We start from the raw sequence: 144,179 nt of genomic DNA on the forward strand, positions 1-144,179 counted from the left end.
ATATGGTATGTCCAAGCTCGAAATCAGCTGGAAAATATCATAATGTTGCGTAATAAACGAGAGCTGCAGAATTACATTGCTAAATGATCTCTTATTAAGCTGTCAGCCTGTTATAACAACTGTCAATGACGTAGGAAAACTGAGTGATAACAAAGTGTAAAACTGAAAAAAAAACTGGTAACCAGTCAGCTGGGGTCACGTGACAAAGTGTTTTGCTAAAAAATGTTTCTATTATGGGCCTATAATTTTATGAGAAGTAGATCACGTGATGGCCTAGCTGCAAAGGCCTTATTATGTACAGTATGGTAAGCTGTTTCTACCAGAGACAGCCTCTTGTATAACGAGTAATATAAAGGAAAGGAAAGGAGGAGAGGGGCAAAAGGTGTTCTAACTTGTTTCATAAGTGAACAGGGAATGGAGACTGCAATTTAAGAGTCACTTTTTTCATTTAAACACCAACTACCCAGCTAAATTAATGCTGGGTCACCAAGTGCTCAAAAATACTAGAATTTTATGAGGACTTTTGCATCTATTAGGTGCCTCTGGTGAAAAACGACGGCAGCTTCATGAGGCTACAATACCCACGAATCCTGAGCCCCTGAACAAGGATCTGGAGGTAAATGTAGAGGTCCAGATTATTGACCTTAAAGATGTCTATGACAAGAAAACTAAGAAAGTAGCTGCCGGCTTAGAATATCGACTTGAAAATCCTGTGGTGACTGTTGTGGTCCGGGCATCTGTGGAAATCACTAACGTCTACGTACATGTACAGAGGTGTGCAAGAGCTGCCATAAGAACGCACGACACTAGTGGTAAGCAATGTGATATTAGCATGATGTGACCCACACTAGGGTTCCTCTTTTTGCGTTCAATATGTTTAAAAGCTATACCGTACTCTACCAAAAATAACTAACCTCGGGACTTTGGGACTTAGTAGTCTTTTACAGGTCTATCACTACTTTCGAAGGATCGCAGCTGTCGGGGCTTCGTTTTCTTTCGTGTATCTAAAGCGTGTACCATATACTGAAATAAAGGAATTTTCAATATAGAGAGATCTAAAAAAGATTTAAACCTCTTGAAATGAGTTTAGTCTACACCCAAACAAGCTCTATGTACGCAGGTAGTTTCATCAGTGTATCATTTTGGCTTGACACTTCTAACAGGTCCTGTTGAGCTAGAAGTAAGCACTTCGCAAAGCGAGACGAACCGACGAGTCATTTGTGTCGATCTTGGTTCGGTTTACAAGAAAAAAGGTGGGGATCACTTCTACTGGTTGGAGAAGGCTGACATCGCAGAGCGAAATAAATGGGAACTGACCTTTACAATAGAGTTGATCTCGGGATTGACAGCCAGTGCTACATCCAGACCTTTTCGAGTTACGACTAAAGCCAATTACAAGAGAGGAAGTGAAGGTGACTGGACTATTACCTGGTCAATTAACAGCTCTTTCTCTTTCCCTTTCTCAAAGGCACTACGAAAGCGCAAAAAAGCGGTCGCCATTGTGTTAACAGCACACTGCTAGGCTGCTCGCTGTCTACAACAGCAGAGACAGTGAGAAGCGTAGCTACTAAGAGAAAGGCAGTCGTGATAAATTGATAGTAACATAATGTCTTCTTGCTATTGGATAAATATTCTAAGATATCTGACTGATACTAGTGTGCACAATTAAGTACGCGGCAGAAATATCAAGGTTTATTCATGGTTTTGTCGACTGAATCGTACAATCATCATTACCGCGTTTGCAACTTTTCGACAAATAAAAATGCGTATAACTATGATACATTTCAACAGTAATGATCCAAATCATTTTTTTTCTTTGTTCTTATCACAGATTATCCAAGTGTTGGCAAAGCGCAAAATCTTAGTTGTAAGATCACCGTTCCAGAAAGCCAAACCATTACGAACACTGGTGTGACCACACTCCAAGAAAGTAGAGAGAGTAAGAAGGGTATAATAATAAAAATATATTTTCTCGAATGATGCTTCCTCATTGTTGTATCTGTACCTGCACTAGCATCGTGACTACTTGAGACTGACCATGAAGACAATGAGCTTAAGACATTATGAAAGCCAAATTGGATAATAAAGTGATTCAGTTTCCCATAGCAGGCTAGACAATTCAAACTTCTTTGATGACTTTTCAGTCTCTTTTTTTAACTTCCTTAACCATGCAAGAGCAATTTGTGCTTTGATCACTTTCACAAGACGTAAGAAATATAACCACCATAAATAATAGATATTGCATGCAGCTCGTGTACATGCAGTGGAACCCCGCCTTACGGCCACCAAGTTAAGGGGCCTAGGTCACGCAATTTTAGGCAATTTCAGCACTGATCAAATGGTCATAGAATTAACTAAAATATCACAAAAACGGTAGAAGATCTCAAACAAAACACAGGAAAGCCAAGGGACATGAATGGATAAAATTGGAGAGGATTAAAATGGGTTGTATATTGAGTAAATTTGAAAAACGTCGGCCCACCTTTTTTCACATTTATATTAGTTTATATCAACATGTCGTTTACACAGCTGGAATCACATTCTCAGTTGTTAGGTGGCCGTGATTTTGCAAATGAAAGACTCTTGCTCTGCCAATTTGACGCTTAGAGCTCATAGTTAACAAAATTAAACAAAATTACCTAAAATAGCGTGACCTAGCCCTTTTAATACGGTCACCTCGTTATTATGGCCACTTTATTCTGGTCCGAATAAAAGCTCGGTCAGTTATTTTCTCAATTAAAGAACCCCTTTAATACGGCCACCCCGTTAAAACAGCCAGATTTCTGTGGCCCGTTGGTGACCGGATTAACGGGGTTCCACTGTAGTTATATATTTTTTTTAACTGAAGGGTCATAAATTGTTTTGATAGTCGCAGGAAACAAATGCACTCAGCCCGTTATAGCTGAATTGTTGAAATGATCACAGTACCCACTGAAAAACACTGATGCTTTATCTGCTTTAATTCAGCTAAGCTGCAAGACACTACCATAATGACAGATGATATTGTTTGCAACGAGGTGAGTCAGGATCTATCACTCGTCAACTTTGATGGAATAGACGACGTTTCAAGGGAAGATTCTTTGGAAGAAGAGAGATTAATACTGCAGCCAAACACAGTATTAGACAGACATCTGGTAAGCAGATTGGTCAGATATTATTATATAATGGAGAACTAGAAGCTGGCTAAAGGTTCCAGGCTAGGTTTACAATTTACTGGCTCTAAACGATATTCAAGGGGTGTACATTCTAACCTGTCAAAACAGATAGTTATCATGAAACTTTAACCTTGCTTGAATGTCGGACTAAAAATTCCAAACGGAATGAGTAATAGGAAAGGTGTCAATATGTAATGGACAGTTCTGAAAACATTTGTTTTTTAATATTAATACACGTAGGTTTATCGAAGGCGTTGATGGGATCAATTTCTAAACGTAAATCGTCTGGTTCCGTTTTTCAGGTCGCATCATACTACAGTCAGGAGCCGAGGATCCGTTATGTTGTTGAACAGCCTGAGCTTCCTGCTTTGTTGAAGCTGGTGGCAAAGCGATCTATGCCGGTCGGGGATCGTCGGAAGAAAGCCAGGAGAAAAAAGTCCACTGATAAAAACTTTTGGTGGGCTTGTGGCCACTGCTTTTTTGAACGACAAAAAAAATCGACCATCAGAGCTCATTTAATTCAAGAAGTTTGTAGAAAACCAAGACTGCAAAGACAAATGTCGAAGAGAATACGTTCTGTTTCCGAGTTAGAACATCGATCCGAGCTTGACAAGTATAGACATGATTCATGGAAAAGGTCGATATCAATTTGAAGAGATCTTTAGCTTAGAAATTTAAAAAAGAGGTTTATAACATAAATGAGAACGTTGTTACATCTTTTTAAAATATCTTTTTTAATAGTTTCAACTACGTCCTGTGGTTTACAATTTGCAGAACATTCGAATCGGTAAGAGTCCTTATTGGAAGAAACACAAGTTCTTTTCCTTTGACCCGTACTTTCTTGCCTAAACAACAGGCTTGAGATGTAACGCGTTGTGCGGAACCACTGTAAGCCTTTATAAGAGACTTTATAACTAGAGTAAGCACATTTCATGACATATCATTTCTATTAATAACTGCGTGACTGGACCCACGTATATGTCCCGTTTCCTGTTTTACCAGGTTACTATGGAAAATTTCACTCCCTCTTACAAGAATGTCTTCGTGTCGAGCTGTAACCAGGAACAGGTTTCTTTCTCAGCAAATTCATGACCTGTTTTGAAACCTTTTTCGCAGTTATTCGTTATGAAAAAAAGTCCTGCACTCCCTTGCCTAAACACAAGGTTAAGCTGTTACGCGAAGTGCGGAACTGCTTTAAGCGCGACAGCTAGGTCGATCGAGTACTTTCTAGAATTGCATTACGTGACCACTCCGGCGGTCATTAATTTTTTTTTTCACTACGTGACGCCTTGAACATTTAGAATATGAATTTAAAACTCACAAAGAAGACGACCGCATTGCCGGTCAATGTCATTTTGAGAATTGAGCTGAAACCAAAATCTTCTGCACAGTTAAATTTTTAAAAGAAATCTTCTGCATTGGACGAAACCAGAACATAAAAATGACCATTCTAAAGTTAGCTGTACACAACAATCATGACTGTCAAGAGTGAAATGTTTACAAAGTGTTACAAAGTGTTTTCTAGACTCGTTGACCCCGACGGCGCGCTATAGTCCGTCAAAAGCAAATCAAGCGAGCTACGAAGTAGTCGTAACACTCGTAACCAAACATGGATCAAGCATCGAGATATGTAAACCAGTGGGTTGAATGGAACGATGTGAGGATAGCAAGCTGCGCTTGGAGAAAAGGGAAGAAATATAGAGAAGGCGAACGCCGAGTGAACGATAACAAATATTGCACAATCATTGTCGAACGCCTTTTGACTAAAACCGGAACAGTCAGAGGCCATAATCGCCTTTTGTTAGCTAAATTTGGGTGGTTATTTTTAGCTTTGAACTCTGATTTAGAAACAAGAGAAAGCTGACATCACTAATTTTTACCGCTATTGCTTAATCACTTCTGCCATTGCAAGTTCTATGTTTTGCTCAAGACGTTTCGGCTGGTGCTTGAGCCTTCATCAGTTGAAATACTAACGTTAGTACGCGTGATTCAAAAACCAGCGCGTCGAAAGCGCGCTGAGGAAACTTCCGCGTGAAGTTTCAAGAAAACGTAGCGCGAGAGTTATGCGCGCGCCAAAGACTTGTAGACTTCTACTCTATTTTTAAACACATTGGAGACTGGGCAATGGTCTGGATTGGAGCCAGAATTATAAGTTCTAGAAAACAACCTAACTCATCACCAGTTTATCCTAAAATTAACTTATTTACATCGTTCGAACGTCTTGAATTGAAATACGTGACATCCTTTGTAGTCTGGCACGCTTTCATTGGCGGTTGGTAGTCACGCGAAAAAATATTGTGCATAAGAAGTCAAATATTTAAAATCAAAATCAAAAAATAATTGTAATAAAAAATCGTAAGGTCCCAAGTGTCACTAAATTCCTAAATGCCCCACTTAAAAGGAAAAGAACTTAAAATTCACGGTCTTTGGAATCCGTGTACGAGCCGAGTAGGTGGCAACAGTATGTGAACTTTGTACACCTCACGTGTCCAGTCGAGTGCGGAGGATGTCACAGCAGATTCATAGCAGACTGTTCTGAAAACATTTTTTTTTTTTTTAAGGTGGCTGAAAACAGTTTCCAGCAATTTCCAAAGCGTAGATTTTGATGGGTCATTACGATCACTCTATATCCATTGTTGCCACAACCATAGTATCAAAAAACTGCCCAATCATTGGTGAGCATATTGGCGTCAATTTTGTGGCACAATAGGTTACCATAGCAACAGTATGACCTGCTCAAAACACCCTGAATTTTAGCTTGAGGCGCTTATAACTCAAAAACGAGCTCAGTTAACCAAGTTTTTATCATCGAATTGTGTTAAGCTTTATAAGACACAAAGTTTTACAAAGTTTAAAAAAAAAATATGTGCCGAGGGTTCAGAATCACCTTAAATACATACATACATACTTTATTCGTCCCAAAAGGGCTTTTCGGAATAAAGATAGAACTATTAAAAACTGATTAAATTAATTAAAAAGTCTATGTACAACTCAATTAATTAATTAATAAGTAACTAATTAACAACCCTTAAATGTTCGAAAAGTTAAGGTAGCTCTGAGCCCTCTCCACAGAATTTTTTTAGACTTTGTAAAATGTTGCGTCTTAAAATGTTTATCACGGCTCGAGAATAGAAAACGGTGGCCACCTAGCTCGTTTTTAAATTATAAGCGCTTAACACTAAAATTAAGGGGTTTTTTAGCAGGTTGTATTGTTGCTATAGTAGCCTGTTATATAAAAAAGATGACCGAAACTTGTTTACCAATGATTGGGCATGTGTGTGATACCATTATTGCAGCATCACGTAATAGTATTCATCATTCGAAGAATAGCTATCAAAAAAAAGAGCTGGAAACTGTTGCCAGCCTCCTTAATACATGTACGTTTATCGAAGGGGTTGATGGGATCAATTTCTAAACGTAAATCGTCTGGTTACGTTTTTCAGGTCGCATCATACTACAGTCATCGGGCAAGGGTTCGTTATGTTGAGGAACAGCCTGAGCTTCCTGCTTTGTTGAAGCTGGTGACAAAGCGATCTATGGTGGTTGGGGATCGTCGGAAGAAAGCCAGGAGAAAAAAGTCCACTGATAAAAACTATTGCTGGGCTTGTGGCCACTGCTTTTTTGAACGACAAAAAAAAAAAAATCGACGATTAGAGCTCAATTAATTCAAGGAGTTTGTAGAAAACCAAGACTGCAAAGACAAATGTCGAAGAGAATACGTTCTGTTTCCTAGTTAGAACGTCGTTCAGGTAGTAGTTTCGAAATTTCAGAACTTGACATGTATAGCCACGATTCATTGAAAAGGTCGTTATCAATTTATCTTTAGCTTTGGAAATTTTATATAAAGATATTTATAACAAAGATAAGAACATTGTTACTGACGATGACAGAAATTTCTGTCCAAACACGACAAATATATTTTTTAATAGTTTCATGTCGTAATAAACGTAGACGAATTACAACTGGAAAAAGGATATCGAAGGGAAAAAAACTTCGGAGAGGTAACATTTTGATATGCAGCGATGATAACGCGTTGTAGAAACCTTAACTCAACGTCATTAACGTCGATAATTTTACTGGAAAATAAATCATAACACGTATGAAATAAATCATCTATGTGGTCAAAAATTTAAACACATGTAAGACTCCCCCGCCCCGTTTTCCTTGAAGAAAAAAAAAGATAGAAATACAGTAACTGCGTCCTGTAGTTTAGAATTTGCGGAACATTCGAATCGGTCTGAGAGTCCTTAATTGTTTAAACAAAACAATTTCTTTTATTTTTGTGGCTCGCCTAAAACTGAGAACATTCCACACTGATTACATGCCGAACGGAGGACGGTTTCCATGAAATCGCTTCGATTGTTCGTAGCAATTATTCACGAAATTGGCAATTCGATGGAGTCTTATAGAATTACTTTGGCGCCTTTTCAATTAGTTAGTGCAGCTTACTGCTACAGTTCTTCTTGCTCGCGAAAGCAGCTCTCGATAAAACTTTCCCTATGGAAAATATACTGGAACTTTATTTCAGACGTTTACAAAGGTCAGTGGCTTTTTAGAAGATCAAAATACCTTTATATTCCTGATACCAAACTAATCTCACTCTCACTCTAAAGACCTTTACTCTTTTCTAATACGAAACATATTTTCAAACTGAAGCATGCTGAGAGCTCCCATAATGGACGATATTCTCGTTCATGTGGTTGGACTGAATGAGTTCTTACTGGCACATAAGTTCTTTGCCGCATTGAATAAAACAATGTGACATCACATGAATCGTGCATGTTATTCATATATAAACCCTGATATGGAAGTTTCCGATTTTGTTTGCACTTGAAGGAAACGAACTTTAACAGGAACACGCGAAAGCTTAAAGAAGGAACAAATTCCCTTTTTAATTACTCTCTCTGAAACAAGCTGCTCACAAGGAAGTGCATATTCCTCAGCGATGAATGTAAATGGCTGAATATTATTTGGACTTAACAACGTTCACTTTCACTTACCCTACGTTGGTTAAACAACAGAAAACATATATGCAGTATGCATGGTTATAATTGATTAGTTACAAACAGCGCTTACGCACGTTGATATCAGACTAAAACTATATTTCACTAGCAAACCTCACTTTGAAAATGCAAATCGTAAATTTTGTCATTACCAAATGCTCAAAGCAACAAATTAATAATGAAAAGATTGCCGACGTGAAAACAAAACAAAAACGTGCTAGGCTTGAGGGTAACTAATAGCAAATTAACGCACCGTCCCAATAATAACTTATACAGTAGCTTTGACATTACGCAACTCTTACATGTACGAGTTACACAATTAGTACACGTGCCCATACAGCATACTTCACTAACAGCGTTGCCAAACGAAGCTTGAGAATAATTTTGAGAACAGAACGTAATCATGCACAAGACCCATCGGAATGGCTCCATATTTTAGACTCCGCCGCTGTTTTGCTACTATTCATAATGAGCAACGGATAATTACAATATATATTAAGGAAAATGAGTGGTACAAATGTGGCGATGCCCTATAAACAATACATTAACGTTTATTTCATCCCGAATTTAAGGTGGCAATAATGCTAACACCTTAGAGAAAAAAATAAGCAAGGACGATAAAAACAAACGTATACTTATAGCTGGGCAAGAAAAAAATGAATCGAGTAACTCTGGCTCTTATGAAAAACATATGGTTGCTTTCACTCTAAACATAAATTTATATTTGCTAACGTTCACTAAAGTAGTTTTTGTTTACAAGTTCGAGAGAATGAGCGCGGAGCGGGCGGGATTCAACCTCTCAAAAGAATTTCACAGACCGTCTAATTTCTCTCTCCGACCATCCAACCCTGGCGTTCTCGCTTGTTCAAATCCCCCGCAGTTAATATTTTGCTTGCAATCTCGGCTAACTTATAAGAGAAAGTAGACGGTCTGAGGTCGGGCTATCATCGAGGTGTTGTTCCGTTTTACATCAGAGAATAATAACGGTTGCTGTAGCAAAACACCAGCCTACGACCTAATGTCTTCAAGTTCATCCCATTGACCTCAATTTTCTTTTCGATTTCTTTACAGACCGCCTTCCTGCGCTTGCCTAACTTAACCGCTTGAAAATAATTGAAACGCTCCTCATTGCACTCCGACCGTTCGGCCAAATGTAGAGGACGTAGATGTAAATGTAGAGGTGCGTTTGTAGCGAAGGGATCGTGTTCGACGGACTCGTCGTGCTCGTAACGGAAAACCACTGGCACTTTAATGGAAGAGGACAATATCTCTGGAGCCGAGGTGAATTTTTTCTCAGTAAACTGCTGCCAGTCAATGTCGTGCTCTTTGGAGTTGCTTCTTTCTCTCTCGGTTTTGTGAACTGGTCGAAGACGATCACAGTCAGGCTCATATCTTGCTGATTCTTGAGTCAAAACCACAGCCAAGTACGTATCCCAGCCAACGGGGTATTTTGGTTTTAAATTTCGCTGAAGACTACTTGTTGCTGGCTTAAACGATATGTCATGCGGCCACTGTTACTACTCATCGTGCTTGATCTGTTGTCTACAAGTAGTTAGTAGGACCAGATAATAAACCCAACCGAGTCAAGTGACGCACCGATCATCTCAGTAATACTTTCATGTACACAAATGAAGTATCTTCTTCTTCTTCTTCTTCTTCTTCTTCTTCTTCTTCTTCTTCTTCTTCTTCTTATGCAATGATTACACGTGCCCACTGCCCGTGCCCATACTGCATACTTTATACCAAGAGCGCTGCTGACCCACAATCTCGGTCGGGACAAACTTAACTACCACTCTGCCGAACAATGATGAATTCGGCGGCCTGTGACCAAAACGTGTCATTTTTCCACCATATGTTTAAAAATTTTGTTTGAATTAACCAATATTGTAGCTATAATACTGGGTTGTTATGTTATTGGGAAATTTTAAGACATTTATATGGTGGAAAAATGAAACATTTTCATGTACGTATTACGTAATGATTACAGGTGCCCACACTGCATACTTTATACTAAGAGCACTGCAATCTCGGTCGGAAGAAAAACGATCTAAACAACCCCTTCCCCATATCAATGATGAATATGTAACCAAAATCTCCCATTTTCCCACCATCTGTGTTTTTAAATTTCATTTAAATTAACCAATATTGTAGGTATAATATTAAATTGTTTTGTTATTGGTCAATTCAAATGAAATTTTACGGCATTTATACAGTGGGAAAATGACACATGTTGATTTTTGGGTGCCGAATTCGGGAACAAGACAAGAACTAAACTACCCCACCACGACCGAGATTGTAGGTTAGCAGCGCTGTCAATAAGAAGTATGCAGTATGGGCACGTGCACGTGCCCATTGCGTAACTCGCACGTGTAGGAGTTACGTTGTGTCAAAGTTACCATTCAAGTTATTATTGAGGCGATCGGTGCGTCAATTTGCTCATTTGCACTTACAATCTTTTGGTCCTACTAACTAAGTGAAGACAACACATCAGGCACGCATGCTCTGTTTATTTGTTTGTTTGTTTGTTTGTTTGTTTGTTTGTCTTAGAGCAAATTATCTCCCATGTTTTCATATATGTTACTAATGTAGCAACCTTCTTTTGCTAACATGATCAAACCAAACCCCATTCAGTCCACCAAAGCAGGCCATTTTACAGTTCTGTGAATTGTAACAGAGCCTCTGTATGAAAGCGAGGTTTGGGTTTATATGGTGATGATAGAGATAATATTAAAATTAGTTAGTATGATAACAGAATAATTTAGACTTGAGAAGTAGCAAGGTTTGTATCATAACAAAGTCAACTCCAGCCTCACTTCTGTTCGAATTAAAGGCTTGCAAGCAGGGAACTGTGAAATAGACTAAACCAAATGATTATTATTGAGTCTCACAACGTGACACGAAAATTTTGCAGTGCAGACAATAGGCATGGTTAGAATCTGTCGAAAAATAGCTTTATCGTATAAAGCTTCTAGCTTTATACGTTTTGGCAGCTAATGCAACCTTCTTCACCCAAAAACAATAGTCAATATCGATGGCATTTCTGGCGATCAACGTGAATAAAATTACAACAAAACAGCAATAAAATATCTAAGTAAACAGTAACAATAAGCATAGTTAGTAACTATGCAATAAGGCAGAAGTGAAACAAAATACTCTTTGTTAACCGCTTTGTTCCTAATAATTCATCAACATCTGATTTCCCTTTCGAATATCAGTTCATTGTCAAACCGACAGTGAAAAAATCGTCGCTATTAGCCTGCAAGAGTATCGGGTCTCGACCTACAATTCTGGTCACATTACTTGAAAATGTGTGTTCACATCCAGTTTTCCCGACTCAATGTTGGCAACGGGCAAAGCGCCTATATTTATCAGTTTGAAAAATTACGACCAGGATTCTAGCTGTCGGCGCGAACCGAGAGGCGAATATAGGGCTGTTTTGGGTGGATTTCAAGCAGGAGACACTAAACATGTTTCCAAAACTAAAATTAAACCTATCTCCAGGAGAAATTGAAACTCCATGCTCTTTGAATTGAAGACCTAACATGAAACTATTGACGACTATAAATAGTACGAGTCCACCGTAAGTGAAAACTCACGCAAGAAGAGCCACAAACTGTACTGACTGAATTCTTCTGAACTAAGCACACATTGCGGACCACTGCTGCAGTCAAGGCAACTGAACAAAGATACGCGCTATTATGTTTTTCGTTCTCGTTGCCCCGCACACACTATAACTACCAGTGACCGTTCGTGATCTACAAGCTTTTCTCGTGTTCTCCCGACATCTCATGTTGGTTTTTATTGCACCAGTAAACCAATCAAACATTGATAGCAAGAACATATGATTTATTTATTCACTTATACCTTCAGCTAAAAGACTACCAATGATTGGAATATTAGACCTATGGTCAACAGAAAAGTTGGTGGTATATTTAATAATACTTGGTACAATAAAGAGCTCGTTCCAGTTCTGGCGTCACGGATTTCTCGCATCGTCCTATGAAGGTAAGTTTCAACGACCCCGTCACCTACTAAAACGGACTCCAAAGGCGACCACTTAAAAGGGCCTAAGATGGGAATGATACAAGGAGCCAGATAAAAGTACGAGGCTAGAATGTTCGAAAAATGACGCTTACAGGGTGGAAACTTGAAAGGCTGCTGAAATGGTTCACATTGTCATTTGGAAAAATAAAAGAGAGGAAATCAATACACTTGTAGAACATCATATAATCTATCAAACTTGCAAAAAGTCACTGAATAATTATTGATACCGGGTTAAATACTTTTAAAAAGTTATTTTGAAGTAGATAACTTACAAACAAATGGTCGAGATTAAATATCACCTTAAGGTTAAGAAGCAGTTCATTCCGTCAATTCTAACGTGGCATATATGGTTAACCAGGTCATAAGCATCATCGGTGTCGCCACAATAACAAGTGTCATATGCATGTTAAGATATATATTATACAAGTGTGCGCGTACTTCTTTCGCTCGCGACTAGTAAAGTATTATAAAACAAATGAGCGAGTCTTGAAACGTTATTGCGAACAAAGCAATTGGACCAAACACTGAACAGTGACTGATGCAATTTCAGTTTTACGCTTTAAGAACAATGGTAAGCTAAAGGGGTAAGATGGGTGCAACAACCTTAACTAAAAGACAACGTCGCGGCGAACAAGACTGGAACCAGTCAATTTTGGAAGATGACGTAGATGAACAGCGGCAATTGGACCGCACACTCCAATTAAGTTTTCTGCATTGTTTAAACGGTTAGTTTTATTCACGACTTTCAAAAGTAAAACAATATTCTTCCAATTTAATGCATTGTTAATGAAAAAAAAAAATAAATAAATTACTTGGACAAGATGACAGAGCTGCCAACTACACGTACGGCCTTTAAACCTTTAGGAAATTGTTTCTCTTAAAAGTTCTTTGGAATTGAGTGCTCTTGACCGGTTTGAAAATTGCTCATTGTCTGTCCTTTAGGGGCATCTGTATCAAGGTGACTACTTTGCTATTGGATTCGACACGGAAATTTCCAGAAACTTTTCCTGGGTATTCATTGCGAGGATATATTTCACCTAAAAATGACGTGTTTATTTGAACCAATCACGCATGATTCGTGAGAGCAGATAGCATAGGGAGGAAGCATGCAGTGAAGTAAACCATTGACCTCAAGGAACAATTTAAAGCACGTTTCACTGCTGATAAACGAAGTCATCTTCAAATGACACTGAGTTCCTTGTTCCCTTCGTGCCATGCTCCTGAACTCACGAAAATGATTATTTTCATGAGTTCAGTCTTCCGGTGATCATTTATTTAACTGACAAGAAAAGTCACGCAGAGACGTCTTGCTTGTTTGCGAAAAAAAAACAATCATTTATCTCCCTGGAAAGCTTTGACGTTAATTACGCGCGACTTAAAGCGCAGATTAAGATTCGCAAAGTAATTTAGATACAATGAAATGACCGAAAGAAAAGCAATCCGTTTCAAGTATGCGCTTTCCGCTAGTAAAAGACTGTTAACTGTAAACTCGCTTTAAATGGAGACACCTTTCAAGTTCAGCTACCTGAAAAGGTCAATTGCTTGGCAAAATACTCTACTATATCAGCTGTTTTAACTTCATACCTGACTAACACGTGATTCCTTTTTGCAAGTTTAATGTCCAAAAATCCACATCTGTTTAAATTCAGTAACTATCACCCAAACGTAACACTACGTTCGTGGTGATAAACAAAGATTGCACTTGTACACTTACTGTTTAGTAACCATTTCAACCGCAAACTCCTCCCACTCATTATCTTGGAGACAGTTCACTTCTCTTAAAGGATAGACATGACTTCCTCCCAAGGAAACACACGCAGAGTTTCTGTCGGTCCTCGCGAGTAACTGGCTTTTGACAAAATGAGTCTTTTCGCTTTCGACCCCGAGCTAGAGCAACAGTTAAATGACATAGATGAGTTTATCAGGGAGGAGTGTGGAATTGACCTATCTGCTGGGTTAAACCAAAGCGAATGGTCTTTGCTTTCACAAAGTGGGAAAGCCCCACCGCAGTATACTTTTAGCTCCTGGAGCTTTACAGGTAGGTCTGGAAATTTCATTTTAATTAGATACTGGTGATAAAATGTCGCTATTCTTGAAGAACTACGGGTTCTACCAATAACGCAACTTTGAGATAAGACAAACCAAACAGGTATGGAAGTAAAAAGCGCCAGCATGATGGCATTTCCCCTCGTTTATATAGAAACACATTGTCTTCTTAAAAAAATTACCATTTTAAAAAGCAGTATGTCGCTACTCCCTTTACAAAATATACAAAATTAAGAGAAAAAAGTTCAGTCTCCTATTTAACCAACTATATCAATCACCTCTACTGCCACAATCAAATCACCACGACTTACTTGGCTACAAATGTTCTGTACGTCTGAACTTGTTTTAAAAAACATCTACTAAAAAAATCTACTTTGTGGCACTATTCGGCTAGAGTTTTGGACGTTTTCACGTTAGCTACAGCTGTAAGATATAGTCACTGTCCATTAGGATAGTTTCTGGTGGAAACGTTTTGTTGAGGTAGCTTGACGTTTGATTAGTTTATCAAACTTCTTTCCTTCACATGCTCTCTACTGTCCGGTCTAAATCATTTTTCCTCTTTGAGAACCTGGAAATAGATGACTTGCCGTGTGCAGTTTTTTACTGATGATAATCTAGTGCTACAACATCTAGCAACGTTAGTTGGCTGCGGAGAAAGCAGCAGTGCCGACCATGGAGTTTTACGAATAACTGAATTAAAATTGAAACAAGTTCCCTACACAATATTATATTTTAAAAGGGCTAATGCTGATTAAACGCTGACAGAAAGAAATACGATTTTTTAAGTGATCAGCTCGTAATTGAAGAGCTTATTTACTTCCCGTTCATATCAGTTTGGTCACAATTTGCAAAATGAAATTATACATTGAACTACGTTCAGGGATTTCGTGTTCCTACTCCATGCAAAGGCATCAGACAGTGACTGTGGAAAATATTGAACTGACGCTAACTAAATTTTGTGAACTTTTCCAACAAAAGATAAAATGAACTGTAATGGTTAGGTTTAGGGCAGCACTGGGAAATTCAATGAACATCTTCATGCCATATAGGTTTAAGCGTGGGCGTAGGATCGTACTCTTAATAAATATTTAAGTTTGCTGTTTGAGTGTTAAAACTTCTTCCCTGACAATTCAATCAGTAAAAATGGGTTCCCACTATTGACATAAATCATTTCCACGTGCACAGTGACATGAAGGTTGCCTATGCGATTTCACCCTGAAAAGTATGTGCTTCCTTTCCTCGTCAGGGAGTCAGAAAACGACAGAAAATAGTTGACCTATACCTACTGGTTGCGAAAAGTAGTTTATGTTTATCAGTTATACAGGCACAATGGTCGTCAAAAGAGAAAAATCACGTGAAATGTTTGTGCCACCCTTTTTTTTTTTTTTGGCGTAGGCTCGCCAAGCACGAACATCGGCGAGCCGAGAGATGCAAACGCGCTTTCACCAGCGAACATACATTTACAGGCTAAAGTGGGTCATTTAGATCATAATGCCAGCAGTCCTAAGTAGCATCATCCCTTGCTGAGTACTTGAGCGAATTGATATACGAAAACCCGCTATTCGTTACATTTTTTTTTTCTTTACGGTCATTTGTCAATACATGTAACCACAAAAAATAAAATAGAAGCTATTACCGAACTGAACGAAAGCTTGTTAGGCCAATTTATTGCACACCTTTGCGTCTTACACAATAAAAACTGATATATTGTTTATTTATCTTTCACGTTAAGACATTTCCTTTTCATCACATTGTGATAAAACAAAACACTTCTTAAAGCGTTATATACACCGCTCTTTTGCTAATATCCAGCTGGCAAAAGGTCAAAGGAGACTTAGAAATATTATAAAGGAATGAGAAGGGTTAAACAAATACATTTCAGTATCTTGAGGTTTTCTTCCAGTAAATGCGCTTTGAATTACCGGACATACTCCCTCGGAACGCGTGAAGTGCATATTCTATAAATACTTTTGGTTAACTAGCGCGAGGTCCGTATTGGGAAATGTTGGTCGAGTTCTTTATTTGTTTTAGAAATGCAAAAAGTATTCTTCTTTGAAAACTCGCAAGTTCGGGTAATGAGACATCCCTCCATCAAAATTTCTGTCACTTCAGTATTTGGCTACAGAATCTGGACGGTATAAAGTTTAAACAAATACACCGCCATGAACAAAATGGGAAGAGCAGAAAAACGACTTCCCCATGTCTTCTGCTAAAACTTCCTTGTTTCGAGCTGCCCCTAAAAATTGCTTCGGTGTAGCATTCTTCGGCTTTCCTTCGAAGCCACAGGTTATTTTCTGAACAGTGTATTACCAATCATGAATAGAATAGGTTTGACAAAAACTGCCGACAAGCATGGATTCCTCAAGGCCATTAGAAACCTCCCACGACAATAGAGTGCACTCGGGTCTAATTCATTTGTATTTCATAAAATATTGTTCATTTAATAAAACATTCACTTGGCGTTTGCGACAACTTTTCTTGTATGTCTTTTAACAAATAAGTTCACGATGTCTCGTATGTATGTGAAATAAAGATTGAATCAATTCAACTAAATTCGAACATCCTTCATGAACACAACGAAATTATTATTATTTTTATTATTATTATTATTATTATTTTTTTTTTTTTTTGATCCTTAAAATCAAGTTATTTGGCAAAGAACATAAAATACAAACCTACATTATTAAATAACAACAATGAAGCGCGATTGTTCTTACAACGGAACTATTTGTGAGGTCGGAATTTCTTAAAGCGGCCTTCACACGACAAACTAAAGTTAACAAACTGGTGTTGGCAAACTCAAGTTGGTGTGTGTGTGAACGGCACAAATACAGTCGGCAAACACGTTGGCAAACTGTTGGCAACAAATAGAACTTGCCTCTATTCGCGCCAACTTTTCCCCCAACTTTTTCGTGTTCGTAAACTCGTAATTGACGCGTGAACTACGTGTGATCGATTTGAAAACGTGTGTTGGTAACTGTCAACCAATCAGAACACGCGCTCTTTTCACATGATTTGCGTGACACTTCACAAAATGGCGGACGACTATGCGCAAAAACGTTTTGAGGGCCGAGGCATCTTCTGTGCGAAGCTCTCGAACGAGCGTGTCCCACGCGTCAAGGGAGGGATTTCTGCTGATATACGGTGTTTCGTTCAAACCTTTCTATTTCTCCACCACTTTCTGTTTATTCTCAGGCGATTAACTTAAAATAATACCCAGACACAAGCGGCAACTCCAGGTCAGTGCCACTGCGTGACGATGTCGGCCATGTTGTAAATTAGCGTGTCTTGTGATTTAACGCGGGTCTGACGTGTGAAGGCACGAGTTTGCCAACTTTTTGAAGTTTGCCAACACGAGTTTGCCGTGTGAAGACCGCTGAAGAGCTCAAACTTGATTTTCTTAGCTGACTTTATTTCCATAACAAAAATGAATTTTTAGTATCTTTTATACAAAGTATAAATCTGTTACGTTATTAAACTAAATTACACGCTTTTGTTAATTCTACTTACAACGACAACACTCTCCTGGATTCACTGAAACGAGAGCATGTTTCAAATTCATTCTAATAAATATGTTATTGAACTAGCGTGAGGTCCATATTGGAGAAATATTGGTCAAGTTATTTTTTTCTTGCAAGTTTATGGACCTAGTCGCTGTCGAGGTCCATAAACCTGCAAATAAAGAAGGGGATCTATATTCTCATATACGGACCGAAAAAGCTAGTTCGATAAAGTATTTATTATAATGGCCTTTTTTAATCTGCTGATAAATTGATGTCAGTGTCTCTCGGTAAACTTGAACACGCGCGCGAAAGGAAAGCGTTATAATCAATGCCTTAGTTTTCAGCAAATTGTTTTATTGTTCGTCGGTCTGGTCGAATGCAGCAACTACTAACCTCCTCAAACTTCAAGCGGTGCAGAACTTCGCTGCCCGAATAATTAGTTATACCAGAAAGTTCCATCACGTGACCCCAGTCCTAAAAGAGTTACGTTGGCTGCCAGTTAAATCACAACTGTATTATCGTAACGCTGTGCTTGCTTTTAAATACATGACTGGACAAGCTGCCGCTTACCTTTCGTCGCTCTTTTTAAAGCGAGCGGAGATACGTGGCCGTGAGACTCGAAATTCGCAACTTTTAAACATTCCTTTTTTTAAGACCTCTACAGGACAAAGGACTTTCTACTATCGAACAGTGTCATTATGGAATAGTTTAGAAAGAAATCTTAAGCTAAGCGAATCTCTGAATATTTTTAAACAAAGATTACGAGGTAAACTCTTACGTGAATTTTTATCTTCATAATGCAATATTGCCACATAATTCTACCTTATTTCATATCATTTTTATAATTCCTTGGTACGTTGATTTATTTCATTTTAATTTTAATGTAACTTATGTAGTAGTATTAGTACTGAAAAGCCCCCATGGGGAGTGCCAATAAAATTTGTATTACATTTTATTGTATCTCTCAGTTAGTACGCGCGCTGTGATTGGTTAATTTAGCTGGCCGTACTCTCCTGTACGGCCCGCTAAAATTTAAAGTTGGTTTTGTTGCTAAACTGTTTCGTGATTTATCGCTAAGTGTTCTTTACTTTTATAGCAAGTGAAAGTTTATAACTTTCTTATACTCTAAATTGTGTAATAAAGCGTACTAACGACTTAAAAATTCAGTTATTTCAAACTGACCCGTTTTGCTTTCGAGGTGCGTCAGAAATTTGAAGCCTTTCCGAGTCCGCGTGAATAGAAATCGTTTCCGAACCCGTCAGGATCACGGTAGAGATATAATAAATACCTTACTAACCTCGTCTTCTCGGTCCGTCCTGTAAGTTACGGATCCGCGTTTTTTTCCCCTTCGATTTATGACCCGCACGCTTCGTGCTTGGGCCATAAATCGAAGGAATCGAAGGGGAAAAAACTCGGTCCGTAACTTACAGTACGGACCTCGAACTAGGTTAGTAAGAGGTATGTATTGAAAGCACATAGTTACTTTTCTCGGGTCGCTTTTGTGAACATTTCATTCTAATTGTCCTAAAAACATGAAGGTAAAGATTTTCACTGAACAAAAAAATTGCTTATCTTGTGTAATGAACTGAAAAAGCAATTCGCCGAAATTAATTCGTGAGCGGCACATCTTATTGTAAAATCGGACCGCTGATGGAACCAACCAGAATTCTCCTTTTCATCGCAGAACAGTTCAGCCATACAATAATTAACAACTATTCGACGAGCGCGCGTTGGATACAGGATGGTAAATAACCAACTCGGCGCTACGCCCCTCGTTGGCTATAATCATCTCATATCGAACTAGCCGAATGGAATAACTGTTTCATTAAAAACGCCCCAAAATATAGAAAACTAAACAAAACTAAAAATAAAAACGCCCAAAAAAAATCACGCGTACGCTACCCATATCTGTAGAGGACCACATAGCAGCACAAGACTACTGAAACGTTCTCTCATCACTTGGGTGTAAAATAAAATGGTACTCGAATTTGTTCATGGTACTGGCATAACAGACGTCTGAAAATGTACTCCAATAAAAGCGATAGACTACCTATGTGAATATTAAAAGCAAAGTTGGTTTGATATGGCTTTCGTGAATGAGGAAGACATGGAAGAGCAACAAGTTAAACACTAAATGGTACACTACGATACGATAACAAAGAAAATTTCCATATTTACTTCAACTTAGTCCAATTGTATGTATTTATTTCTATTTGACCCTGTACCTTGACAATGGTCAAATAACAGCTGCACAATGCTATTGAAGAACACTATAATATTTTGACTGAGTAATAAAATGTGGACTCGATTTTTTGTGTGTGTGTGTGTGTGGTTTGGACATACGACGCATCAGAAAATGTACTCGGACAACAGCGAAGAACAAAGAGTATAATCGCTATTTTACTACGCGTCTTTGGCGTCACCCTCATTGCTTATACCTTCTATTTTTTGGCCTTTGCTGTGTTTTATAAAAAAGAGCTACTTGACTTGGCTTTTTACCGATAAAGACTTGTCTGCAAGGTCGTGTTACCCAGACCTGGTCAATAATCCTAACTTTCTTCCAGTTATATCGTGCATGTATTCTCACTGTAATTTATGCGAGTTTGGTCAGAGATGAAACATATTGTTCAGTTGGCCCGGGGTAAAGGACACTCCTTTCCTCGTTCGCGTTATCAATTCCACACATCCATAATGCAAAGGAAACTTAACGCATCACTCGCAGCAGATCAGTCAGTAAAAATGTAAGGCAAACCTCGCTGTGGTTTTAGCTGAACAAGCTTCAAATTGAAGACACGCATTGGTCTAAGGAAACAAGAAAAAGTGAGGTGCGCTTCACAAAGTGCGAAATACTAAGAAGGCGATTTCAAAAAGGGTAATCGATCACCATAGCTACCTGCTCAATTTCTACATTCATACAACTGTTTGGAGAAAGGTTGTCCCGCAGGAAAAATACTAGAGTATGAGTGGTGGTAGTTAACCTTTGCTACCTTTAGCTTAATGGCTGGGCGGAAGGTGCCCTACTACATTTTTTATCAAGTGGACCATAACAACTTCAAGGAACACGGTGTTTAATGGTGATCTTGACTCACTCGCCCACAGGCGGAACTCAAAGATATTTCTAAAAGTCAACTGTCATAAGTGAGTTGTAGCCAATATTATTGCGACAACTCAGTTTAAGGACGTTCGCGCCCATTGTTACTTAGCTTCCCACGCGTTACTTAGCTTCCCACGTGTTAGAGGCTAATTGTTACTGCGCATCCTTACTGACCATGTAATTAGTGCCGCGACGTCACACCACGTCACACATCAAGCGCACGCACTAAGAAAAAAATATAAGCAAGTATAGGGGTTGGCACCGCGAGCGCTAACTTGGCCTACAATTTACTTTCTTTACTGATTTTTCTCATTTCATGAAAATCAGAACAAATCTGTACGTAAGAAATAACAAATATTTCTCCTTTTCTGCTCTCGTGTTAAGGAATTGGTCTACTTCGATTGGCACCGTTCAAGTCTAATGTGTATTCCTTTTTAAGACTCATTCTACCTCAAGGAGCGACATCAGCTAAAAATGCATGGCCTTCAATGCGCATTATTTCGAAAACGAGCACGGTGATCCCCCCTCCCCCCTTTTTTTCATTTTTTGGCAAAAGTCAATTGCACGACAACTTTAAAAAAAATCTGCACGTGGGAACATTTTGGGCGGGAAAGTTCGCAACTCGTAAGCTAGGCAAAGGAAATCCTAAGGATATTACTTTCGACACTCTTAACACCTGAACTGAGATCGTTTTTCATCAGTCGAACGCTTTGTTCTAAGAGCAGGTTAGATACAGTTATAAAACTAGCTTGACGATTATTGTTTTGTTAAAAATGTTTCGTAACACTATTCCCCCGGGCGCTATTCATGATTCACGATTCATGTTCAAAATAATATCATTTTAGTTTCCTTTGTAAAAATTCAGTACCGCGAATTCGTTTCTTCTTAATCGCACCCAAATTCGTTTTTCACTTATTGCCTCCGACCCTGGCAATATACTCTGCGGCTCAAATATGCCACATATGGCTCGTTTTCGACAAAGCAGTAGATAGAAAATAAAAGTTTACTATTTCTCTCTAAAATACTTCTCAATCTGCTAAAAATGTGTTCGAAGTTTATCTCTAGACTTTCGATTGTGGATTGTATGTTCATTTCTCGCTCGACACGCCGAGATAACGCTTGCTGTGGACGCCAGTTGTGTTTTTTTTTTTTGTTTTTTTTCTGCAGTATTTTCGGCTTATGTTGTTGTTGTTGTAAGTTGTTTTGAATCCCGAATGAAATTTGAACCACTCGCTCAATGAAAGTTAATCGGCGGTAAAATCTACCGAATGATTTCTTTTTCGCGAACGAATGGTCTTATTTTGGGGCTGTACTGTATTAAACCCTTGCTATTTCTCTGTTCTATTTCCTTCCCTTCGTCACCCGTTGGTCGTTTCTTTCGTCAATTATGGTCTAAAATTTCACGTTCCGCGATGACGCAAGTAATGGATGCAAAAATATCATTACAAACGGTCGATATGTTTATTTGACATATGTAATATATTTATTCCTTTCCACAAATATCACGTAAAATCGCCAAATATCTTTCCGGAAATTCTCAAAATTTGTTCTTAATGTCACAAAATGTTTTCTAAATATCTCGAAAACCTCTCTAAATATCTCTTATTTTTGTCGTAAAAATACACCGATTTTGAATCACTTAGGCCAAAATTTTCAAAGGTCTTCTTGTTGTACTAGGAATTGAGGGAGAAAATTCAGGCACTTCGATGTTACCAGCATCCGCCATTTTGGAAAATTGCAGCTTAAGCGCTTTCAGTGATGTTGAATATATTCTTCGAGAGGGAAATCACTGAACTGGATTGTTTCTGGCATAGAACTGAGAATTGTTCCCAGCAAATAGCGACGAAAAGTCAGAAAACCTATGAATGTTTCTACATATCTTACATTTTCTAAATATATCGGAAACTTCTAAATATCCCTAAAAATATCCGGATATTTGTGGAAAGGCCTAAATATATTCCATACTTTTTATTTATAACGCTTCATACTAAACGCTTCAGTGATTCTCGGGAGAAATGAGGCGAGAGGTGGTAACTTACATTTGAGTGGTACTGTACTCCATAATAGTAAAAGAGGAAACTAATGACATGCAGCCATCCCTAAAAAATCCATCTGTGGACTGAATTATATTCCGTATAATAGTAACAAAATATATTTTCTTCACAAAGGTAGACTCTTCATTTCGCATATGCCAGAAACATTGTGACTGTATAAAGGGTAGTAGATTAAAGAGGGTTTAAATAGCGGGTTTTTAATTAACAGTAGTGCACGAAGCATGCTGCATTCCGCAGCTCTCTGCGTATAGGAGCGTTGTTTCACGGGACTGAACGATAAATTTGAACCAGTGATCGCTGTAAACAGGAGCCGTGAAATACTAATACTCTTCTGTTTGAGCAGTAAAACCATTGCAACTTTTGGGAGCACATTGTCCCAACGTACATATGAAAAAAAAAACCATGAACTGGCCTTAATTTGTTCTAATATCTTCAACTCCGTTATTTTCATCGAGGTAATAAGCCATTACCAACCGAACTATTTCGAACAAATTCATATACACTGTGTTGGTATGGTATTTAATGGTTGTTAAGCCTTTTATTACACCGAGGAACTATCGCACATGAACTTTCCGCGTGGGAAATGTTCGAAGAAATTTCTCCATTAAAAACACGGACGATAACTTTTAAAATGTCGGTGCGCAGAGCATGCTTCCCTAGTATACAAATGATATTAAATTTCAGCAAAAATACCCTACAACTAAGACTGCTTGTAAGGGGCACCCAGCAGCTCGTTTCGGTGAATTATCTGTTCGGAGGGCCGTTAATCCATTCCGATTTTTCTTAAGAGAACTGTCACCTCGAACTGTCGAGATTTGAGAAATTGTTTTGGCCTGTTGTTTTCGGATTTATAAAAATGTCGTTTTGGGTACCAAAAAAAGGTCAGTTATGATTTTTAGAAAGGCAAGGAGACCTAAGGGTTTCGAGAAATGGACAAAGAAAGCCCTCGTAAATTCGATAAGGCTCAATTTCCCTTAAAATGACCAAAAAATAAGCAAATTAATAGCGCAGCCTAAACATTTACCGACACAGCTTTCAAAGCATTTCAGAAAGCCGAAAACAGCGTTTAAAAGTATTTGAGAGAAGACCGTATTGAGTGCCCCTGGCCAGTTTCGGGAAGACCGAATAATTGTAATTGTGTTAACAAAAAATTAAAATTTACATCTCAACAAACTTCTTCTACCTGTACAGTAGTGCTGCTTTTCACACCTGGCCTAGTTACACTGACGTCAGTTTAATAAAGATCGTTCCATTAATTACCCACTTAAAATTGTGACGGCGGGAAACTGTTGCAGGTCCTATTGGCTGGATACTGGCAGGTAATGAGCCTCGCTAAGTAAGTTTACGGAAACTTAGATGAAGCAATCAACCTCTGTACATTTTTTATGTAAAATTAGGGAGGGCCATATTGTAAACTACTGGGCAACCAGTAAATTATGTTACCCTCGTTAAATAAAGTCTTTTATTTATTATTTATTATTTTGGGTAAACAAATGAAGTGCCTTCGTTGTCGCCAACGAACTTAGAAATATAATGATTACAAACTATTGAATCATACTGTGGGCAACACCACCCCCCTTCCCCCGCTATCGGGTCTCGCTGAGTTCTGTTTGTAACGAAATGGAAGTTCCATCCTTTTCCCACGATTAGCCCTTTGTTTCAAAGCGAAAATATGAAACTGACGTAGGAAAAGAGTACGTAATGACGTAACAAAATGTCAACAAATTTAGGTTGCCTATCGGGGAGATATTAAAGACACCACTTGTTGTTTTTTCCCAACGTTTCAAGCAAAGCTACAAAACTGACATCTTTCAATATTTGAAGCGTGGCAATGAACTTGAAAAGCATAATTTTGAACAAAAACTGATAGCGATATGAACTTTGGTCAGGTGTTTAAGACTGTTTTTTACAAAATGAAACCTATCCCTGATTAATATGGTCAGTGGCATACACATACGATGACCGCCATATTGGAGAAGGAGATACGCATTTCACTTCACCACGGGTAACAAAATTCAATACGTTTCGTCAATTAAAATGAGACTTAACTCAACACTTCGGTGTTTCCATAAAGCATGTGAGGGCAGGTGTTCAGTTCTCCCCTGTGGAGGTGTGACGTACTCTCATGATGGCAATTTTCGACATTAAAATGAACTGTTTTGATCAAAAATTATAAATGCTTTAGAAATAACGTACTTAGCTTGAGAGCATAAGATTGCGTTGGCTTGGACTGGTCTCAAACTCAAGGCATATTGAGGGATTGAGATCTCTCAAGTGGACAATTACACAGAGTGCCGTGACAGACGGAAAGTGTGTTGTGACGTGATTTGCGGGAGCCCTGCCCAGCGCCGGCGGGCAGGTGACTGAAATTATCATTAGCAAGAACTCCCGCGCAAGAGCCGCTGTTTCTGCAAAATGATGCGAAGACGGTTAATTCGCCGTATCTAACTAAATAACTCATTACTATGTAGCTTTAGGCTGTGACAAAGGAGGTTATTTAGTTCAATAAAGAACAACAATTCTTCGACATTAAGCTGTCCAATCTAGCCAGCATCAGAGTATAGACGGCGTACGTTTTGAAGAAGGAAAATATATCCCTGGTACTAGTTTGGAAGTTTATTTTAATTGAATTTTAAGTTCGATGTTTGAAGAAATAAGTTTAACCCTGAAGTCGCTTTACTCAGAGCCTGAATATTCCAACCCTGAAGTCACTTTACTCAGAGCCTGAATATTCCAGAAGATATTATATTCTACCCTTCCTGTTTTGAAATTAATGTAAAGAATTTTCTAGAATACCACCGGTACATAATAAAAAGCGGTTCGACAAACGTACCGAGAAGACGAACAAATTTCGGGAAGTCAGTTAAGAGTTGAGTATTTCGTGTCAAAATGGTGTTAAAAAGCGAAATGGATGATGTGCGAGGGCTGATGTTGGAAGTCGAGGCCATGGACGCAGAGTTACTCTTAAGGTATCTGAAATGAAGCCGCTTGAACAGTGCTGGCTCGATTCGCTGATGAAAGGGTTCAACTCACAGTTTGGATACAAAATCACGTGGATGAAAAAACTAAACGTTTTTCACCGTCATCTTCTCAATCAATTGACAAATGGACGAGATAAATTATCACATGGAAGTTTAAGTGAAGACACCAGGCGATTTTCCGTTTAAGTATGGATCCGGGTTCTGCTAAATCCGATGCAGAGCCATTAATCACTACGAAATCCACAAACTATTAGTCACGTTTCCCGAGTTCGGCAAGGATAGCGAAAACAGAGCTGAAGCCTACGCTTCTCTCACGTGCGAAAATTTATCCCACTTACTACATAAGGCATGTAAAATAAAATTAACTGAAGGACACGAAACGTCACAGAAAGGTTTGATTACATGCTGGGTTAAAAAGGAGATCATCATTGGAAGCACGGAAATGAACAGACCACAAATATGTGTATGCATCCATCTTTGGTAAGAAACCCTACTGCCATTTTAATCAAAGGAAACACCTCTGAAAGCATAAGTGATAAAGCTGAGTATATCCTGACTCGAGAACATGGGTTGAATTTCGCGTCATCCGAATGTAACACAGGGGTAATTCTGGACATCAAAAGTGAGTTTTGGAGGAAATTAAATCTTTTTGATTTTCGTTGCTATCGTAATTAAGCGATCGTAAACAGTCAGCCATGGGTCACACTCCTCAAATTTTACGGCGGCGTTTTCCTTGTTATTTGTCTCTTTTATCTCCTACCTGTCAAGGATTAAGATCTGGAAAAGATCCGCTCAGTTGTGTTAAAAACTGGCTTAGAAATTGAAACGTGTCTTAACTAAGGATGACCTCTCAGATTAGCGACACGCACAGCGTATCTGTTGTAAGATGCCACTAAGAGATCCCTGATTAGTTTGGTTATAAATGGGTCCACGTGTTACAGAACAAGCTTCATGTCTCCGTCTAAACTGTTTGGACACCCCAACCTGCCTTTGATTATGAAATTGAAGTGCGCGTTTGCTCAGACTCAGCTAACCCATCATGTCATGAAGTAGCCCGGTTTAGAGGTTGTCGGAACAAACGAAACATGTTGACGAGCACGGGCAAGCGAGAATAATAAGCTCCGAGGGTCAAGAAAGTCGTAAATAATCTCCATGATCACATCCATTGGAAGGACAAAAAAACATCAGCATATCCTCGAGTTTCTTTCACATTGATTTAGATGACAATAGTGGTACACTGTGAAATATATGTGCGAGTAAATTTGTTTTGACTGCATACCCGACATGACGTTACTCCATGCAGAGACGTGACTTACAAAATATGCTATGGGTTTCGCAATATGCTGCATTGCGTGGAAGGTGTGACATGCTTACGTCATTGCGGTTCAACATTGTGCAAGGTTTGTAGTGAGTAGACGTCAACAAGGTAACGCGACGTGACTGAGAGACGAGGACCCAAACATGCCTCTTGAAACTGGATTTCGGATACAAGGCTAACTCTGAATGTAGCGAGAGCATTACTACCTTCACTTTAATCTTTTCACTTTTACGAAGGAAGACTGACGGTACGGATGAAATTGTAAATAGAGGCAAAGATGGATTTTCTGACTCGAAACAGTGGGAGCGGTGGGTCACTTAATTGGAGAGGTCAGCAAGGCGCGCCAATTTCGAAGAGCTGACATGTACACAACGCTCTTCCACCCACACTGATTTAAGTATATTTGAATAACGATTATTATTTAACGCTATTTAAGTTTCAGTATGAGATCACTAAATTTATGGACGAGTGTTCATATATTAGCGTTGAACGCTTGAAGTCATTCATAGTAATGACTTACTCGTGACCAATTAAGCCTACACGGTACTTGATTTTGTCCAAGGATAGATCTGACTTAGTTATATCATAACAAAACTGTATTACTAGTATTATGGCGGAGCTCATTCCACCATTAGTGAAAGGTTTAAGGGCAAAAGACATCGGCAATCAAGCGAAGTGGAAAATTCAAAATAGTAACTTAATATAATAGAATATAAAGTGAAATCATGAAAGTGATGAAAAATGTTTCGCTAGCTAGAATTGAAGAGGATTTGTTTTATGTTTGGTTTGGTGAACGGGATTGTTGTCTAAAGTTCTTATTCAGCTTCTGACAATAGAAACACATGTTATCCAACCAATATGCACAACCTATATGAGACTTATAACGTCACGCCATATGTACCTGAGAGCTGCTGGCAAAAATTTAACAATTGAAATGGCAATTGTCGTAAAAGGTGTAATCAAATATGGCTTTTTTTTATAACGAAACATCTGTGTACAAAGTGGCAAATAATGAAGTCGAGATTAAGTCTCAAACATAGTTAGTCACTGAAACAGTACTGGCTAGATAAACAATCACCCGGAAACCACGCTTGAGGCTGGAAACAAAGGCCACATACGTCATATTTTTCCCGTTTGTTTGACATTTATACCGGAAACGCCTCCCACTCTTTGTGAGACATTTGAACTACTCTTGCAAAAAGATTTAAGGAACGACTTCCTCCCAGGGCATAGAAGCTAGCCGTGCAGAGTTTCTATCGGTCCGCTCACCTGACTGGCGTTGGAGAAAATGAGTCAATTCGCCTTCGATCCCGAACTTGAGCAACAGCTAAATGACATAGATGAGTTTATTAGAGCACAGTGCGGAGACGATTTATCTGTTGGATTCAATCAAAGCGAATGGCTTTTGCCTTCACAAACCGGGGAAGCCCCAGCACAGACCATGTCTAGCTCCTGGAATGTAAGAGGTAGGTCTGGAAATTTCATTCTTATTAGACACAAGCGGAACGAAAAGGTACGCCGGTCTACAAACACGACAACTTGAACCTTGTACGTGGCAAGCAACTATAAAATAATCTCCTTATGAGGCAGCGCCATTTTGCCGCTTGCGATTCCAAACTCGCTCGCTTATCAGCAAATAGATTAACTATATACACACATTTCTCTGATAGGACATTATCACCTCAAAAGGTACCACGTATTTTACCCAGGCATAGAGTAGACAAAATAATTACCAAGAGAGAATGATTGCCTTATTTCATTACTGCCTGAAGAAAACTGTTTTATTACTGCCGTCGAACTGTAACCAAATCTGCAAGGCTACAAATATTCTGGACAACTACGTTTCAAGTAATAACAGAAAAAGGAGTATTTAACTCTATTCTAAAGTAACTAGTTTTTAGAGTAAACAAAGGCAGTAAGCTTCTGCCTTTTTAGATGCGTTTTTCTAATTTATTGCGGCATCCATGTGTAAAAGTTCAGTAATTTATGGAGGCTGCTTTTTAAAATGGTTCATCACACTTATTCTCGTCCACGTGCTCTTTAATGTCCGGTTTAGATATTGTTTTTCCTCTTATAAGCAAACTGATGAACTGACATTAATTTTTCCGTGTGTGTTTTTTTAACTGACAATCCCATCTTATTGTTTGACGCACGCGACAACGACCGGTGGGACAAGAAGAGTCGCAAGCAACGTCGAGGTTTAAACCGAGTGACTACTGAATAGCAACATACATGGACATTCTCTCAACATCATGTTAAGTGCCATTGCAATTATACGGTGTTTCCACGGAACAAAAAATGACATTTGTATGTAGTGAACGATCCTGTGTCTTTCCTGTTCCTGTGCTTATCAGTTTAGCAACAACACTGAAAACATAACAAGCTATAACAAACTGGTTCTTGTGTGTTATATACGAATGCCACACTTTCGAGCCTCTCGATAATCAATATAACTAATGGTAACACCTGATCATGAACATTTTCCACTTTTCACTGATTTTACCTGTTTACCTTTCCATGGAAACTTATTGTTGTCATTAAAAATGTACCCTGATTTCGCCAGTTTCTACCGCACCCACTAGCAGGATTAAAAAGATGGCAGCTGACGTATATCACACGTTCAGATAAGTCTAGATCAACCGACTCATTTCGAATAGATGATAATGTCGGAAACCAAGAAATGAACAAAATCCCGCCACCAAGCAGAACAAGAATCATCTACCGAAGTAACTCGAAGGGATTTGTGATTCTGTGCAATGTCAAGGCGTCAGATCATCAGCGGAAGAACTTTCCTCTGAAGCTGGCTGAACCGGGCTCTGGCTGGCAAATCAGTTCAGCTGATCGACTGTTCCGAATTTACCAAACAAAGCAAAATATCAACATAAATGACACAACTAATCGTAGTCATGATGTCAGGAAACTTCAACGTCAAAATTGAATGTTTTCCTTCCCTACAGGTTTGAGCGTGGGACGGTCATACATTCGATAAATATTTTAGTTGGGTTTTGTAACAGTTAAACATTCCTCCCTGGTAATTGTACATCGGGTTGGCAGTGGACAGGCTCTTACTGCCACTATCCTGATTTTGGCTATATTTTTATCACTAATCCCAACGCATTTACGAGGACACCAACAGACTATACTGACAAGACGAATTTTTCCTGAAAGGTATGCACTTCCCTCCTTCTTTAATCGAAATGACTTCACCTTCATAAGAAACATTCAATTCTTATTGATAAATAACAACATTTGTACTTAATAACGTTTCTTTTAATGATAAACTTCTAACTGTTTTATTACTCGACGAATCAAAACCCAGAAGGGAAAACTAGACTCAAAAACTGAAGAGTCAATTCTGCAGATGGGCCACTAAATAATCAGTTTTACATTCTACCCAGCACAAAAACCAGTTTCGTTAAATTATTCAAAAACAGTAGACTCCACACATCGAAGCAGTTTTCAGGGAGGTTTATCTATCTATCTTCATTCAGTTCTATTGCATCAACTTGTTGCTATCGGAAAAAAAAATCGTGCAACATATAAAGATCCCTTTGATAAAAGTTCAGAGCAAAGAGAAACATCTAATGGAAGGACTCTGCTTTGGCCAAGAAAATAATATAGTCTTACTACAAAATTTCTGAGGACTTTCTTTCGTCCAAATGTCTTAAATTACCACTCTTATTACCGTCCGTTCAGATTTAGAAGTAAGTTATTTTAGATCAAAAGCAGCAGAGTTCTGCTTGCTTTAACTAAAGCAACCACTTGACGGGATAAAGGTATGGAAGTAAATGCAACGAAACTTGAAAAACAGCCACTATTTGGTTTACCTGAACTTTCAATATCATGGCTAAGAAAAAAAAAATTATTTCCATCGTTCTTTTTACAGTTCAACTTAATTCTCATTCACAACAAGAGAGCGTTTGCTCTGTGCATAAACCTAATAAACAACAGAGTCGTTTTCAACTAACTGATCTTCGGAAAAGAGACAATTGACAATTCAGCAGGACTGACGTTGTCCCAAAACTACGTAAGTACTTGTACAGATGATTATTTTGTTAAACTTCGCCGTTAATACACCACCAGTTCCTCAGCAAGAACACAATGCGATCAAGTAGAACAACAGACGACCTAACTTTATCTTCTGATAAAGTCAGTGGACTTTGGAACTAGCTGAAATGTCCATCGTTCACTCGAGATCATGTAATCCACCAAACAGCCACTTAAATCAGCAAAAATATCACCAATGTAGTTTTCCACTAGTTTTGTGATTCAAGACCAAGTAAAACAATTTTTCATTTTATATTTAGTGCACAACTGATTCGGAGAGTATTGGAAAGGCTAACAAAGGTCCCAGCGCCATAGACTAGCAACCTTTCGTGGCATTCACATTTTTCACCTTCCATATTATACAACATTTAGTTAGAAATTGCACCAACCTTTCCTTATGTCTTTCATCTGCGAAAAATAACTAGTTCAACTTCCATGGGAATCAGTGTAAGTGAAAAAAATACCTCGGTAGCTCAGACAAAGAACCTAAGGCAGAAGACGTGTAAGACAGTAAAGCGTTGTCATCCTGACTATCAAGGGCGTGACAAACTGGATTACTATCAGAGTTTTCGTAGCTTTTCGTGGTCCTCTGTTAAGATTTTTACTCATTTTAAAAGGCTACAGCATTTAAATTCCAGTGAGGAATGCTAGGACAAGCTTTAAACTTGGGTTTAATTTGTTAGCTGACATTCAGTCGAGAGTACAAAAGTACAAAGCAGCTCAGTCGTGAAAACATATGCCGGAAAGGATAAAGCACGATTGTCTTAGATTTAAGCACGATTTTGCTTAGAACTTGGACAACTAATGAAATTCAGCATGGTGTTTTCTCAGTCACAGAGGTCGTATTTAACTTCTTACGTATTAATTTCAGCAGGTCCTACATAGCTCAAAAAAAGGAAAGACAGTAAAGCGTTGTCGTCTGTTATCAAGGGCATGACATGACTGATTTCGTAGCATTTCACGGTTCTTCGTTAAATTGAAATAGAACTTCTCGTTTCAGAAGGCGACCGCACTTAACTTCTAAGAAGAAACGGCTAGTACAAATTTTAAACTTGGGTCGAATATTAAGTTATTCAGTCGAGAGAAGAAAATACAACGCGGCTAATAATAACATGTGATGGAAAAAATGACACGATTGCCTTCGGAGAGGGTTAAGCACGACTTTTGCTTACAACGCGACCATCTAATAAAATTCGACAAGGTGCTTTACCAGTCGTAGGTCGTATTTCAATTTCTCCGCTACAGGTACCGTGTATTTCAACAAAGACTTTTAACTATAGCATAATCTACTAACATTACATCTGCCAAATCCTCGCTGTTTTCAATTATGCCAATATGGCTATTGCTTGTGATATGCAAACTACGGCTTTAGTCTGTAACAAACAGGAAGTATGTCAAGTAGTCTTCTCCACCCTTAAAGTCAAAACTATTTATCCGCTTGTTCCATTCGCCCACGTATACTTTGAAGTCAAATCAGAAAAGATTTAATCCATGAATTCTCGGTACAAAGAGCACACACTCGAAGTAACCACCTAATAAATTCAGTTAAAGCGTCTCAGTTCTTGTCGTAATTCGCCTTTGAAATACATTACAAGTGGATTTAATTAATGAATTAACATAACAACAGAGCAGTAGGCAGCGTGCGTTCGACATGCATCGAGCTAGCATATATCAAGCCGCCATATTGTTAAAGCATACCGCCAGCAGCAGCAGAGTGTCTTCGACATCAAATCAGCTTTCATCAAGCCGCCATATTGTCAAAGAGTACGTTTAGCCGCTAACAACAAGTACATTTAGAAAATCCAAATTAGCATTTTTTTACATTTACTAGTGGTACTTAAAAGTCATTAACCGTTTAAACATCAGAAGGAGCCAACCACTCAAATTTTGAAAACAATTTTAACGACTTGAGAAGCTTTGTAACACCGAAATGCGTTTCTGTGATTATTTTTATTGCAGCAGCATTTGTACTTCTTTAATATCAAGTCTACAAAGTTGTGCATCACTATACACCATACTCAGACTATACTCAGAGCGTTTCCGCCGCATTTTCATAAGAAAGGAAAATATTCAACGATATTTTTGTGGACTGACGTGTTCTAATGAAATTTCGAAAACATGTTCTGAGCAGAAATGATGCATTTTGCCCACGCCAAGCGGAAAATAACACCATTACTGCAGATAATGCTTGACTTCAACAACCTGTTCGCTACGAACTGCAGGTGATAGAATTCAAGGTGTTTGTACAGAACGACTGAATATCTCACCGCGCTAATCGACTTCACACGAGAAATCGCACTATACATCTATTAAAGAAAAGTTACAGCTACCACGGACATTAATATCTCTATACTAGATTACAATCGTTTTCGTTGCTTTGAATGTTACTACATCTTCATGCGTGTGCTAAGATCCAAACAATTTTAAATTACATCCGGTTTTAAGGGAGTGGAGTTGTTTTCACTTTGTTTTTTTCCGCTTAATCTAGCGACCTATGATAGAAAGTAGTGTCAGAATATGTGTCGACAAACGTATCTTATGTTATTACTTCAAGTTCCTTCTTGTAAAGCGGAATCGAGAATTGCGCTGGTAATTGCAGTTTCCAAACCGCAAACCCCTTTGCACGCTTCAACTGCAATTACAATATAATTTCATACCAATATAGCTTTGCCCGAGGAAGCAAGCGAAAATAACCCTGACTCAATTGTTACCGGCTTCAGATACGCGTGATGAACACAGCGTTCATTTTGAATAGCCAGGGTCAAGGTTTATATCAACATTCCCGCATAATCCATCTCCAGGCAATATTCGATTCTACAAAAAGATCATTCGAAAGACAAAAGTTGTACTAAATAATTTAAAAGTATCACGTAGAAAGCAGAAGCGGAAAATCCGCTCTGACCGTGATCTGAATTATGTATGCATGGTTACCTTTTCAAAGTAGCAAAAAATAATCTTTTGTTGGACTCATGGATAATCACATAATCTCTTACAGACGAACTATTTGTTTTTGAGTTCTTAGCTGCTATAATGGCTTCCAGGATTTTCAGAGTGCTAAACTTTTCATCTTCTTCTGCCAACAGCCGACCAGAGTTTTCCATCCTCTTGTGGTGCCAAGATGGAAGGGCTCTCTAAGGACCCTCCTCCAAAAGATTTACAGCCTGAGGTAGGGGTTCAAATAATGAACCTTATGGACACCTATGATAAGCGAACAAAGAAGTTGTCTGGAAAGTACGAATATCGACTGGGATCTTCAGAGGTGACTATTGTGGCCCGTGCATCCGATGAAATAAAAAGAGTCCGAGTTTACGTTCAGAGATGTCCTGAAGCAGCAGTTAGAACACAAGACACAGTGGGTAAGTCGACTTCAAAAGCCCATCGCCTTAACATAGGCTTACAAAAGAACCACCACATAGACAAGTTCTCCGATACAACGAGCAATGGGGTGGGCCCCACCCACAATTGTAAACAATTCACTCTGCTCTATCAACAACTGCACTACAACTAGTTCCCGTTGTCCAAGTTTAAGAGAACTCAGAATCTTGCATAAAGATAAAGATAAAGACCCACTGATGCACGACGTTTTTTTACTTGCCGTTTAAAAAAGTCAAAATAATCAAAGCTCGATATAAAATTGCACGCATAAACATTATTACACTATTGCGTTTTCTCCAGGTCCTGTTGAGCTACAGGTAAACTTGCAGCAGCACGACCACTCGCAGACGGTCGTGTCAGTTGATTTAGGCTCAGTGCACAGAACTGACGACGGCAATGCGGTATACCGACTAGAAAAGGCGGATGTCTTGGAGAGAAATAAGTGGGAGCTGATTATTATGATGGGTTTTCATGCAGGAGTCGTCACTACTGTCAAGTCAAAACCTTTCAGAATCACCACAAGGGCTAGCCACAAGACCAGGAGTCCGGAACTACCACTAGAGAAGTCAAGTAAGTAAAACCTTTACTCAGCACGAACGAATCGACCATTGGTGGAGCTTCCAAACGCCATGTTCCAGTACCATCACAGCTTGGTAAAAATAAGTCATGAAAATAAAAACGATTTCCTCTTGGTATGCTAAAGAAATGTACCACATAGGAGAGTATACCAAGAGTTTGGCGCGGAAAAGATAGGGCAAACTGCACGCAGCATAGAGTGCAAGACTACTAATAAAATTTGTGCAAAGATCGCACTGGAGAATGTTTCACTCATGCGCTTATCACGACATATGTGCTAAGTAGTAACAGGTGTCTACATCCCAACCAGAGATTTTCTATGTACGGCCAGCCCGACTTAGTCAGCCAGTGATCATGTTTTGTCGTACTATCTTTTCTTCAGTCCGATTTCGTTACAAAGCTGCCTACTAATGGCAAACCAAAACACGTCCGAGCTGAATTTGGTACGAGGCTGAGTGGTTTCCACCGGATTTACTTCAGTGAGTGGCAAAGTTCCCAATAGAATGACGCAAAACGCATGCAAACCAAAAAAGGTGCGAGCTGAAATTTGGCTGAGTTTTTATTTCTGGATCTATTCCAGTGAGTGGGAACGTTCCTTGTAGAATGACGAAAAACTCATGGTTGTAAACTCGTGACAAAAAAAACCCTGCGGGCTGAAAAGTACGAAGCTAGGTTTCTTTCAGACTGAGATCTATTTTACTGAGTGGGAAATTCCCCACAGAATGTCATTAAACTCATGGCATTTTAACTCATGGCAAGCCAAGAAACGTGAGAGCCAAATGGAATGCAAACCAGAAAAATCATGGCAAACCAGAAAACGTGCAAGCTGAAATGTACGAGGCTATGTTTTTCTTTTTTGTATATACGTTTTTTAATTTTGGGGAGGATCTATTTCAATGAGTGGGCAATGGAATGACGTCAAAGCGGGGGCCTACGATTAGTGCTCTGTAAAACCAGCACGCTTTAGTAATTACCAGGTATCCAGGTTGCTATCGTTAGATGTTAGAATGTTGCCAGTGATGTAAAATTTTCTTAGGCTACTCAGTAGTAGAACTGAAAGCCACTGCATTGCAAACTGTACACTGAGGTACGAATACAACAGCTGTAGCTACCAACGCTAGTAATCATAGAAGTATTTGACAGGTACGCTGGCTTCACTCTCAAAACGTTACAACTATATAAGGGAAGGTCTTTTTCTTAGAGATTCGAGTAACTAGTTAATTGTTCTTTGCCCTTTGTTAGGTGTCGCTGGAAATGACATTCAGAGAATACCCTCGCAACATTGTGAAGTCCAGAATCACTCGTTCAAAAGCTCCAATTTCACAGAAGTTGACGAAATTGCGATAGGTAGGTTATTACCAAGTACTAGTCAAGCAACGCACGACAAAAGAGAAGGTGAAAACACTGTAGCTGTTTAAGCTGTTTGAAAATAGTTCCAGATAGGTAAGCGACTGAGGAGTGCGAGATAACCGAGTTCGAAATAACGAGGTTCACTGAGCTTCAAGGATAAGAAGAGCGAGACACTAAGGCAAAACTCTTTATAGTGCTACATTCGTAGCAACAAGATTGGCGTAGTAATGTAGTACCATAGAGTTTAAAGCTACAACTGACCTATTAAACATTTCTTCAGCAGAATCCCTCAATTCAAACGCTGTTGTTAACAGAGTAGCCTCAAAGCTTCGTCAAGAGCTTTCAAAGCTTCATCTTAATGACGAGAACCCCAGCTCAACTCCAACATGTTTGAAGACAAATCCACTTGTTTTTGGCAAAGTTGTTCTGCGACCAGATACGAAACTTGACAAAAGAAAGGTGAGTCGTCGACACAATGATGTCATGTCACTCTTATATGAAAAGTATCGATTAAGTTGATAGATCATCAAGTTTTTAGACCTGACTGAATTAATTGCAGCACTATTTATCCTCATTTTGATGAGCATCAGTATTTCTTAGTTTTATAGCAGCAGGTTCGGGACCCCACGGTTACTCCTACTCCTCCTCCTCCTCCTCCCCCTCCTCCTCCTCCTCCTCCTCACCCACCTTTACAACCCGTCATTGACCAGCTGAAACCAGTCAGTCTCTGCAGATCTGCTAATACATTTATGTGCAATGAAACGCTTATCGTTTGTTTTGTGGACTTCTTTTGTTTCTCCAGGTCTCAATGCACTACAATCGTGATGTTCGCGCTCGGTACGTTGTCGAACAACCTGACCTTCCTGATCTGTTAAAACTTATGAGCCGCCGAACGACTTGCACAAGTGGCGGAAGAAGACGAGCAAATGGCTTCAAAACCGCCGAGGAAGACTTTTGGTGGGCGTGCGGGCTATGTTTCTTTGAGAGGCGAAAGAAATCTACAGTTAAAGCCCACGTAACACAACGAGTTTGCCAGAAAACATCTTTGAGGAAAGAAATGAGACAGAGAAGAAAGGCGTTAGGTCACTTAAAACGATACGCTAGCTGTGAATTTAGCACTGAAGGATTTGAAGACATTGAGCCACTGGCATGGAACAGTCCTCTTTCCGTCTAGCTGAATCAAATGGTACTTTTAGAACCATCCACTTCGGATTGTGTCCCAACACTTTACAGCAGCAAGACTGTGGTTTCAAACAAAGTGCAGGATCGAAGCCGAAGTGCAAAAAAGTAGATGCAGATTATACTTCGTGTAATTACGGATTTAGATCTGTCGAAACGTAGTCGGCTAACAGCAAAGATGTTCCAACTGCATATGATTTACTGCACTATCTTAATATTCCTACCCAACACCAGAATCGTTGCGTATTGCAGCATCGTGCATCAACATATTACTGAGACGTGATCTACAGACATTTCAGTCTTCTTATGGATTCAAGAGCCCAACTCGTATACTGAAAGCGCGTTTCCAATAAAGGCGAAAAGGAAAATATTAAGAACATGCAGTAAAATCAAATAGCATAGTACATAGACAGAAAAGAAATATATCTAAGAACTACCCCGGAACATATGGCACATAAACATATGTCTATATTATTTAGTAACAATAATTATACTAGTATTTTATCGCAGATGTGGTCACCTTATGGCCCATATTCATATTTATATCGATCGAACTAAATAACCCACTAGCATCGCTTTTGAAGAGCAAATCGGTAATGTTTCTCATCAAAGAAATCACGGCTGAAGGCTGCAAGGATGAAAACATTGCCCATGCCAAAACGGTGGGATGATACCCAAGGTTTAGAAGGAATTGCCCTTTTAACCGGAGTCTTGGGAGTGACTTTAAATCAACTAACCCAATATGCATAAGCTCTGTTGTACTTAACACTATGCCGTACTAGCGCCCACCGCAGGCAGGGTAAGTTTTTCCTCGGGCTTCTAAAGTTCGTTAAGAATCAAACTTTGAAGCACATGCTACTTAATTATCATTCTAGAAGGGAAAATAAGACTAGATAACTAACTAGGCGCTGTGAAAGCGCTATCAGTGCAATAAAAGACAGCCTGCTTACTAGGGTTATCGCTAGTTTCCGACCAAAAGTATATCAAAAGTGCAAAGTAAGCCCATCTCAATATCCCGACAAGCCCTGAGTTTATAATTGCGCAAAAGGTGTTTTAGTGGGCTTATTACCGAAAAGAGTTCCGCATCTAAGGTTGTTTGAGAGAGGAGAGACGTTTCAGAATGACTTAAGGAGAGAGATCTTATATTATTGATGGAGTACTTCCCTAAAATTAAAAATTTTTCGCTCTGAGAATGCATGCCAACTGATTCAATACATAAATTATTAAATGCAGATTTCTCACAGGCGAAGGAAATGTTAAGAACTTTTGACCCTTATGAGACCTAAAAACTGGTTCAACCTCGTTAAACAAATGGTGACGAGCAAATTGACAATAAAGGCCCGCGCAATTTTATGCAACTATTCTGAAGCGTGAGGTTCAAATACAAGTTCAGTTTGGTTTGTAAAGAACGAAACGTTCGACACAAGTTCAATTTCTAATTTTTCACCTAAGTGGAACAGTTATACAGATTTCTAGATTAACCAAAACAGTCAGAACGTGCACTCTTAATTTAGTAAATATTTTGAGCTCATAACACTACACAACTATCATATATAAGTTAGTACTTATTTCGACCACACGAAATGGAAAAAATCTCGTTCACACTAACTCAGCAGGGTTAGGTTTACCACGGGGTTTCAATAAATTAACTTGTACTTGTAATAATGGGAGCTTTGATGTCTATGAACATAGGTAGTAAATGATCTAAAGGCACAAACTTAAGAATTTAAACCACTTTATCTAATGTGAGCAGGGTATTAGCCAAGGTAATGGCAAAAAAGTAGTATTTATTAATAATCAAATAGTTTATCTGGTAGATGATAGATATGCTTACAAAAAAGGTAGTTAGACTATGAAAGGGGTGGTATTGTTATTATAAAAGGTGTCGGGGTACTAATAGTTTTTCCATGTATAAGGTCATCAATAGTCTATCACGATTACAAATTGTCTATTATACCTGACTTCTCATGGCCAACTCATGGAGTTCTTGGACTTTGTTTTACTGAAGTGAGGAAGAAACATTATTCAATAAACCACAAGAGAACAATTTCGTAAGGACATGATCATTACTATAAAAATCAGTTCTCTCCTTCCTGAGCAGAGAGAGAGAAGACAGCCACTAATCATATGTCTGCAGCAAGAAAGTTCAGAAAATCCTAAAGACCTGCTTAATTCATGAAGATTCTTTTATACAGTCATGATATACCTTTGGCGCAGAATACTTAGTTCAGCTTTCCCATCTCCCCATTATCATCCTCCATGATTAAACCAGCTAAAATTCAAAAAATTTACTGCTGGTAATTCGTATGGACAAACATCACCTTCTCTTATGATTTAGTAGGACCCCACTAATTCGAACTTGGTTACTTTGAAATTCCCGTTATATCGAACACAAATGCATTTCCCTTGGATTTTCCCTTGTTTTCCAGTAATTTACAATCGGTTATTACGAACTCGGCTATTTTGAACTCCCCGCTATCATGAACTGATTTCTCTTTCCTTTGGCCTAAAATAAACCCCACTTGTTTCGAGCTCAGTTCCTAGAGTTTGAAAAATAAACATCATCATGGTGTCAGACCACGTTAGAACAAGCTGCAAATTGGGCTTTTCATTGCACTTTAATCTTGTACTGTAATGAACTTCGTCCTCGGGTGTTTCTCTTACGGTCTCTGTGTCAATACAAAAATGTACTCCATCGTGTTGATTACATATTAATCACTATTAATTGTTATTTTAATATTTAATGCTGAGCCGGTTATTTCGAAACCCCGCTAGTTCGAAGAATTTTTTTTACAACCTTCGAGTTTGAAATAGCGGGGTTCAACTTAAGCTGAAAATGATATATTCTGTGTGGCTGTTTTTATGGAGATTAATGATATCATTAGTGAAGTTAATTCCTATAATAAATCATTTGATGAAATGTTTTGAAAACCTTTATGGAACGACAAGGATCAACAGACAGGATAACATTACTCATGTTTATCTCTTGTAATAATCTTTATCTCTAGTATTAAGACGGGTTCCGCTCAAAGTTCGAGCAATATGTGCAAAAATTAATTACTAAAAATCTACTCACAGCACGGTAGTTTTTGAATAATATTTCAAACATCTCACTTTAATTAATTTCTTTAAAGAAGTGATCCCGCGATTAAATTCTCGAGTGTTCTCGAAAAAGTTAATGTCCAACCTCGTAAGAATGCTCCATTCCTGTGTTATTGTGTTTTCAACTAACGCGAAACGTCCGTTTTAATTGAAATATGGATAACTTCAAGTTCAATTTTCTCTCGCGGGGTCAGCTTGAGAGCTTTTTGGTAACTTTATTTTTGCCATTATTGCTCGAATGTTCTGCAGAAATGATCTTAAATAGTCTTTGCCTCTTGTAATAGCCTCAGGCACTTTATTTCTTGGAATGGTTTTTATCTCTTGTAATAGCCAAGTACAACAAACGTCTAAAATGAACATAAAAATGACATGAATTATTCAATTAATTATAGAATAATGAGAACGCTACATTAACGCAGCTGCGTGGAATTCACTGCCATGATAGCGATAGACTAAAACTTCTGTTTCAAACAATCTACGCGTTTCAAACAATGTCATATTGTAGTTTCAAAAATGGGAGCTTTCAAGTCTATAAATCTAAATACGGAATCAAAATCCAAAAATCAACGAATGTTTAACGGAATTACGTCACGATTTGCGCATTTTGAAAAGTTTAGCCTAGATTTTCCTCGTTCATTGCTTGTAATCCATGTCAATCGTCTCTATCATCAACTCTCTGGTGTTCTTCTTTCTTAGCAAACTATTATCATTTTCAGGTTTCCTTCAATTTAAAGATAATTTTGCGCGAGGCAAAAATAACTCGAAATGCCGTGACTAAGCTCCCTCAACTAATATGAACTGGGTGCTAGCCAAGTTAACGGCTTATGGCTCATTATTTATTAACTATCAAATAGCTTGTATGGTAGGCCTGGCTAATAAAAGTAGTTAATTCGGAACAAGGATATGCTTTGCACGGATGTGCAGAATGACCTTGTGTATGTTTTTATGTAAAATATTGGTGCTCCGGCTAAACTGAGTTTATTAACATGACACATGTCAAGTTATCAAGATTTCGCTTCGTGTTGCTTGCGTTTTCCTCGCTCTCCACTGTATCATGTATTATCTCTAGTTTAACATATGCTGAATAGTTGTAACGAGAACAGCGCGATCCTGCATTCCGAACAATTAATCAGTGTCCTGCAGAAAACTCTCCTCAACCCATCGAGCCACCCAGAACGTACGAAAATATTCTATACTCGAAAAATAAACTCTCGTTTACTGACTGATATTCATATATTTTAGCGCTCGTTCTCATTAATGGTCTTTCCTCAAACAATGTCCTGAAGGTGTCGGAAACAAGAGAACCTATTGAAAATACCGTCTTGATTTTAAAGTTTTAAAGGATGAAAGTTAAATGGACAGGGCATTTCAGATATCAATTCAATACTTGTATTGCAGTGAAAACAATAATACTTCAATACAAACATCTGCCCACTACAGATTCTGAAAAACAAAAAAAGTTCAACTGAAGTCAAGACCATTGACTAGCGATTGGCACATTTTGATGGTAAGTTATTTAGCCAGTCATTACATTAAAAACAATATTTTCTAAGCATATTTTCTTGCAAAGCCACCTTACATTACGGAACGGGTAAAGGCATCAATGGAGGAGAATGCTTGTTTTCTGGATGTGACGTGATTTTCATAATTTATGCCACGTGCTGTTAAACAATTAGATTTTGAGTTCGAGATTTCTATGACGTCAGTGATGGCTGGCGAGGACGAAGGCGGAAACTACTTTCACCGAGAGCGAAAAATGTACTTGATTTGGTATAATTTCCGTCAAAAATTATTTCAATAAATTTATCTAAATATGTAGTAGTGCGACACCTCACGCTCGAGTTTTAATGCTTGGAGGATGACAGATTAATGGATCAGGCAATAGGGATATCTTCTAAGGCTTACGTCAGATTGGAAACAATACTTGCGATGCGTACCTGCTCATTACATACATGAACTCTGAATAAACAGTCAAGAAAGCACCTGTGACCACCGTTCGACGCAGTTCGGACGTCATTTAACCGTTTTATATCTTTCCGTGCTTCTGTGGCATTGTAACCAATGTTAAGTACATCTTACCACATCTGCTCACAAAGACCCACACATGGTAGCATCACGTCATACCAACTTTACAAATACTTAGCTATTTACCAATTTTGAAGTTGTTAAAAGTAATTTAGCCCTTCATCAGAACATTTTTCTATGCAGTTTACCGTGTGGTGGAGTGAAAACATCACCGTTCTACCATCACCTAAAACCCAACACACACATGCGCAAGCCTCGGTGGAATTAATACAAATGTCGCGTAAGGCGTGCTTGGAAGGTGAAAAATGTCTGCGACGCTCAAAACTTGAGCGGGAAGAGCGCGTGAGGTAGAGAAGCACAAGCTAAACTAGTTTAGCTCGCAAGAAACCGCATTAAGTGACGTCATTATGGCGCGAAATTTTCTGGCCGTCGTGTGTCAGTAGAGGAGGTTATAAAATTTGTTTACTTTCTATCAAAGAAAATTCACAACGTAGAACCGGTGATACAGGTTTTTGCTCTCGCGGTGACGCTTGTGAAGAAAACAATAATCGACTCGCCGCCGAAACAAAAAGTCAGTGTTTCGCCGCTGTCGACAGTGTTCAACACAGGCCGTGAGTTATTTCAAAGCAAACTGCATGTATTGTACTGAGAAACGAGTTAAATTTGAAAAACTTATATTCATTAATCGTCTGCATTACAGATATCAAAACAGAACATAATGTGTTGAACAAAGCTGTTTACAAACGCATTTTTTCACCGGCTTCTCCGACATGACGTAGTCACAGCTCTGCATGAGGTAGATTTGGGCTTCCAAAACCTCAGGGATATTTTTCGTTGCGAAATTAAACTTCTTTCACTTCGTCAGTTCAAATGAAAGCCAAGTGAAAGTTTCCCTGGCTATTTAAAAGCGGTATAGTGGACCCCGGTTGTTACGGACACTAAATTGACCTGTAAAATTGTCGGTATCATACGTAAGTCCATATTAGCGGGCTCTAAGAATAAACGTCACGACATGCGCTTTATCTGTAAAAGCTTGGAACTAAAGCACCCAATATAAACAGAGACAAAACGACACTTAAGGCCTGGTAACTGCAACTTAAATTGTAACTTAAGCTTGTGCTCATTTAAATAGTCAGATGTCTCGCACTTACATTAATACTCTCCTGTCCGTTTCAAAAGCGGCAAAATAATCAGTTATTTAAATTGTACCCATACCCACGTTATTTAATATATAGTGCAAAGATATTTTGCTTCCTAAAGGTTTAAAATGGCAAAATGATCCGGCTTGAAAAATGAAAATCGACGGAGCGAAGCGCAAAGCCAGAGTCCGTAAAGGTTACTTAGTATGAGCGTATGTCACTCGTCCGTGGAAAACTTCCGTTATCCATATTAACCGGTTTCCGTATTTAGCGGCTATTAAAAATAAGAGAAAACATGTCAGCCTTTTGTCGGGACAAACAAGACTGTCCGTTATTGGCAGGTTACCGCATTAAGCGGGTGTCCGTAGAGCGGGGTTCTACAGCAGCATCTTTGCTTGTCTTGTTTGAATTCCTCCGGTAAATTTGGCGCGCAAAAGGGATGAAAGTCCATCGCGCCAGCCCTTGTAAATTCGCTCAAGAAAGGAATCAAAAGAAGAGGAATCAGTGCGTTCGGGAACAAGTAAATACACCCGCTCGTCATATGCATTTTTCTAATCTCTTCCAGCTGCCTGGGCCAGGCAGTGAAGGACGGATAAGTGCTAGAGTTGAACTGGGCCGGGCAGTGAAGAAACGATGTGTAGAGAGTGCAGTGGGCTTTTCATCGCCATGAACAAAGGAAAAATAAAAGTAACGAATAGTATGAGGTGAAGGAAACGAAAGGAGGATGTATGATGATGATACAAATTAAGGATTAACAAATGTTTCTTTAGAATAGATTCTTGGTTTCAAAAGGTGACAATGCTTAACTGAGTAAAACGTTCCGGTCTTTATTAAAGGGTTTCTATTGTGTATTTTGAAACCATAACCATATACTACATTTCATACAAGCATTTTAACATAACATGCATCTAACTCTCGAAAACTGGCCACCTCTGTTCTCATCCCTACGGTACGGTGGCCGCAGTGCAGAGGTTCAACTGCATGATTTATATCTCACATCTCTGGTACAAAAGTGAACGTTTTAGCCACTCTTTATCAGTTGATGCTACAATCAAGGAATCAAAAAACTCCCCAATCATGTTTGTGATAAGATAGGTTACCATTGTAACAGAATGACCTGCTAAAAACACCCTTAACTTTAGATTTAATTACTTATATCACAAAAACGGCATGGTGAAACTCATTTTTCATAGTCCAATATTGAGTAGCAGGGTAAGATAAAACTTTTGGCAAAGTTTAAAAATCATCTGCACATAGGTTTCAAAGCCACCTTAAACTTTTTTCTAAAAACTTGTTCCGCAGGTGGCTGGTTTAAACGAGATGGAGGCTAACTCGATAACCACGCGGTTCTATTAGCCTCCATGCACAAACCATATACCATTGTCACCTTTAATTCTTATATATGTATCTTTTTTTTCTTGTTTTCTTTTTTACGCTAATATTGTAATTTCAAAATGTAAGTGCAAAATAAAGTGAACTCGAAGTTGAAGTTGAAGTTGAAGGCAGTGGTAGCCAGAGCTTTCCACCTCTTATCCTTTGATGCATCAGTAGTACCACTCTTTATGAGTTGTTGCTACATAAACAATTTCCCAAGCATTGGTGAATAAATTGTACTCAAAACTTATCTTTGGTGGTTATCATAGCAATGGTATTACTATACTACAACACATTATTGTATGCAATTATAATTTCTATAGGTTTGTTACTGTCTTCGTGGACTTCCTACTATCTACTAAACAGCTTCATGCGTACAGAGCTTGTAGATATGTTCGTCAATGCGTCATAAATTTCAAATCAAAGCTAACCACAAATACTTTACATTTTTAGAACACCAGTGCCTTTAACACATGCACGCTTATTGTCATATTTACAACAGCAAAAAAATGCTGCTGTATAACTAGTCTACACCAGGAAAGTATATATTAATTTCACATATTTTACCAACCAATAAGAAATAACATTATACAGAAAGAGGGCCCTCCAACCAATATCCTTCGAACGTGTCTTCCTGCAACTCGCTCTGACTCAAGCTTGTTGATTTTCTCCTTGGCGCTTTAACGTTTATCGGCCTTTGACAAACCCTTTGAATGATGTGAGCTTTTATACTCGATTTCTTCTGACGTTCGAAGAAACAACGCCCACAGGCCCACCAGAAAACTTGCTTAGTGCTCTTGCGACAATCTGTCTTGTGACCCGCGCTGACCTGCAAAGAGCGTTTTCCAACCAGCTTCAACATACCAGGGAGGTCAGACTGCTCTATAACATGGCGAATCTTTGGGTTGTGACCGTAATACGTTGTGATCTGGAATAAATTAATTGATTCATTAGTTTTCTTCAACAGTGCAAAACTAATGGAGAAAAGTATATTGAGTTTACTTGGGTCTTGTGAGCAAAGATTCTCTACCATGAAAACATTTAAGGTCGAATATGAGGCAAATGGCCTACACCGCCTGAGACCACTATGCAGGCTTTCTTTAGGCTAGTAACGCAGCCATTCGTCTCCGGCTAGTTCAAAGAGCGTCGGTTTAAGAGGCTAACACCCCTACCACTTTCTGTATAAAGAAGTGAGATGGAGTATTTTTACTCTCTAACCAGTTCATCGGCAGAAAGAGGTAACGACCAGGACCGGTTTTCAAACGCGCTTCTCACTTTCAGGAGTCCACAATAAGCCTCCATGATTAAAAGTATGAAAGGTTTTTTTCAAATCAATAAATATACCACAACCAAATTCATTATTATCAATAGATTGGTGAATAGATTCATTGATATAAATAAATGCATGGGTAATCAAGCGTTTTTCCCTGAAACCAAACTGAAATGGATAAAGTCATTGAACATATTTGGCCGAACCTGATGGGTGGCTTGAGTCTTACTTGCCACAGGGTTCGAGCATTTTACTGACAGCATACTTTGTCAAGCTACAGATAAGTCATCCTTACCACTTACCATGTGTCTATCTAAAACTGTGTGGTGTTGCAACGAGATCTTCTCTTCAGCCGAAGAGCCTGATCTAGACTTAAAGTCAGTCCCAGAATCGTCAGCAAACTGGCATCGTGCTTCACAATGATCCTCCTCCATTAAGTTAAATGCCATTAATTCGCGATTCAAAGCACACGTTTCATCATTCGGGAACTCTAAAAGGAAGATACAAATAATTCAGCAAACTAAGGGTTTCTCTAACGGGCAAACGGGCTTCATGCTACTGAAGCCGGGATAAGCCCCGGCCTGATCAGCCACTTGGCTCGTATGCAGACTTGACCTTGACCTTTTTCTTTCTGCTTTTGTTTCCACAACAAACATAAACAAAACCCTTATAAAACAAAAAAAACACGCCTTAAGCCATACTTCTATAACGCGATGGCAACACGGAATTAGTAGCTCGAGAAGTGAAGGTTATGGTGGTGCGAGCAACGAGAATGCACTTTTTGATAATCAAAATAAACGAGTGACTCTTCTTTCTTTCTGTCGCAGTGTTTTCTGTAAGAGATAAAAACGGACCATTGCTCCAAGTTTCTATCAAGTTGTAATTGGCTTTAAACAGCTTTTAAGCACATTTTTTTCAACGCACTCGTCTCCTGTTCCCGCAAAATTTCTTATTCTCCCAGACTCCCATTCAAGTTTTTGTAACTAAATAGAAACACGGAAAATGTTTTCTCCTTCTTTAAAAAAAGAGGAAGAGGGGAAGGAGGAGGAGAGGGAAGAAGAGTGAGAGGAGAAGGAGGGGAAGGAGGAAGAGGAAGTGAAATACTTTCATGATAAAATCTGCAAGCAAGGCTTGGTGGTGAAATTAGCTGGTCTGATGCCACCATGCAATTGAGCTTTCAACAAGGAATTTGAAAGTACTCCTCGCTTGTTTACAGTAGCTTTACTGAGGTGTAACAAAATTTCCTCCCTGTGGAAGTGAGAATTTTCTCACGTAGCCAATCATCACTTGGACGCTTTGAGCGCTTGAATACTGAAAATTCGATATATTTTGGCTCATCCACAAAAATAATACAAATTATCATATGACCCGTACGGCCCCGCGCGCAATTTCCTTGGAAAACCATAACAAAAAAGGTCCCGTATGAGGGCCGTAAGCGTCGAAGTGATAGGGCCGGAAAAACACGTACGGTCCTATTAGAAATGCGTACGGCCCTACTAGAAACTCAATGCGAGCTAATGACAAAACAATTTTGTCGCTGCAAAATTTTGTTTTCTTCAAAATGAGTGATAAAAGTGAACATTCTGAGAGCGAAGTTTACTATCCAGGCGAACTGTCTGATGCAGAATTACTTCAGTCTCTAACTCACTCCGAAAGCACAGAAAGAAAGTCAACAGTCCTCACAACTGAAGAAGTTCACAACTTTCTCAGAAGCCAACAACAAGCAAACAGGCAGTCAAGAAAACAACTTTTCCGGATAAATTTTCCAATAATTAACCCTCGGAATAAGCAAACAGTCTTGAGGCGAAACTTCTTTCAGTGGAAAGTATCAAAGAATTCATCGTGGGTCAAAAGCAAGAAAACCGGCAAGTCGCGAAGAAAACAAAGTAAATAAAAAAAACAATTTTTTTCTTCGAGTTTCCAGAGTTGGGAGAAGAGAAATCACAAACATACCTTGTGTACAGTAGGATAAATTGTTTCTACATCAGTGTTGTTTGAAGAGAAAAAACTGAGTACGAACACAAGTTCATTACCGTACAGTTCATCCAGAAAATAAAACTCGCTTCAATTTCCACTACACAGCAAAGCCATTAATATTCAGTTGGTGGTTCTCCCTTGTTCAAGAGAATCCAAGAAGTCTACAAATAGCTTGAAACGACGCCGACATTTTCTTGAGTCTTCAGATGAAGAAAATTTGTGAACAATTTCAGTGAAGCGTGAAGCAAACTTTTGTCACTCGCTAAGTTTTTGATGGTTTTGACATATTTTTGACAGCTTTATGTCAACTTTCTGTTGGCTTTTTAGCATGAATTGTAATTGTAGACTTACATTGAAAAACAACGATAGGGTCTAAAAGTACTTACGAGTGACCACGAGTGACCACGAATGACCACGAGTGACCACGAATGACCACGAATGACCACGAGTGACCACGAGTGACCACGAGTGACCACGAGTGACCACGGGTGACCACGAGTGACCACGAGTGACCACGAGTGACCACGAGTGACCACGAGTGACCACGAGTGACCACGAGTGACCACGAGTGACCACGAGTGACCACGAGTGACCACGAGTGACCTCGAGTGACCATGGGTGACCATGAGTGAGATTACTTCAAAAACTGTCAATAATGTTATTATTACGTCATTATGACGTCGTTGTAAGATCATTTCATCACGATTAGGACATATGCATCAAACTGAAACTATTTACTGGTGTAGTAATCAAAGATTACAGCAGTGGCTGTGCGTTCATGATTCCATTGTTTAGTTCCTTTACAAATATTGGCTGTTGAGCTTATGTTCTTTCAGGCTGAAAGTGAAGAAAAATCCGAGCGGTTTTATCAAACGAAGTGAGGCTCGAAACTTCAGGCGCGGACTATGTATATATTTTCTGAACGCCGAGCTACAAAGCATTCATGCTCAGTTACTTGTGGTCGAAAATCACAGCGCCAGACTGTAGCTAGCACTTTGCGTTATTCACACGCAGTGCCATCGGATCTAACTCGTGACTGCGTGCACGCACTCATGTTGTTATTTGCCCCTGCTACAGTACAAGGAGGACAAATCGACGAACACGGTCGTCCCAAAAAATTTTGAACGGACTAGACTAGGATTGCGTTACACCACGTGAACGCCACTAGTTTAACTAGAACACGTCCGATAATTTTTAGCGACTCAGTTTAGAAGAGGTGCATCTCCTCTATGTCTTCCCCCTACTCCTTTGGAGCTGTTCACAATTGTGGCATGTGGACTATAGATTGCAGATTGCATATCATGGAATGAAAGGGAAACCCAAAATATGAATTGAAAAATAAATTTTGCGAGTTGTAGCTCGGCAAATGGCTATGATAAGTGGTCAGGAGTGAAACATTCTTCCGAGTTGTGTAGCTTGCCCAAAAGGCCGTGATTTGTGGTCAGAATGGTTTATTCATTACTAATTTAACAGTTTTCATTTTTGAAAACAAGACGTCGAAAATTCGAACAATTTAGAAAAAATACAAATGCAAAGTAAAATTTTTGGCTATGCGCCCTTTGACTATAAACTTTGTCAAGAAATATTTGTTACAAGCGTTGGCGTTCTGAAATTGAACGTTCAGTTTCGAAAAAAAAGTTTATTAAGGAATGCTTCTCCTGGAAGTTTAGAGTTTCTTACAAGTTTATAGTTTTGCAAGTTTTTAATCTATTCATTGCTAGTTCAACTTCACTTGCAGATCGTTAACTGTTATTCAATCAAACAAAACATGCAAAAGTTTTGAGCCTCACTTCGTTTCGTAAAATCTCGGATTTTTCTTCGCTTTCAAAAATGAAAAAGGTCACGTAATAAGCATCAAATACATAATTTCAACAGCCAATATTTGTATAGGTAATCATACGGTTTCGAGTTCAATTTGGAATTAATTTGCTCGAGTGAGTTTTTCAAAAAGCTGAAATTGCACGAGCCGCTTCGGCGAGTGTAATTTCAGCTTTTTGAAAAACTCACAAGTGCAAATTAATTCCAAATTGAAGGAGAAAAACCGTATGATTACTCATTAATAATATAAACATGAAAAAAATTCGCGCGGAGGAAGTGCCGGAAGATCTTTCTTGAAGCCATTTTTTCTCATTTGAGAAAACTTTTTTCAAAGTTTCGGCACAAAATTTTCGTCATCAGTTTACGTGATATCATTTTCTTAGAAAAGTTCGTATTGTCTTTCAGTCAATCATAATCCAGAATGTCGATGTGTAATTTGCACTGGTGTTACACTTTTTGCACTGATGTTACACTTTTTGCACTGGTGTTACACTTGAACTGCACTGCTCTTAGCCAATCAGAATCGAGTAATTTTTTCATGTGTATTATTAGTAAAGGAACTGAACAATCGAACTGTGAACGCACAGCCACTGCTGTAATATCTGATTACTACACCAGTAAATAGCCTCAGTTTGGTGGATATGTCATTATTTGATGAAACGACCTTACAATGACTTTGAAATTTACGTTTTAATAACATCACTGACATTTATTGATGTAACCTTACTCGTGGTCACTCGTGGTCACTCGTGGTCATTCGCGGTCACTCGTGGTCACTCATGGTCACTTGTGGTCACTCGTGAGTACTTTCAGACCCTATCGAAAAACAACTATGAGAAAATGAGTCGTGTTTTTCGATGAATTGTGAGTTTCTTGTTCGAGCGAAGAAACAAATGACACTGAGTTTTTATAGTAGAATCTTTTCCGTAGTTTTTCCACGCACGGCCGTCTTATGTTATGTAATCGTGTCCTATTTAGAGAAAAGGCGAGTGAGCAGCATGGAGTAAGACGTGCCGTGCTGAGCTCCGCAAAAACGTTTTTGGTTCTAACACATACTGTCCAAAATTATCTTGGTTTTTGATAACTATGCTTCATGTCAGGAAAACGACTTCGGTCGGGAAAAATCTTAGCGCTTGAAAGAAGCGATAAGCAGCATAAATATTCGAAAGCTTTAAATCTTAGCGAGTCGAACATGGCCGCCGCCGAATTACTTGAAGAGTTGAAATCGATGAGACTTGACCTCACAGGTCAAATAACCAAGCTTAGCGATGACCTAAAGGACTTTCAAAGAAACACTAACGAGAGGCTGCAAAAAATTGAAAGCGTCATGTCCAAAGTAGATGAAATAGACGGCTTGAAGACCAAGCAACAGCAACTAGAAGCCGATGTTGACAACATAACGAAATCTCAGCTAAACCTGGTGAGCAACAACGCTGAAGAAGTAGAAGCCCTTCGTAGAAATAATGATGAACTTAAGAAAAGACTGGAACATCTAGAACGATATTCCAGGAATTTTAATAATCGAGTGCTTGGATTTAATGAAGATGAAGGAGACGAGTGTATGACAATAATTACGGATCTTATCACCTCTCTTGGCTTCGAGAATGCAACTGCGGAAATAGAGAATGCCCACCGCACCGGGAAAAAACGAAACGACAAGCCAAGACCTATCATCATAAGGCTCTACAGCAGGCCTTTTAAAAGAAGTCTATTTCAAGCAGCAAAGAGTGCAGATGGAAAGGCAATACTACAAAGGGTAAGAATTGTAGAGGACTTTACACCTAGTGACTTCAACGCCCGCAAGAAAGCACTTCCACTTATGAAACAAGCTTATGACAAAGGTAAAAAAGTACGCTTTACTAGAGGAAAACTCTTCATTGATGGAAGTACGCTAACAGCTCCGCCTAGCCTAAATTCCTTATTATCTATAGCTTTGAGAAGCGACAGTGAAATGATGAGATCTTTTTGCCACTTTTGCGAAGCCAAGCGCTAAAGACACCCGCGCGATGTCTTCATGTCTGCTGGGATTGCTTGTGCAGAGCTGCACAAGAGCGAATTTTACGCAAAACTTGCTTTTAATGATTTTGTTTATGTAGGCTATAGTTTTAACAGCAATTCTTCACAAACCATATATTTTGCTTACCGCAAAAATTTCTTGTATTAGTATAATTCATTTGAAGGACTTGAAGCGTTCAATTATTGTAATTGTGTGTCTATTAAGCACCGGGAATATAAAGATCATCTTCTACCAAATTTAGACTTTTTCACATATCCAACAATCACAAATGGTGACAGGTAAATTTATTTCTTTAAATACGAGAGGCATAAGCAACTATCGTAAACGACGGACAATATTTACTTGGCTCAGAAAACAAAAACCCGACGTTGTTTTCCTTCAGGAAACACATTCTACCCAAGGGAATGAAGTTTTCTGGCGAAGAGAATGGGGTGCCACACTAATCTGCTCTCATGGGGCTAATAATACAAGAGGTGTCGCAATCTTAATTAGGAATAACTTTGATTGTGTTGTTGAAGAATCGGTCATTGACACAAACGGTAGATTTATAATATTAAAAGTACTCCTGAGCGGAGAACCCACGTTTTTAGTTAATATATACGGCCCTAATCGAGACAATGAACTGGTTGCCTTTTACCACACAGTCCTGCAAACCATCGTGAATAAAAACTTTGACGATATCGAGAACATTATCATGGGAGGAGACTTAAACTGTGCTTTAAATCCCATTATTGACAAAAGAGGTGGCAATCTAATTCCAAGGCAAGCTGTAATTAAAACAATTGAGCTGCTACAGTCCGAGCTGGATTTGCATGATATTTGGCGAGTAAAGAACCCAACAAAACGCAGCTATACTTAGAGTCAATCAAATCCTTTAACATTTTCTAGTTTGGATTATTGGCTCATTTCAAATTCTCTATCTGATAATGTCTGTCACGTTGACATGATTTCAGCCATAAAAACTGATCGCTCTGCAATAGTAATAGAATTGTAGGATGTTGAAGCTAAGGTGAAAGGTCCAGGGTTTTGGAAATTAAATTGTTACCTCCTAAATGATAAGGAATATGTCAACGAACTAAATCTTCTCCTACCTACTTGGATACAGGAAAGGAAGCACGATCTAGGTGATCCGCGATCCGTATGGGGCTGGGTAAAGTACAAGGTTAAGAAATACTCTAGATGGTATTCGATAAACAACTGTAAACAACAAAATCTAGAGGAACAACAGCTAAACAGACAATTTCAAGAGGCTACAGCAACCTACCAAAACTGCCCAAGTTAAGAAAATTTATCAGCTTTAAATGTTTTGAAAGAAAAACTGGAACATCTGTATGAAAAAAAGGTGGAAGGCGTAATCATCAGATCGCGTGCACGGTGGCATGAACACGGGGAAAGGAATTCAAAGTACTTTTTAAATTTAGAAAAACGAAACCATGTTAGGAAGCATATCAGAAAGCTTCGCCTGAGTGGAGTTATCTCAACAAACCCTTTCGAGATCTTAGAAGCGGAGCGCGTATTCTATGAAAATCTTTATAAATCTAGACGAGATGGTTCAGAAGTAAATAAACCTAATTTTCACTTTGAAGACTTACCTGTACCAACACTTTCAAACGATTCTTCTTATCTTGGTGAAGGTTTAATAAGCATAGAGGAATGCAAAAAAGTTCTAAACTCCTTTCCGTTAAATAGGGAATTCTACAAGACTTTTTGGGATTTTATAGGTGATCCTTTAGTTGCAAGTTTTAATGAATCTTTTGCTAAAGAAACAATGAGTCCATCACGAAGACAGGCGGTTATTACACTCATCGAGAAAAAAGACCAAGATCGCTGTGATCTTAAGAACTGGAGGCCAATTTCCCTACTGAACGTCGATGCGAAGATAGCTTCAAAAGTTATCGCCAAAAGAATGAAGCGTCTTTTACCTGGATTAATTCACCATAATCAATCAGGATATATTCCAGGCAGAAATATTAGCAAAAATATACGTTCAATTTTGGATATAATGAAATATACGAAAGTTAAGAAACTACCTGGTCTTTTATTATTTATTGATTTCGAAAAAGCCTTCGATAACTTAGAATGGGACTTCCTTCAAAAATGTTTAGAAAAATTCAATTTTGGACCAGATTTTAGAAGATGGGTTCATATCTTCTACAATGACGTTCAAAGTTGCGCAATGAACAACGGCTTATGTTCTCACTACTTCCATATAAAACGTGGAGTAAGGCAAGGGGACCCCCTCTCTCCTTACCTTTTTGTCACCGCGGTGGAAATCCTAGCGATTGCTATACGAAATCAAGAAAATATTAAAGGAATAACTATAGCTGGTTTAGAAACTAAATTGTTGCAATTTGCCGATGACACAACTGCTGTTCTATCAGACTTGGACTCAGCACGCGCCTTGTTTGCATTGCTTGAACTTTTTGAGAAAGCATCTGGACTTAAACTAAATGTAACGAAAACAGAAGCAATGTGGATTGGGTCACTTCAGAATTGTGAAATGAACCACTAGGGGTCGAGTGTAAAACGTGCGTCAAATTTTTAGGAATATATATTACATATGATGTACAAATATTAGTAGAAAAAAACTTCAAACAGAGGTTGAAAAAAATTAAAAACACAATAAATCTATGGAAGTCAAGAGGATTATCAATTTACGGGAAGGTAAATATTATTAAAACACTTTCATTTCCAAAAATGATCTATCCTAGTTCGGTGATATGTACTCCGTATGAAGTCATGAAAGAATTCAATAGTCTGATTTCTCGATTTTTGTGGAATGGTAACGACAAGGTTACCGACTTTCAACATTTGCACCCTACGACCAAGGTTGCCTTAAAATGTTAGATTATGATAATATGGTTAAGGCTTTGAGGCTAAGCTGGTTAAAACGAATAGTCGATCCAGATTACTTTGGTTTCTGGAAGTCTTATCTTGATCATCTTTTGGTGAACGAAGGGGGGTTATTTTTAATTCAGTGCAATTACGATATCAACCGATTAACAATCTCAGCAACTTTCTATCGAGAACTATTGGATTGGTGGTCAAAATTAAGAGAAGTCAAGGATCCCGAAAATATACATAGGTATATATTATGGAACGACAAAGAAATAAGGATTGACGGCAAAAGTGTCTTCTATAAACATTTCTTTGATAATAATATCATATACACAACTCATCTGCTTTATGAGATGACAAATATTGAGTCTTTCAATGTCGTCAGGGGTGCAGGACTGAAGAACTCCAACTTCTTAGTATGGACAGGTCTAAGGCAATCAGTTCCACTGAAACTGCGTGTTCATAAACCCAATTTCGAGAATATCCTTGATTTAGAAAAATTTAAGTGTCGTGATCATTATCATCTTTTTATAAGGCAAAAATACCAAAAACCAAATAAATGGGCTAAGTTGAAAGAAGAATTTAATCTAGAGGATAAGCAACTTTCGGAGGCATTCGTGATGCCACTGAGAGTTGCAAATGAACCTTATGTACGTTCTTTTCAGTATAAAGTGCTGAATTCTATTCTATATACAAATGAATTACTTTGTAAGATAGGCTATATTTCTGACCCCAAGTGTTCCTTATGTTATCAGACTACTGAGACCATATCTCATATTTTCTTTGGCTGTTCTTTTTCTACTTCCTTTTGGAATGAGATACGTGAAAAAATTTTAAATAAACTTAATAGTTACGTTTGCCTCTCTTTAGAGTATCGCGAGATTATTTTAGGATTTTTAACGGGGGAGATGGATCTGCAAAACTATATAATCATTTTAGGAAAAACGTACTTGTGGACTTGCCGGTGTAAAGAAACGAAACCATCTTTCAGCCACTTTGAAAGAATTTTATTAAATAAATATCAAATCGAAAAGTATATTTCCTTGGAATCAAATAACATCAATCTGTTTAAGAAAAAGTGGAGAATTTTTGAGGAATCGTTTCTTTTAAACACTTATGGAAAAGAAAAAATTGTACAAGTAGTGTAAGTATAAGTAGTATAAGTAGCATGTATATTGTAAGTGTAAATGTAATTATAACATCGGTAATGTAAGTAGTATAAGTGCTCAGGCTGTAAATAAAATTCGATTCAAAAAAAAAAAGATATATAGGAGTAAAATACCGTGATGTTTGTTTCCAAGAAAAAAAAAAACAGGTTCAACCGTTAAGTGGTCATATGATAAAATGCTTATTGACTGAGTAAGGTCGGGCCGGACGGGAAAATATTTGTCTCTCGATCAGGACGCACGGACCTCGCTGCGCTCGCTCCTTACGTCCTGACCTCGAGCCAAATATTTTCCCGTCCGACCCTCCCACTCAGTCAATAAGTACATATTATGAAAGCCCCCCACACACGCACTTAGCAACAAACCTTGATTCATTCCTCGCTTTGGAAGAAAGTTATTCCCTCCCGAAAGATAAGTCACGTTGTTGTTATTGTCAGACCACGTGAACTTGCCGAAAAACTGCTGTGTCGTACAATTACTAGACGAATCTGAGAAAATAAGAGATAATCGTAATTTATTATTACCATTTATAATATAGATAGGACCCTGAGCGCGCTCTGATTGTTTGAAAACCAATGTTTCATCAGAGTATAAAACATAGAAAAAGTGTGTTTTATCGTTTTTTGTCACATTACCTCTATATCATAAAGCAAATGAAGAAGCCTAACCTGTGTATTACACTGTGATAAAACACTCCGAACATTTGAGAACGCTCCAGAAATGTGGAAAACACTCGCCTGCGTCTCCTGTTTTCTACATTTCCCTCGTGTTCTCAAATGCCCGTCGTGTTTTATCACAGTGTAATACACGGCTTAGGGTTCTTTATTTGTTAAATAATTCGTATGGGTTCATCGAGCGCATTTTATGCTGTTACACAGTGAGATTTAAGGCCCGGTTTAAACGCCGCTCTACCCGTGTGCCGGACCTACTCATAGCTTAAGAGCGGCGTCTAAATTAGTTCGGCAAGTCCCTTCCTGAAGAGTTGGTGCATGAGAATTCCTGTCACCTCAACAGTTCGATTTCCCCATTTTATTTACTCTCCGTTATATATTTTGTCTCATGAGTTCACCTCTACGTTCGCAAATTAAGTCGCTCTCGAAGAGTCGGACAAACCAGTGGACGCAAGCGTCCATGGCAACTTCAGAGACACACGTAAGTAACTTCCCCCGGCCTTTCAATTTCAGATTTGCAACCGTTTTAAGTTACAGTTCGTTATCTACTTCATTTACAGTTCACGCAAACAAAACCATTAAGTTCTACTTATCAGTCTTTCCTGAACAAACTCTGAAGCTACTAACCTCCAACGTTGCTTTTCATCTTGTACTTTGCTTTAGTCGTTACTCTAAATGCTCCTGAGTTAATAGTTCCTTTCAAGCCTGAACTGAACTCCATTGCAATTAACATTTCCCATTTGTTCCTTTCCATGACATCAGCCTTTTCTAACCTGTAGACTACATCACCCTCTCGTGTCTTGAACACCGACCCAAGATCTACGACGACAACTCGACATCCTGGGTCACTTTGAAGAATATTTACATCTAGTTCAACTGGGCCTGTAGGTTCAAAAACGTGTGTTAATGAACTATAGCTATTTCAGTCATTTAATAAGCGAGAAGTGTCCTTAATGACGACCACCAAATACATTATAAGTTAACAACAACAACAACAACAACCATTTATTTGTACTCACAATTTATAAGATAATTACAATAAACATTAAATTAGTATAGAGTACTGCCTGCCCAAAATAACCATAAGGGTTAAAAAGAATGGGCAGACATTAAGTTACATAGATTATTTATACAGTTATCGGTCGGTAACACACTTACACACACACTCACAAATATAAAGATACAAACAGAAAGGAAACTTACAGCGGAACAGAATATATCCTTATGAATTAATTAAAATAATTGTAATATTTAATATGAATCAATAAAGTGTATTTTTAATTTCTTCTTTAATTGAAAATCAAGTAATTTTTTGTCAGACTCATCAAGAGAATTCCAGATTTTAGGTCCCTGATATCTAATGTTGAAGATCCCGAAATTAGTTCTGGTTTTGGGCAATGAATAGGATTGTTTGGAAGCAAGTCTCGTATTATAGGCATGAATTTCATTAACTGTAGTAAAATAATGATTAAAAGGAGATGGCAATTTTTTACGATGGAATTTATGCATAAAGATTGCAATATTTAAGACATAAAGATCAGGGAGTTTGATTATAGTAAGATATTTAAAAATTGGACTAGAGTGAGCATCAAATTTAGAGAAGGTTATTATGCGCATGGCTTTTTTCTGTAGAATATGTAAAGGTTTCTGGGAGGTTGGATAAGAACTGCCCCAGGCGATAATGCCATAGATAAGGAAAGGATAAATTAAGGTATAGTATAGATTAATTAAAATATTTAGATTTGTAAAATAACGGATTTTAGACAGAATACCTATACTTCTTTTGATCTTTTTAGCAATGTAATTCACATGACTTTTCCAATTTAGATGGGAATCAATAAAAATACCAAGATATTTGATTGAGTATTCTCTTGTCAATTCTTTTCTATTAATTGTCAACTTAACATCCTGTATTAATTTCTTTTGTGGAGGATGAAATGTAACACAATTTGATTTATCTATACTTAAAGACAGTTTATTAGCGCATAACCATATATAAATGTTATTTAATTCCATGTTTATATTAGACTGGAGGGTGAGAAGATTTTTATGTTTATAAAACAAGTTAGAATCATCCGCAAAAAGGTGGAAGTCTAGTAGTTTTGAACATTTATTGAAATCATTTATATACAAAAGAAAAAGTAATGGCCCGAGGACTGAGCCTTGAGGGATTCCACAGGATACTGGATGCAAGTCTGATTTTATGTTATTCAATGAAACAAATTGTTGTCTATTGCTAAGGTATGAAACAAGCCACTCTTTAGCAATTCCTCGGATTCCATACTGTTCTAGCTTTTTAACTAGGATATTATGGTTAACAGTGTCAAAGGCTTTGCTAAAATCAAGAAATATCCCACAAGAATAGCTCCTTTCCTCGACTGCTAATTGGATTTTATCAATGATACTTAATATTGCATGATCTGTTGAATAATGTGCACGAAATCCAAATTGTTTGTCATAGAGGATATTTTTCTTTTGTATAAAATTGATAAGTCTATTGCACATTAGTTTTTCTAATAGCTTATTAAATATTGATAAAAGGGAAATTGGTCGATAATTATTCAAACTAGTATGTGAGCCTTTTTTAAACACTGGAATAACTCTAGCTATCTTGAAGCTACTTGGTACTATCCCTGATGAAAAAGAGGCATTAAATAATATTTCTAATGGTTTAGATATTACTTGCTTTATAAGCTCCAGTGCTGTAATTGGTATGTTGGAGGGTCCACAGGCCTTACCAGCTTTAAGGCTTGCGATTTCAATTTCAATTTCTGTAGCTGTTACAGGAAAAATAAAGAAACTATCGGGATTTAATACTATTATACTTCTGAAACTTTTAATAATGACAATGACATTATTGAATGCTTTAATGGAAAAAATTCCTTTTCAGCACTAAATTGTAATATTAGGAGCCTTTCTGCCAATTATGACAATCTTGTAAATCTGATATCTGAATTAGCCTTTACATTTTCCTTAATAGGTCTCACTGAAACCAAAATTAAACTTAATCAAGATCCTATAGTAAACATTAAGTTATCTGGTTATCATTATTTATCACAACCTACTTATTCTAATGCCGGTGGTGTAGGTTTTTATATAAAGGAGGATTTAGAATTTTATCCTACCAACAGTGTCGTGTGTCCTAATCGCAGCCTCGACACATCTTTGAGTAAAAGCACGAATTCTAGTGATTTCATCAGATGCTTGAGCCACGACAGTTACTTTCGAGTCTTCCAAACAGTACTTTAATCCTTTATTAGTTTTCTTCGTCTTTTTATTGTAAACATCTTTGAGGTCAATTACTTGGATTTCTACTTCAACTTCTGAAATCTTGTTTGACGACTCTTGACCAGAGAGGGGGCTGCCTGCATCGTTTCCTGAAACCAACACTAGAACTGTAATATTTAACAATTATTCCATGAAACCGCGTTGGATATGAAGTGATAAATAACCAACGAGCGCGTAGCGCGAGTTGGTTATGATCACTTCATATCCAACAAGGTCGAATGGAATAATTGTTTTAGTATATTCTTAATCGGGTTTTTGCCGCCGATTTTTATTTCAACAATTTTACAGAGCGGAAAATTTTTAAACTTGGCGCACTGTTTTCCATATAAGGTAAAACTCCGACTAATGGCTCATAGTCGGAGTTTTTGAGCCAATCAGAGAGCTAGAAATGCAATAGTCGGAGCTGAGAATATACTAAATTTTGATAGTCGAAATGTACTGGTCTAGAACACAACTCCACAGAAAATGGTTGTAGATTTAGTTTGGTATTAATGTTCTTGGTTTGCGGGAATTTTTCTAAGCGATAAGACTTTGTGGAACATACGCCGGGGCAGTGACTTTCGCATTGCAGGTCAGTGAGTTCTTCACTGCGAGAAGTTTGTTTCTTCTTGGCCACGAACGAAAGAGGAACCTTCCGCGAGAAACCGTTCGTTTCTTCGAGTGAGCCACCGTTCAGCGCCTTGAACGAATAAAAAAGCCGGCAATTGCAAACGGTTGCTTGTAATGCGGGTTTCTATCTCGTTCGTGGCGGGGTAGAATCCAACTTCTCGCAGGGTAGGCGTGTTCAGAATCGCTTCATTACGTTCACAAAATTCACTACAGTACTTATTTATGCCGTTTGACAACGCTCTTTATAACACTACAAGGAATAGAGGAAAACAAGTTACGTGAACTGACAATATTTCGCAAAATGCAAAGAGTATGACTGCTCTAATTTGCCAACATAACTTAGCCTTCGTTCTGCACTAAGAATGGTATACTCCACAATATGAGAATGTGAGATACGATAAACAAGAAGTGTACTCACCTAGTACAGCGTTCGAGAGTAATCCGCTCGACGTTCCTTCTGTTTCCAGCATGGAGCTTAAGTTGTGGATTTCTGGGGCAGTAAGTGGTTCTGTGACATTTAGAGGTGCATGGCCCAGCTCAGACTGAATAAACTCGTCAATATCGTTAAGTCTTTCCTCAAGGAAAGCGTCGATCTCGTGGCCACTCATTTAGATTAAAACAAATAGACTCGTGCGTTGAGTCCTTGAAATTAGATTTAGGATGATTTCTTATCTGAAGTTGTCCTTTTGGTCGGCTGCAAAGGAAGTGTTAACCAGTTCGCCTAACGTGTTTTCATGGCCCTCGCGCTTGAGTAGGAGTGCGAGGGCGAGACAGGATAAACAAGTCTAAGAGTTGAGGGGGCGGAAAAATGGAAGTCACACATCTTGACAACGGAAGTGCTACCGGTCAGTTGATTCAAATTTCCCTCTTTGCTTTATTACAACACCTTATCGAAAGAATAGTCTCAATGTCCAATTCTGATGTTAAATACTTTAGAACTTACCGCGCGACTTCTCCGTCTACATTATATAAAATTCTGCATAACTGTATGTAGATAAATGAAGCGTGAAGCGTCAATAGTTACACAGACTGACACAATATCAGTTAACATCATCCCCTGTACACCACAGCTTAGGTTTGTTCGTTTTCCTTTGTACAGTCTTTGAATACACGCGGCCTCACAAGTTAAGTGGTTGTGGTATAGATAAAGAAGTCAGCGCAGGGGCATAGCGACCTCCAGATCCAGTAAAGTATATGTATATATATAAAATATAAATCTATTGGCGAAACGCGTCTTTAATAATGAAATCGGCTAGTTCCACAGTCTCTAGTCTCGTTACTAAATAATCACCGTTTTAATATTTACTCAGTGTTTCGATTTATGAGATTGTTTACCGGAAAACGTAGGAAATGTTATTTCCGGAACCCTTAAAATAAATATTTCCTGTTGCAGGGGGTGGCATGAGCATGCCCCAAAACCGCTCCTTGGCGGCGGGCGCCTTCGACGCTCTATAACTTCCGCTTTGTTGTTTAAAGGTAAAGTAACGTCTGCCAGGAGCATGAATGCGGAAGAGCTTGCTCAAAGGCTGATTCAGTGCCTAGCTGTGGAGTATGGAATGCAACCAAACCATCTTCTAGCAGCAATGAGAGATGGTGCATCAGTAAATGAAGCTGGATTGCGTCATGTTTTTCTTCCCCGATATTCTTAATGTCATCTATTTCTCACACACAGTCGATAATATTGGGAAACACTTTGAATTTAGTGTCCTAGACACATTTTCTAGGTGTTGGAACACCATGTTTTCTCTCAGTCCAGCTGCTCGGCTGTTGTGGAAGACAAGAACTGGCACAGCAATGCGACTTCATTCCAAAACCAGATGGTGGAGCAAATGGGAAGTCCTCAATCAGGTCATGGAGTTTTATGGAGATGTTGAGCCCTTTCTAAGAGAAAATGATAACCTGTCTCCTGTTTGCCGTGCAAGCCTGTTGCAGATTTTTGATGATCCAGCTACTGCCAGAGACTTAGACATTGAGGTTGCTGCTATGATTGATGCGGGCAAGCACTTTGTTCAAGCAACTTATTATCTTGAGGGGGATGGTCCCTTAGTATTTACTTGCTATGAGCGTTTGTCCGCATTAGCACATGCAATAGCCATTGAATCTTATCCAAACACTGAGGCCAAAGCTCGCCAACATGCAGGTAGAAATATGGCATTGTACAACCAGTTAGTTGCTCAAGCAAAGGCATGTATCAATCCAGGCTTCCGCTTTTACCAACAGAAATTCAGTGTGCAATTCCATAATATTGTCCGTGCATTTAAGGCTGCACGCTTATGCTGCCCAATACAGGTGCAAACACTACATCCAACTGCTGTATCAGTCCAGGAACTAAAGCAATTTAGTTTCATTACTGATGCAGAAGTTGTACAGCTTGTGGAAGAGCTGCCAAACTATCTGGCCGTTGCTGATGGTGCAGCCATTGAAACAGAGGAAGGTTGTGATGAACGCTCAATGATCTATTGTAGTCTTACCGCAGTATTACGTAGTTCCGTTCTAATCAAAGGAACAATTCAGCCTTATAGTTTCTGTACGTGCACGTAGCTATTAGATTTGTCAGTTGTATCCTCGCTTTCACCACGAACGCAAGTTACCTAAGTTGAAGAAGTTAAAAGTGACCGCCTAGTGAAGCCAAAGCAGTCTACCTTTAGAGGCAAGCGTAGGACTGATATGTAAGTGTTGTCTTTACCTTTTAATAGTTAGTTTCCACGGAATTCTCAGTTAGTTTTCTTATCGATCGTATCTTATTAGTTATTGCAATTCCGTATATAGACTTGCTGTTTTCTACTGCCCTGCAGTCATAAGGTTTAGGTTAGTTTTCTAGTTTCGTCGCAGTTTAGTGTAAGTTAAGTACATAAGTATCACGTGGACCTCAATGCTCGCAAGAAGAACTGTTTCTTTAGTAGCTTATGCTTTATTTTTAATCAAATTTCAGTTTACGGCTAAACAACGATTATCGCAATTGGTGTCAAGGAAATAAATCAATTTGTCCTACACATCAGCGTGCTTTATTTCGTCAGCCCGTAAAGTAGTCCTATCTTTAAAAGTCGTCTTCACCGGCTCACGACACCTCTAGTTCGCTCGAGAGTCGCCGGCCGCTACAAAGGCAAAGTACAGTGGTGGGCTACACATGCCGATGCTCTCCCAAATTGGTCTGCTGCAGTCAAAAAGATCTTTTTGGTGCAGCCTAGTTCAGCATCAGCTGAACGAGTGTTTAGCCTGCTGCAAAATGCATTTAGTAAGCAGCAAGAGGCAGCATTAGAGGAAACAGTGGAAACATCGGTCATGTTACGTTACAATGACAATAAGCGCACATGAAATCTTGAATTATATGTCTGTAGAAGACTAGCTGGTGGTGCAAAACATTGACCAACAGGGACAGTGCTCTGTACTACATCCGCAAAGAAGTAAATATTGAAAGACTATGGTTTTATACCACATACAGTCATACACTCGTGTATCTCAGAGAAACTTTATATATTTAATAAGCATATTAGCAAAGTTTGTTTTGTTCGAATACAATCACGTGCTTATCGTAATAGAAAGCCAATACAGAGAATGATTTGAACAAAGTAGTTGATAAATAGAAATAAGAGACATTACACAAAACTGGGAGTTCAGCAGTTACTAATATCGCCTTGGAAAGGGAAGAAAAAAGAAAAAAAAAAGAAGTTATTACAACTCGGGGTATTCGTATTTGGTAACAAATCCAAGCATGAGCCCACCGAACAGGGCTTAACTTTGTTGAGCGGACGAGACGCGGTGCTGTCCTTGTGGTATTATGACTCTAAAAGTAAAGTCTGCATACGCGACAAGTGGCTCATCAGGCCGGAGCTTATCCCGGTTTCAGTAGCATGAAGCAACTAGGAGTATTTCTATTCCCCCCTGGATGCGATGCTAGTCCATCGCAGGGTTACCCATTCATGGCTTCTCATCGCCATGAACAAAGGAAAGATAAAAGTATAGAATGGTATGAGGTGAAGGAAACGAAAGGATTCATAATAAATCATTGTCTTGAGATTTTTCAAAGGATTAACAAACGTTTCTCTACAATAGATTCTTGGTTTCAAATGGTGACTATGCTTAACTGAGTAAAACGTCCCAGTCCTCATTAGAAGGGTTTCTATGGTGTATTTTGAAACCATAAGCACATACCACATTGTATACAAGCATTTAAGCATAACATTGATCGAAAACTGGCCACCGCTGTTCTCATCCCTAAGTTACGGTGGCCGCTGTGGAGAAGTTCAACTGTATTCAGTTTTAAACCTCACAGCTCTGGTTCCAAAGTGAACTTTACTCAATTACTGTTGCTTTTCGATACTCCTTGAGCGCCCTAAATGATTTAAACTGAACCATCCTACTGTCAGTATTTTGCTTTACTATTTAAATTAAGGAACATTGTTCAGCAGATGGCTGGTAATCTAGCCAGAGGTTTCCAGCTCTTATCGTTTGATGGAACAGCATTACCACTCTTTAGGAGACGTTGCTACATAAACAATTTCCCAAGCATTGGTGAATAAATTGTACTCATCTACTTAGGGTTACCGTAGCAATAGTATTACACATTTCTGTATGCAAAATTCAAGACGTTAACCATATATTTTCAAAAGCATTATTTTGTTTTTCGACTCAAATGAGTAAGTTTAGTTACACTCCAAGAAATGGAGAATGAATTGCAACCATGATACACTGGGAACCCACAGAAACCGGGCTGGGTGACTTAGAATCGGCTTTACAGTCCTTTACCCACTATTTACATTCTGTGACTGCATTTTTTTTTTTAAAAGTCCAAAGTCGTTTGCAGTAAAATGCATATATACTTCCACAATTATTATCTTGTGGACCACGTACTATCTACTAGACAGCTTCATGTGTGCAGCTTGTAGAGATGTTCTTCAATGCGTCATAAATTACAAATCAAAGCTAACCACAAATACTATAAATTTTTAGAACACCAGTGCATAAAGACATGTATGCTTAACTTATTTTCATATTTACAACAACAAAAAAAACACATGCTGCTATGTAACTAGTCTACACCAGGATAGTATATATTAATTGCACACATTTTACCGGCCGATAAGCAATAACCCTAGGCAAAAAGAGAGTCCGTCAACGAATATCCTTCGAACGTGTCTTCCTGCAACTCGCTCTGACTCAAGCTTGTTGATTTTCTCCTTGGCGCTTTAACGTTTATCGGCCTTTGACAAACCCTTTGAATGATGTGAGCTTTTATACTCGATTTCTTCTGACGTTCGAAGAAACAACGCCCACAGGCCCACCAGAAAACTTGCTTAGTGCTCTTGCGACAATCTGTCTTGTGACCCGTGCTGACCTGCAAAGAGCGTTTTCCAACCAGCTTCAACATACCAGGGAGGTCAGACTGCTCTATAACATAGCGAATCTTTGGGTTGTGACGGTAATACGTTGTGACCTGGAATATATTCATTAATTCATTAATTTTCTTTAACAGTGCAAAACTAAAGGAGAAAAGTATTTGGAGTTTACTTGGGTCTTGGTGAAGATTTCTCTACCACGAAAACATTTAAGGTCGAATATAAGGCAAATAACCTACGCCGCCTGAGACCACTATGCAGGCTTTCTTTAGGCTAGTAACGCAGGCATCCATCTCCGGCTAGTCCAAAGAACTTTAATGGATACAGTCACTGGACGTATCTTGCAGAACCTGATGGGTGGCTTGAGTCTAACTTCCCAATAGGTTCGAGCATTTTACCGTCAGCACACTTTGTCAAGCTTAAAACAAGGCGTCCTTACCACTTACCATGTGTCTATCTAAAACTGTGTGGTGTTGCAACGAGATCTTCTCTTCAGCCGAAGAGCCTGATCTAGACTTAAAGTCAGTCCTAGAATCGTCAGCAAACTGGCGTCGTGCTTCAGGATGATCCTCCTCCATTAAGTTAAATGCCATTAATTCGCGATTCAAAGCACAAGTTTCATAATTCGGGAATTCTAAAAGGAAGATACAAATAATTCAGCAAACTAAGGGCTTCTCTAACGGGCAAACAAAAAACTGAAATTTTCCAGTTTTTTGTTTTATTGGTTTCTTTTGTTGTTGTAGTTGTTGTTGTTCTCTTCTGCTTTTTGCGCGGTGGCCATTAAGTTAAATGCCATTAATTCACGATTCAAAGCACAAGTTTCATCAGTCGGGAATTCTAAAAGGAAAATACATATAATTAAGGAAGCTAAGGGTTTCTTCAACGAACAAACAATACACTTTCACTTTTTTGTTTGTTTGCTTAGTTTCTTTCGTTGTTGCTGTTGTCGCCGTTATCGTTGCTGCCGTTCTTTCTGCTTTTGTTTTCTGTTTTTTAAAGAAATAAAAAAGACACTTTAAGAAAGTTCGTCTAAAAGACGTACTTCTATAACCCGATGGGAACACAGTAGTATTATTAGTAGCTCGAGGAGTGAAGGTTATGATGGCGTGAGCAAGAAGAATGAACTATTTGACAATCCAAATAAACGAGTGATTCCTCTTTCTTTTTCTCGCAGTGTTTCCTATAAGAGATTAAAACTGACCACTGCGCTGCGTTTCTATCGAGTTGTAGAATTAAGTTAGCTTTAAACAGTTTCCCGCAGTTTTTCAGCGTACTCGTCCCCTGTTCCCACAGCATTTCTTATTCTCCTACACTCCCATTCAAGTTTCTTTAAATCAAAAGAAACGCGGAAGATGTCTTCTCCTTCTTAAAGAAGAGGGGGAGAAGAAGGAAGAGGAGAGGGAGGAAGGGATAAAGGAGAAGAACGAGAAGGGGGAGGACGAGGAGGTGAAATATTTTCATGATAAAAGCTACAAGCAAGGCTTGGTAGTGATATTAGCTGGTCTGATGTCACCATGCAATCGGGCTTTCTTTTGAGCAGAATAAACCTCTTTAGCTTGGGCGGTTTTTTATTCATTGTAGATCACGTGATATTTTCCAGAGAATTTTTCTTTTATCATATTAAAATTATTCATTCATGTACATGCGAAAATGAAAGCTACCCACACACGCACTTGGCAACAAACCTTGATTAATTCCTCGCTTTGGAAGAAAGTTATTCCCTCCCGAAAGGTCAGTCACGTTGTTTTTATTGTCAGACCACGTGAACTTGCCGAATAGCCGCTGTGTCGTAAAATTACTAGACGAATCTGAGAAAATAAACGATAATCTTCATTTACTATTATTATCATATAATTCTTATGGGATCGTCGGGTTGAACACCGCTCTGCCCGAGTGCCGAAACTACTCATAGATAAAGAGCGGCGTTTGAATCAGTTTGGTTCGGCAGATTAACTTCAGTAATAGGTATAGGTCAAAAGGTTTTGTTTAAAGTGCCCATGAAGTAATAAATAATTGCTGCTTATTTGAAAGGCTTTTCAAAGTAAAGAGGAATGGCGTTTTCCTTTTTGGAATATATTTTTTCGTTTTAGAGATATCTACATTTTTGTACTATGCAAATGAGGAAAGTGATGACGTCTTAGGTGGTTCCACCAAAACAGCACAACACTCTTTATTAAAGCAGTGTTCTTAAACTTAGCACCAGAAATGGACATCACAAAAGAAGCATGAGACCCATCGTGCCGTTGCCATGACAACAGTTATGCCGCTGGCTTTGCTTTAATTTAGACTAAAATTCCCGGATTTTATCTTAAACAAGGATCGTCAACTCCCACCAATCTAATGGCGAGAGTTAAGACAACATGGGAACCATGTGTGTTCCGAGCAAGACCCTCTGTCCCACTTTAAAAGGTTGCAAATAGGGATATTTGGTTTTTCACAGAAAGAGACTGGAGCCAAGAGTGTTACCATGGCAACAACCTAGTAGGTGTCATACTGTTTCTTTTGTAATGTACATTACTGGTGGCAAGTTTGAAGAATACTGCTTTAATCTTTCTAGAGTTACTCTCGATTGCATGTTGTGCTGTTTTAGTGGAACCACCTATGACGTCATCACTTTCCTCATTTGCATAATACAAAAACGTGAATAGCTCTAAAACGACAAAAGATATTCCAAAAAGGAAAACGCCATTCTTCTTTACTTTGAAAAGCCTTTCAAATAAGCAGCAATTATTGTTTACTTCATAGGCACTTTAGAGTCCGCGGTTAGCAGCTGAGTTACACAGTTTTCTCTCATGTACGTCGTGTGATTAGCCGTCGCTCTCCGTCTCAAGTCCTTTCTTGAAGAGTTAACGCATGAGAATTCCTGTCGCCTCAACAGTCCGATTTCCCCATTTTATTTGGGCTTCGTTATGTTTTTTTTGTCTCATTAGTTCACTTCTACGTTCGCAAATTAAGTCGCTCTCGAAGAGTCGGACAAACCAGTGGACGCAAGCGTCCATGGCAACTTCAGAGGCAAATGTAAGTAACTTCCACTTTCTCCGCCTTTCAATTTCAGGTTTGCAACCGTTTTAGTTCTTTTCTACTGCATTTACAGTCCACACAAACAAAACCTTTTAGTGCTACTTGTCACTTTCCTGAACATGCTCTAAAGCTACTAACCTTCGACGTTTCGTTTCATCTTGTACTTTGCTTTGGTCGTTACTCTAAATGCTCCCGTCTTAACAGTGCCTTTCAAGCCTGAACTGAATTCCATAGCAATTAACATTTCCCATTTGTTCCTTTCCATGACATCAGCCTTTTCCAGCCTGTAGACTGCATCACCCTCTCGTGTCTTGTACACCGACCCAAGATCTACGGCGACAACTCGGCGACATCTTGAGTCACTTTGAAGAACATTTATATCTAGTTCAACTGGGCCTATAGGTTTAAAAACGTGTAATAATGAACTATAGCTATTTCAGTCATTTAATAGCATTACAACCCTCTAAGGTTAACTTTTGTCCTTGGTGGCCATTTGGCCACTGAAAGTTTATTTTCGGTCGCCGCACCAGTGAAAAAATTTAGTCACCAAAGTATAAAAATTAATTTATCAATAAATCATTAATTAATCAAAATCAATTAACTAATTAATAGATCAAATAATAAATAATTAATAATCAATAATTAATATGCCATCCCTGAGTTAGATCAATTAAAATTGATTCAAATAACGTATTTTTATTATTGATGATCATATAATGCTGGGCCTCAAAGTAGCTGAAGCACAATCAGAATTCTATTATTGTTGCACGAAGAATTCACTAGTTGGTCTTGACCCTAAATATATAAAAATACCAAAGTCATTAAAAGCGAAGACCAAGACCAATTAGTGAATTCGGAGTTCAACATGCTATAGAATCGCAATCAATTCGTTCAAAGGTAAAATCATCACACGCTAAAGTTCAGTCAAGTGAAACGAAGTTCGTTCAATTTTACTGAGTTAAAAATGGCAGAAGAAGTGAATTATCAACGCTCAGAGCATTTTTTCAGTCTGGATGATAATCCGTTCAAGCTTTCGATTTTAGTCGCCGGGCTGGCGACTTCCGTGACAAGTTAACGGTTGCAACTTCGAGGATTGAGCAAGAAGTGTCTCGGTTTCGTGACGATCATTAAATACATGCGTTGTCTCGCGTTCAAGGGTAAAATCATCACACACTAAAGTTCAGTCAAGTGAAACGAAGTTCGTTCAATTTTACTGAGTTAAAAATGGCAGGAGAAGTGAATTATCAACGCTCAGCGCATTTTTCAGTCTGGATGATAATCCGTTCAAGCTTTCGATTTTAGTCGCCGGGTTGGCGACTTCCGTTACAAGTTAATAGTTGCAACTTCGAGGATTGAGCAAGAAGTGTCTTGGTTTCATGACGATCATTAGATACATTATAAGTTATCCTACCAACAGTATCGTGTGTCCTAATAGCAGCCTCGATACATCTTTGAGTATAAGCACGAATACTGGTGATTTCATCAGATGCTTGAGCCACAAGAGTTACTTCCGAGTCTTCTAAACAATACTTTAATCCTTTATCAGTTTTCTTCGTCTTTTTATTGTAAACATCTTTGAGGTCAATTAATTGGATTTCTACTTCAACATCTGAAACCTTGTTTGACGACTCTTGACCGGAGATGGAGCTGGCTGCGTCGTTCCCTGCAACCAACACTACACTCCATTAAAACTGTAAAGATATTTTAATAGCTCGTATATACTTGTCTAGGACCCGACTCTACAGAAAATGGTTGTGGAGTTCGTGATTATGAATGTTTTAAGTTTGTTGGAATTATTTTGACGCGTTGGAGACTTTGTAGAACATACGTCAAGGCAGTGAGTCCCGCACTGCACCCCAGTTTGTCCTACACTGCTACGAACAAGAGGGAAACCACTGCGAGAAACCGTTCGTTTCTTCGAGTGAGCCAACGTTCAGAACAACCGTTTTCGATATATTAAAATTCAGCTTGGCAGTGAGGCTTAGAGGACACAAACAAAGGAAATTGAATGATCATTTTTATTCATTTCTTTTGTTTGTGTCCTCTATGCCTCACTACATGTATCAAGCTGAATTTTAATATATCGAAAGTGGCCTATTGCATCACTACGTTCATTAAATCACTACAGTACTTATTTATCCCGTTTAACGACCTTCTGTATAACACAAAAAGGAATGGAGGATAGGAAGTTGCGTGAAATGACAATATTTCACAAAATGCAAAGAGTCTGACTGCTTTAATCGGGAACATACCTTAGCCTTCGTATTGCACTAAGAATGGTATACTTTGCGTTCTTTATAACATAGCATGCGTTCTTCATACTATACGCTCTTTGTAACACAACAAGGAATGGGTTTATAACCCAACAAGGAATGCAGGAAAGCAAATTGCGTGAAATGACAATATTTCACAAAATGCAAAGAGTATGACTGCTTTAATTGGGAACATAACTTAGCCCTCGTTCGGCACTAAGAATGGTATACTCCACAATATCAGGAGAAGACAACAAACACAAGAAGTGTACTCACCCAGAATATTGTCCGTCAGTAATCCAATCGACGTTCCTTCTGTTTCCAGCAGGAAGCTTAAGTTGTGGATTTCTGGGGCAGTAAGTGGTACTGTGATATTTAAAGGTGCAAAGCCGAGCTCAGACTGAATAAGCTCGTCAATATCGTTGAGTCTTTCCTCAAGGAAAGCGTCGATCTCGCAGCCACTCATTTGGAGAAAAGCAAATAGACTTGTGCGTTGAGTCCTTGAAATTAGATTTGGAATGATTTCGATCTGAAGTTATCCTTATGGTTGGCTGCAAAGGAAGTGTTAAACAGTTCGCCAAACGTGTTTTTATAGCGCTCATGGTAGACGAGTGGGAGGGTGAAATACAAATAAACCCAGGAATTGAGGAGGGGAAATAAAAAAGGTCGCTCAACTTGGCAGCGGAAGTGCTAACGGTCGGTTAATTAAAATTTCCTTCAATGCTTTCTTACCTCAATACTCTGTGAAAGGAATAGTAGTTACCTGAAAGTCCAGTTCTGATGTTAAATACTTTAGAACTCACCGCACTACTCCCCAGCCCACATTAAGTAAAATTCAGCGGTTCGGCCTGCTTTTCAGCATTTAGGTGGATGGATAACCAGTTACCTCTTTAATCTCAAAGGGAAAGTATGTAGATAAATGGAGCGTGAAGTGTCCATAATTGAAAACACTGACATTTGTTCGTTTCCGTTTGTACAGTCCTTACATACACACGGCCTCACAAGTAGAGTGAATGTGGTATAGATAGAGAAGTCAGCGCAAGGGCATCGCGACCTCCCGATCTAGTAAAGTTATGATATATAAATGAATGAATGAATGAATTAATTAATTAATTAATTAACTTTATTTAAGTGTCTGAGTATTTAACCCCTTTTTCACCTGAGTATTTAGCTTAGAGAACTGATTGTGGACACTCTAATTATTATAATAATAATAATAAAATAAAATAAAAATAAATGAATGAATGGATAAATTATTGGCGAAACGCGTCTTTAATTATCAAATCGGCTGCTTCGACAGTCTCCAGTCTCGCTCCAATTGAAACTACTATCCATTATCCCGAAGGTTGACATACATACAACATAGATTTAAGTTACTAAATAATCACCGTTTTAATGTTTACTCAGTGTTTTGATTTATGAAATTGTTTCCCGGAAAACGTGGGAAATGTCATTTCCGGGCCCCTTAAAATAAACATTTCCTGTTGCAGGGGGTGGCGTAAGCATGCCCAAAAACCGCACCTTGGCAGCTGGCGCCTTCGGCGCTCTACATCTTCCCTTCGTTGTGTACCCCATGAAAAAATGCACGTTATGCCTCTGCACCGGTTTTACAGTGCGCCTCGTTAACTTTCTTCTTTTGAAGTTATTTAGCGTTATTTTGGCCTTTAATGCTATCAATGTTCGTGTACTTGGGCGCGATTCGTTCCAAATCTTATGTTGACTGTTAAACCACCCCAAACCCATTCACACTACAATCTCGGTTTGTTTGAGGCGTATCAGTATCGTTCTGTACAGTCCTCACGTGAAAGTGGCCTCAAAAAGAGTCTCACTATAGAGTGTAAATGTGGACACTTTCTCAGTCCACTTTTGCACTGTTTCAGTGTTTTTTATTTCAATTTAGTCGAGTCTCGGAGTGGATGCACTAATAGTGCTATTGGCCACTATTATCATAAATGTTGGTGCGTTTTAGCGGCAGACAGCTTTCTTGTCTGTCTATCGAAACAATAAACTACGAGTCGTCCCTCTTTCGCTTAGTCCGTCGAGCGTAACCGTAAATAAACCTTGAGGAAACTATGACCGCGCGGAATGGCCAGCTATGCCGGGGAAACCACCAGACAATTTGGTATCAGAGATCGTGAAAATGTACTTCTGGATCATCATCCCATATTTACAAACGTTTGCAGGTTTCAAAGTCTCGTAAGAATCGATAAAAAGAAAGAAAATGAGCTTTTAGTATTTTAGCGTTCTAGTTATGTATTGTATTACTAATTGATTGATGAATTTTTCCTTCTGGAAGATTTTAACTCAATAGAGCTACTCTGATTATTCGAGTTGAAATAAAGAGTATGTATGTATGTTTGTTTGTTCTGCGGTACTTTTTTTATCATGTACTCGCTCCTACTAGCTTCCAACTTAGGACCAAAGACGCCTTCCCTATTGAATGGGAACGCCCCGGGCTGAATAATCACCATCAGACTTGCTCGTTTTCCGTTTCATCATGTGGTTTGTTGTAAACATTGGACATTACAAAATATTTTCACAGTGTTATATTCGTTTCAGGTCTTTTGTAATTCGTTATTTCGTTGCACTCGTCTTGTATGGCAGTACTGACTCTTTTACGATGCTAGGGGACACGCAAAGCCACACTTGTTAGAGAATTTTGGTGCCACAAGTTGTTCTGGGCGTGAACAAACGTAAACTGATCATATTATCTTTATCAACCTTTATGCTAGACTGCGAGTAGTCCCTCTTTCGCTTAGTCCGTCGTGCGTGACGCGAAAGAAAACCGCGAGAAAAAAATGGCCGCGCGAAATCCTGGAGGCGAGGAGCACGCGAAAGGAGGAACTACCGCCTAAGCCCAAGGGTTTGAATTATGCGTTGCTCTCACAACGCAAAAATATGATTGGCTTATGTTAGGAGCGTTGAAAACGTGTTGTCAACATTCGAGATACCGGTGACGTCCTGCAGGAATGTTTCGGAACCAGAGCAAATCGAAGCGGTACCAGAGCAAATCGAAGCGTTGGAATCACGCTTCGCAAGCCGTGATGTTCTTGCGAATCTGCCAACAGGCGCTTTGGAAAGATTTAAATTTATCCAGTGTTTTGTTTGGCAAAGTTTTCTGCCTCCACCCCGACTGCGAGCGTGTTAGTGATTTCGCCGCTCAACAGCATCGTGTAAGTCAGCGAATATAAATTCACTGAGCTTGGCCTTTCTGCCGTCCATTTGAAAGATTGAACCGGACTCTCACTTGACGCCGGACATTCACCTGAAATTTTCCGCTGCTATCGGCAAACATTTCACCGCAGTTGGATGATCTCCTATGTATAATGTATAATGTATAATGTAAATTCTCGGTTGAAACTCTGTTGAAATTTTCGCAATAACTTTTAGACGCAGCGAAAATCGTTACAAGAGGCCTCATTCGCCGTCTTCTTTTTAAAACTTCTTTGACAGTTTCGCTGAACGAACACTGAACGAAGATATACTTCACACGGCATATGTTTTTGCCTGGCTACTTGAAGAGTAGAGTAGAGCAATTTTATTCCGATCTCCCGAGACTATTGATAACAGGCGATAATAAGAGGACGTCAAGATGAGAAATCCTACACCGAAAAATCACTCGGCCGTGAAAGGGCAAACTCTTGGGCTTAGGCGGTAGTCCCTCCTTTCGCGCGCTCCTAGCTCCCAGGATTTCGCGCGGCCATTTTTTTCTCGCGAATTTCTTTCGCGTCACGCACGACGGACTAAGCGAAAGAGGCACTATTCGTAGTCTACCTTTATGCTCGCGGATACATTGTACCCTTCACCAGAGAAAGGTTGCTCAAATAACTAATTGATTGAGCCCGATGTTGCGTTTATAATGGTGAAACGGCACATTGTGGAAAGGTGTACCATCCAAAAAAATTAACAAGATCTAGAAGTACTCATCTCTTCAAAAATGACGTAAACGTAGAATGGCTTTCAAACACCTTTCATATCACCTTTTCCAAATATTTCGAAAACTTATGGCAGCTCTGAATACACAATAACAGTTTTTTTAAACTTTCTTCACGTGTTGATTACTGAAAAATAAAAGTAGTAGCGATTCATCAGAGTTAAGATGCTGAAAAAAATGCTGCTACCAGTCATTACCTCGGCAATTTCTTAAGAAGAAGGTCTCGATGGATCCTATCGTGAACCTATAAAACATCGTTAGGGCTGCATGCTGGGACTGCGAACAGCCAAAGCCATTTCTAGCGAGGTCCAAAGATGAATCAATAATTAACCAAAAGTAAATTTTAGGAGCTAAATCATTTTCCCCTCCTCGGCTTCCCTAACACGTTTAAACCAAACACAAGTATCTGAGTTTCATTACTAAACTTTAATTTATAGCTCAATTTGACTTCATGGCCCATAGATATATTAATTAAACAATGGACTCATTTAGTTTTAAGTCGTCAGTATGTTTAGCTCGTTTACATCAATGTAATCAGCCAGTATACAGGTGCGCTACCCGAGTAAAAATGTAGAAAATAGCAATGGAAAATACACAACACTGCTAATGCACGTATGAAATACACAAAAACATAATCTGGTATAAGCTACGGTATATATTTTTTCCAAGTTTAAAGCAATAGCATTTTCTTCCAGCGCACACTTTTTAAAAGCGGCGATCTTCAGGTTGAGCTTCCTGTACATTTTCATGTTAGAGTTCAAAGTAAGTACTGTTCAAATAGACCAGCTATTAAAAATCGCTACAGAAATCAAGAAGCATGCATAACAATGGCGTCCAAATCAATGGTTCGTCTTAAAATGTGGTATCCAATTTTACTAAAAATAATACGTATATCGACGAAATTTATCTGTCTTATTTATATACATACTTTCTTCAAATATACATAAACATTATGTAACTTCTTACGTGGACCAGCCACACACAACGTCTTTACATGTATATGTACAAAACGTTTAAAGACGCGTTTTCTATTGCGTCATAAATTAAAATTCAAAAATTGACCACAAACACTGTAAAACATATACATGGGTTATTGACCAAGCGTTTTCGGTCAAGATGGCTGGATTTTGGCCAAGTTATTATTTTTTTTCTCTTTTTTTTTTTTTTTTGGCGTGTTTATGAAACGAGACGGAGCCGAGGTCCATAGCCACGCAAAAAAGAACGAGGCCAGTGCTAGGTCAATTGAGGATTTATTGCATGGGATGGAGAGCAAATTTTTCTTGCGGGACACAGTGCGTAATCCCGAGCAGGCAAGATATCGCCATCCTGCCTCTTCGGCTAGCCAATCACAGTGCAGGATTTGGTTTACCTTACCCGCTCAAGGAGCTAGTCATATCATAATACTTCATATCACTTATGTCATTTCAATGCGCACTTAACTAAATTTCAGCTTTGGTAATTTCAAAGAAAAACAAAGTACCAAAAGTTTAACTACCGTATGGTGACAGTGCTGGCAGTGCTCTCCAGAAGGCCCAGGCGAACATTTAACATAACGATAACCTCCCATCTGGCATTATCTTAGACAGAAAGAGAGCTCTTCCACGAATAACCTTCAAAGCTATGCTCCTCTAGGTCGCTCTGACTAAAGTGGCGGGCTGTCAACTTTCTTCTTGATTTTTTATTCTCCACCGACTTTTGACAAACCCTTTGAATGACGTGAGCTTTTATGGTAGATTTCTTGCGACGTTCGAAGAAGCAATGCCCGCAAGCCCACCAGAAATCTTCTTCAGCGTTCTTGTGTCCATTTGCCTTTCGACGCGCGTTGACCAACACAGCTTGTTTCCCGACCAGCTTCAGCATACCTGGAAGCTCAGGCTGTTCAACAACATAGCGAACCTTTGGGTTATGGCCATAATACTTTGTGACCTAGAATAAATCCATTCATTTATTAGTTCCCTTCAAAAAGTTAGACTCCCTTACAGAAAAAGAATTGTCTATTCCTAGGTCAAAAACAGCCCCATTGATGGCTGTCTACAACAATCTTCTAGGGAATCTCGGCAGTTCTTCCAGTGACACTACGAGCAGGACAGGACAGCTGAAATAAAATTTTCCGATGCTTTTCTAAGTTGATATAGAGTTAATTGCACTATTTGCATCGCATTATCACTTGGCACAACAGCTATGTTGGCTTTTATTTAGCGACAACCACTAATTATCTAACTCTTTATACAACATGTGGGCAAAAGTGTGTCCAAGAACCCTAACATCTACTGTAACTCTACTTGTTACAACGGCAACGAATTGATGGTGAAAATATCAGATATCCAAAGGGAGATGATTACACTCGGAGCGAGTCTCTTTTACAAGACTATTGGAGCTTAAATGACACCTGCTGGGGCTCCTGTGCCAGGGTTTTACTCTAAGAAAGCCTTGTCAAAATGGATTGATGACAAATGTACGCTAACTCTGATTGCCACTTACCATTTGTTTATCTAAAACGGTGTGATGTTGAAGCAAGATCTTCCTGTCAGTCGAAAGAGCTGAACTAGACTTCAAATCTGATCCAGAATTTCCAGCAGATTGGTCCTCTTTTGCCCAATCATCTTCCTCCTTCAAGCTAAATCCAAATAGCTCTCGACTCAAAGCACAAGCGTCGCGATCAGCAAATTCTGCGGGTGAATACAAATACTAAGCTTGGGATTTTCCCAATAAAAACAATCACAAACCTTTAAATGTTCTCTGTTGTTATAAAGTACGCCAAAAATTGCCATCGCTGAAAACGAAGCACACAGGAAATATCGAAAGATTATACATCTTAGCGGAGTTTATGACTCCTAAAAGATCCAAATGCAAAACGGACATAGCATCTTGAAGTTGTCAAAAGCGATTGTTTTTGTAGACTGGACCGTCACGCGACACTGTTTTCCATCTGTCTCATGGCCGAAATAACGGCTGCCGAAGACAGCCTGCTCTATTCTGGGCATGCTGACAATCGAAACACAGATCCTTGAACCGAAAATTTTCGCCTTCAACCTTTTAAAACGACAAATTAGTTACCTTCTTACGGGAGCAGGCGTGACGCGAGCAAAATGCTGTAAAGTGAGATATATACGAAGCTATAATGGTGTCTATATACGAAATGTATACTTCATTTCAACGGGCTTTCACGTTCAGTTGCTGGCACCTACGATCATCACTGCCGAGATGTTCAATGACACATTCACAAACACACAACAAAATACAAAATCAAACCACATTCATCAACAAACCTTTTTTAATTCCACGGTTTAGATGAAAAGGAATACCCGTGTCCTCATGGCTAGTGGACGAATTGATTTTACGGAATAAACGCTGCACATTACCGCAACTTGGCACATCTGAAAAGAAAACAAAGTTTATCTTACTAAGAGCAATTCATACTAACACATTTCAACTAGTTATACGACCAAATTGTACTACAATCTATGAGCGAGGTCCACGTCAAACGCTTAAAAAACAAAATCGATAGAAAATGCAGTGCCAGAAAATTTGAGTTGGACGTTGGAGCAACTTCAGTGCAAAAGCCGGGGCTGGTACCCGTCTCTACGAACGTCTGGAGCGATCAAGCTTTAAATTTTCTACTTACTATGTTATATCAATTACCTTCCTTGCGGCATTTCAAACTACAGTTCGGTTATATCAGATTGATTCTTGATCCCATCAGTTCATCACAATCATGATTTCGAAAAGCGTGAATTGAAGAGTGGAGATCAGTGCAAGCGTTTACGTTGCTGTTCGCATGTATTTGTATGACATTGTATCAACAATGCGCTCAAATCTTGCCTCTCCAGAAATAACCTCTCCTTTAGCATTACAACATACTTTCTCTACTTTTTACTACTGCATTCTTTAGACTCAGTTGCACTATCGACATTGCATATATTCTGTGGCTCTTAAATGCGATCTATCACTCGTTCCTGCATTAAGTACTACACAAACCTCCATTTCGTCTCATCTTATAACTTGCTTTGGTCGTAACTCTGAACGCTTCTGACGTAACAGTTCCTTTGAAACCTGAACTAAATTCCATTGCAATAACCATTTCCCATTTGTTCCTTTGCATGACTTCTGCCTTTTCTAGCCAGTACACTGGATCTCCTTCCTGTGTCTTGTACACCGACCCAAGATCCACCGAGACAACTCGACATCTTGGGTCGCTTTGGAGAATATTTACATCTAGTTCAACTGGACCTATAGGTACAAAAACGTGTATTATTATATTATAACCTGGCTCAATATACTAAATTATATATCAGTAATATATATTCATACATTATAGCTAAATAATTTAACGACGATTAAGCGAGGATTACTATAAACATTATCACTCAAGAACCCCTACCAATGGTATCGTGTGTTCTAATCGCAGCTTCGGCACATCTCTGAGTATAAGCACGAACACTGGTGATTTCATCAGATGCTCGGATCACAACTGTCACTTCCGAGTTTTCCAAGCGATATTCTAATCCTTCGTTAGTTTTCTTGGTCTTTTTGTCGTAAACATCTTTGAGGCCCATTATCAAAATTTCCACGTCAACTTCAGAAACCTTGTTTGACAACTCAGGACTGGACACGATGCTGGCTGCCTCGCCGTTTCCTGCAAATCATAACCACATTTCACCAGAGCTATCGAGACGGTCAAAATGCTCAAGAAAGCTATCACTTCTTAACTAGGAACTATTTTCGTAGCTACAGGAACTAGATTTAATGATGTAATTTTTTCCCTAGAATTTTATGAAATGCTAACGACTTCTTGTTAGTCTGACATAAATAGTTCTGAAAATCTATGTTAGTTGAGCCGATTAGTTTTGCATTGCATTCAGTCGTGTTCTCGTTTCGCTGCTGAAATCAAAATATTTCATCTTATTTGTGTCATGATACGACTCTCGCTCAAAAAGAAAAACTAGTGCATGGGTGCAACAATGGTAGTTGTTTCACAGATTACATGGACTACAAAAAGCGGCAAGGCTTCGTCGACTGCTTCAGTTAGCTATAGCCTGCGCTCTGCTGTACATGTACCAAATACCTACAACATACGATAAGCTAATGAAACTTGTTCTCACCTAGCGTATTACCCAAGACTGATTCTTCCGACGATTGCCGATTTTGCAGAAGGGAGCTTAAATCGTGTAACTCTGCGGCTGTTAATGGTTCAGTAGCAATTAGAGGTGCAAACCCCAGCTCAGACTGAATAAACTCGTCGATATCGCTAAGCGTTTCTTCCAAGACGGTGTCAATGGTGCAGTTAACACGGCAAAAATTGGCCCGTGAGTTGTTGTTCTGAGAATCTTGGAATGATTTGGGATCCATTTTGCTGAACTTCCCTTGGAATTTCTGTTAAGTACTACTTAGAAAGGAAGTTTGTTGAACTTGACGGTCTTACATGCTTCACTTCCGTTGAGTGGTGGGCGGGTATTTGAATATTATGTTTAGCCGCCCACGCATATATGCGCAGCGAAGTTACGTGACCAACCAAGTAATGCCGTTTCATATAAGATGCTTTCGCTTTGTATTTTATTCCACTTCGGGTTTGTACAACTGGAAGGGCTATCATAATGTAATAGGGATCTTTTCGCGTAGGTACACAGTTGTGTTACTGAAATGTTGCAAAGTAGCAAGGCCGAGGTTTTACGTGATTATTTAAACTAAAATTCAGCTGGCATAAATTAGGCCTAAGGGAAATGAAGACGAGTCCTCAATTTATCTCCAATCAAGCAGCAAGAAGATTATTATAAATGACGTGTTCAGAGGCTTCTTTAAAATCTTAAGGATTTCTCTCCTTCCTAACGAACGGAAGAATCATAGTTTTACAAAGGTCGAAATTCTAGAGTGCACGTTCTTCTTTTCACGTAGCAACCTGATGAAGGAGATATGTTAGAACGACAGGAACAGGAAACCGCATGTAGATTATTTCTTTACGATTTTTTTTTTATCGGTCTTCAGGAAATGCGATTTCGAAACTCACCTGAGAGAAGTTATCGTGATTCTCGCATTCAAATGATGTCGATTGTGCAATACCAGTCGGAACTTGATAGCGGAAGTGCTCACGAAGTCACGCTCTTTATTATTATGATTCCTACGCTCAGGAAGTTACTTTACAAAATTTATCCGCGAATGGAAGAAATCATCTTCTTTTCAAACGACCAGTGGTAATTTTTACTTCAAAATTCTAGTTTCTGAACGAAATCATTTTTACATCGCACATACATCTTGCGATTTTTAAATACATTTACATCTTGTGAGTCAGTTTGCCGGATATACCAATACAAAAGCTAAATCACTCAAGCCGTCAAAATAAAATGACGACACCTAGGCTAAAATGTGTTGGCGTTCAATTATCAACTGGTTTTCAGGACTTGTCACAAATTATAAATTTTTAAGGATTTCATTTTTTGAGGATCGACAATTTGGGGGTGATTAGCAACAAGATAACACTGGATAACAGACCAAGTTAAAATGACGACACCTAGGCTAAAATGTGTTGGCGTTCAATTATCAACTGGTTTTCAGGACTTGTCACAAATTATAAATTTTTAAGGATTTCATTTTTTGAGGATCGACAATTTGGGGGTGATTAGCAACAAGATAACACTGGATAACAGACCAAGTATGAGATACTACTTTGGGAGTCTTGCTTATTACTTAATTTAGCTCGCATACAACTATAACAGTGCTATTACGATACATATCGGTAATATCAGTGCTGGAATAATATCGTTCTTGCGGGATCTTCAAAAATCCTAGAAAAATCGCGAAACTCGAGAGCAAATTGGTGTAGAGTGTCATCATGCTGTGTATCATGTACCGAGTCGTTGTCTCCACGCGACAGAAATAAATGACAAGCCGAAATGCGGTTTCTTAATGGCCTCCTACCCATTTGTGCATTTCGCCATCACTGATTGCGTGACGAGTCAAAACGTGTCTGTAGGTAAAAATAATTTTTGTGTTGACGAATAATCACTCAACTTTATCGGCAGCTGTCATTTACAATCACGCGCGCGCGTCTCTTACCCTTGGTTTCGCCGAACTAAACAATCAGAAAGTAATATAATAAAATAACAATCTTCGACAAAAACGTGAAAATTTAGTATTGTGCCCCTTCCTGCGTTATGTGGCATTGCACAAAATTTCTACTTATGCTAAATGTGTCCCACGCTGGTCAAAGCAATTAGGCTGTAGAAAAAGAGAAACTATACCAAAGATATTAATTCCGTCCGGTAAGAACAATATTCCCTGTCGTGGAAAGGGACGGAAGAAAGAGAACTTAGTTTACATATTTTAAATGTAATACTGCCTTGACTAGTTGGCAAATTCAATTGTTCTTTGAGCGTCGCTAAGGCGGCACAGGAGGCGGTCAAAGAAAATATTTGACTATGTCACATAGTAATCACATGTAAATACTTCAAAGAGTTTACACAATTAAGCAATTTCTTTGCTTATATGCAGAAACTGGATCGACAGACGACAAAAAAACAAACAAAAATTATTTACATCATTCATAAAACAATACTACCTTTATTACAACTGGGAAACGCCTTGGAAATTCAGTCATGTGTCGATACATTTGTTAAGTGCTAGCCACGCAGACTGACCATGATGACACCGTATTGACAACGCTAAACAAATTTTGCTTTGACAAGAGGACATAGCTGGAGGTAAAAATTGTTTTCTTTTTCTTTGCTCTTTTATCAAGTAGCAAACAATAAAAAAAAAGAGATTTCGTATGAAGTGACAGCTTCGACGTAATCAAGGGGCCTTGAAAGTTGACTTTAGAACATAAAAGAGATATCGGAAGAAAGAGTGTCTTCTTTTGAGAGGAGCCTAAACAAAACAGCTAAAATTGGGTCTAATGGACGATGTGAGAAGGTAGAACGAAACAATAAGAAGAAACAAACAAAGAAGTGTACGGGAATCATCTCCCGGTATTGAGCCAGAATCAAAAGGAAGTCCTGCGCTTATGTCTCCTCTCATATCCTTACACTCGCCTTCGTCCGTGTCACAACAATCACTTATACTGTACTCAGTTACCCCCCACCGCTCGTCTCGTGGCTTATATGCTATGCGTGCTATGCGCTGGTGACTATGACCCTTGTAATTAATACTTAGCGTACGTGATATCCGGCATGTCATAAATGTCACGCACACATGTTTCGGAAATAATTAACCGAACATAATATAACTCCAGACGGGAAGCAAATTTTATTGACTAGAGATAAAGAGAACAATTGCGAAATAATAGGGTACGGAATCTTTGTGCAATAGACGGTAAACGATGCTCGACAGACGTTGTGGTGACTTAATTTCCATTGGCGGTCAGATTCGACAACCAACAAGAGCGTAATTTACTTCGGTTAATCAAAAAGAAATTGAAAGTGAGGTAACAAACATTCGAGAATATAACAACTAAGAAGGATCATGCTCCATTTCTCATCAATCAAAATTCACTTAGCGACTGATATGTCTTATCATTTACTCGTCTTTACAGTCAAGAGATGTGAAATAAGCAAAGATAAAATAAATTAAAACAAATCAGAATGAATGTACCTGAAGAATAACAAAGAAATCATAGAAAAATTATTTAGATTGAAACTAAACAAGGCAAGGTGATGCCGATTAGTCATAGGAATTTTACGCGTAGGGGAACTTTAAATTTTTCCGTCTAATCGTGTATTAAATAAAACCTTATCACGGAAACCTGCAACAAATAAATTAACTCAAGCTGCGATCTTATAAACCTTTACTGTCGAGGGATTAATATTAGCACGACGCAAAATTCGAACACAAATACAACGCAGGAGGATTGATGTAGATGAAATAGTCGATAAGAGAGTACAATTTTAGTACATTTATTCACACATGGCCGGGGACATTGTGTTGTGTTCTTGGGCAAGACACTTTACTCTCACAGTGCCTCTCTCCACCCAGGTGTATAAATGGGTACCGGCGAACGTAATGCTGGGGGTAACCCTGCGATGGACTAGCATCCCATCCAGGGGAGAGCAGAAATACTCCTAGTCGCTTCATGCTACAGAAACCGGGATAAGCTCCGGCCTGATGGGCCACTTGGCTCGCATGCAGACTTTACCTTTACCTATTCACACATAGCGTTTCTTTCCTGTGCTTTGGTTTCTGTGATTTGCTTCGAATTCACAAAACTACAGTGACCCAAAACTGTCACGGCAAAAAGAACAACCTCACGGCAAAAGAAATAACTTCGCGGCAAAAAGAATAACCTCACGGCAAAAGAAATAAGTTCACGGCAAAAGAAATAACCTCACGGCAAAAGCAAAAGACTCACGGCAAAAGAAATAACCTCACGGCAAAAAGAAATAACCTCACGGCAAAAGAAATAACTTCACGGCAAAAAGAATAACCTCCCGGCAAAACAAAAAGACTCACGGCAAAGGAAATAACCTCACGGCAACCTCACCGTGAGTCTTTTTGTCCTTTTTCTTTAGTAGGGTGGTTTATCTATTTGCCGTGAGTCTTTTACGGTCTTTTACTTTTGCCGTGAAGTTATTTCTTTTGCCGTGATGTTATTTCTTTTGCCGTGAGTCGTTTACTTCTGCCGTGAGGTTGTTTCTTTTGCCGTGACAGTTGTGGGCCACCCTACAAAACTCTCCTTCCACGCTTCAAATCGCGAGAAAAAAGAAAGAAAAGCAAATATCATCAATGTACAAATAGTTTTTGTCATTATCATATTAGATGTGAAGAGCTTTTTATGTCGCCATAAGAAAGCGCTTAAATGTTCAAATGTTTAGTTTAACGTTTATGACATGACGAAAATGATGATCTTTATCTGCCGAGTGACGCGGATGTTGTGCAACATTAAAGCCTGGTTTTTACTATTACATAAGCATAAGCATAAGCACAAGCATAAGCATAACGGTAGCTCATACGTACTTGGTTACGCTTGTGTTTTGGGCGTCCTCACTGCCATTATGCTCAGGCTGGTTTTTGTGCTTATGTCGTAAGAAAACCAGGCCTCACGCAGGAACTATATGCCTGGCGCTAGGAAAATGCCCGGTAGTCTGGAATTTTCCAATTTTCTACAGAGAGCTTTATTAGTATTCCGAAAACTATTTTGGCTTGCTGTGAAGGAATCTTTTGAGCTTAGGTACACTACAGTTCGGCTGAGTTCGATTGGGTTCGATTGATTATATTTAGCCGGAGTACTTTTTAGTCGCTATTTTCTTTTTTCCCCAATGTCATAAAAAGAAGCAAACCTTCGATCCAACTCCTTATCGGTCGCTCCAGGCTCCCTCACCAGAGGCAGCAATAAATTTGAACATCTACAGGCAGGAATGAACGTATAGTTGGTGCATAATGTACGGGTCAGCTATCATATATTAGTATAATTTCCAGAGGTGAATATAAGAATTGGACGCTATATTTACCACGCTAGGCGGTGAACATAACGTTTCCGAGGTTTGGTTACTAAGCTCGCCATCTTTGCCATCTTGGCAAGTACACACGGCGGACAGTTGCTGAATGGAAATTTCGTTGAAACATTGATTTTTTTGTGTGTGTTGGGAGTTAAAAGATCTCTTGATATTTCTAAATCTTCCTCGAAACCTCGGACACTAATGGCTGATAACTAGTGTGCGAGTAGGTCTGCCAATCAGATTGCAGCATTTGCAATAGAATACGAGTAGAATTCTAGTACTTTATAAATCTACTAGCGAAGCGTTCTATCACAAATGTTGTTCTCTTACTGGCTATCTATTCTATCTATCCATCTATTCTGTTGGAGATATTGAGTAAGTAGCTTAGCAGTGCGCGCTTGTTAACAAACTGGCGGCCGCTTCTTTGCGTTTTCTAAGTGCCTGTGAAGAGGAGAAAGTTTTGAACGACTTACTAAAACAATTAGATTATTCGCTGTCGATTTCTTTGCGTGATTTCAGATGGGAAAAATGTACTGCGCAGCTTTCTGCGCATCCCTAGCTCTAACAAGAATAACACACAAACTGCGGTGATAAAGATGACAATAAAACGCATTGTTGGAAAACAAAATAAAACTATATCATTTAACTTGATTGAGGACTCAAGTAATAATGCAGGCTGCGATGGGTCCTGCAATGGTGGAAGAACGCCGAACTGTAATAAGGTACGCGAGGATGTCGCTCGTCGATTTACTTATACTTGGACAAGCGTGATTTTCTTTTCTTTTTTTTTTTTTTTTTGGCATTTCACTGTTAATTAAACAAGGCTCCCCTGCCTACTGGGAGGCTCTCTTGCTTATATATTCAGTGGTGTGATTATGTGGATGCAATATGATAAGAGTCGTAGTAGAAAAAATGTGTCTTCGCACCGAAATTTCTTGTATACTGCGGGGAAATAAAGGGTTCGGAAAACCTTCTTCAGGTTAATTTTGTCCGAAAAACTTTGATTACGCACGACAACAATACACCAGCTTTCCATCTGTGACGTTACAATGTTGTTACTTACCGGGAAAATTGGGTAAGCATAATAAACTTCGTATCTTTTTTTGTTTACACGGTCGACGAAATTCCCGCCATTTTTTCGAACGCGAGGCCAAAACTCACGTATGCTTATTACGCTTTTCCGCTCTGAAATTCGTGATAGGTGACTCGGTCTGTGTCCTCGTTCTCGATAGAAATTTCGAGCTCCTAATCTTATTGTTAATTATATTTAACAATTAGTCAATGTTTCAATGAACTTATGAGCGCGTGTAAACAGCTGCAAGTTTCAAAAAATAATTCAATCGGCGCGCGGATTTGCTAAAGCGTGACTTTTAATAGTAAGGAGTACTTAATAGTAGAGAATAATTGGGAATCGTTGTTTCAAAGAAATTTAGACAGACCTCTACTAGACAATTAGATTATTCGCTCTCCATTCTAGTTGAATCGGCTTTCGGCCTCATCAACTTTCACCTCATAGAAATTTCGAGCTCATAATCATAATTGTGAAACAGTTTATATTCTGTAGTATCTAGACTAGCGTTAATTATGTAAAATGTCACTCAGACTTCACAGCTTATTGTATTGTTGTAACTAGATTTAGGTGTCTCCAATAAGTAGAGGGCTCCACCCTCGGCTAGTTCACTTACACATAAATAAAATCATTGTTAGTATAATTTCCACAGGTGAATATAAGAATTGAACGCTATATTCACCGCACTAGGCGGTGAATATAACATTTTCGAAGCTTGGTTATTGGGCTCGCCATCTTTGCCATCTTGGCAAGTAAACATGGTGGACAGTTCCGGAATGAAATTTTCGGTAATTCGAAAGACATCACTCCAAGTTTGGGATATTGGAAAGCATGAGGAATTTCTGAAATGACTGTTGTTGCCCTTAGACAAAATGTGTTTTCAAGAACTCGTATTCGAGGCATCTAAAAATCGCAAACGCAGTGGTTTCCGCGCGTTGATCGCCAGCAGGTAAGATCGAGTGACCGAAAATTATTTTTCTTCAAACTGGAGCTACATGTACTCTTGTCTAGACGGTGAGTACAACTGGTACCGTTTGAATTTATTTTTCACAGAGTTTGTCTTGTTTGTTTTAATGTCTGACTCGATTAGTAAATTGATTTACAATCGATGTACATATAAGCTAACTACGGCTGCATATGAGGAAACAAACGAACAATCGCGTCTGTGGTTCCGTGTTTTAATCCGTTATTTTGTAGTTCTCGATATTCACCTCTTCGTCTCGGTAAATATTCACCAATGTTAATCGTTAATTGTTAGTTATAGGCGCGACGTGACAGTAACCAGGACGTTTTATGAAAGCTTACACGACGAATTACCATCTCCAGTTATGGTGACGTAAACGAGAAGGGACGAGGATATCGATATAGCATGCGGTGCAGCCGAACATCTCACAAAATCCTTGGCGATGAAGACTGCCTCTGATGCAGGCTACGACTAGGAGAGCCACATGTTGTTCCGAAACGTTGAGGACACAAGAATCGAAGTAACTCTCGGAACATAGAACCATTTTCTTCAACATCGCCAAAGATCAACATATCCCACGCGTTGGATTGGAACCAGCAGGCCACAGGGTAACGTGGTAGACCTAGAACTGCGTGGCGCAGAAGCATCCAGAAAGAACTGATCGAGACCAACATGAGTTTTTTTTTTTTTAAGTTGGTGCGAGGCCAAGAGAATGGCTCAAGACCAACAGAGCTTTTTTTGGTACGCAGGGGCCCTCTGGAAACCACATATGTGACGTGCGCTCCCTGTTAAAATATCTTTATTATAAAACGAAGGCAATAGTGGACGTCCTATGTTCCCATGGGACAAAGAGGACTAGATGATCAGAGAGAACTGTCACCTGCGATCAGGCACTCCAGTCCTTTTTGACAAGGACTCTCTTTTCTTTTCTACTTTCATTCCTAACCTTCTCTTCGATCTGGAAAAAAGAGTTTGACAATACCAATCGTGGTGAATAGTGTGGTAACACGTTTTTGGGCCGCTTACGGTTGTTATCCTTGTTACAACAATCCAGAGGGAAACACGCTTGCAGCGACGGAGTTTGTCAGACTCCTAGAGTACTCGGGATCTGTTACAGCAAAACAATCCAACGGGAAGACAGAGAATACACAGTTCTTGGGTCCAACAGTAGAGTTTAATCCACTAAGGTACTCAGAACATACCCGAACATAACCAGAATGTAACCAAAGAATATTTCACAAGGCACGACTATTTAAGCCGAAAGCACAATTCTAAAGGATCGCGTAAAGCTATTAAAAATTCTTAACTAAACATTATCTAATACATCTCAGAAAGCTCGATTGGCTATAACGGAATTCGACGTTTACAAGATTAATAACTTTCAAAACAATACAGGTAGATAACAGTTTAACAAAAGACTATCGCAGGTAGTGATTACAGTTCGGTTCTAACTACAGTTATGATCTTACACAAAACAGCAGGTGTTTGGTACGGTCAATGAACTGGAACAGTAACCTGTGACTCAGAAACGCAAAACGAACTAAAACAAATATATCTATGTTGGATTTCTATATTTTCTGATAGCGAAAGCGAATATGTAAAACGTACTTAATTATCTAATTTTCTCTCCTCACATTCCTCCAACCTTAGCTTGAAACTCTCCTGAGTCAAGCAATAAAAATTAAAAGTACAATCATTTGAACGTCAATAGCGAAGCAAAAATATATATAGTTTTTCTTGTTGGTTTTAACTTTTTGTAATTTTGTATTTGATTTTCCTCGTGGCCAGAACCGCGGCCATAACCGAGCTAGCGGATATGATGCTCTCGGGGGTTCTAAATAAACTAAAAGCTTTATCACTTGTTCGTTTTCATATTAACAACTTTGACAAATCAATCTCTGACTATGTTCTATGGTTTAGAGGTACTCGCTTAGCAACTAACATACCTCAGTATTTGCTTCTTAGCTTGTAACGTAATTTTAAATATTGATGATTTATGTTGCTTTTCTTATCTTTGTTATGTATCTCAAGGTACTTCTTCATTTATGACACTTCGAGTACTCGCGATCGCGTCAGACTTAATAATCAATGTGTTGACAGCTACATTTTTTTTTTCTTGGGTCTATACTATCCTGGTCGGTCGTCTCTTAATCTTTCTTAATCCTAATGGTTCTCAGATCTTAGTTTAAACGGTCTTCGCAATTTCTCTGAATAACTTTAGCTCTATGTAGTTAACAGTAGCACGTCACATTCATTTTCCTTGTCATCTGTACGGTATGAATTATCCTTCAAGTGTGCCGAATAAGGCGTGCAACCACCACTTATGTAAGGGTCGTGCCAATTATGGGCAAATGTCTTGGCAAACCACTTGCTGTGGTGATCAAGGGACGTCACAAAAGCTTTTTCTTGAGTTTTGACTTGATACTGTGTGGCAAAGCAGGGCTTTCTTTTACTCTCTCGTTCTGCTAAGTGCGATTCGTCTAACCTGTGGGCTCGCGAGGACATAAACAGGTAAAATACAGCAAGTAGGAAGATCCAAAATGACCATTTGAAAGAACACTGATGTGTATTCTTTTGATACTTCTCTTTTCCTAGGGAAATCTTGAGATCACTCTTCATGTAATCAGTAGAAGAGGTGCCTCTTTCTAGTGTAGATTTCGTTGGAAAGGGGAAAACGAAGGTTCCCATCATACGATCATTTCCTGAAGTAGACGTAGTGCTCAGTTTCGAGGGCCTGTCTTTTAAAGTCAGAGAGCTGTTTTTCAAATCTATGACCGCTCCGTGCTCTTGTAAGAAATCGCGCCCAAGTATGCCTTCGTGAGCAAGGTTTTGTATTACGTGGAACTGGGTTTGGTACACAATGCCATTTAACTTCACAGGAACGTCAATCTTTCCCAGGACCGGGACTTTTTCTCCATTGACTGTCTTGACGGACGGCACGAGGCCATCTGTTATGTGGTCCGGCTGCGAGCCATATATCTTCCTCACAAGCTGCTCGTCTATCGCTGAAACACATGCTCCAGTGTCTACAAGTAACTTAATTAATTGACCTTCAAGATCTCCAGCTATTGTAAGATCACCGGTTTTCAGGTCTGAACTCGTGTTTCCAAGAGAATCTGATATCATTGCCTTTCTGTAGAGACCGTTCTGGTTCCCTGAATCTTGTTTCTCGGGTACGTTTCCTGGCTGAGAGTGATCTATGCAACTGATCCTCACTTTACGCTTTACTTTCTGCTCCTGACTTTCATTTGATTGCGTAATAGTTTCTGTAATTTCTTCTCCTGGGTGTGGTAATTTGGCTGAATCTTGTCGTTGTGCTTGCACCTCTTGCAAATAACTGGAACTTTGTGCATGGCGAGGAGGGATAGGGATCTCGTGTCTCTGTTTATTGAGTCGATTCACATACTTTTTGATTGGCTTGTTTTCTGCACTTGCTGTAAATGCATTCACGTAAGCTTCTCCTCGTTGTATCACAGGACCAAGTGGAATACCAGTTCGTCTAGCTAAACCTGAACCATAATATGACTTTGTGTTTCTATCAAAAACAGGAGGATTGTTGCTCCTTGTAAATGACTGTGTCGGGAAAACCTTGTTTTGTTGTGGGCATTGGTCATCGGATTTGTTAACAATTACTTGCTTTGGCTTGACCGGTTGGCTCTGGTTCTTCGCAACAGGAACTTCGCATTGTGGCGGGCCTTGTGGTGGCACATGCGTTGCAGGACTTTTGACCTTTGGGCCGGTATTTTCTGCTCTCGATTCCTCGCCTACCTCTTGTTGAATTTCTCTGTGCTGGGTATTTGTTGGTTCTTTGTCTCGACCAGGCATTTCTGTCTTTTGGATTGTGGACCTCACCTCCTTAGGTCGGCCTGGATTTGGCTGCTCTCGCTTCAGCGATGTACGTCTAACTGGGTGCGCTGTCTTCTCCGTGTTCTGAGTCGCTACCTCGGGTTCGTCTTTCTTTACATAGTCGTAACTAGCTATGGACCCATAACAGTCTGAGGTGGCAATAGGGTTATCCCGTCGCTCTGGAGGCATAATTTCTCTTTGTCTTGGCTGGTACTCTGAATTATTCTGGTATCCAGGTGGTTGTACGCTTCGTTTAGGCTCACGTGCTATGTACTGGTCAGCTGTCAGATGGTACTCTCGCTGTGGGCAACTTTGTGCGAAGTGACCGGTGGCACCACAGTTATAACAGGAAGGTCGCTGTCTCGGTAGTGGGAAGATATATCTGGTATGTGGTATTCGTCTAGAGAGGTTGTTAATACGGGCTTCTACACGTCGGTCTAGAGACTCCATCGCATCACGTAGATCTTCAATCATTCCCATCATTACCCCTTGTTCACTGTTTTCAGGCGCAGCATAGGCGGCCAACTTTTCTGAGTTGACCTTCTTGTGGGCAACACCTTCTAATTTGCTAGCCAACACATCCAACTTTGTGTTTATTGATTGTATCTGTTGATCCACTGGTTGAGAATTGGTACCCGTCGCCACAGCTGGTAACTGTCCATTAATCATTAGCGCGTTTATCAATCTATCCATTTCACTATTTTCACTGGTTTGACTTACGCGCTTGTTAATTGAGTCCAAAGTTCTGGCATATTGTTCTGCTTCTAGCAGGGTTTCTGGCATTTTCTTGAGAACTTCAACTTTCATTGATGGTAATAATCCTTCTACGAAATATGTCACTTTATCCACTTCTGCTAAGTGCAGTCCACCAAAGAGTTCATGCATGTCATTTACATAGTCGGACAGCAGTTCATTGACTCCTTGACGTCGCGTAACAAGGCGTTGGCGCCTAACCCATGTACGGTCCTTGGTGGCATAACGTTTCATAAGCGCACACTTCAACTTTTCAAAGCTCTCTCTTTCCTCGGCTGGCAGCTCAAAAAGGAAGGTTTCCGCTGGCCCGCTCAAGTTATTAATAATTTGGGCTAAAGCCAACGGACCAGTCTTTTCGATTCCCTTGGTTGTTAATAACAGTTCTAGCTTTTCAAACCAACGCGTGATATCTTCATTATCTCGGCCATGGAACTTGTCAATGCATACATCTTTGATGAGCATCTTTTGTGCCAAGTTGTTTAGTGTTTGTTGATATGAATGTAATAACTCAGCTGCTGCTTCTTCCGGTGTTTCTTGACTAAACATTTTCTTAGCAGTACTACCAGGATGACCGGTACCTGCTTTCTGGGTGTTGTGGAACGAACGTGCAGCGTTGTCGTCACTAAATTGGTCGTCAGAGTCGATAATGTTTTCTCTACTGCCAATTTCTTCTGAACTTGAACTTTCTGTTTCGTTAAGTCTTTCCCGAAGTTCGTCCTCAAAGATTACTCTTCGGGGAAAGTGTTTATAAATATCTGCGGGTGAGTTAATGACTGGTTCCCGTAGACCACCTGTTGCAAAAACAGTGTCTTCTGAATCCTCTTTTGATCGTTCTTTTTCTTTTCCTTTTTCTATAGTTTTATTATAAATTGACTCCTGATTGCGATATTCTTCCGCTGCTGGTTCAATTGTCTCTTTTTCAGTATTCTGGGGCGGTGTCGACGGAATTCCACCAGCACCTCCGTCAATGCTAATATCAACTGTTTCTAAATTTGAACAGTTCGTTCGATGACTCTCTTCTTCTCCACGGCGAGAGTCGGGCGTGTCAACACTGGAATTTTCTTTTCGCAACTCAGGGGCTATCTCACTTTCATCAAATGGCAAATCGCAACTCACACAAGCATCTGTTTTACTCCTCGGGGTACTAGCGTACGAATACTGATATAGATGCTTCTGGCTTCTCAAGTAATACGGCTTACTCTTCTTCTTGAAAAACCTCTTTATGTACAAAATCTACGGACTTACTTGGACGATTCTTTTTCCGTCGCTCCAAGGGGTTACATTCGTCTATTTCTTTGCCTCTCCCCAGAAAGCTTGCTGTTACTACACTGAATCTCCACCAATGTGATAACACGTTTTTGGGCCGCTTACGGTTGTTATCCTTGTTACAACAATCCAGAGGGAAACACGCTTGCAGCGACGGAGTTTGTCAGACTCCTAGAGTACTCGGGATCTGTTACAGCAAAACAATCCAACGGGAAGACAGAGAATACACAGTTCTTGGGTCCAACAGTAGAGTTTAATCCACTAAGGTACTCAGAACATACCCGAACATAACCAGAATGTAACCAAAGAATATTTCACAAGGCACGACTATTTAAGCCGAAAGCACAATTCTAAAGGATCGCGTAAAGCTATTAAAAATTCTTAACTAAACATTATCTAATACATCTCAGAAAGCTCGATTGGCTATAACGGAATTCGACGTTTACAAGATTAATAACTTTCAAAACAATACAGGTAGATAACAGTTTAACAAAAGACTATCGCAGGTAGTGATTACAGTTCGGTTCTAACTACAGTTATGATCTTACACAAAACAGCAGGTGTTTGGTACGGTCAATGAACTGGAACAGTAACCTGTGACTCAGAAACGCAAAACGAACTAAAACAAATATATCTATGTTGGATTTCTATATTTTCTGTTAGCGAAAGCGAATATGTAAAACGTACTTAATTATCTAATTTTCTCTCCTCACAATAGTAATCTCTGCACTGGGAGATTTTTTATGCGATCTTCATTCATCTCTTAGATTACGAGTAGTCCCTCTTTCGCTTAGTCTGTCGTGCGTCACGTGAAAAAAAGGGGCGCGCGGTCATTTATTTCTCGCGGTTTTTTTCTTTTCCCATCACGCATGACATCTTGGATTTTCAATCAACTATTGAATCTCGGATTACACATACCGGATGGGACTGGACACTACTGACTGACTCGAGGAAAATTTGAATATCGAAAGTGTGAAGGGAAGGGGCTTTCCCTGAATATGAGTCACAAGACTATAATTGTCCATTTACGGGCGCTTGAGGGCGCGACCGATGGTTTTTCACTTTCTTACGGTAAGCGTTAAAATGTTCAACCTCTTAACAGAGCAAAGTCTCTGAAACTTTGCAAAGCCTTCCTGACTACGCGGAAGTTCCGATATCTACCCGGCCACAATTGTACACACTGAGAGGACGAAAGCAAAACAAATTGTTCTGGAACGTTGATCAGCGGGTATGAGTTCAGTAAACATGGAAGCTGATCTTCAGGCGTGTTTACAGGATCTAGACGAGATTCTTGGCGGAGAACAAGGTACATGTAATCGTTACCCATTGTCAATAATATTGGAAATTTCATACACACCAGGGACTGCATTATCTCTGACCTCTGGCTATAAAATACTGATTTTCAAAGACGCGCAAATGTACAGACGGTTTACAATACTAACCCATAATCAATCCATTACTCAGGGAAACCGAAACTGTTTTACATTGAAACAGATGCTAATGTTGGGGCGCTTTAATCTCTCCATTCTGTACAACATATTCACGCCGGCAAAAATTGTCTACCATTGTTAGGCGAAGTGCTATGCAAGAAAACAAGAATTATTTCTACTAGCAATCACAGAATACTTTAATAATAATAAGAAGAAGAAGAACGAAACCGGAGAACACCTATTACCTTCCCTAACTTCCGCTTCTAGTTATAAAATCGTTTAGAAAATATATCAACGTACTTTCCTGGAAGAAGTGCATATAGATACAGATTGTGCGAATACATACATGTAAATTCAAAACAGCAGAGGATGATTCTAAATCATTAAGAGCTACCGTCGAGGAGAGTAGGATTATTTCTTGAAACATGCCTCAGCTGGCATGAGTTCATGAGAACGGAAGCCTCTGTTATGTTATCATTCATCTCATAACTGAGGTTCGAAGGTAACATACGATAAAAAGTTTTTTTTTTATTTATTTACATTACAATTAATGGAACTAAAAAACGTTAAACTTGCATTTATTTTTAAATTGTGATACTAATTAGGGCTATCGATTAACTTTAAATATCCCAAAAGAAGCGTTACCTAACTACGTAGGTTACAATTAATAGTGTTTCATGTACATGTAGATGTAGATAGATACTTTAATTCATAGCCGGACTTTTTAACTCTATACACACGTTCCAACTTCGCCGTTCTTTCGGTGAGGATCAGGCCAACGTTAGTTTAAGAATTTATAGATGTTTAAAAATATACAAATGTTTAGGCCGAACAAAACGAAATAAATTGTTCTCCCCAGTTGATTAGTTGACCCATAAGTGGATATAAAAATTCAAACGAAATAAATATTGAAAACTGTAGTGTGCTGGCATTGCAAAAAACATAATAATGCTACGTCAACAGATTTTTACCAGGAAACAGGAAAAATTATAAACACCAGGGCTAACACTATTAAAAGACGGATAGCACAGTAATACCTTGATATAGCCAGCATAATCGCAGGTTCTTCACTTATCACATGTTCAAAGAACCCTTAATTCCAGCTACCAACACGTTATAGAATAATGCGTGAGTAAAGCGACTGCTTAATAAATCCTCTTCTGTAGCAAGCATAGCATCTGCTTCATAAAGAGCCAGCTAACATACAGGCTGTAATAAACCAAGAACACGAAGTGTAATGTGTTACCTTTTTACTCCTAAAATTACGCAGGAACTGCGTCTAATGACACGCAGCCGCTGCTGCATGACCCCTACCAACATCCATTTTACGTCAGCATGCAAGATCCCCCTGATATTCAAGTTGAGATAACAGACTTGAAAGAAGTCTATGACAAGTTTCAAATCAAGAAAGTGCTTACATCTGAAGAAGCCAAGAAATCTTCTACATCTGAACAACGTATTGCTCAAGGCAAGGTCAATGGAGTAGTTTGGACATCTGGCCAAATTGAGACGATCACAGCATTTGTTCAGCGCACTCCTGAGGCAGCAGAGAAGGTCCATGACACTATAGGTTTGTACACGTCTCTTATGTAAGGTATCTTATAAATCCGGCACAATAAAATTTAGGATTGCATTTCAAGTAAGAGATAACGAGAATTAGATGCAGAAATATTGTGTCACTGGAAGGGGACCAGCATATTTCAGCTACAGATGCAGTGTAGTTAAAATTTGATTGCATTCTCTTTTGAGTTTGCTTTCTTTGATTATGTAATTCAGTATTACTGTAGGTAATAAGTTCTTCAATGTATCATTAACTTCAAGAATCACCTTTAATTTTGAAATTTTGTCTTCCAGTTGTGTTTGTTGCACATGTAATACAGGAATAAATAAGACAGATTTTTGTAGTTGTAGGAACTGTATTGTGGTTCTTTTTTTTTTTTTTTCCTTTGAACTTTTGACTGGCTGGGTTGTCTTTTAACAGGATTTTCAGCCATAGCATGGCCAAGTAACCCTCCTGGGCATTTGACATTACAAATTTTTAGTTAGTCAAATTTCCATTATTTGAACCAAAAATGTTGTTCAAACACCCCACCAAAGGGTTAAACTGCATTGCATGCAATCAAATGCCCCCAAACCCAGAACATACATGGCAGGAGTTTCATTAACGTTTTCAGCAGGAGGGCAACTTGTTTTCACAGGTGGGCAAAACTATTTGAACTGAAATTCTAAAATAGAATAACTTTCCTCCAGATGGTCAAACCAGGCGGGAAAAATCGTCCTCACAACCAGTCAATTTGCCCAGTGCCTGGCCCTTAATATAAACCCCTGACATGGTATAAAAGATTAATGGAAAAGAAAAACATTCTCCCTCCAACACCCACTTTTAACTTTCACTATGTCCCAGGTATTGTTTTTATATACCATTAAAATACAAGTGGTTAAATTTTGACAAGTGAAATTATTTATTTAATTTCAAACACAGCAAAAAGCTTTTGAGGGCCTTTCTTTTCCAGACAAAATGTTGCAAAGAACAGTGCTGTCTGCTGATGACTTCTACCTTGACCTTGACTTCAAAACAAGTTCCCCCTTAACCCTCCCATATGAGCTCATCTGGTGTCAAATGCCCCAACGTAATGACAACCACTGATGTCAAATTCATACTTCCCTTGGTACAACAAATTTTCAAATGCCCAGGGTACATGTATACCCAGGGCGTGGATGTTTATGTCCAGTTTTGATCAACACAAATTAGAAACTTAAAATAATTTGATCATAGATTTCTTACATTTTTACAGGACCTGTGGAGCTAAGAGTTAGTTATGAAAAACATGAAGTGCAATCAATTCATTTTTCGATTGATCTGGATTCAGTATACAAGACTCCAAAAGGAGAATTGGTTTATTCACTTGACAGAGTAGAAATGGAGATGCGGAATATGTGGCAACTTGTTATCGTTGTAGAACTCATTGATGGTTCAACACAACAGTTCACATCAAAAGAGTTTCGCATCAGAACAAGACCAAGGCCACCACCCAAGCAGCCTGCAGGTACATGTACAATGTACATACACAGACATACAGTGTATATAGTAGTAGAATTTGTGAAGAATTTGTTTCAAGTTTAAATATGACATTCCCTATTTCGTTTATTTAACTGTTCAGCATAAACACATGAACTTGTAGTTAGCCAAAAGAAGGGCAAAAATGTACCATTGATCTACACGTGTGCTTCACTAGGATTGAATGGAATTTGACCAATATTTCAAGTGCACACACACAATTTTAAAGCTTCATTGCATGGAAAAGATTATTTTTAACACAATATAAATTATAGAAACCTTGATCAAATAAGGTTACCAGTATATCATATTATTTATCTTAGTTTTAAAGTTCTGTAGTGAGTGTAATCTAAAGTGAATTAAAATGACTACAAGGAAGACCATACATGTATTTGAAACTATAAATATAGTAGGATTTTGTGTTTAAATAAAGACTGACTTGACTTAACTTGACCACAAGAGATAGTCACCTCCCACTCACCAATTTAACCATTGTAATTAATAATTGTTTACTTTTCTAAGTAAACAATTTTGGCGCTATATAAATATTTTATTATTATTATTATTTCTTAATACGACTATTAATATTAATATCAATATTAATATTAATATAAATATTGATATTAATATTAACATTAATATTAATATACAAATGCTTGTACTTCAGGATCTACTGACCCAGTGACTGGTAATACAGCTAAAAGAAAACGACCAGAGATAGGTAAGTGAGTGAGTGAAATCTATATTCACTGTTTCAACATAATTTTAACCAAAGCAAAACACTTGAATGATATAATAAATAATTTATAATACTGTAGCTGCTGCTTTTTTGCAGATTATCTTAATTTAATATTCACTTACTATACAGGTAACTTCTGATTGTCGTTCCTCTGAGATGTCCAGTGATGCATAACTTTCCACTGTTTGTTACAGGCAACCTTTTAGAAAAAGTATAGGCAATGTTAAATTCTAACAGCATGATTTAGAGTTTAAATACATTAGATATTATACATACTGGTGTACATACTTTATTGAAGCTCCCTACATGGGTTTTTCAGTATCAAAATAATTGTAGTTGATAGAAATTAAACCTCTATTTAGATAATCTGGTCACTTTCCCATAAACTTGCCTGTATTAACAAATACATGTATACAGGATATTACATAGCCAGGAGGAGATATAAATTTCTCTTCTGGCAGTTGAATTGAACTTTTAACAGATTTGATTTTTTAACTTGACCAGTGTTGTGTTGCTCAAGCAAGGTGATTGAACACAGTTTCAGTTCAAACAGTTTTTTATTGTTCCTTGACACTGGCTACTGATAGGAAAAATCATCCCGGAGGAAGAAAGCTTGTACTGTACATGAACTAAGAACCTGTTGGTAATAAAAACCTACTTTGAAATATTCTGTAGGTTTCAAAATGTCCACTCAGATCAATTACTGCCTTTCTGATTCAGATTCTCACATGTCTGGAATACATGGAAGTCCTCATAATGCCAGTGGATCATCATATTCAGGTACTAGACTTTTAAAACAATAACCTACAAATTCACTTTTAGATAAATGAATAAGTAGAGTGTGGGAAACTAAATTTTGACAGCACTCGCCCAGAAAGATGCCTCCCCTCCTCAAGAAAAATCTCCGCAATGATTCACAAACCAATGATATGTTTTTTGGTATCTCATAATCACAGACACCCAGCTTGCCATTTTGTGTGAGTGGCCTTGTTCTGGTCCATTTACGAGATGCCTCCTCAGGATCGCGGACAGATTTTACTTTTATATATTGTTTTTATTGTCAACTGTTGACACTCCTTAGAAATTTTTCTACATTTCAGTAGTCTAATAACTGAAAAACAGCTAAACAAAGTCAGCTGGCACTACTGAATTGACATATATCCCTAGAATCGATATCCTGACGTACACAACTTGTCAGCACGTGGAAGACTGGCATTTTTCCTTCAATAAAAAATTATACTTAAAGACCTTAAACCCAAAGATGACTACAACAGAGGCACTTAAATTTTCAAAGCAGTTTCTGTTTCAAGATGACACTAGCAGTATCAATTCATACATGTGTAGCTGTTATGTAAATTGTCACTGGAGGAAGCCGTATTTCATTATTTTCTATTTATGAAACACTACGTTCTGTACAGGTGGGCCTATGCCATATTGCGGCCCTATGCCCCACTAGGGGCTATAAGGAATGATGATAATGATGTTCTGTTACTGTATTATTGGCAAATTATTTGGGCATCTTGAAAGTGTAGGGGGAGCAGCTGAAAAATATGGTGTTTAAAAAGGGGCCCACTATAAATATTACCTTATTGACAGCTTCCACAGTAGTACAAAAGTTCTGCCATAATTCCTAAAATAGCAATCCTGAAGTTCTGAAAATTTAAATATTTCACAGGGGAGCATGCCCTGGGGCCCTCCTACTTTGTTAGGTACCCTACAGCAGGAACTAAGCCCCTAATACAGTGTAAGCATTTGGTTGCTAAATATACAGTACCTCAACCTCCAAAAAGAAACTCCCTTTGATAAAACTGAGGCAACGTCAGCTTTTTGTCATGCTTTTGGCTATTTTCACTTGAATATAGGTATTGTAATGACAGCATCTATAACAGTGCAAAAGTTCTGCCATAATATCTAAAATATGTGTAGTGTTCCTGGGGTTCTGAAAATTCAAAATTTTTCCAGTGGAGCATGCTCCCAAACCCCCCTACTATGCTAGGTACCCAGCAGCAGGAACTAAACCCGTACTAAGAATTTTGTTGCTAAATACAGCTGAACCTCCATGAGTGACCTCCCTTAAGAAAAGGCAATGTCAGCATTTTTTTAGGCACGTTGTCTATTTGTATTTGAATATGGGTGTTGTGATGACAGCATCTATAATGTGCAAAAGTTCTGCCAGAATGCCTAAAATAACGTTTCTGAAGCTCTTAAAATATGATTTCAGGGCTCGGAAAAAAGTGCAGAACAGTCGTCCAGGACAAATAGATTTTCCTTCTGGGCAAGTAGCTTTTCATTCCCACTTGCCCAACGGGCAAGGGATTAGGCAAGTTGTCTGTTAACTAAAGCATTAAAAGAGCAAACTAAGACTTGCCAGGGGAAGCAAAATTTGAGAGCTACTTGTCCCAAGGGTCCAGACCACTCAATTCAGAGTCAAGCGCACTAACCATGAGGCCACCACACCCTGGCCAGGAACATTCTGTAGTGTTCTCGGGCAAGACACTTTACTCTCACAGTGCCCCTCTCCAACCAGGTGTATAAATGGGTACCAACGAATTTAATGCTGGGGGTATTCCCACAATGGACTAGCATCCCATCCAGGGGGAAGTAGAAATAATCCTAGTCACTTCATGCTACAGAAACCGGGATAAGCTCCGGCCTGATGGGCTACTTGACTCGTATGCAGACTTAACCTGTCCCAAGGCCAAGTTGGAATTCAAAGTTTTTTGGGCTCTGAATTTTTCCTGGAGGAGTATGCCTCCGGACCACTCTACTTTGAACACTGTAAATACACTCAAACCTTCACTACCAACCATGCAACTCCCTTTCATAAAACAGTCACGACAATGTAATCTCGGATTTAAGTCCTCTTTGTCTATTTTTATGACAAAACAACTGGTACAGTGTCAAAAACTGCTTAAACCGGCTTGAAAATGGTATCATTTGTTCTTTTATGTTTTTTAGACTTAATTTTCATGGGGGTTAACCCAAAAAGTTAGGGGTATGAGGGAGGGGGTCAGGTAAAAAATTTCTGATGAAGAGGGGGGTCATTTTGTGTAACAGGGACTGTCTATCAAATCCCACCAGCCCCCCTCCACCCATAAAAAAACAAATGGTCTCTGATAACAATATTTTAGCAAACCAGCATCTTAGCACATGCCTTCGATGTTTGCATATTAACTTTTTTAAACCAACAATAAAAATATTTTTGTATGTAACTTCATTGTGATTCCACATTCATGAATAACTGCAAAGATCTTTCTCCAAAATCTTTTACTGACAGTTTGTACAAGTAATTCATATACTATATTATTATTACCCACAGGGGATAACTGAGTTTTTGAACCTCCAATGGAAACAAAAATTGGTTTGAAAAATCAGGTAGTTCGAGAAATCAGGGATAAAATTAGAGGGACTTTTGGTTCAAGTTATTGGGAGGTTAAAAAATCCAGGGTTTGAGAAATCAGGATTCCACTGTACATGTATACTAAACTATTGTTATTATGTTGATCAAGGCACTGGTAACTCTCCTTCTGGATCAGCTACACTGACAGACAAGAACAGTAAGTATTCTGTTTCATACAATTCAATAGATGTCAAAAGACAGCTAAAATAAATCATAATAGCTCTGATTGACTGAATACATCAGTCTCTCCATCCCAAGATGCAATACCATCACATTTGGAGACAGGGCTTATTCTGTGGCACCCACACAGTTTAGGAATTAACTTCATTTAAATTCATATAAAAATGAAAACCTCATCAGTTTATAAAATAAAATCCATTGTTGAATTCACAGTAAATAAATTATATGGATAGCTACACGATGATACATGTAAAAGCTTGAACGTAAATATTTTTTCAACCAAACTTCAATGACCATCAACTAAAATCACATTATCAGAAAGAGTACTTATTCAGACCCAAAATGGGTAAAGATGGTGTCATAAATTATTGGTAGATAAGTAAGCTGTCGCTAAACTTTAGCCATGGTGTCATCAACATGGCTGGAGGGGTGGGCCACTACCTATACTGTATTGACATGTCTATTCATATGGCTTTAATACCTAATAACACAGTGCACCATAATAGCTAAAAACTACAAGACACCATGGATATATACATGTACATGTAGGCAACACTCAGACCTTAGGCGTTGCATGCTAGTCATTAGAAAATTTAATTAATGGTACGCCTAAAGACCAAATTTGTCTCTCACATTAGATGATACAAAGAAAAAGGGGAGAAAAACATGATAATAATACCACATTTTCTCATGTGCTCATACAATTTTCCTAGCCTGAAAAACATAATTAGCTACAATAGCGAGCTAGGTGATAACAATACACATACTACAACAAACCTGGAAGTGCATATCCATGTCTTTGGTACTGGTCCACTTGTAGGCCTGACCAGGTTTTAAACTAATGTTTTCTCAAAACCAGTACAAGTATTCATTTGTTGAGGTTTGACTGAAAAAGAAACCCATTAAATTAAAAGAGTGAACTGTTGAGGACAAAATTTCACATTTATTCCTTTGTCCAGGTTCGCTGTCAAGGAATACAAAGTACCCAGGACAGTTTGACTGATAAGCAAACTAACACCAACACATTTAACAAACAGTTTTTTTACAAGGCCCGGGTTACAAGGGCTGCTCTAGAAATCACTGACAATTTTTTGAGATCCTGTAACCAGTGAAAGCTTTATTTAATGGATCCTCAATGTTCCTTGAGGATATTCATGGATCTTATGCAGGATCAAAAGTGATCCTTGTCAACATCCCAAAGAATCTGTCGGGATCTTAACAATTCTCGCCAGGATCTTCAGAGATACAGACCAAGATCTTCAGGGATCTTCGAGGACCTTCAAAGATCTTGGACCTTTCCAAGATCCTTCAAATAATTTATTAATTATCCTTGAAAGATCCTCATTTTCAAGGATCTTTGGAAGATCTTTAAGATCTGGTAAGATTCTCAAAGATCTTTTAGTTTCACCAGGGATGAAACCATTTTAAAGACCCTTTAAACACCTTAAAATCACGGTACCAGCGACCTACACAGTGTTCACCAGTGTCACAAACAAACAATGACATTTGTGTTTACGTTTCACAATAGTCGCAAGCATATCGAAGATCAGCGAACTGATCAAAACGAACGCGAGCAAAAAAGCTTTATACCCTTATATTAATCTTTCATGGAGTGGCAAAGATTTTAATTCACGTTCATTCAAAACGAGACAACTTACGGGGAACCTGTGCGCAGCGTTGTGCAGTTGCTTCGCGTCCATGCGGCCGCTGTTGATCGCAACGGCTTGAACGGCTTACATCATTTTCCCGAAAATATCGTGTCCGTAGATGTTATTTTCTCTCAGTTTGAACTTGAAAAGTATAGAAAACGGCAGAAAACCCGATATTTCAGGCGTCCAACCTGGTCATATCTGAGATCATAACTCGCTGACCCATGCACACGCACGCCGCATGGTAGCCGCGTCTCGTATTTCGTTATTTTCGCGCCGTTTTCAACATGCGTTAGTCACGTGATATACGTGGTACAATGTAACTTGATTCTACACTGTACTGACTGAATTAAGAAAATCTGGACATCAAAACTTTTTACAATACATGTGAAATTTAACATTCTCAGTTGTAGGATCTAGGAAAACACGTTGTGCTTGTTACTCAACGATAACTGTTAGAAAGTAATGATGTTTGCGAAAAGCATCCGAAAGGGACTGGCAAAAATATAAACTAAATAAGCTTATAATTAAATAGCGAAAAAACAATCAGGTAAAACAGTTATGCAAATTGATAAATAATTAAAAAGACTAGATAGCTTATGGATCTATGGAAAGTGGATCACTTGCATTCCTCGCTATAAGAGACAAGGAGCCTGAAGAGGTCAAATGGGAACTCTGATTTCTGTCACTAAGAAAATGAGATTTGGGTCACTAGCACCGCACTGGGACCGGCCGATCACAAAAAAATGGAATGGAAGTGGGGTTCTGGAATTTTGGAAAAAATGGGACGGGAAATGGAATCTACACTCTTCCCCCCTCCCCAACCCTTCCACTTCTTCAGAACTGTCAATGACGGCTTCATTCGATTTCACTTTGAGACTAAATAGCACTAGCGTTTGTCTTTTGAGTCAATTCAATTTGATTTTAGACTGGCGCTGTGCTCTACCCAAATATTTTAGAAACTTGATCCAGCCTTAAATCAGAGATAAAATCCTGACTGTCTTGCATTCTGTATAGTTCTAACAGATTACCTGGAGGCACAGAGGGCTCTTATCACAGATTTGAGGGTCGTTAACATGACGACAGAAAGCGCAGACATCGCCTATCACCTGAATCTGACAGAATCAGCACGAAGACGACCTGACCTGGAGGAGGGTGATGTGATTGCCTTCCTGGGAAATGCTAAAACTGGCCAAACCGAAATAGAGAAACTGACACACGAGAATTCAGGACGAGCAGTGATGGCCGGCGTAATAAGCCGATCGGCTTACATTTATGCCCATGCACCTCGCCATGACGTGGAAAAAGGTAAAGTGAAAAATACATTTTGTTTTTTGCTCCTTTCATATATGTCCTTTACAGACAATGTCATTAACCCAGATTTAAAGTAGATGGAGATGGAGCCTCAGTGAGTTCAACAGTGACGTCTTGATGTTCCTACCCTCAGGGAGGTAGTGTGGTAGCCTAATGGTTACCACGTACAACTACAGACTGAGTGGTTCTAACCATTGGTCCTTTTCAGTGATGTGTTTTAAAGGTAAATATTTTCACTGCCATTGCGTCTGTCTCCAAACCCAAGTCTATAAATTAGGACCGACGAACTGACGAATGTACAGTTGTTGGGGTAACCTGTCAGTGATTTACCTACAATGTACTAGTACAAAAGCAATACTACCGAACTTGCGTCATGTTACATATAAATATGACACCGATGACCAATCCGGCTCCTCCCTTTCATCTCTTGCCTTAGAAAAGACCTGGACCTCAAATAAGCTATGGGAGCTGGGACTTAACACATCTAATCTGGGATGAGTTTTAAGAAACGTTTGTGCTCCAAGTCTAGTAAACTTGTCAAAGGACTGAACACAAAGACCCTCCCTAGTATTGCGGTGCTATGGACAGTTTGGTTTATCTTACTGAATTTTTCTTTTAAAATCATGTTATTTGAAGGTGCGACTGAGACGGTATGTGTTATCGGCCTTGTTAAGGTTAAAGTACTTGGCACGGTCCAAAATGGTGAGCGTGTGTACGCGGCAGTACACCAGCCAGGTGTTGCTATTCCGGAGACGCACATTCCGTTACGAGCAATGGCCGGTCGCACCCCAACGTTACTGGGTCAAGCCCTGGAGAGCAAGACGAGCTATAAACAAGACAGCGTTCACTTGGTCCATTGCTTTGTATCGATAGTGCTCGGTATACAGTCGGGACAGCTCGCTAATGCCATTAACGACCTTCAAGAAGGGATGCAGGGCAGATTTGAGGATGTTATGGTAAAGAACAGGTCAAAGTGGCTTAAAGGTCAGGAGCGGTTTGTTTCAGTTTTATTTAGCCGTCCCGGAAGTGACGTACATTCGCGTTGTGCTTTGAAGTGGCAGCCATGAACACTGATCATAGCTGCCACTGACTGTTTTGACTGACTGTTTCGTTCTGGTTTGGGCTTATCAGCATGGTATAACCAGTGCTAAGGAACTCACTTGGCTATGCTCTGTTTATGAGTCTTAGCAAGGACGAGTACCTATTCATTCCTGCACGCCACGGGTTAAAGGCTTTTCGCACGCGTACAAGTTTTAGCCAGACTCCAGAGGTCTGTAGTTTGACTATGGCCACCATGATCATTTTCTTTTCAAATAGCTTACTTGACTCTCACAGTGCCTCTCTCCACCCAGGGATATATGACCATATATATACAGACTAATCATCATCTCGAGTTGGAAAATTTCGAGGAATAATTATAACATGCGACGGAAAGGCATCCCATCCAGGGGGAACTAAAGAAAATAATATTGCTTCTTGCTACGGAGATCGAGTTAAACACCGACGAGATTGTAAAGGGCATAACCTCTAGTACCTTTATTTGTTATTGCCATTGTAATAAAGTTTTGTGGGCTGCAAAAGTGTGACCATTTTGGGCTGCCAGTGTAGACTACGAGTAGTCCCTTCCTCGCATAGTCCATCGTGCGTGACGTGAAAGAAACCCTCGAGCAAAAAATGGCCGCGCGAAATCCTGGCCATTTTTTCCCTCGAGGTTTTCTTTCGAGTCACGCTCGACGGACTATGTGAAAGAGGGACTTCTCGTAGTCTACTTCCAGTGGTGTAATTCACTGATATCCGGGATGTATCTATATGGATTTCAGGCTTGAGGTGGAAGTTGTTAATATTCCTTGTGGTTCTCGGATTGCTTACTGCTGTGTTTTACGAGTTCCTTGCTCCAGGCACTTGGTACCAGTATCAGCTCTGTAAACGAGGAAGCATCAAGGGTCACGCAGCAACTTTTTCATTTACGACACACGACATCCAAGTATGTATAGCGCAAGATAACGGTGCTTGGGGTAACGTAATTTCCACAAAACAAGTTAATATCTTATATGAACCAATGAGGGAGCTGTAAGAAACGTAGACCTTTCGCTTCTTTTGGAATGATTGAAGTTTGTGGAAGTCTTTTCTTAATAATCAACCGACTCAAATCACTTTCTAGTATGCGAATTTTTCATTTTAATCGTGAACTGCGTGAAATATCAGAATCAAAATCTGAATTGCCTCCTAAGTTCAAGGTAACAGAAAGAAAGTAATAACATCTCCCCCAGCTTCAATGACATTTTTTCTGTTTTATTAAGTTTTAACGAATCGAGTTAAGGTGAAGAGCACCCAAACGCGCTATTGAGAGTATGTTAAGTCTAGAGTACCATTGAGGTGACACAGCATGGGTTCCTTGCGTCTTGTATCTTGCGTCTTGCCTCGGGACGTGAAGGTTTAAATACTAGGCTGTATCGATCTAACGGCGTTAGTGTGCATTATATTTGCCCATGCTTTGAGAGAAGACTTTGCTATTAAGAACGTTTGTGATAAAATATTTACGCTAAAGAGTGTATTTAGAATGGCTCAGCTAAAGTACGGGAAAAATGTTGTACCAGTTTATAATTTAACTGACTGCTCGACATATGAACGCGCAGTATGCACCAACCTCGTCCCCAGGGTCTCTCTTTTATTCTCTCTCACTCTCTCTAGGGGGCGGGGCGGAAAGAAGAAAGACCCCGGGTCAGCTTTTCCGAAAACCTGATAGGCGAAGATTTGTGGAAAAATACCAGTAAGACCCCGTCTGCAACGGACGTATGTTTACGATTTGTTTCGATTTATTATGTTTCAGACTGCCACTATACGCGGGATTGAATTCACCTGGGAAAGGGTGAAGAAAAAACTTGACCTTGACGGTTGTGAACCGTTAAACGCTACAGGTAAAGTCATGATTTTCCATACAGACTTAGAGCAAAGCGAAACAGAACAATTGCGCCTTTTCTAGACGTCAGCGTTTAATAATGCAACATTAAGAGGCGGAAGGAGAGAAAGAGCTACGACCGATTGGAAGCCCTGTTTTCGGTGGTTCTTTTGCCTTTGTTACTTCAAATTGTTTCAAATTTTAATCTTCAAATGGTATCTGTGGTAAAAGCCAGTCCCTTAGTCCTCCGTTAAATGTATTGATTTAAGCTAATTATCTGTCAGCAAAGGCAGACAGACAGATGAACACACAGACAGACAAGCAAACAAATAGGTCAGACATCCGGCCGGTGCGGGGAGGCAGGCAGAAAGACAACTGCAGACGACATTGAGAACAGCACATTGAGAGACGGATGGACGAACAGACAGAAGGATGAATGGACAAGCGGCCGGACGGACGTATAGACTGATAGACAGACAGACGGACAGACAGACAGACAGAGCTAAACAGAAACATGCTGACAGAACAATTCGAATAACATTTCTGTATGGAAGTGTAATTCGCGTGTCTCTTGCAATCTTTCCAGATGTCCATTATTACCTCAATTTGGATCGATGCGCCTATGGCGAACGGATCGTTTTGGATCACAAGCCACCAATACGTGGACCGGAGGTTTTCGCAGTCAACGCAACTTGCTCGGGGGTATTTTACCTGCACAAGAACAAATGGTTTCCATACGCTACGGCGGAACACGTCACGTGCGAGCCCCCATATTCCTGAACCCGTTTGGTGATGGAGATCATTTAGCTGGTCAGAGTCGTGTAATAGCCAATAGCGCTGTTTTATTACTAGCGTACTACGTAAAACTAGCGCGGGGCCTCGGGGGATACTAGTATAATTTACCAGTGAACTAATGGGGTCTAGTTTTTACTCTGAAGGTGCTTTCGGGCGTTCCCGCGAGGAGCCCGAAGTTCAAGTCAGTGCAACATAGACAAGGAGAAACATGTTTGTGATGAATGTACTTTCCAACCCAACTCCAGCAATGACTAACCAGGGATTTAGCGTCCACCCAAAGTGCTTTTTTATACGTAAATCGACACTGATTCCGTTAGGGTTGGACAATCAATCGTTTTCTTGAAATAAGCAAAAAGCGTCATCTAAGAAAAGACTTATACCTTCCGGCGGCGGTGGGTGGGTTGGGTGGGGGCACTAATATAGAGAAAAATATGGTCTCCAAAGTTGAGCCGACTCTGTCTCTAAAAGTAAATTGAGTCAGAATTAAGCGTAAACGGACGTAACTGGACTCAAGACCGTAACTTACTAAGGGGTTGCATTGGACTCCTTCGTTGAGTAGGGACCAGCAAAGGTCTTGTTTTAGGTAGTTTCAGCGGATGACCTGCACCTTTTTAAAACTTCTATTTTGATTCGTTCTTGTTAATCTGCACCTCTTTTGCTTTTAGGGCCATATGGCTAGGGGCATCGTTTGTGTTGTATACCTACTGTTTCGTTTGGCCAATCACGAAGACCTTGGACATCTTGGAGTACAGTAACAAAGAGCGTGAAATCAGAGTGTCGTTTTATGTGACATTATATTTCAAGCCTAATTTATCAGACGAATTTTCACATATAAGAGCGGATGAAATGTAAGTTAAAGACAGTTTTTGTCCCTGTTTTTATAAAAGACAAGGGTTTTAGGAATACTTCTAGAAACCGTGTTTCCTCCACGTTCTGTCATAAATTATGTACCATACATGCTATTTAACCAGTTTTGTGTAGATTATAGTATTGACACGTGCATTGTTGTAGGTAGAATAAAGGGTTTTTTTTCCACTACTGACTGGTAAATTGAACTTCAACCTAATTTGACTAATTTCTAACCCAGATCCCCAACGGAGAGCGAGGTAGGCAGAGCGGGATCTGTGCACGAGAAGTTAAAGAATATACCCTTTAAGGCACTGAAATATCTTCAAGAAAAAGAGTAACAATGAGACATTTCCACAACTGATCAAATTCGACACTTAATTTACTGCCATAGTAACTACCGTAAAATACATCCAGTATAACTTCATAAAGGTTTGGGTGAGCTTATAAACGGGGGGGCGGGGGCCGCGGGGCTCATATCCGGGGGCCATATAAGCGAGATAAAAAAATGTTTCGGAACGACGAGATAAAAACTATCTGAGTAACGAATTAAAGCCAACATACTATTACATTTAGAGCTATTATCCTATTGCCCTATTACCCTATTATCACCCTATTAACCTATAAAAAAGTGAAGCCTTGGAGCCAACTGGCCATGGCTCATAGCTGCCGGAGCTTATTCCGGTTTCTGTGGCATGAAGCGGCTAGGAGTATTTCTACTCCCCCTGGACGGGATGCTAGTCCATCGCAGGTCACTCCCCCGCAACTTGTTAGGTTTCACCAACAATTGGCTGGTACCCATTTATACTCCTGGGTGGAGAGAGGCACTGTGAGAGTAAAGTGTCATGCCCAAGAACACAACACAATGTCCCTGGCCAGGGCTCGAACCCGGACCGCTCGATCCGGGAACGAGCGCACTAATCATGAGGCCACCGCGCCTATAACTTTCGATTAAAAGTTTTAATGTTTGTAAAGAAGCGCAAAAGAAACCCACTTATACATTACATGGCTTATATCCGGGGGAGCTTATATCCTTAATGATATCTTTGTTAGCAAATAGAAGGGCTTATATCCGGGGGGGGGCTTTAACGTTGGATTTTACGGTTTATCTCTCGAGATATCAATACACAATAGGCGAATTCAGCAGAACATGGATCGTGCAAGCCTGGCGCGTCCGCTAAAAAGAAAAATATATGTACACAAAGGGTCTGACCCATTCCATTTGTAATCTTTTCGCTCGTTCTTAGTCCATTTTTGGGAGAAATCGAGTTCACGCATTGAACTCACACTGAGGTACGGGCAGCAATTATTAGTGAGTTTCTAAAGAAACTGACTGTGTGGCGTGAAGTCATTAAACGTAGTAATCACCGTAGCGCAGTAAAAACACCAAAGAGTGTTTGTTGAAAAATATGTCACTTTATTTTTTCGGACATGCTCAACCAGCAAGTATGTATTTAATAAATGGCATTATACATCAATAAATTACAGTTCAGGCAAAACTAATTTGGTCAAATAAATCTTTAAGCTTTTTAACACGATCTAAAAAGAACTTATCATGCACTTTTATCTATTTCACGACTTATTCCATACCAGAAGCATATCACTTAGATCGAGGTGATATGTTTCTGTCCCTACTAAATGGTACTTTCCATGAAAATATACATATGATATAAAGGACCAGCCTTCTTTTTATTTCTTCTTCACTTTTTCAACTCTCTTTCCTTTCGTAGTCAAAGAAAAGTTTAAACGATTTGAATCGAGATCAACTCGCGAAGTTCGACTGAGCCAACTGTCATTGATTCCTTCTGGTCAGCAGAGGAGCTCAGCAACGTGACATGCATCATGTTAATAATGGTAAAATTAGATCTTACGAGAGTTATCACGGTGCTGTGATCTGATTGGACAGTAACAAGCAGTTAACGGAGTTCTTACACTTGTATTCCTTGGACTGTATGTTCTATGCGAGTTGTTAAGTATTATATACATTTTTCCTCTTTATACAGTGTATATATCTGGACTGAACTGCCAATTGCGCATTTAAAGTATAGTGTTGAATAGATAGCAATGAATATTCTTCAAACTTAGAAAGTTATTTGATAACAATAATCAATTTAAAAAAATTCAACCCTTGAGTCCTCAGGTCGGAGTTAAAATTCGCATAACTCTTTTTGAAAATTTCACCATTTGAAGTCAAGATATCTTTCCTGAGGTTATCAGATCGCTTACTCTCATAACTTGTGGTAAAAAGGTAAAAAAAAAAAAAATGCAATGAATCACTGTTGGATGTTAAGAGATACAAATATCACCTACCCTGGAAATGCTAAGGGATAATTATTTTATTTAAAAAATGCTGAAAATATTCCAATCACCGAAAACGGATTTAAGAAGGGTAAACATAGGCATACGTCATTCGCATTCCCAGGGCCAGCTCTCTCTCTAAGCCAGCGGAACATTGATAGTAGGAAAGTCACGTGAGCCACCCTTTCCTCGGGCCAAGGCCCCGCAGGCTAAGACAGACAGGCAGGTCTGGGGATGACAATAAAGCATGAAGCGAAATCCAAAGACTAAACGAATGAGCAAACATAGATAATGACACAAACTCGACTGATATAAATACAAAATTACCTAACAAGTATGCTTGGTCCAGCCATCGCAATGCGTAACGTAAAATGTCATAAACAACAATGTTATTAAATAATGCTGTACCATCATTGAAAACATGTTCTTTGTTTCCTTCCTTGACAAAAGTTTCTCTGTTCTTTCAATGTGTCTAAACGCTAACCGTTTAACCAACAAAGCTTCTTGTTTGCAGCAATTGGGCCTCATTTCTCGTGGAATTAAAGCTGGATTCTACAACATTCCACTTTGAATGCCGTCGTTTAAGTTGAACCTCAAAGCGAAACAGTCACGTCTCGCGACAATGCAAACTCAAAGACCTCCAAAAATCCTAGTATTAATGTATCCTGTGTCAGGGATGGGCTGTACACACTAAGTCCCTGCCGGTTTCATACGGAGACCATTCTTCTGCGTGATAATAAACAGTTGTGCAGTTTTGATCGACAGCCACTATTTCTGCACCTCGCACCATCTCTTTGTTGTCCAACGGTGAACCCACGAGTCTAATCCCGCCATAAGCACAACGGTCCAGGTTTAAATAATAGTGCGCGTCTGAAGATAAAAAAAAGAATCAAATTAAAAACAGAATTAATTGTTGCAATTTAATCACTTATGTAGACCTTCAAAAGAAGCTGCGTTTGCAAGAACCTGCTTGACAGTTTTTCTCTTTTAGTATCTGATCCAAATAAACAATTTCTGTAATCTCTAAGGATGGCTGCCCAGTCTTATTAACCCATAAGGTTATTTCGGGCAGTCATGTACTCGTTTTTATTTTAAAACTTATTTTTGTACACTTTAATTTTAGGTTTGAGTACAAACAGAGTTGTTGTTGTTGTTGTTGTTGTTCAAAAGGGAAGGAGTGAGGCAAACAATAGTTTCCGCTCACCCTCTCCTTTGATCGCCTGCCACCCGGGCTACGTTTGCAATGGAGATGGTTTTCTTCCTCGTACCTGTGTAGTTTATTCTGCCAAAATTCAAATCCATTTTTTCCTTCAGCTTGTCCCAAGTAAACTCGATACCATGTACACGAGGAATCTGTTTAAGAAAATGAGATTTTCATTAGCAATATACATGTACCACTGATGATGACCGTACGGTCGAAAACGTTTTGGTTTTTAACAATTTTAGTAACTTTTAGCCTTTAAAAACATACTAAGAAAAATGTATATATACTGTATGGACTACTGTACGTGTTTATAGTTTCTAGCATCTTTCGCTTAGACTTGACGATCTTTTGGGGAGTAGAAGAAACTCGAGCAATATTTGTATGATCAACTATTGTTTATAATTGTCCATAGCATTACTGTCCTGCAGCTAATTTTAGTGATCTAAAAAATGACAACAACGACGAAGTACAAATTAATTGATACAAAAAATTAGAACTGAAATTAAATTTGAATCAGTTAAAATAAGAGCAAAACGACCACAAGGATCTATTGCAACCTAACACACGGGCGGATCTAGGGTGGATTAGGGCGGTTCGGTCGAACCCCCCCCCCCCCCCCCTACATTAAAAAGAAAAAATAAATAACACCTTATAACACACTAACTTGGCCTCAGAATGCCTCAAATCCTATTTAAAAGGACCTCAATTTTAAAAATTTTCCGCGGGAGAAAGGTCCCAGACCCTCCTACGGGGCCCCCGCCTTCGGCAGTCCATATCTCGAACCTCCTTCTCTAAAATCCTATATCCGCTCCATTTTACACTATTCGCCGTTTTAGAAACGAGAAGAAATCTGGGGCGAGTCTCAACTTGCAATCGCTTGTGGGATCGTTAGTGAGGAAATCGTTTTTCATCTTTAGTTTTGTCCTCACTAACGGTCCCACAAGCCACTGCGAGATGAGACTTGCCCCAGGTTTCTTCTCGTTTCAGAACGTGCGTCCGAGACGCAATACCTGTAAATCATTAGTGGTGAATGTGAACCACAAATCACTATCATCAATGGATCCCTGGCGACATCTGTAGTAACGAAATGCGGTGCCTGGGGCGAATAACTGATACAGCAACACTGCTACTAATACCGCTAAGATGAAGCCCGCAAACAACCAGCGGCGAAAACCTGAAACAAGTGAACAAGATGTGTTAAAGTGAGATGGGTTGTCAATGAAACTAAAGATTATGCTACGTTATGATGGGAAATGATTCACAAATGGAATTAAAGTAAACACCACTTCTAATTGATTTTAAATTGCCAACCATGCTTTATTTAGCAAATAGATTCCACGTTGCTGTGTAATCACAGATGACGTCAAAATATGGTAAGAACAATATCTATACATTGATATTTTTTGGAACACATTAGAGATTCATGACAACTAGTACCTCTCAAACATTTCTTTTTGATCTGATTCACTTCGGTTTTTACATCCTCCCTCACGTTTTTCCGCAAATCACTGACAGCGTCCGTCACGTGACCAGACGAAATGCTCAACAAGATTGAGACAAAAGACTGCACTACGCTCACTTCGTCAGTCTTAGCGTCCAGGCTTTCAAGAGTTTGACCGAGCAGGACGGCGTCACTGGACACAGCGTCACTCACACGACTCTGGGGTATCGCAGCTCCCGGATGTTCCAAAGAGGCGAAGATTCGCTCACCGTTTTTTACTGGGCCGAGAACTTTAACACCCACCATGCCTATTACACACACGAGGTCGTACAGAGCTGGAAACAGAAAAATTTAGAAATGAAATAAGACGATTTGCATACAAGATCGAACACTGCTGAGGTTTTCAGGGTAGTTCACGTTTTCTCAATCATACATGGCGTATGGGGGATACTAGAACCATGTTACTTATTTACTTAGATTTGTGTTTGCGTCAATATAAAAATCCCCCCTATCAATCTTCAAACAATTCTCAGTGTTTCTTTTAAGAAGTTCATAATACATCACGAAAATCGACTTTTCCTGATTACATGGTGATGCCCGACGATTGCCAAGGGAGAGGACCACAAAGGGCCACAGAGGGGAGGCCCTGAAAATGAACAAACATCATGCACTCCTGTTTCAATCTGTACCTTTATTTTCGCCCTCTGCAGGGGTCTTGGCCTCAAGATACGCTGATCTGCTGATAACTCCCGCCATCGTGGCTTTTGAGGCATTGAAATGTGTCAGCTTCTCGATGTAGCTCTCGCCATCAGGACCTTCAAAGACACCGACGATGTCACCTTCTTCAAGGGGATGATCATGGTCAGCGGTGTCCAGTTTGAAGTGATAAGCAATGTCTCCTCTTTGTGTGACGATAGGCTTGGTCACCCGCAGTTCCTCGATGACGGCAGATTTAGCTTCGAGGCGATCTGTAATTATCTCGGAGGCGCTAACAGCTGAGAAAAACAAATCAAAGGGTTATCAGTTTCATTGGAATCAAATAAATCATAGGTAGTGCAATGAGTAACCAAATGATCTGAGTTTTCCATAATTTTGCTAAAAAACCGTATCATCTCTTTTTACACTTTAAGCCACTTGAAACTTGAAATTAGAACTTGATTGTATTTTTTTCAACCACAGTTCTGTCATCGTCATTTTTTCAGGGGCAAGGGCAATATGACATTAGAGAAAAAGAATTTAAACCTGTATTTTCTTGGGTATATACTGAAGATTCGAACTTGGGATTATAATAAAGTTATTACATTTCTCGCTCTGCCATCGTCTCACAATCAAAGGCTAATGTCCTACCGCTAATAACAAAATGAATGGAGTTGTTCGTTTTTGCCCGCTTTAAATTTGTAATGGCACAAAATGGTTTCGAACAAAGTCTCTGTGAAGATGGTTAACTCGCTTGAAAACAGACAGACAGTGTAGAAGAGAACTTACTGTCACTGTTCATGCCACTGCTCAAACTTCCACCTGGACTGGAATCTAATCCTGAAACTTCAAGAATAGAAGAAAGACAGTGTTAGGTGAGCAGCCGCTGTATGTTTCACTAGTTACTCATATTTGAGAATCGAAAAATATACATCGACAATGTCCAGTGTATGCATAATATGCCACGAACGAGGGGGATCTGGAATGGAAACTGAGACGGAGAGTGCTCTGGGAAGAAAATGTTTGGCGAGAGTCTCCCCCAGGCCATGCTCGGCTCGCTTCGCTCCTCCTATTACTTTCGCGCTCAATGATATTCTTCGCTCGATTTACCAATTGAAAGCCTCTTCACAACCTACTTAAACTGGGACTTAACGTAGCCCTTTTGCCATTATACCTTCACAAAGTTTCAGCAGAATGTAAGATAGAGCGCACTTACTTTTGCGCTTCTTTCTTTTATTCTCTGGACTTGGCGTTCCACAGTAACCATTATCAACACTTCCAGAATCGTCCTCTGCGAAAAAACGCCACAAATAAACGGTATTTAAATTAAATAGTGTAACAGCTACATTTCACTCTCCGGCGTGTTGCCCAAGCAATGCAAGAAAGGAAGAAAATTTATTTAGTGAAAGCCACGCAGTTGATAACACAGTTGTCATACACCAGAAGACGCGAGAAAGGGTCTGGACAAGATATCTCCCATTCAACATTGACTAAATGCCATCTTAAAAAAGAAGTGCCACTTAAAAAGAAGTAACAATTAAGTAAGCGAAGTACTATAGACGTCTTTAGTATTGTATTGTATTATATTGTATTGAAGAAAATAACCGGAACCACAGGATATTCGAAATATCGACTGTTGAGTCACGAGATTTCCTTTCACTAACCTTGTCCTTGCTTTGGGGATTTTTTGCTTTGTACTTGGAAATGTTTGCTGGTAAACTCTTTCGTCGTTCCATCCACAAAATGGAGCACGACAACCAAGCGGAAAATATTTCTCTCCTCGCCTTTGACGCGTGAAAGTTCGTAAACCTTAATACCCTTCTGGGATGAATACACGGAGTCGAGGTTAACGGAAAAGTTGGCGGCGAATGGCTCTTTTCTGCTGTATACCACTGGTTCCAGTTCAACGCGGCCGTTCAAGTCTTGTAGAATCCTTGCGGCCTCTGGACATCTTTCCACAAACGCACACACGCCCTGTAGAGAATCGAAACTGCATGAGTATAGAATGAAGCATGCCAGCATATACTGATGCAAGGTGAAAGGAGAGCAACACCACAGTAGTACCCAACCATATAATCACCGCGTTAATACCACTACTTCGTCATTCACAGCCACTTTCGGCCATCGGCGCGAAGAAAAACTCGGTCAGTTATTTTTTGGCTAAGAATCCATTTATTATTTAAACAAGACCGAATTTAGTTGACCCCCACCCCCTCCCCCCGTCCTCAGTTGTCCGTTAACATTCGTAACTCTCTCTCTCTCTCTCTCTTTCTTTACTATAGCAGAAGTAAACCAAGGTTATACGAAGGAATAACACTAGTTAATACTCGCTTTTAAATTTCCCTCACATATTTTTGGTTAGTTAAACCTTTCCATGATACGCTTTAGCAATATGGCGGGGTAAGAAATCTGAACAAGCGGAAAGAAAACGGAAAAACTGTTAAATGCTACACGTACTGGGATATTAATTGGGTGTTTTTTTCTCCAATTTCCTCTACAGCTACGAACATAACTGAGCGCTATTTAACCCACGCTTTCAAACCGCACGTTCCCAGGACCTACGCGGGAGTTTCTTTACTTGCTAAGGGACCGTTCATTTTTTATAAGGTAGGGGGGGCTGGTGGGATTTGGGGGGGGGGGGCCATGCGAAAAAAAATGGCTTTCGAGGGGGGGCCATCCCAAAAAAATAAGGGAAAAAGGGGGGGTCACGTGAAATATTTTAGTAAAACTTTAAAATGGCATAATGTTTGAATATCAAAAAAATTGCTATAGAATAAACATAGAAGGCAGGATACAAATTTATTACAAACTTTCCTTCTGCTTTAAAAAAACGTTTAGCGACAAAAAGCATTTGTAGCTACTGAAAAGAAGTATTTAACACTGTTATTTTCGAATGCAACTTTCACTGGCACTCATCTTCATCTCCGCTGTCGTCGAGTTCTTCGTCGCCGCTTGTGCTGCTATGGGAGTCTCTTTCACCAATGCTGCAAGAAGCAGCACTGCTTTCCGTCAGAGTGTACTCTTCAGGGTACATGAAGGTGTAAACATAATCTCTGACTTCCCGCTCAAGGTTGGTGGTGATTCTGCTTCTTGCAGCACTGGTGAAATAATTCCCTTCCAAGAGCTGTGCGATGTATGGCCCATCTCTTCTAAATATCGACGTGGTAACATCCTCAACTTTAAGACACTCTACCGGGACGGCCGTTCTAGGAGGGTACACAAGGCATTGTGGAAGATCATTTCCTAGCGGGTTTCCAACACAGATTCCATAAACTCGTTGGACGTTGTTTTCAGTCCGCTTCCTGTTTCTTTCATTTGACTTTCTGCGGTTTTCTTTTTTCCTTCTCCTTTTGTTGATGTGCTGTTTGAGTATGCCTTTGAATATGCTGTTATAATTGCTCTTCTTATTTTCTAGTGCTTCCATGTCCTGCGTGACCTTCGTCGACTTAGCTTCTGTACATTTGATCTGTTTTACATTAAAACTGTGGGCAAATTCTTCGCCCTGCTTTAAAGCAAGCCAATTGGACTGAAAGAGTGTGGAATCGTGTTCCTTTACATCTTTCAATATGACATTCAACTTTTCCACCATTGCTCTGTGCTCTTTGATGGAGAAGTTCAGTTTTCTTCCATCACTGGGCTTCAACTGGTACCCTTGCATGGAAAACTCACTTGCCCTTTCTGAACAGCCATCCGCACCTAGAAAAATTGCTTCTTTTGCTTGTAAGATGTCAAACTGCCTGGATCGTTCAGCTGTAAACCTTTTCTTAAACGACTCGTCGCTTTCGCCATTATTGCGCATTTTGGAATGAGCCTCTTTCATGATGCTCATGTAGTAATGCGCTCTTTCCCCGATTGGATTAACAATATAAAGAAGAACGAGCATGGAAGTGGCAGGCTGGTTTTATCTGACCCAGAGAGCGTTGCTCTATTCGCAGATGAGTTTATTGCCAAATCGAAGTTTGTGGTGGATTATCTTCAGCATCTTGAAGTGCTGGAATTTAAAAGGAAAAAGAGAGCAGAAGAAAAGGCAAAGTTAAGTAGGGAGGAGGATTATCCTTGGACTGAGTTGTGCGAAGATCTAACCAAGCTTAAAAAGCTACGTGTTCCAGAACTAAACAAGTACTCAAACCACCACGGGCTGAAGCAGCATTTGAAAAGTAGCAAGAGTGAGAAAGTAAAGGCAATTGTAAGACATTCATGCTTGCAGCAGAAGAGTCCTCTCAGAGCTGGCCCACCAACACTGAGAAATGCCAGGACATTGACACAAAATGACAACAGGGCAAGTGCTGACAGCAGTGAAACAGATGAAAGTGACAATGATGAGTATGACAGTGATGCCATTGACTCTGGGGGAGAAGATGACTCAAGTGACATCACTCTTGCATTCATCAATTCAGATGAGGAAGATGCCAATTAGAGGCCAAATGCCACACGCTCAGGGCGAGCCATAACTAGGAGATCCTAAATTGACTTCTCTTTCTTTTGATTTGTTTCTTAAACAACAGCTCTCTGTCGTATAGAGATTGTAAATATTGTCTTCATAGTGAGCACAAAAACGTGAAGTAGGGGGATAAAAGAGAAATATTAAAAAAGTTGAAATCTAAATATTGTTTGTTCAATTTTTTTTTTTTGGGGGGGGGGTCATCCCAAAAAATGTCCGCTATAAGGGGGGGCCATGTGAAAAAATTGGTAAGCTGAGGGGGGGTCATGCGATTTTTAAATGGTGCTTCCCAAATCCCACCAGCCCCCCCTCCCTCATAAAAAATGAACGGTCCCTAATTAATCATTTACCTGAATAGGTTTTTGTGCCGTTGCCTTAAGGTGTACTTCGGCATTCAGCAATCTCTGTTCTGAGCTAGCATTTCGTCGCATCTGTCCTTTCTCGTAGACATCTTTCAAATCTAAAACAGTGACATTCGCTTTGGTGTCCTCTGTATAACAGGACCAGTCCAAAGGTGGAAACACTGTCAAATAATAACAAAAGTCAGCATGTTTACTGCCAAACAAGACGTATTATGATGGCAGCAATCGTCTAGATATGTTCAGTTTATTTACTATCAGTTACGTAAGGTTTCATTGAGGGCCGGGCACCGAGCAAAGTGACCGGCTGTGAAGATGATTTTGCCCGCCTGGTTTGACCATCTAGAGTAAAGTTTTTCTTCTAAAGATTAGCTTAGTTCAAAAAGTTTTGCCCGCCTGTGAAAACCAGCTACCCTCCTGCTGAGAACTTGAATGAAACCCCTGATTTTAACTGTTACTGAACCATTTCTAGCTGAATATCTGAAAAGAGTGAATAATTCCAAACAAAATGCGAAAGGTTGGCGCTCGTGGCACACATTCCTCTAAAAACGGAGAAGTTTGGTCATCTCACGTTGTTGCTTCGCAGAAAACGGAAAAAAAGGTACCAAGATTATTTTATAAGGCACGTGCAGGGCCTCTATCAATTCCGCTTTAAGCACAAACCACGTAAGCCAAGAGCTCTTCTCTCGACAGCTACCGTGTACCAAGTTCACTTTACTGCTCTTACCAAAATTATCCATTTTCTGTGGTGGGGAAAGATTCTGTTAGGACAACAGTGAATACTGCGGTAGTAACTTAACAGCTACAACGCGACTTCTTGCGCACGTAGCAACTCCAATGCGAAGTTCCTATTTGATGACATGTAGTCATCACGTGTCAGTTAATCACGATTATTGGAAAGAAAGCTGTAACCGGATTGGTCAGGGCTAATTTTCCTTTTTAGCAAGACCTGACTACGAAATATCTGTTCTCTGACTGATTGACGTGTCAGTTGTGAGAGTTTAGAGGTACATCAAAACTATGTGCTAACATTGGGGAGTTTCTTCACTTTCATCCTCTATCCACTTGGCAAAGTGTTGTTCTTGCAACAAGAGAAAATTTCTTGATCAGTCTTGGCACTTCTTATGTCACTGTTGGAAGAGGATCTGGTCAGATACGTGACACTCGCCGTTTTTTTTAGAGTAGAACGTGCGAGTTGTATTTGCCTTAATGAAGGTTTCAAACCACAACAAACACACTTAATGACAAAGGACACTCAGCGCTCAACTGACCTTTTAACGACATCGGTTTTTTAAAAAAAGTCAACAATTAAAACGTCTTTTCCTAAAATCGATGTAGGGCTGAGCCAATAACGAGACATTACAGGACAGGTGACGATTTTTTTTTTATGGAGAATCGGCGTTGCCTTAAATATCAATATCGTGTGATAAGGGACGCCATTTTGTTGCGAACACATGCGTCAGATTTTCAACTGCTTTCAAAAACCGGCAACACTGTTGTGAAAATCGGCTTTGCCGCAACAAGTTTGCATGAGAATTTTCCCCAATCGCCGTTTAAAATGGTCTAGACGTCAGTGTAAGTAATACCTCATATCACACGTCATACTTAGGCATACTTACTTACATCACATGAACGTGAACATCGTCATACTTGGGCGAGAATAATTTATACCAGTATTTAATAGTTTAATATTTGATCATGAAATAATGATATGCAACAACGAAAAAATCAAACACAGTTTGGTTAGAACCAAAAGAGGGTTTAACTGACGGGAATAAAGAATGCTGAAATTATTTTTCTGCGACACACCGACAATCGAAAAGTAAAATTAAACAAAAAGATTGGAAAGAGTGAGGGTAATAGATATTTTAGGCTTGGATCCGAAACGGATAACTACTGAATTCGTATTAGACAACAATGTTCAGAGGACAAAATGTTTCCGTTGTCGATAAATGATTTCTTTCCGGCGTAGGTTACACAATATACAAAAGATCTGAGTATTCTTTCTCGCGAGCTAAAATGATAGTTACGATCGCGATGCTATGGATGCCTGGAAATGACAACAAACAAACCACAAAAAAGAGCTTCTGGTACAAGGAAGTACAAACTCTACGATCATTCCCTCCCAGACCTTAAATCCCTATCCTAACCCGGGGGATTTTTTCCCCTTCTCTCCAAAAAGACAGAAACATAAACATGGAGACCAGGTTTAACAAAGCACCGAGCCTACAAATGCAGCCGTACCACAACCACATCCACGTTCTAGGGGGAGTGATGAGAGGCGCTTGTTACACCCTATTCCAGCCTTTTTGTGTCTCTGTGGTAGTTTTTTCCCCGTGTTTTTCTTACGCATCAAACCATTTTTTGAATCAGTTTTTCTTATCACAGAATCGCCCATAAATAAGCGTGACGAAACCCAACGAGTGCATGGAAACGTGTTCAGAATTTCAATGACTATACAACCACTTTCAAGATTGCATGATAATAACTCATACATGAGCTATCACTTAAGTTTGGCGATAATTTTTTTTTTCCTGAATTGAAGTGAGTCAAATAACTTTCTAGTCACGTATACTCCAAAAAAAATTGGTTTCTGGGCGAGATAATACCGCTCTGTATCAAGACCTATAAGGAGTTATTGAGTCATGAAGCCCTTTGACCCCTTTACGAAATCTATTCACGCTCCGCGCATGAAACGAGGTTGGGAGATACCGAGTCGCAAACGCACTTATTTTCTTATCCTAGGGAAACAAATATTGATAACTCCAAGTCTTTATAAACTTCTCACTAAGCCTGACCGTAGTTTCACCTAGTCTCAAGAATATATTTTATATTATTATTATTTTTTATCTTATCTATTGCAACCTTCCGTTCTTATTAATTTACTAGCGTAAAGTCTGCAAAAGTTGACAAAGTAATTGCAAAACTTTAATTTAGAGACTCGGCGCATTGTCGGAAATGAGTTTGAAGTTGAATTCCGAATTTTGACCAATTCTTCGAGAGGAATATAAGTGACTTCAATTTAATTAGTAACGATACGATCAGCGCGACTTAACACGAGGAATATTCGGAAAGTTACATGACATGATTTCCAAATGCAAATAACACGTCGTCGACTTTGCAAAATGCACACATTTACATCTAGTAATTTTCTTGAGATAAACAATCTCTAGACGCTTGACAAGTTAGCCGCCTGATTTATTTCGTTACATATAAAAAGTAAAGTCTCTTAACGGTAAAAATGGTATATTAAAAGCTTGCACTTAGAGCGAAATGCAGAGCGTAATGGACAACGATCAAGCACGCGACGAAACTGACAACTTACTACCCAAGGCCATCCAAGGTCAACAATAGAACCAGCCGGCTATATTTATTCAAACTGAGTAATAACACTGCTCATCATAACCGCCTTATGATGTTGCTTCCCAACCACTGACAATTCAAAGTACATTAACCGACCGGCTTACATAACAAATACATGCGAAAACGGATCAGACTCCAACGCCGACTCTTAAAACTAATATTTCTTTCCTTTTGAAAACCTTGTCACAAAGAGGGAAGCATTGTGGATGTAAAAACAGCACTATAACTTCAATTGAAAAAACGTAATTTTCCAACACTCTACGGAACAAAATGTCATCGTTGGAGACATGTAACAACAAAGCATCTCACTTGATTTATATTATCTTACATCATGCCGCTGCGGGTTCCAGCGACAGAAACGGCGGATGCAAATGATCAAATATAAGAAGAGAGCCTGCCACAACTTGAAGGAAAACGACAGATACAGAGCACTGTTCCGTCATTTTCCTGCGGTATTAAACCGGGTATTAACTGGAGGTGTGTGCATTTGAAACCCACAGGCCCACATTACACTCACGCGCTATTCGATCGCTTTTACAAAGTTTTCATATCCTGATAATAAATGAGTTGCTGGATTGGCTTAAACCCTGTCAGAAAAGATCACTACATTTCGTATCGTTAAACATCGTACATACCTTGTTCTGTGGACATTGTAAGAAACGCTGGGTCGAGGAAACCTTGATTAGACTCGTCCAGAATATCTTTGATGTCTAAGCAGTCCAAATTGACCGGTTGCCCGTTGATGTTCAACACTTGGTTAGCGAACAGATCGCTCATTTCCAAACTCATAATGTTTTCCAGTGCGATAACGTTGAGGAAATGTTGTATTCAATTATTTATCAGAAAAAACGGGAATCCAAAAGCTTGAATATATCGTAAGGATGAAATATAATTCTTGTGTTCGTTGGTAACTTGGATCCTCAGACACGCAACTTTAGCAATATTGAAGATTCCTCCGCTGGTTATGATGAATCTGCAAAACGTTGATCAAAAAGACACACTTAAACAAAGTGACTTCAATACAGTCAGCAAATCTGTGTTCACGAATGAGTCAACTGAAAACAGGAAGTTTTCACGAGGTACAAACCTTTATCTGTTCCAAGTGGCCTGGATGAAAATACCTAGCATTGTGTGCTGGATGTCATAAAATGTTCAATCAACCGTGAAACTTCCGGTCGATGGTCAAGGAAATTACCATAACACTCCCCTGTTTTCGTGGTTAAATACTCTAGAAACCTAGATCGGAGCTGCCAGGTAACCGAAAAATAGTTTTTGCACAGAAATTGGTTTTTCCAACGCTGAAAACGCACCCCTAAAAAGTTGATATAGCCAACCAACTGTTGAACAAACAAAACGTGACGTAAAATGGCCATACAAGGTCAGTAGAGGAAGCGATTGCGACGTCAGTGAAGTTTATTTCATAACCTCCCGTCATATGATTTGATTGATTACCAGATGACAATTCTTTAAAATATGCTTTAGTATTGATGATGCACCGAACAAAGTTTAAAATTATGAACTCTATAAGCGGCGGGTCTATTTTACCGACTTTTTTATTCACGCGACATTAATGGAACTAATCGGTTTGTTGTACTTCGGTCCATGACGTAATCATCGGAAGCTAAACTCCCGGATGAGATATTGTCTGCGCACTGGATGAACGTGACTTTGGGTTCACGGAGACTGCATGAGTTTACTCACGCGCATTGAAATCACGTCAAAACATCGAGTGTGCTGCACGGAATATACTGGCAACCTCTGGCCTCTGACAGTCTGAACTTTTTGCTGACAACACCATTTTGACTAACAAAATTAAAAATCCCACGCTTAATTAAAACTCCCCTTGTATTCCTCATTTTAGAACAAAAAAGACGTTTCGATGACTCCATGTCATTATTACTCAGTTCAAAGTACATGACAGTATTGATAATATATAGGAAAAATAAAAATATATATATAATAAAAAAATATATATGAATCCTTCTATTAAGTAGGTTGCAAATTTCTTTTAACAAGTAGTGGAATAAGGCTACGAAAATAATTGTTCGTACTCGTTTAATCAAGCATGCAATTGACAAGCCTACGCACGGACAACTTGAAATACGAGACGTCTGTCTGTACACGGGTTTAATAGTCCTCATTTATTTACACTATCTAAATGAATAAGCACGTTCTACTAAAACCATGAATAATTGTGTATAATTCCTCTTTGCATTGAGAACACCACTTTTCCGGGCGGTGAACAATGTAAGATTATTAACTCCCCTGCAAACCATTCAAGAATTAATACAACCCTTTAGCATTTCTTCAAGCTCTTAGGACTGATTTATCATTGATACCTGGAAATTATCACAAACCTACTCAGAAGTCTTCCAACAATTTTCACGAATGGCGTACCGTACGATTCATTTGCAGATTTTCTAAAGACGTGACCGAAGCGTGGTTTATCGTGACAATAGTCGTTGCACGCCCTTCCTGGACTTTCAATCAACATTTACCTGAACTATATTTCCTGAAATTCTCAGTATTTTGTCCATTCAAGAAAACGGAAGGAACGTCATTCCATTCTCCTGATATGCACCACAAGGTAGTTTACTTAACGGTCATGTGGTTCGAGCCTTCTTTTTCCACGAGGGTTCTTAGGCAGTCTTCCTAAGGAGATTGCCCGACTAGTCACGCAACGTAACCCAGGAATGTGATCAAATATACAATGAAGGTTCCCGACTCTAAAAGCAAAATCACAATTGTTATTGGTTGGTTACAAGTCACAACACAGCATTTTAACTACATTTAATCTAACTACGTTTCAAGTCAATCTATCACGAAAGCTGACGACACCGGAGAACGATTTTCTAGAGTTTTCCCGCGTTCTCGCGTTCTCACTGAGGCTTGAAATGCGGTCACCTGCTGGTTTTTTTGTGAATTTAATTGACATATCGAACAAGATTTCCTACCTCCCGAAAGAGGAAAAAAATATTGCCATTATACACTATTTAAACAGGAGCGCTTTAAACATTCCAAGTTAACCACATATTTACCGCAAAATAGAGTACGTGATATGGCTATCAGTTGTTTGTAATAATAAAACTGTATGCTAATTTATCACGATGAGCCATTCCACCGGCGCACGAAACGTATTCTAAGGTGCGCAACTGTTAATGTAAGGGACAATGCAAATAAACTATGGTGTCATCTTTGGCGCCTTCGAGTGCTGATAAATAATAAGGTAAAGACTGAAAAGAATCTTGTAAGACAGGAACTAAATGCTGTTTGTCTGGCTGTCTCGTTGTCTGTGTCTGTTTTCTGTCTCAGTCTGCAGGAAGCGGTTCATCTTTTCATCCCTGAACACCAGTTATGTCCTGGCCTACGATTTAGCATAAGGAATTCTTCAGTGGAAGCGGGAAGACCCAACAAACGAAACAGAAATTTAAAAAAAAAAAAAAAAACACCATATAACCAAGAGGCGGTGATCCTATGGAACTGATAATTAGGAGAATGTTGGAATGACAAGTTAGACGAGGGAAAGTAGTAGAAAACGGCGCAAAGTAATTAAGTATGCCAAAAAGAACCCGGAGGAAGAAAGGTAACAAGTCGGAATGAGAGAGCGACTAAGTATTTCTTGCAGACCAGATCAAAATGTCTTTCTTACAAATTGTTTTATTCTCCACGTTTCTATAGTAACACTGAAATCACAATACCGATCCGTGCTACCGCTTTGTTTAACATTACAAGTTAAATTCTAACTACATGCTTACGCTTTAAATGTGTTATTTAGCGGTTTTCTCACAAAAACTACAGCTATCGGCTCCGATCTTATTACTAATTATCAATAGAAAACACTACGCCGAGGGCTTTTCCATTGCACAGAAAAGGAAGGTAACAAATTGGTGGTTTCAGGGTTGAGGCACACGACACACGACATCAGGGACAAAAGCAACTACGGTATTCCAAATCACGCGGAGTATCTGTTTTAAAACAGGAAGGAACAGGGAGTAGGCGGAACTAACGTGGGCAAGAAAACAACGCTTTCAGCTTCATCGTTTAGTCAACTGTGCTTCGTTACGAAATAGCAACAATTTCTAAAATTTTGCTACATCCGCGTGATTCCACGGTAGCTGGAGGTTTCGCATCCAAGCGAGTTCGCACCCACATCGGCTCAACTAGCGATCAAGTGCTGCAAATTTATCTTTGTCTTACCGAGCAAAAAAGACAACATTGTGGGCATAACGAAACAAAATCACACAAAACATGTTTATATCTCGTTCTTTAATCTACAGAGGGTGAAGACGAACTCGAAATAGAAAGTTTATAATGACTTCAGGGGTGCAAACTCAGTGCGTGCGAACTCGATTAGGTGCGAAACAGGTAGCATTTGATTACACACTTGACGAAAACACAAATATTAGCCTTCTACGCGTGTGCGTAGAAAACATTCTTTTTCTATTAACGACTACTAAGAACAGTGTAACACAGTTCTACCCCTACCCTTCCCCTGTTCACTTCTTTCCCCACCATCTGCGGTTCAAGTCGGTAATTCAACTTGAGATTTTTGGGTACATTTTACACTGATCTGCATTATTTTAATTTAAAATTCGTCCTCACTGTCCTTGATTCGTTCTTTGGCGAGAAAGGCAAACTTTTCTAGCACTTGATCGATGGTTTTCTCTCCATGAACTTTGTTGTCGCGCGTACGAACGTTGACCGTGTTGGAATTTTCTTCTTTTTCGCCAACAACTGAAAGAAATGCGATGAAAAAAACATCAAGCGCAATCCTCGGAGTTCAAAAGTAATTTAACCAAAACGGACATTTGGCAAGACAAAGGCGTCATATGGCCATTAAAAGTTTTGCCACTGTCGTTGTTAAATCTTCGAAATCAGCGAAGAGTTTCGTTATTGAAATGGGCTCGTGGGGCGCCATCTTGGAAACTAATTACCTGCCAGCAAACGGCAAATTAATGTTCGCTCGTGTAAACTACACAACTTGAAACTGGCCGATTTCTGACCCAGAAATCGACCAGTTTCCAGTTGTGTAGTTTACATGAGCGAACATTAATTTGTCGTTTGATTTCTCTATCAACAATGATTTCCTTGAAGTTTAATATACCAAACATCGCTTGAACTGTGTTCGAATTGTGTCTGTTTTGGTGAGCGGCCAGTTAGTTACCGGTCATGTCTTACTATCGTCGCAAGCCAAGTTACACGCTTTTTAACATTTGAGAAACAAAACAGCAGAACCTACCAAATATAAAGTTGTACTGAGCAAGTTGTGCGTTTCGTATCTTCTTGTTGAGCGTGGTGCCGTGATCAAGATCCACATCGGTCATATAACCTGCATTAAACACGGTCTTCTTGACCTGCAGGAGGACACAACAACATTCAGCACTAACAACGAATCAAGAACGGGCATATGCTTCGAATCTCAGTTCAATGTCTTCCCAGTTCAACCACTTTAGACGCATGGTTTGATCAAAGGAGGATAAAAACTTGAACTTGGAGAGCAAATGTGGCGCGCAGTTGAAGGTAGAATTGTCTCTTAACACTATTTCTTCAAAACCATTCGCGCGCGTTCAACACATCGTTCTTTCTCAAATGACTCAAAACACGTGCACACACGTCAGGTCGTTGTCTGAAAATCTCTTTCAAAACTATCAAAAGACGAAAAAGAACAAGACGCGATCTCCAACACGTGCAAGAAGCGTCTAGACGTGCGTGGCGTCTAGACCTGACAAGTTTGTGTAAACATGACAGATAAAGAAGAACAATAGCGTGATCTCCTGCACGCCTCTAAACTCTTCTAAAACCATCTTCCCACACGAGCACGTAGCGTCTAGACGCGCGTGGTGTGTTGTAGCGTTTCACGATTTTCGCATTCAAAACACGTAAACTAAAGAACACGGTCAATCTGCGCAATACTTCGCAACAGTGACGCTACTAGTACAAATAAAAATAATTCCATAACTAACTTCTTATTAAAACCTGTGATCCTATACATAAGGGAGAAAGGGACCACTTAACTTTGAAAATGATTAATTTTTGGTATTTTCTTTCTTCTTTAAGGTGGTCTGCCTTGCATGGGGATTAATGATTCATTTGGTGACCATCGTTATGACACTTTTCTTTCTTTCTTTTTCTTGTTTTTTTATTGTATAGTATTTTATGTAGTTTTTGTAGCATAACTAAATACATACTTTGATTGCATACTCCTCATATTTCGGAGACACAGGAATCGCAATGGCTTGAGTTGGTGACAGCCAGAACGGCCTGGAATTCAAACAAAAACAAATGAAATCAACACAGAACGCACAAAATATACCTTGTGGGAAGACACTAATGATTTTATGGCAAAGTGAACCAGATTACCATTTTCCACCAAAATTCTCTGTCAATACAGCGATCATTCTCTCTACAGAGCCCAGAATTGCACGGTGAATAATGACTGGCCTTTTCTTTTCATCGCCTTCACCACTGCAACAACAACAACAACAAAATATATAAAAACAGAGGTGAAAAAAAAAAAAATTTTTTTTTTGAAGAAAGATTGAGAAAAAAAGAAAGAAATGGAGTGAGAAAATGTTTGAAAGCTTTTTTCCTTTAAGAGGAAAACAATGGCCTTGTTAGTGCAGTACAGAAAATATTTGCGTGAAATACCATAAAAGTAAATCCATCTGTGACAATGGTGGTATTTTGGCCATAACACATTTTCTGATCAGACTAACAAAGATTTTGCACTCCAGCTTAGCTCATCAACTTACAATAGTTGTTGCAAAGTCAGTAATCCTGGACTAATAAACGCTGAGCGGGTACAAACGAAATGTCCATTTTGACTGAAGCCTTATTAGTTACAAAGTATAAGAGCTTTCCAAAGAAAAAAGTTCAAATGTAAGATAACACAATAATAAGGATTTAATCTTTTTTGATGGTCTGCTTGAATACTAGAGGCAAAATGCTCTAACCTGACGTAAGTTAGGTTGAACCTTTCTGGAAGCTGGAAGTCCAGTTGAATGGTGGCACATTGATGATAGCGGCGCAGTGCATCTTGAATCTGAATGTCAATCTGTAAAGAGTGGAACAGGGCACACAGTGAGTCATGCATAAGGCAAATACAACAATGCAGAGTCGAAACCAGGAGACAAGTATTTTAAAATTGCAAGAGTATTTTTGCACAAAAACCATTCCTGGACTGACCCAAGCACCAGCATAAAAAATAAAATTTCTGCTTATGACGGAAATACACTTTCATTCTCACTGACCATAAGTCATGTTCTGCCGTCTTTGTAGTATCACACCCTGGATGTATGCCTACCTTAATCATAGTGGGTATAAGTATGGGAAGAATAGACTTGTTTTCTCGGAATTAAAAGAATGATCTCATGTGCCACTTAGCAAAGAGAAGATACGTGTCAGTGAAAAGAAGAACTTTTTTGCACTAACGTAATCCACACCTAGGCATTAAGGATTTAAGCAATAGCATTTTAAATAAAGCAGTTTCAAGTTTTCAAGTAGACGAGGCCCCTCAGCCTGGCTGGGGACATTCTGTTGCGTTCTTGGGCAGGACACTCTGTTTCAATGAAGAACAGTGTTTTGCGTGACATTTCGTGTGACGTTTTGTTATTGATTTGTGTTACTGATTTTAATAGTTTAATATTACACTTTCTATCATACATGATTACATTGATTGACATTGCAATTTGAGCAGCTTGATGTAGGAATCGTTTTTCTCAGTAGTTTTACACGTGTCGGAATGGATAGCTTCCAGTTTTAAAGGTTTTTTGCAGTCTAATTGGACTCTGGAATCCCGTCACGAAGTGAGTCAGTTTAAGTTGGTTTTTTTCCGTTTTCTAAGGCTTTGTTTCTTTAAGTTGTTTCCTTTGATTTCTGGTAGTGTAATTTCGGTAATCGACCGCATGTGATTAACAATTGTGTAATACCGCGTGGTTTACTCAGTGAAATCCGTTCGCGTTTCTTGGTTTATACGATGTATTAAGGCCCTTTATTTTCGGTTAGTTGCTATTGTTTAAGTGTATCATTTGTTGTGTTTATTTCAGATCGAATAAAATTCTTATTTATACGATTCACGCGAAATCAGAGTCAAGGGTATTTTTAGCAGTTTTCGTCCGACGGACCACACTCTACTCTCACAGTGCCTCTCTCCACCCAGGTGTATAAAATAATGGAAACCTGTGAATTTAATACTTGGGGGTAACCATGCAATGGGCTAGCATCCCATCTAAGAGAGGTAGGGGGGTGGGTAGAAATACTCCTAGTCACCTCATGCTACAGAAACCAGAGATAAGCACCGGCCTGATGGGCCACTTTTATCTAAAACATGACTGTAAAGTTATCAACTTATTATACCTTTGGTCCATAGAATGCTCCATCTCCTGGGTTCAATGTCCAAGGCATTCCAAATTCATTCAAAGACTCTTCCAGTTCCTAACATGAACAGAAATATCTTTGAGACTTAAGAAAGATAAAAGAGAATTTAAAGAGGGCATGAACGATGCCTGTATAGACATATACCACTGACCCATTGAAACAAATGGTTGTATCTGTTTCTCAGTGTTTGAAAGACCACAAGCATGTAAAACCACATATTTTGTAAAATGGTAACTATAGACCCAAGGACCACACATAGCATCTGTTTGAAAGAAATTATTTCTGGGATACTGTACATCATACTAACAGCCATAGAGGAAGCCTGAGTTAGAATTGAAAAGCATTCAAAACAAAAAAAGAAAAACATTAAAAATTATCTCACTCCTTGTATAGTTGAGGTGTACCCCTAAACTATAGCTTAATATGCAGCTCCTAACGTGTGGGTTATTGTCAGATATTAACTTGACATCAAAAGCCTAGGAGGACAAAAATGCACAATTTGTAGGGGTGGTTTATCAAGTCTCATTAAGAGGGAGATACGATTTTATACTTTCAAATGACAGATCTATCCAAGACCTTTGGGCTGTTCAATTTTGATAAAAATTGACCAAATATGGAGCATGTAATGGTATTTTGTATCACATGGCACTCTTGGGAGTGAGAGGGTTAAGGGCAGTTATTTTCAAACAGTCTGTATATAAGGTGTGGAGAAACAACAGGGGCAAGCTATTAAAGACACAATGTTTGAAATCTCTAGCTTTAAAACTGCAAGCGTTTTGATTCACTGTTATGAATTAAGTCTATGCCTCGGGTTTAACCAACTGTTCCACCAATATGCATTTACCTTGCTGAACAAGAGGGCCAATCATACAAAGCAAATACAAGGTTTTCAAAATAAGTTGGCGCCTGATGCAAGTCACCAGCTACTTCAAGCATTTGCGTCTGGTACTTTTTAACGCAAAGTTTATTAAATTAATGAGCAGTTTTGTTTCACCAACGTAATTATGATAAGATCTTTCTGAGGTTTAGTGAACAAGTGAAAAATCAGTCTATACTGTCTTTTAAAAGTTGCCTCCAACAAAATCACTTGTGTGTGCTAGAAATGCACCAGAATGCAACTGAACTTACAGGACTGAAACATTTGGTTAACACCAGAGCACTTTATCCCTCAGCTATCACTTATCAACATTAGTATAACTACTTTCTGGTATCTGAAGATGACGATCACTGTTAGGATTGAAGTGCACAAGATGTTAGCATCTCACCTTCTCTGCACTGTCCCACAGCTCCAGTTTACCCATGTACTTGTCAGGTCTTGTGGACAGGAAAAGTTTGAAGGAGAAACCAAACTTGCTGTAGACAAATTTGAGGAAATCCAGGCAGCCTTTAATTTCATCACCAATCTTTAATTAAACATAAAATGGAATCAACAACACAATGAAAGAGAAAATAATGCCCTTAAGTAAATCATCAACTATTATAGGCACCTACTGCATGCAAAAGAAACCTTGGACCCAAAGGTAACTCTTCATTTGTTATGTACCTATGACAGCAGAATTATTGTTATTAGCTGCATCAATAGCAGCGCTCCAGATAAATATAAAAACTAAAATGTTCCACCAAAAAAAATACCTGATCTGGTCTACAGAAGAGGTGGGCATCATCCTGTTGGAATCTTCTCACCCTGGTCAGTCCAGTCAATGTACCAGACAGTTCATTACGATGGAGAACTCCAAAGTCAGCCATCCTTAGAGGAAGTTCACGCCATGACCGGGGACGGTGATCAAACATTACACTGGAAAACAATTGAAAAGGTTAACTTGTACAACAGTGATGACCTCCAGCCGCAAAAGTAATTCACAAAGTGATCTGGGTGATCGTTTCATTGATAAATGTCAAATTAGGTGATGAATATGGCTTATGTGAATTAAGGAACAAATCATGGGAAGAAAATTAGGGAACTGATCATGTGACATGATAGTGATTATCATGTCGATTGACAGCACATATCCCCATTGAAAGATTACAGAGATAATAATTGGGTGAAAACCACTGCATGTTTATAACACTGTCTGTGTGAATTAAGTGATGGGCAGTGAAGGCTGTAGAATGATTCTATCTCAGGACTGTCAGCTGACAGATCGAAATTTTGCTGAGTAGGCATACATTGTTATAACAGCTTTTTATCAATTTTGTTTATGTTTTGGCTAATAGTTTCTTGCAAATTTGATATTCTTATGAGTATAGACCAGAGTAATGCAAGCCCCTGGGACAAAAGCCCCTGACCATCAACACTATGGTTATAAACAGACAAGCAAGCCAAAAACTAACCAATGTCCTGGACAATTCATGGGCTTCAAAGCATAGCGCTCCTTCTCCACCTCAAAAGAGAACATGTTTTCCTGGAAAACAAACACAGCCATGTTAAAAATCCTGACTAATAAATATAAAAGCCAGGGGGGGGGGGTACTCCCTTATATGGGCTATAGAGGTACGTGCAGCCCTAAAGTGTAGGGTTTTTCAGCCGTTTTGGTCATAAATAGGGTATTGATTTTGGCCATTTTGGTCTTAGATAGGGTATTGCAGCACTCTAGTCTTGAATTGGGAATGTTTCTTAGAAGAAGCTACTTTTTCATCATTATCAATAAGTCCATCAACAAAAGCCTTTCATAACTTATGTTTAGGGCAACTGAGCCAGCTACAAAGGTCATAAATAAGGTATCAAATTTCTGGCCAGGTCATAAATAGGGTAGCATAAATGCCAGATTTTGGTCATAAATAGGCTAAGGGTTTTGGGAAGTGGGCTGTACACCACTACCCAACTTTTCTGGGAGTGCCCCTCCTAGGCATAAAAGCAGCAACATCAATGAACATCCAGTGGTCCTTACTGAGTAATGCTGCCAGTGACCTGATGTTTCCCACAGCTTGGTACTATAAATGTTTGGTGAAATAACTTCCTGGAATCCTCGCTTGTTGTACTCTTCCTGATTACAAACAGAACAGATTGATTGAAAGCGTTCAGAACTTGTATCTTTCATATAAGATTCCCTGGGTTTAATTTCCCAGCACGCTCTCAAGAGGAACAGGAAAATTGTGCATTTTGATGTTTTGCTATTTCTTGGGGATCAAGCCATAGTTTAAAAGAAACCTGCACCATTTACAAGGTTCTTAAAATTGGAAAAAAAAATGAAACAATAAACACAGAGCAAAGATAATGCACCTGGGCCTATGAACAAACAGATTAATGGGAACAAATGAGAAAATAGAGGCTTAACAGTGGTCCAGATCGACCACATAGTTTGGTATTGGAAATACTATCGTCAAGCTTCTCATATATTCCCCTGAGAATAGTCTTGTACATTGGTCAACAAAGCTTGTTTTTAGCAGCCCATTTGTTATATACTAATACTGTAAATGTATAAGGCATTAGCTGTCACTAATCGATTGTACAGGTGAGGTGCATATTACCATTCAGTTCAATCAGCAATGTATTATTTTAGTTTCAGTGACATTTTTCGTTGCTAAATGAATTACACAAAAATCCAACCTTGATGAAGTTAATAAGACTGTTGTAGATATGAGCTCCTTTTGGTAAAAAGAAACAGCTGCCAGGACTCAACTCATGGAAGAAGAACAGTTCATGATCCTGTAAGTAAAATCACTGTTAACAGTCAAGATTTTATTTAAAAAGGTTTAGATAAAAAGCTGTGAAAACTATGTAAACACTTTATGTTTTTGATCATTAAGATCCTCCTTCGTAAGGGTGATCATGATGTCACTGATCAAAAGTGTATATGCAGTTCAACCCCTATTGAATGGCGACCCTCGCAGAAATGGATAGTGACCACTTAAAAAGGGGCTGGCTGCTTAATAGAGGTAAAAACAATAGAAAAAACCTCATCAGGACTTTGATTACTGGCTGCCTAATAGGGGTGGCCATTTAATAGGAGGCCACTTAACAGGGGTTCGACTGTAGTTTTAACAGCTTTTTACCTAATATTTTTTGCAATTTTTTACTTGGTGAAAAGTCCTTAGTTACACTCATACTAGTTTAATACAATTTTCAGCACTTGTTCGTTAATCAATAGCACAAGTTTATTTCTTGTTCTTCAACAATACTCCCTTTTCATGACCCCAATAAAGAAATATTGTGTACCTAATGAGTTTGCTAAACTCAGCCACTTAAGTTTATTTCAGAAAAATTCTTTTTTGCCTAACTTATGTTCACTATTTTTATAGGGGTTAGGTTTCCAAAACTTTACACAACCTATAAAACCATTTTCAAAGACAAGAACAAAAACTACAGGCCTTTACAAGATTTCCAGAGCCTGAATGAGCACCTGCTACAATACCGGTAATAGAACAAGAGAGTAAACTAATATTGAGAAGCTGTACACACCCTTCCTAATTTTCTGTGGTCTCTTTTTGCAGCCTCCTCCTGAAACTTCTTCCATTCTTTCATCTACCTCAACAAGAAAATATTTTTTAATGTTTTTTTTTTTTTCGGTGTCCGAAACAGATGTTGTAGGAAAGGTAAGGTAATTCTTAAAATAGACAGTGTTGAAACTCGCTTCATGTCAACAATAGAACACTTATTTGTCAATGTTTTATTATTTCTGAGAACAGAGAATTATTCACTCTAGGAAGTAGAGGAAATGAAAAACAAGGTAAGTTTCCACAAGCTGAAGGGATTTTGTGATATGTTACAGACTAAATACAGTGTACACTGTACACATACATTCTGACATGACATTTACACACGTAATTTCAATACACCTGTTTATCATTTGGGAATGAGATTCCATAAAGTCTCTGAAGAGATTCTGCTTCACAGTTTCCTTCCCAGTATGTAGCAGAGTTCTGAAAATAAAAAGACAAACAAAATATTCAAGAGGACTGCAAAAAGAACATCCATAGTTCTGTAACTTTGTACATACCTTAGTGACTTGCATAGCCTTTATCTTTCCAGTATGCCTTACATGAGGTCCTCGGCACAAGTCAATCAGTGGCCCACACCTTAAATAAATTAAAGAGATTATCTCTGACAGTATTTTAACATCTGATTTAATTTTTTTCCTTCTACAGAGTAGGAAAGAACGCCAAGAACTGCCACCAGACGAACAGTAATGATGAGGGGGAAGTTATGTAACCAATTCCAAGTAGATCAGTTACTGATACACAATGTAGAATTTGGGGAAGAGGCAGAAATTACACTCAAAAAGCACTGCATCAAATATCAATAGAAATCATCATTCAAAATCATGTTAGATTACAAAATCCAGTGATCAATCCAATTTATCCTTACTTGTACACAGTGGTAGTTGGTGTTTTCACCTTTTCCCTTATAATCCTGCACTTGAATTCATTGTACTGTAAAAATAACATATTAATACTTTGATAAATAATAAATTCAATCAAGGATAGGTGTGCAGCTAGGTAGTATAATAGAACACAAGGTCTCTCCCAAGGTTAACAATACTAAATTGCTTACCACTTAGTTCACAAGTTAATATGTCACATCATTTTGTCTTAAGATAAAGAGATCACATAGGTGCACAATGAGCAGGGTCTGGCCCCCTTTTTCTCTACCAGACCCCGCTCATCACTCGTCACCCGCCTGCTTTTTTTGATCATCCCCACTGACCAAGAACCTGGAACAGACTAGTTTTTTTGAGTACCAACCCAATATCTTCCAAAAGAGATTTTATGATTCCACTGGAACAATTCCATTATCAGGGCATAACCTACACAAGGACAAATGTTGGTGCATGTGTGTGAAGGGAGGGAAGGGAGGGAGGGGTGACAATGATCTACACACAACAGAGTTCCATATGCAAGAGAACTAAAATCCAACTCATTCTAACAAATTATATAATAATTTATTACCAAAATGAACTTCAAGTGATACCTTAAACATCACTAAGAGGTCTTCCTTTGATATCTCAAGTCTTACAAAAGGCTGTTTCTCCTTCACAATGTTTTTCGTTAAAGTATCCAAAGAAGAATAGTCGTTTGAGGACACCTGCCTGCAGTCAAAACACACAAAAAGGTCAAAAAAATCAAGACTATAAAACTTCAAAAATATACATCAGCCACACAGCTATATTCTAAATATAAGTTCACAAGCATTGGCCTTAGTACTAAGCCAAGAATCTTTCTACTTTGGTATAATAAACATTATAGTGTTTAAGTAACCTGGAATTTATTTCTTAAGACTGATTTATTAAATCTTAAAATTCCAAAGTAATATGCCCGGACATCGAACCAAACTTTGGAATAAAGAAAACAAAACTGAACAAGGTGTCAAGCTTTAATAAATTAAGTGTGAGTCCAAGCCAACCTTCCATCCAAGAACATGTCATAGTAATAACCCTCCTCTATCGGCGGTCCATAACACAGATGACCTCCATAGTGTCTCTCCATTGCTTCACCCATGATATGTGCACTAGAATGCCAGAACACTGCTTTGGCTGCAGGAAATAAATATTAATATCAATAAGTATTATTAATTACTAAATAAAATAATTATTGTCACCAAGGCATTATCATTTGTAGGTGTCATCAAAGCATTGGCTGGTTTGATCAGACACCAATACATTTGCATTTACCATTCTTGTTTTCTTTCTTCTTTTGGTATCATTATTGTATATAATAACATGTCCTTTACAGATGGAATTATGAAGGTAACATGGCTGAGTGGTTAGGGCACTGGACTTGAAATCCAGAGGTCACAGGTCCAAGTCCTGCTCTGACCACTAAGCTAGAGTTGTTTCTCGCTAGACCCCAGTTCAATGCCTCAGTCATGCTTGTAAATAGCCAACTGGTCTACCTCCTGCCAGCTGGGATTTTTAAGCCTATTATGTTTATTTGCAATATTTGTTTCTTTCAGTTTAAGTGGGGCGTGCGTGAAAACTAGCTGGTTGTAGCTAAGTGCATCGACCACTGTAAACATTCAACAACAAAAGAAAGACCTATGATGTTTGCAGTGACTTCATCCATATGTAACTCAACAACTCGTACACAACTTACATGTACGTGTGTGCCAGCAACTTAACTGACACTCTCACAATTCAATGATGAATACTACAAAACAAGAACCACACAAACAAGTTTCATTCCTGACAGAAACTAGTTCCTAAACTCCATGAACTGTCATGACCTGGCACAGCCTGCTGGCTGGGACATAATAAAACAAAAATAGGATGATGTACAGTGAAATTCATAATCTGCAGCAGCCCTAGTTTACCTTCATCATCTTCAAATTTAAGAAATTCTAGGGTGCAATCTCCTTCCAAGACTCTATCCAAGTCAAAAACTTCACCATTAACCTGCAAAGCATTGATGTTTGCTTACATATAATTGGGTGGGTGTTTTACTCTGTTAGCTGGCTCTACTACTAAAATCTTATTCATTTACTCAATTAATGAAATACCCTGGCTTGTATTGTACATCAACAACTGAAGAAGCTAGTCATAAAAGGGGATAAGTGACGATTTTGGTTGCTTTTTTTTTTTCTTGCTCCAAATTAGCTGAATTTTTGCATGTGGTCTTCAATGTAATAGAAAAACGTGTTCCTGTATTTTTGCCGCTGGTTTTTGCTTCGCTTTATAACGACGCCGCTAGGAAAACCGAGTGGTTTTTTGCATACGCAATATCCTGAAAACAAAGCAAAGTTTAGCGGAAAAACTACGGGACATTGCTAAACATACCTAAACAAAACTCTACGCGAAATTTGGAGCGTTTTCGACAAAGTTCACTTTTGATTAAAATACCTAACGCCCTTTTCCCGCCGAGGCTGCGAATAAACAAAGGCGAGCCTTTGTTATGATAAACAGAGCCGATCCTTTGTTATAATAACCAAGCCAAGCCTTTGTTATAAGTCGAAGTCTCGCCTCGGTTTATCATAACAAAGGATCGGCCCACTGCGACCACAGGGACTTTGATCTCACTTAGAAAGCAGCAAAATGTCAATTTCACGCAACGTATAAGCTCAAAAATGTTAATTTTAGGTCAAAAAAGGTTTAAATGTTGATTTCACATTAACGTGTGACGGCAAGGAGGTTGATTTCACTTAGAAACAAGCAAAATGTCAATTTCACGCAACGCATAAGCTTAATGATGTTGATTTCAGGTCTAAATAGGTTAAAATGTTGATTTCACGTTAACCTGTGACGGCAAGGAGGTTGATTTCTCTTAGAAACCAGCAAAATGTCAATTCCACACAGCGTATAAGCTCAAAAATGTTGATTTTAGGTCAAAAAAGGTTTAAATGTTGATTTCACGTTAATGCGTGACGGCAAGGATGTTGGTTTCACTTAGAAACAAGCAAAATGTCAATTTCACGCAGCGCATAAGCTCAGTGATGTTGATTTCAGGTCTAAATAGGTTAAAATGTTGATTTGACGTTAACGCGTGACGGCAAGGATGTTGGTTTCACTTAGAAACCAGCAAAATGTCAATTTCATGCAGCGCATAAGATCAGTGATGTTGATTTCAAGTCTAAATAGGTTAAAATGTTAATTTCGCGTTAACGCGTGACGGCAAGGATGTTAATTTCACTTAGAAAACAGCAAAATGGTAATTTCACGCAGCGCATAAGCTCAATGATGTTGATTTCAAGTCTAAATAGGTTAAAATGTTGATTTGACGTTAACGCGTGACGGCAAGGATGTTGGTTTCACTTAGAAACCAGCAAAATGTCAATTTCATGCAGCGCATAAGATCAGTGATGTTGATTTCAAGTCTAAATAGGTTAAAATGTTAATTTCGCGTTAACGCGTGACGGCAAGGATGTTAATTTCACTTAGAAAACAGCAAAATGGTAATTTCACGCAGCGCATAAGCTCAATGATGTTGATTTCAAGTCTAAATAGGTTAAAATGTTGATTTGACGTTAACGCATGACGGCAAGGATGTTGGTTTCACTTAGAAAATGGCAAAATGGTAGGAGCCCATGATGGGCTCCTGAAAATGGTGATTTCACGCAACGTATAAGCTCAAAAATGTTGATTTCAGGTCAAAAAAAGGTGTAAATAAAAATAAAATGAAACAAATAAACATTTCAATAAGCACTTTTCCAAATACGGCAACGTCTTAAATGGCTAAAAAATCACGAGATAAAACATAGTTTTCGACAAACGCGATCGTAGCTTTATGTCACGCACCGCCATAACTTCCAAGTTCAAAATGCGCTGGTACCTCTTATGCCTGATGAGGATAACAACTTTGGTGGCTGTTTAGTTTTGGATTTAAGAATTCGATGACTCCACGTGAAAACGCTCTATAAATAGGGCTGACAGATTAACAGATTAACCCTTCTGCGCAACATACGGGTCTCCATACATCTACATGTCCCCTGATCCCAGAAGCTCAAAACACTACAAATCATGCCGATTTGAAATAAAATCAACGCAAACTGGATCACAGATCTGTTACAATCGATCGCCACTTGCTGGCCATTATTATGTTTAAATCTAGTTACCAGTTCGAGAAACGTCCGCAGAACGTAATCGCAATGCATGCCGGGAAGGGTCTTTACACCTCGTGCGCGGGAAAACATGGCGGTCGATGCAAGACAAATTTTATAAGTCTAAAACCAGTTCTCGCTTTCCAAACTTTGACGCTAGTAACGCTTGGCAAATGGGCCACAACTCACCAGAGGGTATTTTTCTTGGGCAAGAACTGCTCTTGGACTTTGCTACCTGACTCGATCTGACTTCGAACGCCGATAACACGATTACGGTATATCAGCTGGCTTCGAAGTTTCAGAACACGTTTTGATTCTTTAAAATGTGCTGATGACTTACGGGTTTATCGAGGCTTTATGATGCCTCTCAACCACCAGGCACGCATACAAGGTACTTTAAAACAATGCTTAAGATATTAGTTGACAGAGCTCTAATGCGGCACATCTATTTTTTGTTTGATGGCATTTCGTTTGACGCTCGATCGATTCATGTGTTCTGTTCACGTCACAATAACTGGTGTAAACAATCCGTTCCCAGATTTCTGCTCTATATGCTGTGGGATTTGGTTTTGACTTCATACACTATAAACAGTCTGCCTGTTTGCTGTTCAACAAATGAACTCCTAAAGACATGGCCAGGAAAAGCCAAGTTTTTTGCCTACGTTTTAACTCGAAAACAAAGCAAAAACCAGCGACAAAAATACAGAACCACATTTTTCTATTACATTGAAGACCACATGCAAAACTTCAGCTAATTTGGAGCAAGAAAAAAGAAAAGCAAACAAAAACGTCACTTTTCCTCTTTTATGACTAGCTTCTTCAACTACAGTATATTTTAAATTAAGTACAAGCCGTGTCAACTGACAAATTAAAAAGCTCTGAAATACCTGAGAGATAAACTGATGCAATAGAAAATCTGAATACAAGTATAAAATAAATCACTGACCTTACAAACAACAGTGTTATCAGCAAGCCCTTGGCTAGAAAGAAAATAAAGAATTGTAAACATTTGAGAGATTTGCTCAATCGAGGTTATTAAGAAATGCACAATATTTGATAGCAACATTCAACAGTTTCTCTATATTCATCTTCCAGACTGTTAATTAAGCTATCCTGAATTCAAGTTTCAGTAAAGCATACAATCGAAAATTGCATTGTAAATTCAGTCTGGCATCTCCATAATCGAGGTTTTCAACAACAGAAATAACCAAAAAAAAAATCATTTTCATGTCTCCTACATGTACCTTTTAACCAAGGTGTGTGCTGAAGAGGGTATTACACAAGATACCAATTTTGGGACCAGACTTAGGGTGCGTTTTGTAAAGGGTGTCCAGTTAATCAGGAGTCCTGTCACGTAAGATAAGTTTCACTTTATTACAAACTTAGACATAACATTTATACCTGATGGAGCTTGCAATTTCATATGGTGTAGTCTTCCATGCCAGTCCATCTACTACTTTACCATCCCGTAATGTGATCTTGATAGGTGTCTTCTCTTTGGCTGGTGAGAGTAAGGAAGCACTAGAATCAGTATTTGTAATAACAAAAAGAAGACTTATAATATGATTACACATAAACTTAAACTTTTTTACCTTCAATTTTGGCATCATACTCTGCCTTCAGCCTGTCAAATAATATGTCTCTCTCAGCTATAAAGGCTGGAGGTGGGTTCAACTGTTGAATAAAACATTTAATCAGCAAAGAGTGCCAATAATTTTATTAATTTCACTTCTAGTACACTGTACATGCTTCAAGAAAACATGAAATGAAAAAGCTATAGCTATAAATACTACTGTACTCTCGCAAGTAAAGTTTAACATGGAGAGTTGTCATTCAATATAAGAGAGTGAGAAGATGCATACAGAGGAATGGAACCTGAGACTACAGGTGCGGGAAGAGAAGCCGAGAAGCAGAACAAATGCAAGATTTTCATTGATAAAATAAGTTACTGGGTAATATCTTCAATTACAGTCAAGGGAGTCATGGGATGGTACAAGAAAAGGAAGAGAAGAGTATGAGAAGCAAGAAACACTCTGCTCCCCTCCCTTGATTAATGTTTACAGTGATAAATGTCTGAATTAATTATACTGATTGACACTTCATAATTGACACTTGACACTTCATGATTTCAAATTTGAAGTCCAATCAAGGTCACCATAATTCGCATAAAAGGGTAAATAAAATTAATTGATTTTTTTGATTCATAACCGTGAACTTTAATTGCATCAATATGCACTTTAATGGCCCAGACAAACAAGTCCTCGCCCCTAGGCGTAAAATCAAAATATTGCATCAGCCTTTCAGACCAGACAGGGAATTCAAAATATCAAGTTAAAACTGT

At 39.0% G+C, this 144,179-nt stretch overlaps 8 protein-coding genes and 1 pseudogene across 14 annotated transcripts in view; 4 read left to right on the plus strand and 5 right to left on the minus strand.

Moving 5' to 3' along the window:
* LOC145498861 (uncharacterized) overlaps positions 1-5,263 on the plus strand; it is a 13,078-nt gene extending 7,815 nt beyond the window's left edge. The window contains exons 2-6 of one of the 2 annotated variants that reach the window (XM_081478747.1): positions 537-812; positions 1,164-1,412; positions 1,832-1,948; positions 2,968-3,134; positions 3,458-5,263. In XM_081478747.1, coding sequence (XP_081334873.1) covers positions 537-812; positions 1,164-1,412; positions 1,832-1,948; positions 2,968-3,134; positions 3,458-3,808 — 1,160 coding nt within the window. In that variant the 3' untranslated portion in view covers positions 3,809-5,263. The remainder of the gene's footprint in view (positions 1-536; positions 813-1,163; positions 1,413-1,831; positions 1,949-2,967; positions 3,135-3,457) is intronic. The other variant, XM_081478748.1, reaches the window with a different exon arrangement.
* A 20,485-nt stretch (positions 5,264-25,748) lies between these two features.
* LOC145498903 (uncharacterized) lies at positions 25,749-40,364 on the plus strand. 3 transcript variants are annotated; one of them, XM_081478750.1, is made up of 6 exons: positions 25,749-28,664; positions 34,329-34,601; positions 34,921-35,190; positions 36,439-36,543; positions 36,827-37,005; positions 37,349-40,364. In XM_081478750.1, exons 1-6 carry the CDS (start codon positions 28,487-28,489, stop codon positions 37,718-37,720), a joined length of 1,377 nt encoding a protein of 458 aa, XP_081334876.1. In that variant the 5' UTR covers positions 25,749-28,486; the 3' UTR covers positions 37,721-40,364. The 3 variants fall into 3 exon arrangements, with proteins under 3 accessions (XP_081334876.1, XP_081334877.1, XP_081334878.1); XM_081478751.1 differs by having other exon boundaries at positions 36,830-37,005; XM_081478752.1 differs by having other exon boundaries at positions 35,098-35,190.
* Positions 40,365-45,906: 5,542 nt separating this feature from the next.
* LOC145498939 (uncharacterized) lies at positions 45,907-62,090 on the minus strand. The gene is made up of 6 exons (XM_081478753.1): positions 61,438-62,090; positions 60,248-60,499; positions 57,750-58,004; positions 56,805-56,939; positions 46,938-47,125; positions 45,907-46,293 (listed from the first exon to the last, which is right to left on the minus strand). Exons 1-6 carry the CDS (start codon positions 61,625-61,627, stop codon positions 45,952-45,954), a joined length of 1,362 nt encoding a protein of 453 aa, XP_081334879.1. The 5' UTR covers positions 61,628-62,090; the 3' UTR covers positions 45,907-45,951.
* Positions 62,091-62,371: 281 nt separating this feature from the next.
* LOC145498972 (uncharacterized) lies at positions 62,372-64,370 on the plus strand (annotated as a pseudogene).
* Positions 64,371-65,365: 995 nt separating this feature from the next.
* On the minus strand, positions 65,366-72,619 carry LOC145499270 (uncharacterized). Its single transcript, XM_081478775.1, has 6 exons — positions 71,905-72,619; positions 70,788-71,039; positions 69,515-69,772; positions 68,041-68,163; positions 66,802-66,989; positions 65,366-66,453 (listed from the first exon to the last, which is right to left on the minus strand). The coding sequence occupies exons 1-6, from the start codon at positions 72,092-72,094 to the stop codon at positions 66,112-66,114; spliced, it is 1,353 nt and encodes a 450-aa protein (XP_081334901.1). The 5' UTR covers positions 72,095-72,619; the 3' UTR covers positions 65,366-66,111.
* An 811-nt stretch (positions 72,620-73,430) lies between these two features.
* Positions 73,431-81,553, minus strand: LOC145498887 (uncharacterized). The gene is made up of 6 exons (XM_081478749.1): positions 80,665-81,553; positions 79,944-80,198; positions 79,541-79,792; positions 78,832-78,939; positions 78,044-78,231; positions 73,431-77,488 (listed from the first exon to the last, which is right to left on the minus strand). Exons 1-6 carry the CDS (start codon positions 80,909-80,911, stop codon positions 77,141-77,143), a joined length of 1,398 nt encoding a protein of 465 aa, XP_081334875.1. The 5' UTR covers positions 80,912-81,553; the 3' UTR covers positions 73,431-77,140.
* Positions 81,554-94,696: 13,143 nt separating this feature from the next.
* The window catches only part of LOC145498777 (uncharacterized), a 127,752-nt gene continuing 78,269 nt past the window's right edge, over positions 94,697-144,179 (plus strand). Inside the window, exons 1-12 of one of the 2 annotated variants that reach the window (XR_014050892.1) lie at positions 94,697-95,190; positions 96,585-96,884; positions 98,110-98,361; positions 99,040-99,093; positions 99,832-99,891; positions 102,621-102,668; positions 105,358-105,648; positions 106,291-106,638; positions 107,475-107,638; positions 108,485-108,572; positions 109,140-109,363; positions 110,014-111,036. Coding sequence is in view for 1 of the 2 variants with exons in the window: in XM_081478705.1 (XP_081334831.1) it covers positions 95,115-95,190; positions 96,585-96,884; positions 98,110-98,361; positions 99,040-99,093; positions 99,832-99,891; positions 102,621-102,668; positions 105,358-105,648; positions 106,291-106,638; positions 107,475-107,638; positions 108,485-108,572; positions 109,140-109,333 (1,875 nt within the window). In the remaining variant the exon portion in view is untranslated. Of the gene's footprint in view, positions 95,191-96,584; positions 96,885-98,109; positions 98,362-99,039; positions 99,094-99,831; positions 99,892-102,620; positions 102,669-105,357; positions 105,649-106,290; positions 106,639-107,474; positions 107,639-108,484; positions 108,573-109,139; positions 109,364-110,013; positions 112,305-144,179 lie in introns of those variants that run through there. The other variant, XM_081478705.1, reaches the window with a different exon arrangement.
* LOC145498785 (uncharacterized) lies at positions 111,629-125,904 on the minus strand. Of its 2 annotated transcripts, none has more exons than XM_081478723.1 (10): positions 124,632-125,904; positions 120,625-120,797; positions 117,498-117,807; positions 117,050-117,124; positions 116,623-116,679; positions 115,827-116,132; positions 115,134-115,472; positions 114,707-114,870; positions 113,761-113,845; positions 111,629-113,362 (listed from the first exon to the last, which is right to left on the minus strand). In XM_081478723.1, the coding sequence occupies exons 1-10, from the start codon at positions 124,783-124,785 to the stop codon at positions 113,163-113,165; spliced, it is 1,863 nt and encodes a 620-aa protein (XP_081334849.1). In that variant the 5' UTR covers positions 124,786-125,904; the 3' UTR covers positions 111,629-113,162. The 2 variants fall into 2 exon arrangements, with proteins under 2 accessions (XP_081334849.1, XP_081334858.1); XM_081478732.1 differs by having other exon boundaries at positions 111,630-113,362; positions 121,361-124,724.
* The window catches only part of LOC145498749 (threonine--tRNA ligase 1, cytoplasmic-like), a 19,364-nt gene continuing 1,213 nt past the window's right edge, over positions 126,029-144,179 (minus strand). For both annotated transcript variants that reach the window (XM_081478685.1, XM_081478692.1), the window contains 21 exons: positions 143,431-143,512; positions 143,240-143,339; positions 142,785-142,818; positions 139,619-139,700; positions 138,713-138,842; positions 138,281-138,398; positions 137,678-137,742; positions 137,310-137,388; positions 137,149-137,232; positions 136,772-136,834; positions 135,920-136,018; positions 135,261-135,356; positions 134,704-134,774; positions 134,005-134,167; positions 133,638-133,775; positions 132,352-132,429; positions 130,950-131,050; positions 130,357-130,461; positions 130,185-130,257; positions 129,236-129,350; positions 126,029-128,730 (listed from right to left, as the gene is read on the minus strand). In XM_081478685.1, the coding sequence (XP_081334811.1) occupies positions 128,582-128,730; positions 129,236-129,350; positions 130,185-130,257; positions 130,357-130,461; positions 130,950-131,050; positions 132,352-132,429; positions 133,638-133,775; positions 134,005-134,167; positions 134,704-134,774; positions 135,261-135,356; positions 135,920-136,018; positions 136,772-136,834; positions 137,149-137,232; positions 137,310-137,388; positions 137,678-137,742; positions 138,281-138,398; positions 138,713-138,842; positions 139,619-139,700; positions 142,785-142,818; positions 143,240-143,339; positions 143,431-143,512 (2,025 nt within the window). In that variant the 3' untranslated portion in view covers positions 126,029-128,581. The remainder of the gene's footprint in view (positions 128,731-129,235; positions 129,351-130,184; positions 130,258-130,356; positions 130,462-130,949; positions 131,051-132,351; positions 132,430-133,637; positions 133,776-134,004; positions 134,168-134,703; positions 134,775-135,260; positions 135,357-135,919; positions 136,019-136,771; positions 136,835-137,148; positions 137,233-137,309; positions 137,389-137,677; positions 137,743-138,280; positions 138,399-138,712; positions 138,843-139,618; positions 139,701-142,784; positions 142,819-143,239; positions 143,340-143,430; positions 143,513-144,179) is intronic.

The sequence above is a fragment of the Orbicella franksi genome, chromosome 1 (genome assembly GCF_964199315.1).
Source record: "Orbicella franksi chromosome 1, jaOrbFran1.1, whole genome shotgun sequence".
In the NCBI taxonomy this organism is placed as follows: Eukaryota; Metazoa; Cnidaria; class Anthozoa; order Scleractinia; family Merulinidae; genus Orbicella; species Orbicella franksi.

Bases quoted from the DNA above. Each gene is read 5' to 3' on its own strand.
- LOC145498903 (XM_081478750.1), top strand. From the start codon at position 28,487: ATGAGTCAATTCGCCTTCGATCCCGAACTTGAGCAACAGCTAAATGAC. The intron at 28,665-34,328 runs GTAGGTCTGGAA...TTCTGCCAACAG, and splicing joins TAGCTCCTGGAATGTAAGAG to CCGACCAGAGTTTTCCATCC. The intron at 36,544-36,826 runs GTAGGTTATTAC...ACATTTCTTCAG, and splicing joins AGTTGACGAAATTGCGATAG to CAGAATCCCTCAATTCAAAC.
- LOC145498939 (XM_081478753.1), bottom strand. From the start codon at position 61,627: ATGAGTGGCCACGAGATCGACGCTTTCCTTGAGGAAAGACTTAACGAT. The intron at 58,005-60,247 runs GTAGGATAAAAT...TTGAACCTACAG, and splicing joins TAGGACACACGACACTGTTG to GCCCAGTTGAACTAGATGTA. The intron at 56,940-57,749 runs GTTAGTAGCTTC...TTATTTTCTCAG, and splicing joins GATGAAAAGCAACGTTGGAG to ATTCGTCTAGTAATTGTACG.
- LOC145499270 (XM_081478775.1), bottom strand. From the start codon at position 72,094: ATGAGTGGCTGCGAGATCGACGCTTTCCTTGAGGAAAGACTCAACGAT. The intron at 69,773-70,787 runs GTAGGATAACTT...TTAAACCTATAG, and splicing joins TAGGACACACGATACTGTTG to GCCCAGTTGAACTAGATATA. The intron at 66,990-68,040 runs GTTTGTTGCCAA...TCTTCCTTTTAG, and splicing joins AAAGCGAGGAATTAATCAAG to AATTCCCGAATTATGAAACT.
- LOC145498887 (XM_081478749.1), bottom strand. From the start codon at position 80,911: ATGGATCCCAAATCATTCCAAGATTCTCAGAACAACAACTCACGGGCC. The intron at 78,940-79,540 runs GTTTGTGTAGTA...TTTTCTTTTCAG, and splicing joins TAAGATGAGACGAAATGGAG to ATGTGCCAAGTTGCGGTAAT. The intron at 77,489-78,043 runs GTAAGTGGCAAT...GATTTATTCTAG, and splicing joins CCGTTTTAGATAAACAAATG to GTCACAAAGTATTATGGCCA.
- LOC145498785 (XM_081478723.1), bottom strand. From the start codon at position 124,785: ATGAGTTTGGAAATGAGCGATCTGTTCGCTAACCAAGTGTTGAACATC. The intron at 116,680-117,049 runs GTAAGTGCGCTC...CTATTCTTGAAG, and splicing joins TAAAAGAAAGAAGCGCAAAA to TTTCAGGATTAGATTCCAGT. The intron at 113,846-114,706 runs GTATTGCGTCTC...TTTCTTAAACAG, and splicing joins TCACCACTAATGATTTACAG to ATTCCTCGTGTACATGGTAT.